The 144,179-nt window shown below is 35.8% G+C and overlaps 4 protein-coding genes and 1 long non-coding RNA gene across 13 annotated transcripts in view; 2 read left to right on the plus strand and 3 right to left on the minus strand.

Moving 5' to 3' along the window:
- The window catches only part of LOC127525046 (uncharacterized), a 16,212-nt gene extending 12,923 nt beyond the window's left edge, over positions 1-3,289 (minus strand). Inside the window, exon 1 of the long non-coding RNA XR_007933236.1 lies at positions 2,473-3,289. This is a non-coding gene — a long non-coding RNA (uncharacterized LOC127525046). The remainder of the gene's footprint in view (positions 1-2,472) is intronic.
- A 2,897-nt stretch (positions 3,290-6,186) lies between these two features.
- On the plus strand, positions 6,187-11,970 carry dact2 (dishevelled-binding antagonist of beta-catenin 2). The gene is made up of 4 exons (XM_051918099.1): positions 6,187-6,585; positions 8,774-8,906; positions 9,192-9,485; positions 9,651-11,970. Exons 1-4 carry the CDS (start codon positions 6,331-6,333, stop codon positions 11,483-11,485), a joined length of 2,517 nt encoding a protein of 838 aa, XP_051774059.1. The 5' UTR covers positions 6,187-6,330; the 3' UTR covers positions 11,486-11,970.
- A 31,592-nt stretch (positions 11,971-43,562) lies between these two features.
- Positions 43,563-89,432, minus strand: ablim1a (actin binding LIM protein 1a). 7 transcript variants are annotated; one of them, XM_051917235.1, is made up of 24 exons: positions 89,190-89,432; positions 71,733-71,867; positions 65,864-66,047; positions 65,623-65,735; positions 63,509-63,635; positions 63,327-63,420; positions 60,232-60,319; positions 58,213-58,271; positions 56,583-56,660; positions 55,343-55,498; positions 54,339-54,383; positions 54,019-54,045; positions 53,659-53,788; positions 53,072-53,155; positions 52,647-52,694; positions 49,663-49,791; positions 48,074-48,159; positions 47,881-47,989; positions 46,804-46,865; positions 46,401-46,461; positions 46,210-46,217; positions 45,909-45,983; positions 45,294-45,374; positions 43,563-45,188 (listed from the first exon to the last, which is right to left on the minus strand). In XM_051917235.1, exons 1-24 carry the CDS (start codon positions 89,284-89,286, stop codon positions 45,075-45,077), a joined length of 2,190 nt encoding a protein of 729 aa, XP_051773195.1. In that variant the 5' UTR covers positions 89,287-89,432; the 3' UTR covers positions 43,563-45,074. The 7 variants fall into 7 exon arrangements, 1 of the variants encoding a protein (XP_051773195.1); XR_007933238.1 differs by adding an exon at positions 57,921-57,965 and having other exon boundaries at positions 45,294-46,461; XR_007933241.1 differs by adding an exon at positions 57,921-57,965 and having other exon boundaries at positions 45,294-46,461; positions 47,868-47,989.
- A 6,430-nt stretch (positions 89,433-95,862) lies between these two features.
- fhip2a (FHF complex subunit HOOK interacting protein 2) lies at positions 95,863-109,722 on the minus strand. Of its 2 annotated transcripts, XM_051917399.1 has the most exons (17): positions 109,397-109,722; positions 108,251-108,329; positions 107,991-108,160; positions 106,158-106,262; positions 105,931-106,053; positions 105,555-105,797; positions 105,262-105,458; positions 104,133-104,247; positions 103,866-103,942; positions 103,534-103,726; positions 102,829-103,001; positions 101,714-101,857; positions 101,506-101,596; positions 100,857-101,000; positions 100,050-100,190; positions 99,826-99,929; positions 95,863-99,018 (listed from the first exon to the last, which is right to left on the minus strand). In XM_051917399.1, the coding sequence occupies exons 1-17, from the start codon at positions 109,439-109,441 to the stop codon at positions 98,907-98,909; spliced, it is 2,256 nt and encodes a 751-aa protein (XP_051773359.1). In that variant the 5' UTR covers positions 109,442-109,722; the 3' UTR covers positions 95,863-98,906. The 2 variants fall into 2 exon arrangements, 1 of the variants encoding a protein (XP_051773359.1); XR_007933260.1 differs by lacking the exons at positions 95,863-99,018; positions 99,826-99,929 and having other exon boundaries at positions 100,344-101,000.
- A 967-nt stretch (positions 109,723-110,689) lies between these two features.
- On the plus strand, positions 110,690-120,449 carry zfyve21 (zinc finger, FYVE domain containing 21). 2 transcript variants are annotated; one of them, XM_051917572.1, is made up of 8 exons: positions 110,690-110,884; positions 111,868-111,918; positions 113,287-113,455; positions 115,333-115,408; positions 115,493-115,584; positions 118,766-118,816; positions 119,191-119,321; positions 119,747-120,449. In XM_051917572.1, exons 1-8 carry the CDS (start codon positions 110,759-110,761, stop codon positions 119,780-119,782), a joined length of 732 nt encoding a protein of 243 aa, XP_051773532.1. In that variant the 5' UTR covers positions 110,690-110,758; the 3' UTR covers positions 119,783-120,449. The 2 variants fall into 2 exon arrangements, with proteins under 2 accessions (XP_051773532.1, XP_051773533.1); XM_051917573.1 differs by lacking the exon at positions 118,766-118,816.
- Positions 120,450-144,179: the final 23,730 nt, after the last annotated feature.

A 144,179-nucleotide genomic window follows, 5' to 3' on the forward strand; every position in this document is an offset into this window, starting at 1 on the left:
CCCTTTCATGCGTGAATTATGACAACCTCAGTCAGGATTTTTTCCAGAATCTAAACAGAGATTTGAACTTTTTTTTTTTTTTTTTCTCGCATATTTTCAGATTTCCACAGTATGGACAGTATGCGCTTTTGTTTTTAACTGAAGAGACACCGTATTAAACATAATACAGTAATACTGTGTGTATTTAACAAACCAATGAATAAAATGATATAAAATCAAGTGAAAAGTATAAAATATATACAGCAATATAATACAGCTTCAGTTATTGCAAACGCAATTGAGTTTGTTCCCGTTCGACCAGCAGACGAAAAACTTTATACAAGTTGAACTTTGTGCATCTTTGATGTCAGAACATGAGGACGTGATTCTGTCAAGGAACTGGTGGAGGTACAATTCTGTGGAAGCCCAACTCAGACTATGTAGATAATGCTCACGCTCCCTCTAGTCAACCAGAGTATGTAGATTTACCCTTATTAGCTGATCATTTTGATTATTTTGAAAAACAACAAATTTCTACCATATAGTTCTCTCTGTGAAAACCTCAGACAGAAATCTACGTTGATCTATTGATGCTTTCAGACTATGGAAAAAGCGATCAGGTGCTTTTTGATGTAAAGAGTAAAGTAACGCATTACAAGTAACGTGCATTAAGTAATCAGACTACTTTTTTGATGTAATAAGTAACCTACATAGAAGGCAACATCCCCTAAAAGTTCTCTAAAGATGACAAAAATTCTGAACCTTTACAGAACATTAGGGACGTTCCTAAAACGTTTTCTTTTGGTAATGAAAGTGCTGCAGTTCAAGGTTCCTTACATGACTTTAGGGGGATGTTCCATTTTGGTTATTTTATGGTCACATAAAAACATTACAAATATGACATTTGAGAGATTAACAGAAGGTTCTCAATATGACTTCAGAAGAACAATCTATTTTGATTGTTTTATGGTCACACAAAAAGGTTACAAAGAAAACATTTAGAGAATTAACAGAACGCCCCACAACAACAGTCTGCTAAACATTCCCAAAACATCTTGAATGTTCCATGAAGGTCTGCCAAATAATGTGGACCTGTGAATCAGCGTATGAGCCTCAACAATGGTGACAATAAACAAAAATCTTTTTTGTGACTTTAGTAGCTTGTTTTGTGACGCTCAGAGTTGATCTGTTTATCTGAAAATTTTGTCACCATTGTTGAGGTTCATATGCTGAATCTTGATGTCTGTGTGAGTCTACATGACCTTGTCTAAATAACTTCTGCATAATGACTAAAAAAAACCTTTCAAAGCAGGACAGGATTTTAGGGAGCACTACTGCTACAAGAACATGAAATGAATACTATATTCAGAGATCAAGGCCACTGTATGATGATGAAAAATCATTAACAAAAAGCAACCAAAGTCATCTGATCAGATTGTGAGATTTTTTTTTTTCTCACAATTTTGGTTATAACAAATATGCTTTAAAAAACACACAACTACAACAATCAGAAAAAAACTAAAGTTAAAACATCAAGGGTCAGGAGCCCAACTAAAGCAAGTGCTTACCTCCATAACGGTGACTTCAAACTTTATTATTTTTAATAAAACATCAACACCTCATTAAGAAGTTTGTATGAAAGAAATAAAGTCAGACTGAGGCTTGTTGCATGAAACTAGTTGAACAAACTGAGGTTCTGAGTAGGTTTGGAGTTGTCAAATCCATATAAATCTAACCTGGTTTAGATAAGGCTCAAAGGGCTCAGAACGCTCGGTATAAACGTTCTCTGTCAACTCAGGTTTAATCCACAGTTTTGCGATTAACTCTGTCTGAATCGCGTGCACCTGAAAGTGTGACACGTGCGGCAAACAGCCAATCACACGGAACATGGAGATCAAGCGTTCGTTTCTCGCAAGAGAGCCTCGCAATTCACTTCTCTTCTGATCCTTATGAAAAATATCATAAAATTAAATGCATTTACAAAGCAGGAATAAACACTGCTGCTGCGGTGAAAGTTTGAGAAGGCAACTGTTCAGAGGACGTCCTGAATGTTCTGTGAAGGTACACCAAATAACGTCCCCCAAACCTTAAAAGAACTCCGCATCGTGACCGTCTCATAACGTACTGGGAACGTTACAAGGCAACGTCCTTAACACCAGTGGGGACGTTCTGAGAACATTCTGGGAACGTAAAATTTCTAGCAGGGAATGCATTACATGTAATGTACATTATGTAATAACGTTACTTTTTTGATGTAACTGCAAATTACATTCTAATAACACAAATATATTTATTTACAGCCATAAAAATGACTGCAGATGAAGTATTTTCAAGAACAACAGTCACAGTAATAGTATGAATTGTAGCTGAAATATGCACGATGTGCAATTTAGTGGACAGATGATTAGAAAACTAATTTCCTCCCAATCCAAAATCAATACTTGGTAAATTTAACAATGATATGACTCCTTAGATGTTACAAAATGTTTTTACCTGCAAGAGTCTCCTAGGATAGAAGGAATGGATGGATATTCCGGAGCAACTTGGCATTTCTGACTGGCCATCGGCCATTTTTGTTTGGAGAATACAAATTCCACATACAACGGATTGCCACTTAGTGGCAGTGTACAGATGATGCACTAGTGTCCTGTAGTGGTGATGTGCAACTATGATATCAAAACCCATGCATATGCAAGAAAATGGCTTTTTTTGAATAGTTGTCCACTCTAGTGACCTCTATGAGTGAAAGAGTTAAGATTGATTAACTTGAGAAGCAAAATTACTTTGAAAAATGTATCAAAATTAAATATTTTTGTCTTAAAAAAAAAAAAAAAAAAAAAATCTGCCAGTAAAATTTAATTCAAAGGAAAAACAAGATATTTTTCTTACTCCACTGGCAGATATTTTTTCTTGTTTTCAGCAACTTACAGTGGGTACGGAAAGTATTCAGACCCCCTTAAATTTTTCACTCTTTGTTATATTGCAGCCATTTGCTAAAATCATTTAAGTTAATTTTTTTTTCCTCATTAATGTACACACAGCACCCCATATTGACAGAAAAACACAGAATTGTTGACATTTTTGCAGATTTATTAAAAAAGAAAAACTGAAATATCACATGGTCCTAAGTATTCAGACCCTTTGCTGTGACACTCATATATTTAACTCAGGTGCTGTCCATTTCTTCTGATCATCCTTGAGATGGTTCTACACCTTCATTTGAGTCCAGCTGTGTTTGATTAAACTGATTGGACTTGATTAGGAAAGCCACACACCTGTCTATATAAGACCTTACAGCTCACAGTGCATGTCAGAGCAAATGAGAATCATGAGGACAAAGGAACTTAAATGATTTTAGCAAATGGCTGCAATATAACAAAGAGTGAAAAATTTAAGGGGGTCTGAATACCTGCCGTACCCACTGTAATTCTGATTATTTTTTCAGAAAATAAGAATAATATCATATGTAATTTAGCATCTCAAGTAAATTTATCTTAATTTAAGAATATTCACATATTTGTAACTGGAAAACAAGACAAAAAGAATGAGGAAGAACATTATTATTATTATTATTATTATTATTTTTTATTTTATTTTTTTATTTGCAGTGGTTCTTGGCTATGAATGTAGACAGCAAAGCAGCTCACTATGTTTGCAACAGAGCTTGTGTGTTTGTTTATTACATTACATCAGCATGTAACCATTTATTCACACCCTCATTGGTATGCATAAAGGGCCGAGGAGGACACTGAGGGCTCAAAACCGTCATGACATCACTATATGGAAGTGCTTTGAAGGGGATAAGGGCATAGGGACGTCCAGAGAGGACAATGTTAGTATTATTATATCCACTGGACCTGTATCTACTGCATGCAAGATTCAAGACAAGACAAGATAAGCATCACTTTCCTCTTACGCGCTGGTTTACAGTCCGAGACCTCCGCCTCACACTGATCAAAGCAAACGGCTGAGATACTGGACCCTCACAGCACTGCAGCATGACATTATCCCTCAGCCAACATCACACATACGTCACGTGCGTACAGTACGGTATTTTAGTAAACATCCTTATCGAAAACTCACAGATCATGTATATAGTTCAAAGTCTTGGGCAGCAATCTCATATTTGCAACAAGTATTTGATTTTGATTTTGTTTAAATGACACTCTGAGGTTTCACTCTGTGCAAGAGAGTATATTTTATGAAATCTGTCAATAACACACCCTCGTCATCTTTCACCCCAAAATGAAAAGGTCTCATACCCATTACTGTAATGCAATAGATAAATACATGTATATAATTTGATTGAAATTTACAAAATCATTGTATAATAGTACCGTAAAACAGTTTTAAAATACTATATCTAATGAAAATCACCATTAGGAATCATGAGATTTATTATTAAATAAATTTAAAAATTATAAAAAAATGTTACTTATATTTTACTTAGTAGTTTTAATATATATATATATATATATATATATATATATATATATATATATATATTATTATTATTATTATTATTATTATTTAAACTAAGTCAAATAAAAGTAAAATACCCAGAGAAAATTAAACAAGAAAATTAAACCAATATCTTTGGCACTTTAGGGTGAAGTGTGCCCATGTTTTCGAAAGATTCACACAGGGGCCAAAAACTGCACTTACTGCTTGGGTTATAGCGCCACCTGCTGGTAACAGTACACATCTTCTTCGTAACAGTACAGTGTCTCCCTGTGGTAAGTTTATTTAAATCACAATAGCAGGTACATTAGAGTCACTGTCTCACACAAGACATCTCTGGGTCATGTTATAGCCAAAATAAACTAACTAAATGAGAAAATTATATTTTACATAATTAAAAATTAAGCCCATATTTTGTTATTTTCAATGATGATTCTCATTAGAATTAGGTAACTGTAATAAAGAGAGAAAAAAAATCCTGTCTGGACATAAAGGTTGTAAAAATACAATTCATTTTTTAAATGCAAAATATAATTATTTCTTTCTTTCTTTCTTTCTTTCTTCTGATTTTGTGAGATTCATTTCTTTTAGAAGGTTGACTCTAAAACCTAATCAAACCATCTCACATTTTATAACATTGATAAAACATTGTATTTAAGCTAATCTTGATCAGATTTTGCATCCTCTGTCTTACTCATGAGGTCTGTTTGTTGTATTTATTTTTGTATCTGTCCCTGTATCTCACTTCCTTTCCCTCATCCTGTGGCTGACAGAGAGGTAAACTTATCCAAGCTGTAGGGGAAAGACAGTGTGGTACAGTCTTTACCTCACAGCGCCACCACCAGCGATGAGGGCTCGAACCCTGATGCTATCTGACGCCCTGTTCTCATCAACACACGTTTCCTGTGTAGGCCTACATCACAGAAAATGCACATGGATTCCAGATACTCTCATCATAACTAACTCTGCGTAGCATGTTTAAAATGTAAAAAATAGATTTTTTCAAAATATAAATATTATTGTCTTATTTTATTTTATTTTTACCATTGAAACATTAAACAAACAAGACATGCACCATGTTATGCCTAAATGTCCAAAACCACGATATTAGCATGGCAATTTTGGGTGTTAAAATGTTTCCATTGTACTTACGTTGACCATAAGGTCATTTTGAGGTTTTCAGGTTTTCTGTAAGTCAGTCATTGTACGCAAGAGGGCGCTAGTGGCTAACTGTTCAAACGGATTTCTTGATTGTGCATTTACGTGGTTAAAAGTAGGCTATAAAACATATATATAAAAAAGTACACAGTTTAATGCGCATAAAAAATATAACAATTTATGGCCTGGTTTCACAGACAGTGCTTAGGTTAAGTCAGGGGTAGGCCTTAGTTCAATTAGGACATTTAAGTAGCTTTTATAAACGTGCCTTAGAAAAAAACATTACTGGTGTGCATCTTGACACAAAACTATTTTAAGATATGTCAGTGCAAGTTGCTTTCAGTTAAAAAAGCTCAAACACTAGGCTTAAGCCTTGTCAGTGTCATACTCACTTTTTGGTTTCTTGATTCACTGCTTCCGAGCGTTTGATCACGTAACCTCATTAAGATTAATGTCCCAGATATTTACCAAAGAAGGATTGGTAAATTCACTGACCAGCCTAAGTCAATGTCCGCCAATCAGCCATCGAGGGGCGGGGTTTTCCGCGGTCAGCGCGGAGGTGGGCGGGGTTGCTTTGTAAGCTGCCCCGTACAGGTACTGTATACACTCATGCGCTTCGTCCAAACACAAGAGCTGTTTCACACTGGGACGCACATTGGACAAGCTCAGGCACATAGCGGATCTCATTATTTCATTCGCTTCTCTGGATATGTCTAAACAGCACGTCTGATAATGTTGGGGAGAAAAATACCTGGATCAGGTGTGCTGAACGCAGCTGCAGGAATGGACCGGGGAAGGACAGGAGAGAGGCTGCACGCAGCGCTGGCCGGACTGCAGGAGCTGCATTTCCTCCGGGACAAACAGAGTGCCATGGTGCACTGGGCTCTGACCCTGAACAGAGAGGAGTCTGATAGATCAAATCATGAGAACGTGAGCACAGAAGAGCTGAGACTGGAGGCAACACTTACTCTGCTAAAACAACAGCTGGTAAGACATCATATTATTAAAGACATACACACACGAAAAGTGCCAATAGGATTTTTTTTTTTTTTTTTTTTTTTTGCTAACAGGCAGTTGTGGGCAACAAAAATGTAAAAGTATAAATGCAAATTTATTTTTACTTTTCATTTAATAATAATAATAAATCACTCAGTTACTTTTTAAAATTGGGCTTTGTGTTTCCAGCTGGCTCACAATTGTGAATATTGACATGTTTACATGTGAGTTAAAGCAATCTTATTCATATGAATTAATATTATATGCATCATATAGTATCTGTATAATGCTTCTACAACTTTTGTTTGGCTTTTATGGAGCTTTGACAATGACATAATCTTTAGAGAAGCACACTGGATTAATCAGCTCTAGTCATATGACTATTTACACCAGCCAAGTAAAAAATGTTCAAGTCATCGCATTTATAGCTGACAAAATCATGTAAAATACATTAAAGACTCATTGAAGACCCTTCAGACATAAATTTTGGTTACAAATATGGGAAGAAATGTGAATATATCTGATGTGATCATTTTGGATAAATAGATAGATCTACCAGATGTTTTAGTCAGTTCTTTTATATTATTTTGTGGATTTTCCAAAAGCAAATGAGAATCTTTGCATAAAACCTACATTCTAATGTGCTCTTACTCTGTTTGTTGGTATATTTTGTGCATGGTTTGGCAGTGCTCTTGATGACTGAATCCAGTGCTGAATCACAGGCTCAGCTGGGGGTCATAGTGAGGGGTCATAAATCAAGGGCTCTGAGGGGGGCCAGTCCGTTTCTGATGATTAACCCAATTTAATGAGAATGGCAATAGAGGAACTGTGGCCCGGTCGGCGACACAGATTTGACCCCACAGCCGATGCATGTTTGAACCTTTTGGACTTTTGTTGAACCCTTCTAATACTCAATGGTCAAAGTGACTCTGGTCTATAGACATATAAGAGACTGGCAGTAGTGCTCTTAAACCATTTAAATCAATCACGAAATGGCATCTTTTTTCCAAAGCACAGGGAAATTGCACAGTTGATATCATCTGCAATTGTTCCGCCAATGTGGATGTATGTGTGCACTAAGATTCTGATATGCTGTTTGTAAATCCACTTCCTAAAATGAACTGAAAACTAAACAAAATAGCAGTTAATTTTGATTTCCAGGAAGTCAATGAAATATTTATAGTGAATTACATTGTTCTAGGTAAATTATCGGCTAGAAATTGCTCATTGTGCACTCTCTAATAAGAAGTCAAAACGTCTGGCAGATCTACCTTCATATTTATCCAAATGTCAGTTCCCAGGTGCAACAAACCCCCTTCAGTTAAGAAAACCATTCGTTATAATATTAAAGGTATTATCACTAAGGATTTTCTTTATTTGAGTGGTTTGTTGCAACCGGTTGCATTATCCACACAACCATAGTTTACAGTGATATCCTCAGATAAAATTGGATTAGAGTTCCTCATTGTTCTCTTTCACTAACTGGCAAGTACAAAGACGATAGAATAAAGTATGTGCTTTGTCAGAGTTTGGCACAGGTGTGACTCTTTACTTTGCAAAGCTGGTTTACAGTCAACCATTATACAGTAGATGTTCTGTATTTGGCATGTCATGTCCTCTTGGACCTATCTATACATTTGGTTTACACAATAGTTTGTGCTCCTCTGCAGGAGAGAGTTTAGTAATCTTACAGCACTTCCCCCAGGCTACCCTTTATCCTTGCCTAGTTAATAGTCAACCGCTCTCCTTCTTTATTTGCTTCCTCCTCCTGTTTTTTTCTCCTCTTGTCTACATCGTATAACAGCTGGAGTCATATCAGCCATTAAATGTCTGGAAGCATCCAGTTTTCAAAGTTCTTCTGTGGTTACTTTGGAATGAGAACGAATAGTAGCTTAACAAAGAGCGCTTTAGATAGTTCTGTTGTGCTTGATTGACTTACACTTTATTACACTTCACAGTTCTTAAACTTTCAGCTTAGTATCTGTTACATGATTAAATATTGAATTTATATACAACTCTGCTTATATGGTTCATAAATGTACTAAAATTGCATGATGCATCAGATACCTTGTGTGTAATATTGTATATGTGATGTATTTGCAGTTGCAATCAGGATGCAGTTGCAGCAGTTGTGCATGCTTGCTAACATGTTGTTATACAATGTATGTTATACCTGCAGACACGTCTTCGCAGACAGGATGTGGGATTGAAGACTCATCTCCAGCAGCTAGATCAACAGATCAATGAGCTGAAACTGGATGTGTGTAAAGCATCCACTGAACACCTAGAGAGTGACAGCAGACCAAGCTCAGGTGACTAAGAATACCAATTCACAGATCACATACATTTAAAGATGAAGAGTCAGTGTAATTTCTGCTCCGTTTACGACACCAAACAGAAATGTAAACTGATTGTTTGAATGGCCTGAATGAGCTGGACATACTAATATTGATAAATTACATGCTTCTCCTTTTAAAGACTTAAAGTTTGCACCAGCTTCCGACATTTTATTTCAGATCTAAAGGACAATATCAAGCATTTTTTTGTACAGAAATTAACTCTGCATCACATCTAACAGTGCTAATTTCTACTTCCAGGGTTCTACGAGCTCAGTGATGGAGGTTCAGGCTCACTGTCCAACTCTTGCACCTCTGTCTACAGCGAGAGTCTCTCCTCCTCATCTCAAACCAGTCTGCTTCCACTTCTCTCTAACTCATATGTGCCACATGGCCGTAATGGTTCCAGACAAACTGGTGTGTCACGCCGTTGTTCTGCTGATGAGAGCACTGGCCAGTCTGATACACCACGTTCAGGAGTGAAGCTCGGTAGCAGTTGTATACGAACAGCAACTGCTCGAGCAGAAAAGGCGAGACAAAGACCAGTTTCCACAGGTGAGCATAAAAAATGTGTTTTTAGGTCAAGTTTGTGCAAAGTACTATGGCATGTATTATCAGAATATATTGTCTCTTGTTGTTGTCACTGTAGTCATAACCAGCTTAACTTCTTAAATGTAAAGTACATCAGCTTGATGCTATTTTTTTGGGTTCTTCTTTTAGGGGATCTCGACCGAATAATCGCACCTGGTTTTGGCTCCTTCAAATCCACTGATGTGAAGAGCTCCAAACCCTGTGCTAGCCCCCAAAACCCATCAGTAGACCCCAAATACCAGAGTAACTTGGTGTCTAGCAATGGGACAGAGGTGTACTGTTACCCCAGTCCACTGCATGCTGTGGCCTTACAAAGCCCCATCTTCAGTTGCACCGGTGATCAAGGAAGTCCAGTAGCACTTGATGGAACACCTGAAGTGGGTCTTGAAGAAGAAACCCAAAACCCAAACGAAGGGTTCACAAACTCCAGATCTGCCGGATACATCAACAAGCTACTACAGCGAAGCTCCAGTAAGATAAGCCTGTTAAACAGCATAAGAAGAAATGATACTGTTAGCAGTACACAGGAGCAAAGACCCAGATCCCAGGAAATGACCTACGGACAGCTGAGCGTTCCTCAACTGCTGGGATCCCTTCAACAAATAATAATGCCCTTAGAAAATGCACTGGAGACTGGAAAAACATCCTCAGCACTAAACAGCAATCAGCAGCAGAGGAACACACCTGGTGTGGAGGCCAATTTCAAAGCAATTGAGGTCCAGACGGTGTGCCATGGCACACACCCAGCACCTTCCATGGGTCTCCAAAATAATGACTTTACCATAAGGAATGCCACAGGCAAGGCTGGTGCCGAGTCTGACAATGGACATTCAGAAAAGGGGAGTGGACATTTTTCCAAGGAGTCATCTATGCTCCTAAAGCCCATAGAAAGGAGATCAAGTTTTACCTTCAGAAGAGAGGACGGTAGAGCTTCTTTAGATGATAGGGGTGGTACACCTCCAACAGAGTTTGTCCATGCACAGTTTGTTCCTGCAGGGTCTCAGAGGGTGAAAGTGCGTCAGGCAGACAAGAAAACTAAATCTGTGAAACTGAGAAAGAAGAGCTCAGAAAAATCTTCAAAGAAACAGCAGCAAAAACACTTGTCTCGAGAGTTCTGCACCAAAACCCGAGCTGACTTGAAGCAGTCCAGCTCATGCAAAGGAAAAGTGACAAATCTGGAAGAGTCCCAGATACATTCTTGCTCAGATTGTAGTTGTAATGTACATTTCAACTCACACTGCACTCACCTTCAACAGAGCCAAACCTCCAAGTCCACAAAATCCTGTAAAGCCCCTGAACCTGTGCACCTTCCTCTGGATCAAGCCAAAAAGAAACAGAGTTCTCGGAAATGGCCTTCCGCCTCTGAGATCCCGTTGCCCCCAACTCTCCATACCCACAGATCCAAAGAGATGTTGAACTCTCGAAAGGTGTCCATGGTAAGGAGTGTTAGTGCCAGACCTCGCTCAGGTCAATGGGGCTGTCCTCCACGGGCCCTTCCTCACTCACTCTCCACCTCCTCTTACTTCAGTTACTTAGAATCTAGATATCCAGCAGCACCAATCTCTAGCCGCTATCCTCCCCGTTGTGAGTCAGAGTTTTCTGAGTATTCTGCAGAATGTGCATCGCTCTTTCACTCTACTATCGCAGCAAGCAGTGATGGAGAGATGAGCGACTACACTACAAACCGTTTTGGGGACAGCGAGTCCAGCCAGGGCTCTCAGACAGCCTCAGACTCGGACAGTAGTCTCTCGCTGGATGAGGAGGACCTGTTAGAGGAAGAAGAGGAAGATGAAGGTGGTTTAGTTTGGGCTCAGGCTGCGATGGGGACCACGGCAGCAGGCTTTTCTCTTCAGCAACGCCATCGCTCAGAACCAGCGGCCTGCCGCATCAAAGCTTCCAGAGCACTGAAGAAGAAGATCCGCCGCTTTCAGCCAGCGTCACTCAAGGTTATGACTTTGGTGTAGCTTCACTAAGGCTTCAGGTGGATCTTGTCAAGTAGACCTTTAGCCTTCACCTGAAATTTGGGACTCACATGGAGCCCTTTTTTTTTTTTTTATGCCAAACTTAAAACTGGTCATGGTTCACTTGCACCTGTAATCCAAACAACCTGTAACTCGTAGGAGTATTTGGAGGTTTTAAATCCAAAAATGTAATGGCCACAACTGATCACTGAGCTCCAGCTAACTTTACCCAAAACACGACTGTGACAAAAGTTTCATAGATTGAAATGGCAACTCGCTGTTCAACTCACTATCACAAGACTTGAGCGATTCTATCATATTTTGTGCTAAAAATTGGACTTCTCAACAACACCAACATCCTCTGTTGATATGTATAGAAACTGTACACTGTAAATAAGGTCTTTGAATATCTTGTAATCAAATGTGAAAACTGCTTTTGGTACAAAACTGTACTTCATGTAATTCAATAAAAATCTGTTGCTTTTTCACGTTAATTTCAGCTATGCATCTTATTTTTCTCTCAAAATAAATATTAATTAACTGAGTTTCCTTTTACTTTCTTATCCATGTTGACCATTTTAAAATTATAGAACAAGTAAAACATAGGAACAGAACTTTAAGCATTAAGTAGTCATACCATAAGAATTCAAGAGCCCATTGTCCCACCTCAATGTCTGCTTGTATCTGTGCAGGATTTTTATCCATGCAAGATCAGATCCATATACACCAGACAGGAGAAAAAAACAACAACTTTAAAGCAACTAAGAGAAGAATAGATGACAGACATCAAAGAGTGGACAAAATCTCTAAATCTCATTCTTAGAATCTCTATTAAAATTCCTGTAGTGTCAGAGGTTGGAATGAGATTTTGGTTTCTTAATAGACTCAATGCAGGTGAAGACCAGATGTTCCTTGGGCCCCTGGATGCGTTTTATCTTTGCTAGTCTGGGTTGAAAGGAGATTAACTCTCTAACAGACTCTAGAATTTCATCAACTTTTACTTACAATTTACTGCACTGCTTGGTCTTATCACCAAGGCAATGCACACACACCCCTTCATCACAACTGACCATGTATTATAAGGCTGTTTCTAGCTCTGGGAAGTGGATTTATATAAGAAGCATAATTTACAACTCCTGTTAAGTGAGCATTGTTTTGAAATTCCTCTTAATTTTTCTCCACAATTTTCTCTATTTAATTGCAATTGCCATTCTTTGTTGCATTTAGTTGCAAACTAAATTGTCTCCATTGTATATTTTCATTTTTGCATCTATTTAACCATACACAGCCCACTAGACGCAGCTTAATGTGTAATGTTTATTTTCTAGTGGACAGCCAAGAGGAAAAAGTTTGTTAACAGATCAACTTTAATCAAGTTGAACTATTAACTTATGGCTCAAAATACTGAAACATTAATGATAGTTCTAGCTAAAGTTTTATTTTAAGATAACACTACACTTGAGTTGTATCAACTGAAATTTGGGTCAAATATGGACAAACCCAAACACTGGATTAAATTATTAACCCAACATTTGGGTTTGTCCATATTTGACACAAATTTAGGTTGATACAACCCAGCATTTTTTAGAATGTAATTTCCTCTAAGTGCATAGTGTCATAAAACCTCAAAATCATGTGTCATAACCATGATTGTCTCAGAGTTGGACATCAAGCAAATCATGAGATTAAAGAGAGAGCATAGGTCACTCTGTTTTTCTTTGACGCAGGGTCAAGGCCAGCAAGCCTGACCCTGTGTTTGCATTCACCTTCACCAGCTGTCTAGCTGGATCATCTCACACTCCCTGATGCCTTACAATGGAGCTAGTCAACAGGTTCAACTTAGAGGTCATGACCACACACTCCCAAACCTTTTCTTTCCTAGCTTGGCCTCAAGCCTTGACCTTCCTTCGCTTTTAGTTGACTAAATAAATTGCATTTACCCCTCATTTAACTAAAGCGTAATTTATTAAAGTAAAGCTATTAAATGATTCAGAGATGTTATAATCAACAGTAGCCCAAAAAGCATTTAGCTTGTCAAAAAATGTCCAAATATTTTTGGGGCAATTGTATATGACAAACCCTAATTTTACATCTCTGTATGCATGCATGTTGTAACATTTAGCTTATCAATTCTTTTTAAAATGTTTTGCAAGTTTTCTATCTATTTGAATTTAAAAAAAAAAAAAATGTTTGAATAAACCATGACTTAAAAACACACTTTGACCCATTTCCCAAATATGAAGAAGTCCACAAATTCACATCACTTGTAGCTACTATCCCTGCATGCCTTTTTGCATTGCGCTTTTCACCTTTAACATACCCATTTAATCACGTAAGATCTTATGAAGCAGCCCTATTCAAGCAGAACAAAAGCATGGATAAACAGCTTTGAAATCTAGTTGTTTCAGAATATGTTTATATGCATGATCTTATACACCAATTACTTTAATTACTTGAGAATGAATGTAAAGGTCATGTAAACGCCTTTAACATTGTTCTTTTATCGTTAAACTGTCTAAGCAAAACCTGACTGACACACCTAGATTTTTGTGTATTACCGCAAATTCGCTCTGCATATTTGTGTACGTTTTAACATCAAAACCGGAGAGAAAAGAACCTCAAATTCATCTTGCTTCTGACATATAAAACAATCATCAAAAGGAGGTTTAATACAGCGAACTTGGATGAATGTCAATAAAAACCCAACATATGACCACTCTACTGTTAATGAGTATAACCTGGGGATTTCACACTCTTTTATAATGTAGAATGAACTCAGAGGATAACAGAGAAGGGGAGGAGAAACAGAGGAAGACGCCTGGTTTGCAAGAGAGAGAGAGAGAATCAAGAATAACGACAGGAGTATGCTATGAAAAACAAACCTAAAGGAAGATAGACATACAGGAACAAAAATGAAGAAACAGACAGACGGCTGGAGTAGTTGTGAATTTTGGTTATCCACAGGAGGCATATTACTCTGAAGGGTTACTGCTGTTATTAGGGATCTCATTATGGCTCAAGTCTTCCATGCACAGTCAACACCCACTGGGATCCAGCCTCCACTGACCTGGACAGCCTTTGAAAGATTTATCCACATGGATGACTCGTGGTTTAAACATAAAAAATGATTCCTTAGAGGTTATTTTGATACTCATGTTTAAATAAACTGCATTTGACCATATAAGACTTGAAGATATATATTTAATATATATTTGTTTTTGTTTTTTAAACCAAAACAGCATGTAGCAAAAATCTGTTTCCAGTAGAACTGACTATTTGCTGATACTACTGTGTTGTGTTTAGTTTAAAAGTGTGCTTCTAACTGCTCTTTGTCAATGTCACATCTCTAATACAATGTTAACGTGACAGACAAGTGAAACAGGGTTTTTAATGGGGGATGAGAGATAGAGAGAAACCACAAAGGAACAGTGGCCATCCAACAGACGGGTGATAATTAAAGCCAGGATGGAGGGAGGGAGAAAAGCAGAGAGGAAAGGGGGGATGCAAGGGTCTCTGCTTTCTTTTAGTGATGAGGTAATCCTCAGTCCAAACACACGGCTGCCCACTGTCATCTGTGTCACAATTCACTGAGCTGTCCCCCTGTTCAACAGATGTCCCCTCTAGCAATGCTACAAGTCTCTTTCCATTCACTCAGCCTGTAATTTTGTGAATGCAAAGAGCATGAAACTTGGTCATTGTTGTACTGCACCGAAGCTTAACAAGACATTTTCATACAGTTCTGAAAACCTTTTCATACTTAGATGCATTTCGAGAAAGAGGGGTCTGATATAAGGTTTGTATTGAATGTGTTGACAAGCGGGGGCTTTACCACCATGATGAGAACGCTTTAGGTGATCTCTCTGAAAACCAACACATACACATGCTAAACCTGCCAAAGCCTTTGTGTCACGTTTTAAACCTAATCATTTAGCCAAACATATCATGGATTCGATATCTTGAGAATGCATCATTCTGTGAATAAAACTGAATGTATTTCCCCAAATAAACATACATCTTCAGTCAAAAGCTTGGACACACTTACTCATTTACATTTATGCATTCGAAAGTCTACATTATATCCTCTTATGCATTCGCTGGGATTCAAACCTATGACTTTTAGCATTGCTAGCACCATGTACTAACCATTTTTCACATAAAATAATAGTAGAGTCACTACGAAATAGTTTTGAAATAGTTTCTGAAGGATCTTGTGACACTGAAGACTGGAGTAATAATGCTGAAAAATCAGCTTTGCATTACAGGAATAAATTATATTTGAAAATAGATTCAGTTTTTTAAAATTGTAATAATATTTCAAAATATTACAGTAATTTTTATGTAATATATATATCACTTTCGTGAGCATAAGAGATTTTAAAAACATTATAAAATTCTTACTGACCAAATAGGTGTTATGTAGTGATCAAAAATATTGCACAAATCATATATATATATATATATGATATATATATATATATATATAAACATTTATAAAACCATGATCATGAAACATAAATTCAGTCAAGTGTGTTCAAGCTTTTGACTGGCAGTGCAATGCTAATGTAACGTAATCATTGTAGAAAGCTGACCACAGAGTGCTCATTTCCTTACTACACAGACGCACACTTCTAATAACCAGTGAGACCTGCTCGTCAGGCTGGTGTCCTGACTCCATTCACATTCATGCGTTCAGGGGTTCCTGTCCCTGCCAGCGTCCATTCATATGTACAGTAACCAGAAGGACAAAGGGTACGACCGCCCCTCCCCCCGAGTGTGTTTTTGTGTGTGGGATTGTGTGTATGCTAGAGAATGGGGGCTGAGGTTAGGGAGACACTGACGAAACAAGAAAGGACATTGTGAGAAAAAATTTACTACAAGATTTAAATATGAGGTCTGTGTTTGTGTATAAGACCAATAATAAATGCAACTAAATATACTGTTTGTTGTTCTCTCAGGCTCTTATAGGAATGTTTCAGGTACAAGTTAAGCTCTACTGACAGCATTTGATCAATTCCCAGATAAATTGCTTCTTTCAAAGCAAAAATCAAGGCTATATTAATGTACAATGGAAGATAACAGCATTCCAGTGGGTTTAAAAGCAGAAATGTGAAGTTTATTATTTGAGCTGCAAAGTTGTATAAATCTCTTTGAGGTGTGGCTACTTTTGTAAGCAGATGAACTTCTGGCTATACTTTACTTTTTTTTTTTTTAGCCATGTAAAGTATTTTATTTCAAAACGCTCCCCATCCAGCATTTTTTAAGCATTTTCCAAAAGTTGCTCATCCACACTGAAACGTCTGAAAATGCTTACTGCGTATGCGTAAAACATAATAAAAACTCACGAGATGACACAGAGAGAGCAGACATAATAAAGTTCTCATGTTATTCTTCTTGTAGAATCATTTTATTTGCAAAATACCCACCACTCACTATTGCGTCCAGGTTGCATTCAAAACCGTACTCTAAAATGCAATTTTGCCACAATAAATTTTGCAGGAATGCAAGAAGAAGATTCTACAAAGGAACATTTCTCTTTAGCAGCACTATGAAAGTAAATAGAAGGTACAACAATGCTGGTAAAACTATAGATATCTATGGGTACAATATGTGTCACATGACTAAACATGCGTCATCTTATTCGAACATCTTCGTTTTCACAGTTCACACTACAATCGCGAAATCAAATTTGGAAGAGCCTTTTTTTGAAAAAGCTCTGTCTCCGTTGACAAAAACACTGTCTCAGTGTAGACGGAAGGTCAGAGAGAGAAAAAGATGTGTTTTCAAACGAAAATGTATTAGTGTGGACAAGGCCTAAGACTATAAAGAACCTTTTGTGAAAAGATTGCAATTAATAAATCACCTTTATTTTTAAGAGTGTAGTGTGATTCTTATGTAGTCTCAAAACACATTTAACGTTTAATCATAATGTCTACACTTTTAAAACTGTGAATATTTCAGTGTTCATTGTGGCCATGTACATACATTGTAAGTGCCTTACTGTAAAAACTGTGGGATGAGGCAACATTATTTTCTTTGGTAATCATTATGCCACAAATGCAGGGAATAAAGTTCACAGTGTGCACACGGAACACAAACACATCCACATCAACAGTGACTCTCACCAACAGGTATTATTAAAATAAAAATGCAATGTTTTTGTGCATGAATGGAAGTGTGTTGTCTTCCTTTTTGCTTGCCTGTATATGTGGCGTTTAATAGCAAGGAAGTTGAGTATTATGTCAGAGCACATCCTTCGTTGTCAACAGCTCCAGACAGGTGGTGTTCTCCCCCCGAAAGCAGCCGTCCAAGGCTCCTAACCCTCTTACTGCCCTGGAAGGAGCTCCAAACAACCTCCAGATGTTTCTCTACCACTTCCTTTAAGCCTTTTAAGAATAACAGGAAATGGATTAACTAACCAGCTCTATTCTCATGCCAATGTTCAGTAGTGGTCAGATACTTCCCAGGATCACCCATAATCCCAGCTCACTGTCTAGTCAGGAATCCATATATGTAATATATACAATTATAAATGTAATACTGTCCCAATTTTCTAGTTAAGCTCACAAATAAAAAACTACAAGATACAAGACTGGTGTGCTTGCATTTTTTTTTATTATAAACACATGATGTGCTTAAACTAAAACTTCAAAATGTCTTAAATTTTATGTTACATCTAGTAATATGAGATCTGATTTCTAATGTATTAAAAGCTAATATAGCATCTGAATATTTAATTCTGTACATTTTATCAATGGCGGATAGCATAAGGAGGAACATTGTCATTCTAGAGATCATTTGATTGGACAGAAATGTTTAAACGGCCATGAGTGTAAAATGAGTCAGCAATATCTGTGGTCCATTTTGTAAGTAAGTAAAAATCAACTTTGTGGTTTACTTTCATTCAAAATTTTGGAGTCAATTTAATACTTTTAGCAAGGTTGCATTAAATTGATCAAAAGCGACAGTAAAGACATGCTGTTCTTATGAATCTATTCATCAAAGAATCCTGAAAACTAACTCAGAGAGACTGTAACTGAACTCAAGACGTGGATTAGAAGCCACAAAACTCCAATTTTGATATCATGGGGTCTTGAAATAACTACATATTTACATTTTCTGAAGAGAATGTGATTGGTGCCAATGCAAAATTGCTGCTACGATGCTAAGGAGGTTGTTGGGAGTTCCTAGATCTTCTGAGTGACACAAAAAATCTGGGATGAGTTACACACCAAGGTGAGTTAGACATGTTTTAATCCTTAACCTTGAGTATGTGTAATAATAATAGTGATTCTTGCCTTGAGTTCAGAAAGCCTTTTCCACTGCTGTTGTGGGGAACCGAAAAGGCTTGTCTCCTAGTGTTAAAATGAGGTTTATGTGCTGGTGTTGACCACATCAAAGACCCTGCAGAAGAACAGATGGTCTTTCCTGTCCTCCAAACCACCTAAGGTCTCAAGGTAACAGAATACTCAGAGGAAATAAAGGATATGCCTTAGAGAGCTGTGGTTTAACCAAATCATTCTGCTCCACACCGGTTGATGAATTCGAACTGCGTCTATGGGGAATTGAAGAGGAACAATTAGGATTTCCTCCCAAGCTTCAATCAGGATTTCCTCTGAAACTTCCTACCACTAATGAATGTGTCACAGAAGTAGCAATTCTTCTGAAAAAGATAAAACAGTTCGGGTTAGGTCGTTGCTCTGTCAGGAGTGATAACCAAGGAGATTTTGTTTTTGTTTTTGTTTTTAAAAGCATCTTAAAAGACATGCCTGACAAAGAGAGACACTGTTTTTATTGGAGCTTCAACACTCCTGGTTACATCCATAACACTTCAGCAGACAATAAGCTCAGACTCAGCAGGAGGTGTCTTTTCATCTCTCTTGAGGAGAACTGCCTCAGTCAGACACCTCTCTCCTCCCTTCCTGTATCTCCTCCTGCACGTGTGAGAGCGTTTGCCCGGGCAGAGGTCATAAAACCATTGGAAGTGCTGTTATGATGACTGCATGAAAGACAACTCAAGTCCTAATGGACTTTGGAGCTTGTCGTCTATGAATGACACTTTTCTAATGTCTGAATTAAATTTTGAGATATTTTATTTGAAGTTGACTACATTCTCTGTGTCCTAATTTGCCAAAAAAAAAAAAAAACTTTCATAAGATAACGTGAATTTGGAACAACAGCAAAGGTAATAGAATAATGCACAGTCAGTCATTCATTATCACAAAATAAATAAAACAAGACCCCTGCATCTGTATTAGGGTCTTTATCGCCCTGTTTGGGTTTAATTTGAGGGTTAATGACTGACACAACATTATCCCACTTACAAAGCTATTTATAAAAATAAAAAAAACATTTGCACATAAACAAATGAACTAAGAAATGATTTGTGTCTTATATTTTGTATTTATATATATATATATATATATATATTTTTTTTTTTTATAAATAAATGCTTTTATAAAATAATTACATCTATTAATTTAATTTTTTTATTTTATGAGAGGAGGGCAGGTGACAAAAGAGACATGAAAGGCACAGGTAGAAAATTGGTTGCTTTGAGCAACAGTAAATTATATGCTTTAGTGTCGTTATACAAAAATATTTGGCTGCAGAATGCTGCAATTATACAATCAGATTTAAGTATTCATTAGAGCCATGTCAGCAGTGTAATCATCCTCTTTCTTGATGTTGATAAATTGTATATGCCTATTATAATATAACAGCAAAACATGTCTAAAGTAAGCCGTGACTAGCTGGCACCGCGCTCCACAGGTAGAAGAATAGACCTTAGACGCCATACTGAATTTTTACATGGATGAAAAAGAGGCTGTGAGGGATAGTCTTTACAATGGAAAGCACTGTGAAAAGGTCCTAGATCACATCATTTTTAATTTTTATTTTTTGTCTATTTTTTTCAGAAATATGTTTCGTCAACTGAACAATCGGTATGTTGTTAACCTGACTGTGGTCTATTGGGATTGAATAGTACGGACATATCTCTACAAATGCCAAGAAACCCTTATTTTTGCCCCTTTCAATGGAACATTAACACTCAATATCTTATTGCTGGTCTCTAGTGAATAAACGTGAGAGAGCAAATCTTAATTCATTCTAGACAAGCTGTTGAGAGTTTCAAATGCCAGTGAGGTGAACAACCGATACCAGGAATCTTATCATTCTAGATTATCTGCCCAGGTTAAGAAACCAGGCTACTCAAAGACCATAAGCAATTACCGATAAGCCTCATAATTACCCACACGTTATATTTTCTGATTATACTGATAACACCAGACGTACTTGTAAAGGATGCCAAAGTGACAAGATCATAAAATTATCTGCAATTTACTGTTATAGTGCGCAGTGCTATTCAGCATAAAATACAATGTACGTGACAAACGTGAGGCCAATAAAACACAATAGATACATACACTGGGTGTAAAGAAGCACATTTATAAACACAATTATTAAATACAAATACAAATATAGCCAAATATATATATTAAATACAAATATAGCCATTAAATTGATGTGACATTTTACTGTTACCATCCAAAATTAATACTTTTATTCATCAAGGACGAAGTAAATTGATCAAAAGTGACAGTAAACACTATTCTATTTCAAATAAATGCTGTTCTTGTAAACTTTCTATTCATCAAAGAATCCTGAAAAAATGTATCATGGTTTCCACAAAAAATATTAGGCACCACAACTGTTTTCAACATTGATAATAATAATAATAAATGTTTCTTCCGAAGGATCATGAAGATTGTAAAATTGTACAAATGTTTCATAATATTTTTGATCCAAAACTGCAGCCTTGGTGAGCATAAGAGACTTCTTTCAATTAAAAAAAAAAAAAAATTATATATATGTAATATGTAAAACACACACACATATATATATATATATGTAAAATACATCATTTTTTATTGTCATACTTTCCTTTGTTTATTTGGAAACCCTTTATGGAGTTTAGAGGGTAAAAAAATAGTAAGGGTTTAAAAAAAACACACATGGCAACAACAAAACTTCATCCCTATCAATGATGAAATCAAACTTATGCCATCCTCACTAGCAAATACTGTTTCAGTGGTGCTGACCTTTCATTTGTTTGCCGTCTCGGTTTGAGATGAATCTGAGTTCTCCTCCCACTCCTTCAGACGCCACTGAGCATCATTACTCTGTTTACTCAAAGGGGAAAAAAGAGCACATTCTATTTATCACCTTCAAGGAATAAGTGAACCAAAACAGCTTGACCTACAAGCTCATTGCTCAAACTTTAGGGAATATCCAATTAAATTTTATATCTAGTGTTCTGTGTTTAGTGCTTGTTATAGAGGAAAACATCATCTCCTCTGGGTCACAGGTCTCCCTCTAGAATTGTTTTTCAGTGTCTCACTGGATGAGTGCAGCACGAGTGGGCATCCTCTTACCAAAATGGGGCTTGTTGGTACATGTCCTGATTTTGGGCTCTTGCTCACTGTTTAGGATCCAACTTCTGTCATAACCTCATCTCCCAAAAACAGAAGCACCGTGAAAGAGTGAAAGAATGGCAGCTGCTGGGAATGGCTGCTGCTCATCCTAACAATCATCCTGACATGACTTTTCTATAATTGATTAAATTAAATATTTTCCCCTGTTAATTGTAGATGACAGTTGGACATGTCACGGTTGACAAACAAATTATATTGTGCTAATGTGAACTAATGATGTCACTTCCTTTTCAGTATGTCATCTAAAAAACAGTTCTCTGTTGTTATAAGGTAAATAAGTGGTGTGACAGGGAAATCAATAAATTCAGGAATCTATAATTATTTTTATATAAATGCGATCGATCTTGCAAAAAAAACATATCTTGGCAAAATTCTATTTTAAATAGAATTTATATGGCTGATTATACAGAAATGCATAGTCTTATATTTTACACCATATATTTTATTTCAATAAGTTTATAGTTAATTTTGAATTAATACATTATTTAAGCTTGCAAAAAAATACTACCCCCTTTTTCAGTAGTGGCCAAAAGTGATTTGGCCTCAGAAAATTGACATTTTCACACTTTATTCAAATATTATAAAATATTTGTTAAAGATTTAGTAAATATTTTGCATTGTGTAGTTGTGCTTGGAGTCATTGGTTTTATTTGTCAAAACACAATGAAACATGCCAAATTGTGCATATATTTTTGGCCAGGCTATCATACAAATAAATTATGAACACATGCAAAAACACTAGAGAACCAACTAAATATTAATAACTGACTGTGATGTAGTCAAAGTATGCTTTTTTCTGTGAGCTTTTTGTTTTTATGCATTTTTTTTTTTTTTTTTGCATAGTAAAATAGAACCTGTAACTGCAGTTTGCTTATTTTTTGCTCAATAATTTTGTCAGATAAATACCATAACCACGTTTAGTGTTTTGTTCTTCCCTCATATTTAAAATATTTAAAAAAAATTATAATAAAATATTTTATTATTTTGATGGTTTAATCAAACTTGTAGGGTCTTTAAAAACAAATATCCCCTCTATACAGGTGGAGCTGGGGAGGGTGGAGGGTTTCTGAAAGCACGCTGCAACTGCTACACCAAATGCTGACCAAGTATTTGAAGGTTGAGCAGTGAGCTCATTGGCTACTGATACAGCAGGAACCAATCAGCTGTGCCCTAGAGAATGATGTGATTGCAAGCAGATTCAGTTAAGGACCTATCAGCCTGTGCCATCTAGAGTTGTACAATATATGACAGAACTTTGTATTAATTATGTTTTGAAGATGGTCCAATTCTGATCCAAACAGAAAACCCTGCAGAAGTCTAATGTTACTATGGTCACTCACTCAGCCAAACAACATTTCTGTTTGCATGTGGCAGAAGAAATACACACTCAGCCAAATCATCACAGAATTTCTGTGGTTACTGAAACTTGTTTGATAAATTGGGAATTCAGAATTAAAATGATTTCATATACTTTTATTTATTTATTTTTTGTTTAATCACTATGCCATATTCAACCAACATTGCTGGTGGTAACATCTACAAATGTGAGGTCACCTGGAGAGGTGAGAGTTCAGCGGATGTGATCCCTTGTGTGGCCCATTCCATCCGTTGAATCAGTGCTGAGGAGACACATGATTATGATGGCAGCAAATCTCTCAGTTTCCATGAATCTGAGATAACTTTTATTTTTGTCATTTCAGCTGGACATCATTCAAAGGCTTTAGACTGAAGCATGAAAGGTAAACTTTCTTACAAGGACATTTAAAGTGTAACTTTGCCGATTTTCAACCCACTTTTTATTGTTACAATTTCAGTAGTATATGTAAATGAACAAAGTTTACTCGTTCTCTGTGTTACCTGGACTGAGATTTGTCAGCAAAAGTCCAGGGCTTTCGTGAAAACTATAGACATAATACTTCCACATTTTTGTATCCCCGCCCATGGACAGTTGGATCTACAGAGGGTTATTAACAGAACAGTTATTGTAAGAGTAGGTTTATCACTGGAAACTTTATCATACTATGTCTACTCTTTAAACAGCATTATGATAAAATGGAACACTATGGCGACAGCTTTCTTATCTGTACACTGTGTTTGTACTCATCAAGTATGAAATGTTGACTACAAACAGGGTGGTTTTTCAGATTTTCTGTTACGGCATTCTCTCCGTATTTACGATTTTTTACTACCTTTAGCAACTGCCAAAAACGCACGGATCCTTCACTGGAAACTGAAAGTAACACTCCCGCTAAACGTTTACTCTTTGAATTCTTGCACCTGGGAACAATACAAGTTGACACCATTATGACTAAAAGTTTGCTAAGAAGTATTTCCTACTAAAGCAAGGCAGTATTTGACTCTTGTAAGCGTATCCATAGCAAACAGGTGGGAGTGGCCTTGGACAACAACATGCCCAGTGCATTATGGGTATTGAAGTTTTCCTACCTATTCGGCTAAAGGGAAGACAACAGCCTTTTTTCTCTAGTCAGGTAGCAATGAGTTCATTTTTTTTTACCCCCGCCTTTCTACTGTATAGGCAGCCAAGGTTTATTGAAAGCCCATTTTGCCAGCGGTGAAGTACCCCTTTAAGGAATATAATAGTTTATGCCCCAAAAGGAAAACTCTGTTATCATTGACTCACCTTCATGTAATTCCAAACCTCCATGACTTTCTTTCTTCTGTGGAAAGAAAATTTCAACACAGCTCTTTTCCATATAACAACAATTAGTTCTTGTAGTGACAGCAGATAATGACTGAATGTTATTTTTGGCTAAAAAACTTCCTTTGAAAAAATAAAAAAAACTGCAGGAATGATATAGGCAGCTCAGAGACTCGCAAGCTTAATGAGTTTATTGCATGTGTTTCAATCCTCCACTATATCTGTTTATCTTTTCTCTTTGCTAATGTCATTTTGCTCTAAAGTGAGTGTTTGAAGACAGATTGCTAAGTTTGCATTTGACTTTTTCATTATGTCCCATAAATACCTGAGCAGATAACATTTTGTGGATACTTTGCTCTGGCCATAAAATCCCATAAGACATTGCCATTAGCACAGTGCTGACATGAGGCATGCGACAGCTGATTGATGGATGTTAAAAGCATGACACACTGCAGCAGTTGCAAAACGAGGATGGCGAGAAAAGAGAGACAGAGAGAGTTAAAGAAAGACAATCCACACTCTCTTAGCAGCAGATAAGACTTCTTTGTTCTCTGTTGTCAGTAATACACGTGAAAGACTTTAGAAAGAGCTGCATGGGTGGGAAATTCAAAACATACCGGCAAATCTCCTCTCATCCCCTCAAAACAAAACCCTCTTATTAGCATTACGCATAACATCTGCTGCTACACATTAATCCAGCTCAGACGGGCTTCTCTCACAAACCTCGGTTGTGAATTATATGCGAGTGGTGCTTGCCTGTGCAAAACCTGCTGCCACAATTCTAAGGTGCTCTGAGTTGTTGTTAACATGTTGAGAGGTGGTTGCTAGGTGCATGTTTTACTGTCTTCCAGACTAAAGTTGTAAGTTTGATCACTTGTTGTAAGTTTCACACAAGCCACAATTTGAGGTATCATTCATGTCTAGCACAAGAATGTGAGACGAATTACAGTAGTGGCCAAAAGTGAAAGATTATTGTTTTTAATGACCCTACAAGTTTGATTAAACCATAAAAATATGAGAAAAAAAAAAGTTTCATGTGACATGCTTTATCACAAATAAAACAACTGACTCCAACCACAACTACACAATATGCATACAAAATCTTTAACATATGTTTAATAATATTTGAATAAGGGGTGAAGATGTCGATTTTCCTAGGCAGGACATCACCTTTGGTCACTGTTGTACATGCCAAAGTTTACAACTTAGCAGTGGTGGACAGTAACAGAGAAGTTTTACTTCATTACTGTACTTAAGTACACTTTTCAAGTATCTGTACTTTAGCAGAGTATTTTTATTTTGGAAAAACTTTATTTTTACTTCACTCCATTCCAAAGCATAATATCATGCATTTTATTCCACTTCATTTTATAAAAACATATTTTTCATTATCACAAAGAAATCGCCATCCAGTACCCAACCTGATACAAAATAGCAATGTCTGATTCGTGAATGAGACAATTTTCTCCAATGAACCTGGTGAATTGGTTCATAAATCGTTTCATTCACGAATCTGACTGATCTGATTGCAGTAAATGATCTGGTCAAAATGAACCCGGAATAGAGCTCAAATGATGTAAAAAGTAAGTTACTACTTTTTTTACTACTACTTTTTTTTTAGTAGGCATATTGATTATTACAAATGAAAATCATGACTGTCAGTTATTTGTAAACTATGTAAATCTGCTGTAAAAGTGTATAATAAGTATAATAATAAGTAATGTATGATAAGTTTTGGTAATAAAATAAAAAGTTTGATTATTTGCAGATCAATACACAGCAAAATCCCCAGAGTTAAATCAACTCTGCTCAGAGTACATATGGTCCCTCTCTAAATAGTGTTAAAATAACACTGAAGCAGAGTTAAATTTAATGAGATAATTAAGCAATTAATAAAGTAATGATTGTGCATTAGTGATGAACACCTGCTGTTAACAAGCAGAATCACTGAAGAAATAAGAAAAAACACAAGAACTCTGCTTCAGTGTTACTTTAACACTATTTAGAGAGGGACCTGGTACTCTGAGCAGAGTTGATTTAACTCTGGGGATTTTGCTGTGCACATATGAAATGTCTGCACTAATCTTTCTTATTATTGCTGATTAATGACTAATACTGGCTAGAATATATAATAAACATGCTTCATTGATCAGTGCTTTTTACTTTTAATACTTAAGTACATTAAAAATATTGAAAATATTGAAAATGAGTACTTATACTTTTATACTTATTTTTATACTTTTATACTGGAGTATCTGTACTTTTAAATAAGTACTTGATGTTCTTTGTCCACACAACTGCAACTAAGGGTTATTGGTTTGTTTAAGTATATCTTAACTGTTTAACCATGCTGAAGCCTGCTCCTCATAGTCAGTGAAACTGATGCTCCCGAGGGAACAATATACATGACTTCCCTTTTCCGATCGTTTGCTTTCATGTAGCTTTCTATGCTTGCAGGTTGACTTTTATTTCCGCAACAAATCCTCATGCCATATCATATGTCTTTAAGGGCAGTTAAACGTTTTTATTGCTCTATCTATGATACAGTGAAATGAATCCTCAGAGGTTATAATAAAGGTTTATTGAGGAGCCTGAACAGGTGCAGAACAGCTGTGGAATAGGTTCTCTTAAACTCAGATAAGGTTCCAAAACACATAAGGAGATACTATGAAATTAGCAAACCATAAAACAAAATATTTCTGCACACAACACAATGCCCTCAGCTAAGACATTCATAGACAAGACCTTCATTATCAAAGGCATTTCCATTCATATAGACATTTAATTTTATATAAATATTAGCCATAGTATAATATACATTAATTTGATTAGAAGGCTTGTCCCCAATGTATTTATGAATTTTAAAGTTTATTTACAGTGGCCCCAAAAAGTATTACACTTGAAGGGATAATTCGCAGCAAAAAAAAAAAAAAAAAAATTAAAATAATATTTTAATATTAAAAGTTTTACTAGAAAAGTTTAATTGTGTTATATTTAATTCCAAAATGCCACTTGGTTTGGCATTTTGTCGTATAATTCAATGACATTCAAAAACTTTAAAATAAGACCATCGCGTACAAGTGCTTTTTGTGGAAACTGATTAATATTTCTAGTCTGCATAAAACGGTTGATTTGAATATCCTGCACTTGATTAATGTTGAATTCAGGTGTCATCAAAATGATTATACAACAATGTCCTCAATCTACCCAGAATGCAATGCATCAGGAGCTTTATTGCTATTGTTCTTTGTGTATTGTGTTTGTGTGAGTGAGCCATTAGTAAACACACCGGATGAGTCACACATCTGGAGTCAATTATGCTTCATTAGACAGAGTCTATCCATCATCACACGCAGCGGTTAATGGCTCTGGGATTACAGTGTGTGCGTATGACTTAGCACTGTAGCTCACACACCCTCAATGAAAGCCATTTCCCATGGAGCTCAATGTAAACAGTAATCCTACCGGATCTCAGCAGGATGGCGTCAGAGCGTCTCCCCTGCACGGACTCCCAGCATGCCCTGGCATCAGGCCAGCGGCCTCCTTTAAACTCTGGTACCAGTCTGCTATAGTGTAATCTAAAATAAATATCAATGGGCATGATCAATAGCATTAACAATAAATCAGTCATTTAAAATATATGTTGCTATTCATCTACAAATCAACTTGAGCTTATCATCCAGCGAATGGAAATTCACCCAACGTTGTGCTCATCACCTGGTGGGGACGCCGACTAATATGAACCACATGTGGTTCTGCTTACTTTATCATTAAGATTCAACATTGAACACATTGCAGAAATGTATTATTACTCTTATCATGTGGTCTTTAATGGACAGAATAGCATAGCAAATTACTGAATATATGTATAATAAAGCACAATACAATGCACTTCAATGCTATCATAATTTGTTGCTTTTACAATAATTTCAGCAAAAGTAACAGTGTTACCACAGTTTTTTTTACTATTGTAAAATGATGTTCACCAACCAATCAGCTGTTAGTTTAACTAGATGTCAAATAACTAGTCAGCTAATCCTTGTATAAGCCCTGTATAATTATGCTTCAAAAGCAGCTTAATGGAGCACAATGGAAGTAGTTTTCAACTTGACTTTTTAAAGCCATCTTAACACAACGCTTCGGAAGGCGCTAGACACAATGGACAAATTTTTTTAAAGGGATGCATTTTAACATGGAAGTTTACTATGGAAGCCTGTTTCCACCACTAAATAAAAAAATAAAAACAGTAATTGTAACTTATAACTTTTTTTCTCTCAATTCTTACTTTTTTTCTCACAATTGCGAGTTTATATCTCGCAATTCTGACTTTACTTGACGCAATTGCGAGTTTATATCTCGCAATTCTGACTTTATATCACGCAATTACGAGTTTATATCTCAGAATTGTGACTTTACATCACGCAATTGCGAGTTTATATCTCAGAATTGTGACTTTACATCACGCAATTGCGAGTTTATATCTCGCAATTCTGACTTTATATCACGCAATTACGAGTTTATATCTCAGAACTGTGACTTTACATCACGCAATTGCGAGTTTATATCTCGCAATTCTGATTTTATATCACGCAATTGCGAGTTTATATCTCAGAATTGTGACTTTACATCACGCAATTGCGAGTTTATATCTCAGAATTGTGACTTTACATCACGCAATTGCGAGTTTATATCTCAGAATTGTGACTTTACATCACGCAATTGCGAGTTTATATCTCGCAATTCTGACTTTATATCACGCAATTGCGAGTTTATATCTCAGAACTGTGACTTTACATCACGCAATTGCAAGTTTATATCTCGCAATTCTGACTTTATATCACGCAATTGCGAGTTTATATCTTAGAATTGTGACTTTATATCACGCAATTGCGAGTTTATATCTCGCAATTCTGACTTTATATCACGCAATTGCAAGTTTATATCTCCCAATTCTGACTTTATATTACGCAATTGAAAGTTTATATCTCAGAATTGTGACTTTATAACTCGCAATTGTGAGAAAAAAAGTCAGAATTGTGAGATATAAACTCGCAATTGCGAGATAAAAAGTCATAATTCTGAGATAAAAAGTTGCAATTACTGCTTTTATTTTTTTATTTAGTGGCGGAAACTGGCTTCCAAAGTTTTCAGAGAAGGAAAGTAAAATAAAAATAGATTTATTTAAACAACTAGTTTACAGCTAGTTATTTGACTTTAAAAGATTAGTTGACCATCATGACCCATCCCTAATTGGTATAAAAGTGGACTTTGCTTAGGTTATTTCAGAAAAGTAAAATATATTAACATATAAGATTTAAATTAAAATAGATTAAAGAAGGCGCCCCTGGTTATTTTTCAGAACACTAGCGTTACCATGTAAAATGTTCGTAAGAGTAGTAATTTCCTCCACAGTTTTATTGCATTTCCTGTTTTCACCTGTAGGCTACTCACCCTCCATTAGTCTTTAGTGTTCAGTCAGACTACGGTCCAGACAGCAGGTGAATCATCTGAGTAAACTACCTCAGAGAGTAATATAAACCAGACAGAGGTCAAAACTGTGGCACATCCTGAGGGCGAAGAGCACATCAGGTCAGTTATACTTCAGTGTTTCAGAGTCTGGTCAGGCTGGCTGATGGTCATCCTTACCACACACACACACACATGATATTTTTCTTACCCCACTGGCAAATTAAACATAATCTACCCTGACTGACGTGTGCAGTGAGGCCTGAGCAGGTGTAGGCCTATTAAATTGAGCAGATTCTGCCTGTCTGTATCTGAAATTCCACATCCAATGAATTTCAGACTCGTTCTACCTTACACCTGCCCTGCGGGAGGGAACTTTGTCGACGGTAACGACCACTGACCTCATAGGGTGGGGTTTGGCTGTAAAATCCTGTGATGACCTCAGACTAGGTACCTGCAGGGTGTAGCGGGAGTTCAGGTCACGGGGTCATGAGGGAAGAGCTCTCATTCATCAACTTCCTGCAGTCTTTCTCAACATGTGTTTTCATTGTAGGGTCACAGCCTATCACACACACATGTGGATACAAGCACTCAAGCACTGATGGATGGATAACAAAAATGATTTGATTGATAAGGCAAACGTCAGTCAATGCAAATTGATGTCTACAGCTACACAACATAAAAGCTCTCTATACTTGTAGAAAGTGTTTCATCGTGACATGGAAGTTGAGTGCAGCCAACAGAGTCTTGTTTGACTAAAGTGGCTCTAATATGGTGTGCAAAGACACAGAAAGAGCAGACAGGTGTGTTAGAGTAAAAGCAAAAATATAGTGCAGAAAATCAGACATTAGTTTGAATCTTAACTACACCATTCTATAATACCTGCACTGTAAAAAAAAAGAATTGTTGGTTTAACTTAAAAAAGTAAGTTACCTGTTTGCCTTAAAATTTTGAGTTCATTGAAATTAAAAATTTGAGTTAATCCAATGAACAGAAACTCAAAATATTATGTTATCTGAACCACATTAATTACCGAAGTTGATTTGACAAAAGAAAAAATGTTGTGATAACAAAACATGAAAATAATTTTTTACAGTGTGCAACAATAGGTACTTTTGGCCCTGTGGACTAAAACACTTTTCATACTCTAATTAGCTTGTTTATTTTGTAGAGTCCAAAAATTTATGTTTTGTTTTCCCCTAAACCATCATGAACAGATGTTCAGCCCACATCTTTTGTGATGGAAATGACAGGGGTAGAAACAACATTAAACATAAAATGATCAACTTTTTGTCTTGCTAAGGCTAATTTCAAAGCAGTGGTGTAGTCTACGTGATATGCAGGTATACGCCGTATACCCACTAGGAAAGTTCATGGATTTCCATATACCCACTTAAGAAAGCACAAGGATACGTAACATCCAATAAATCACCATAAGATTTGTGGTTTGTTGCTTTTGACATGAAATAAAGTCTCATATTTCAAATTCTTCCCATTTTACTTTGAAGTATAAAACATAAATACCATTTTGGCGCTCTTTAATGTGGCGTGACAGATCGCTATAGTTCAAGAGAAGCGGCAGCCTGAAATACATGTGAACTGATCCTCTCCTCCGCTTTAACACCGAAATAAACATGAATGAACATCTCAAGGTATGTTAAAAGATACAGTACAACTTAATGAAATCTGTATCATGTCTCTTGTAATTGCTTAATCAGTGTTTCAACCAAGGAAAGAGGTTAATAATAGCTTGTAAACAATGTCACGTAACGTCACATTTACCTCAGAACAAACAGATTCAGTGACCATAAACTCGTTAGTCAGCTAGAAAAATGAACTCTAAAGAGGAGCATTTAGCAAAATATATACACCATATTACGTATTAACTATAATTTTATAATGTTCTTCAATAGCCTAGCCTATGCATGTTTGAATAAATCCATCAAGTTGACAGCCACCGTTTAAATGTTTATATTTCAAAAAACGAATTGGAGTAGAAATAATTTTAAAGTTAGTAGGCCTATTATTATAACATTATTATAAAAATTTCCTTTAGTGTAATTTAAGTTTGTATACAAATCAGTTCATTTTAACCTTCAATGTTAATGTAACTGATTCCCATGTATATTTTACTGCATTTGATTTTTTTTTTTTCTTGAGAAAATTTGCCATGTACTGTACCTGATATAAGTATATCCAAAATAACTGATATCGAATCAAATTGCAAGTTAGTGAATTGAAATGCATAACTATGATGACAGACTGGCAGGAAATGGTGCAAAACAGAACACAAAGTCCAAACGGTGATATTGTGACATACTGATAAGCCTCATCTTTCCATTACTGTTATAGTTGCAACTTGCACTCATAAATGTGCATTGAAAATTGCCAGCTGATAAAACTTATGCTCCAGGGACCATATTCATATAACATCTAAGGCTAAATGTAAATCTTAACTGGCTGAGTTAGATGGTGATTGACACTGAACAGTAAAAAATCAGTCCAGTGTCTTCCGCTGTAAATGTCATTGGCTATTAAAGTCTTATGTTGCTTATAATAAATTGACATGTTGATAACACACACATAAGCAGTCTTTTAGAATGCTCTCAATTACATTTAGCCTAGATCAGATGCATAGGCTACTATATGCAGTACTGAGTGTGGTTGTGCTTATGGGGTGTCGCTCTGGGACGGGTGAGTATGAGGTTGGGAGGGAAAAATCACAGTATACTCACTACAAAAACATAAACTACACCACTGTTTCAAAGCTAGTATTTTTATGCAAACTAATTACAATTAAATAAATACATTTTCTCTTTTTTGCATAATTTTATATATTTTACATAATTTGACAAAATTACTTTTACAGTTGAGATCATCACATTTTAAACACTGTAAACATTGATGATCTTTGAGATGATGATTTTCATATTTTAAGCTAGAATAGTGTCTAGGTCAAGGGTAAAATAAAATCTACACATAGAAAGCATTTAAAAAAAAAGCAAAATAAATGATGAGGCATGATTAAAAAAATCAAATTTGCAATAAATAAAAATCAAACAAATAAAAGTGCACAAAAGTAATAATAATAATAATAATAAATATAATAAATGCAATTAAACAAATTAAAAATATTAACATATTAAAACAAACTTTAAAATGAATGTTTTAATATTTTCGCATAATTTTGCATAGTTTACGTTATTTTACAAAATTATAGTTATAGTTTAGATCATCATTATCCACATTATTATGATGGATTTTCATATTTTAAGCTAAAAACAAATGGTAATTTACTAATGGTATTAGTAAATGCTGAAATTAACATTAACTAAGATTAGTAAATGCTGTAGAAGTATTGTTCATTCTTAGTTGCGGTAACACTTTATTTTACAGTGCCGAAGTTATATGTTACTACATGTACTTACTATAGTAATAACAGTAAATTATGTACAATTACAAGTAACTAACCCTAAACCAAACCCTAACCCTAACTGTAACTCTATAGTAAGTACATGTAGTTAATTAATAGTACTCAGTACTTATTTGAGTAATTACAATGTAACTACGGCACTGTAAAATAAAGTGTAACCTAAAAAGTAAATGAAGGCATGATTTTAAAAAATGAAATATTTAACCCCTGTGACAAAAAAAAAAAAAAAAAAAAAAATCAACCCCTGTCACATAAAAGTCCCCAATAATATTATGAATAATAATAATTTTATTTGCTATATTCACACACGCGGGTCAGTGCCCCAAAACTGTTATGTCCATTTCATGCTGATCTGACACATTCTTGTGTAATGGTACAGTAACAGTAATGGGAGAACATGTTTTTTTTCTTTTTTTTTTTTTTTTCTGTAAAACTCATTATGGCTAGAGTAAAAACAGGCCAGAAAGAGACTGACAGCTGATTAACCTCAGCTCACCCGCTGTTATTACAATTCCATCTGCTGGATGTTGGTGTATAACAGAAACTGTGCTACATGCTAAAATCTCACTCTTCCTTTCTGTAATATTCAAAGGAGATTTAAATAAGTCGGACACCCTGTAAGAAGGGAGACATAAAGAAACCAATATCAGTATTTTGTTCATCCAGTCTGTGTAGAAATCCGTATTCATGAACAGCTTTGTACTCACATGCGTACGAAGCGCAGTTCACATTAGGTTACAAAGTCGTTCACAGAGACATTTGGCATTCATAAATTTCTAATGAACAAAGAATGGCCCTGCATTTTCATGTTACAGTGAATCTAAACATGGTACTGCGCTTCAACTCTCGCCTTTGTAAGTGCACTGAGGCTTTTATTCAAAAGGTGTTTGGAATCACAGCTTGTCCCCTCAGCAGGAACCCCTGTCCAAACAGTCAGAGGACAAATCCCCTCACTTCCTGCACCATAAGGCACATTCTCCACGGCAACCCACAATGGAGGCTTTAGAAGAACACATTTACAGAGTGCTAAAGCCTATAGTACAGTCGAGCCTAAAAGTAAAAAGAATGCTGAGAATTGGGTGTGAGCAGTATGACCAAAACGGTACATTGATTGATTTAGGGCACATATTTTCCCATTATTGGATATCTTCACTCTCTTGCTTTCGCACTGCAAAATAATAATAATAATAATAATAATAATAAAAAAAAAATAAAAAAAAATCATTTAAAAAATAAAAATAAAATAAATGAATGAATAAAAACTAAAATAAATATATTTTAATTATTAATTTAATATATTAATCTTTAATGAAATTATCTAAAAATACTTGAAACAAATACAAATAAATGAAGCAAAAAAATTACTTGAGAAGAAACACTGCCTAAGATATTAGGACTTTAAAATAAATGCATTTAATTTTAGTTTATTAAAACAGAATTTAATTGAATACATTTTCATTTAATTTAATATACACTGAAAATAATTGGTGTAGGATTTACTTTGAAACAATTTCACTCAGAAATTGCTAGTAAATTTCACAAACAATTACAAAGAAACAGCATGAAACACATTGAATTAAATGTGTAATTTTTCATTAGAAAGACTGAAAGTATTTTCTTGTAAAATGTCCTCCAATAATCTGTTTTATTTCCAACTTTTAAAAATAATTTGTAGAGTATTTTGTCTTACTGCAACAGCAGATTCTTTCTTGTTTTAAGAAAAAAAAAAAAAAACTAGTTAAAAATGAGTAAACATGCCAGTGCAGTAAGACAAAATGCACAATAAAATCCAAGAAAACTATGCTGTGTTGCTTCTAAAGTATATAGGTTTTGATTATATATTTTCTTCAATTAAAACGTTTGCATGGTAATCAGTGCACCAAGCTCTCATTAGTCAGACATCAGCAGCTCAGCTAGTAATAGTTTTAGTGGATTTGGTCGCTATAGTACAGTTTATTTTTATCCGCCTATGCACAATCCTGTACATGCTTGCTTTAATCTGGCCTGATTTAGAATATATGCTCTGAGACAGCAAAAGCTTGAGGTGAGATATCCTGTAGCCCAACGTGTCAGGAGCATTTAGCTACCATACAAAGCCAACATACCGGTAATGAGATCAGTCTTAAATGGCAACATGAGGTCAGTGTTGTAGACACAAGCAAAAACATTCATTAAATCATCCACAGCTCTTTACCACCTTAAGTTTAGCATACACCTCTCACCTGGCTATAAAACGGGCGCTAACTGGCTGCTAACAGTGTCTTCCAGGGAAGATAAACAGAGATGATTGTAGAGGTGAGCACCATTCTGAGAGGAAACAGTGTTCAGTCACTGGTGGACAGTGCTGCCAACTGCTTTCAATTGAAAGTAGCTAAATCTAGTGACAAAATCACTAAATTGGCAACACTTCTGGTGGATATACTGAATGGGCATTTTGAAAATATTTCTAGTTGATTGATTATCTGAGCTTTTCAGTGATCTCTTCAATTATTGATGCTTGTTAATGCAAAATCAGCCAATCACATGTCAGCAACTCAATGTATTTATGCATATGGCCAAGATGATCTGCTAAAGTTCAAACAGCATCAAAATGGGGAAGAAAGGTGATTTAAGTGACTTAGAATGTGGCATTGTTGTTGATGCCAACAATCATTTCTAGAGTTTATAAGGAATGGTCATAAAAAGAGAAAATATCCAGTGAGCAGCAGTTCTGTGCGCAAAAATGCCTTGTTGAAGCCAGATGTCAGAGGAGAATGGCTAGACTTGTTTGAGCTGATAGAAAGGCAACAGTAACTCAAATAACCACTCGTTACAACCAAGGTCTGCAGAGGAGCATCTCTGAATGCACAACATGTCAAACCTTGAAGCAGATGAGCTACAGCAGCAGCAGTTGCCACTCCTGTCAACTAAGAGCAGGAAACTGAGGCTACAATTCACACTGGCTCACCAAAATCGGAAAATTGAAGATTGGAAAAACGTTGCTTGGTCTGATGAGTCTCGATTTCTTCTGCAAAATTCAAATGGTAGGGTCAGAATTTGGCATCAACAAAATGAAAGCATGGATCCTGCCTTATATCAATGGTTCAGGCTGGTTGTGTATTGGTGTGGGGGATATTTTCTTGGCACACTTTTGGGCCGCCATCTTGTTGAATCTGTGCCACAAAGAAATAAGGCAGTTCTGAAGGCAAAAGGGGGTCCAACCCGTTCCTAATAAAGTGACTGGTACGTGTGTTAAAAAGCAAAAATCAGATAAAGTGAACTCAGATTATTTGTGTGATTTATTTGTATTAGTGCTGGCCTTGTGCTAGTACACACTGGCTTTTTTAGCAGGGAAATATCAATTCCAAGATACTAAAGGGGCAAGGATTGTTGAGCTCAAGCAGGCTTGAGATATGAACCCAGAGACGAGACCACATCTGGCTGAACGATGTATCATTGTCAGCTGTCTTAGTTATGTGATATAGAGGCTTAACCGTATTTGGGTTACTAGGGAAACCTTCTCTCATGTCATAATGTAAGCCTCTTATTTTATGAGTGACCCTTGGTCCCATCTCACTAATTAAAGATGCCATAATTTAAAACAGCAATAAAAGTCCAATTACGGACATCAGATGAAATCAATTTAAAAATCAATTGTGACTTATTTATATCCGTTTCTTATTCCTTTGTGACTCTACAACCATTTTCTGTTACAAGATGAGCTGCACAGTCAGTCCAGCTTTATGGAAGTGTCAAAGTGACTCTGTGTTTGAGTTTAATTTGTGTTAGCAGATGTTTGTCTGTGGTCATCTTCCACATCCAGAATAATCAAAAGACTTCAGGAGTACTTCAGTTAAAAGTTGCTCAGAAACACATTTAACAAGGTTCCAGTTTCATCTATTTAAATTACGTAGTATGCCTAATATTTGCCTGACATGGTATCTAATATTTTATTACTTGTTCCAACTATTTAATGCAGTGTTGTTTCCACCTTTCAATAGATGCTGCACAGCAAAACCTGCAATCATCCAGAGAACACAGTATACTTCTCTTCATTATCTGTACAACAATATTCTGTATTTATTTGCCTTATTCACAGTAATTGTTAAATGTTATTGCGAGTGTGTATTGCAAAATGTAATAGTATGAAAGCCAGCTTCACAGTCACATTATGGGAAAGAAAGTGAAAATGTAAAACAAAGTTATATGAAATACAATCAAAATAGTTGATTGTAATACATTCAAAAGTTTGGGGTTGGAAATATTTTATGCTCTCCAAGGCTGCATATTTGATAAAAATACAGTAAAAACAGTACTATTGTGAAATATTATTACAATTTAAAATGACTATTCTATTTGAATATTTTAAAATTTTATAAAAAATATATTTTAATATATTTTATTCCTGTGATGCAACAAACATTTATCATTAATATCAGTGATGAAATCGGTTGTTTACATTTTTGTGGAAACAGTGATACAGTGATTCTTTGATGAATAGAAAATATAAATCTTTTGTAACAATATAAATGTCTTTACTGGCACTTTTGATTAATTTAATGTTTTCTTGCTGAATAAAATAATTTCTTACAAAAAAACAAGCAAAAAAAAAAAAAAAAGACACTAAACACTAACATTTTTAATGGATGTAAAATGTCCAAATATGGAGAAATTAAATTACAAATATGTTGAAATTGTCTGAAATAAAGCATTAACACACAAATACATTGCAATGCTGGCAGCATTACAGATTAGTAAGCTATACAACATTACAGTTCCAAATTATATATATTTTTATTTTATTTTATTTATTTTTTTTTCTGGACAAATTGGACAAAACTAAACTCCCCTGGCCAAAACTTTGCAAGGACAAGACTAGAAAATAAATAACATTTTACTGATTTAAATCAAGTTTTTTTTTTTCTTTTGTTCTTTTTTCTTTTTTCCTGTTTTCAGCAGTGCAAATCTGCAATCTCATCGCTTTACAATTGACAGAAATAACTAAACTTTTAGATCACAGTCAGAAAGATCTCTCCTGCAGTGCCACATTATCATCATCTGCTCTTTAAACATAGCCACATACCAATGCAGTTTATCAGATGGCCCCACACTGAGGTGCAAAGGACAAATATGGCAGCTCTTCACCCCCTCAGAGAGAAAACAAGCCAACTGACAAACCAGAAACTTGCGTTAGGAACTCTGGAGATAATCAGCTCTGCAAGCGCTTTGGGTGAGTCACAAAACGTTTTGGACCCTACACATGTATTTAAAAGTGAAGTGGGCCATTTATGCACTACTAGCGGCACCAAACTGAATAAACAAAACAAAAAAAACAATAAACCCAATAGGTAGTCCCATTCCAAATTCAGGATAACTGAATAACTACATTATTGTCTTCTGTAGAGCAGCATATAGCTGAATTGAACTCCTTTCATTATTGACGAACTTTACACAATCATTGAACTGAACTGAATCAGCACTGAACTGACTTGAGCTGAATATAATGACTATTGTCTTTTTTAGAGCTGCAGGATTGAATACTGCTTGCATCACTGATTTGTTCCTGTTTATGATTGTGAAGCTGCTTTAAAACAATCTGTACTATATAAAAAAAGGTGACTTGACAAATTGATTTTGTGGTACTAATGGCATAGATATTGCACACTTTACCCATAAAAGCAGGAGTAAACAGGGTCTGTGCGTAACACTATCGCTTCTCCTATGGGTTTCATGCAGAAATAATTTCTTCAGTAATTTTCAAGTCAACAAGTAGAAACAGGGCATAAAGTCATCAAACAAAAGGAGAATATGTTAAAAACATATAACAGATAATCTGTGTTGCATTAAGACCCATTCATTGAGAAGATAGGATTTCTCATCCGGTTGTAGAGTCAACATTCACAGACCTGAGTTATGAATGTTATAGTGAATAGATGGGTTTGGGAAAGTGGGTTCTGCTTCATAAGTTTTGACTCGAACAGGAGGAAACTCTTTCTGCATCGGTGACTGTGAAAAGTCCATATGACGCACTGACATTTCATTAGCATGGCCGTTTTTGTCTCTGTGAATCGTGTGGATTTGTGATGTAACGTAAACCCGTTGTTGATTTCTCAGTCGTTTCTTCTGAAACTAACAATGCAGTGATGAAAGTCTAATGATGTTGTGGCCAGATATAAGACACAATACCAGTTCAAAAAACCTGTGATATTTGCATCCAACACTGTCGCAAAAAAAAAAAAAAAAAAAAAAGTGTTTAAGTATAAAAAGTCTTGTCTGAATGTCTAGATAGATAGACAGGCATTTCAAACATTTTTGCTATTATGTTATTTTGCATTTAATCCAATTTTGCATAATGTTTTAACATGTCAGTCTGATCAAATGTGAAGAGAAAAAAAAAAACTCAATCTAAATCATTGCATCTGTTCTCAATGGAGATTTCAAGCATATTGCATTGTGAGATACCATATTGCGCTCAGTGTACTCTGTTGTATACATCATAGGCCTACTATATAAAGTCCCTTTAAGACAAGTCATTTCACTCAGGCGAAATGATCCACGAATTGCGATGCGTCGATAGTATTGTCCCAGCCATATTTCTAGGGTGTTCTAGCAAAGTCCCTTTAAGACAAGTCATTTCACTCGGCGGCCATCTTTGAAACGCCTCTCGGGCATTCAAGTGCAGCTCCTATCTCTTTGAATGGGGAAACATCAAATTCTCCGAAGCTGTTTGCCAAGCTTTCGATTAAATTTCATATTTGAAATCACCAATGAAATCTGACAACAACTGTCTCATAAATTTTGTTTCTAAACGCTCGAATCATGACCAAAAAAAAAAAAAAAAAAAAACGGTATTTTTTAGGCTAGATCAAGCTAATGCGCGTCTCGCGTCTCAATTCGGAGGCGCGCGTCTGACTGGAGCTTAACGGCTGCTGCAGTGACGCGATGACTTTACCAATCGGCGATTGGCTCTTATTTAGAAGGCGGGACTTATTCCGCCATATTGCGCGTTGCACTTTCTCCCATTCAAAACAATAAGAGTGACGCATCTTGTGTTATTCTATAGTCTTTGCTATATACTGCAGAAATAATATAAATATAAAAATAAAAATAATATAAAAGTATGCTGAACATAGCCAATGTCTGATTGAACCTCTGTCACCTGCTCCAGATCCCACCTGAACTAAGGTCAATAGGTTCACAATTCACTGCAAAAGAAAGAGTTGGAAAGAAACTCAGAGATAGGTTATGTGTATCAATAAATATAGAGGAATTTTACAGCAGGGCATCTGCATATCCATATATAGCAACACATAAGCAGATATTCAGATGCATGCAGACAGAAAAACAACAGAATGAGTGCACATGAGAGAGCGGTGTTTGTTGAGCTGGTTTGCTCTGGACAATAAACCCCATCTTTGTGGCTTTTTATGATCTGTTTGCTCTTTCCTGCTAATCCAGGTCAACATTTGACAGATAACACACACACACACGCACACACATACCTTTACAAAATGAATTAAAGACTGGACTGTTAATAGCCCAGCCTACAAAGACACACAGGAGTCACAGAATTGATCACTGTCTGGCACCACATACACTACATGCACTCTTATGTCATCAATACAGCATCAACAGGAGAGAGCATCTCTGCGTCAGGTTTTGCCTGCATTATGGAAACCAAATGTGCGGAAACATAATAGTAAGTAACCTGAAATCAGCTTAAAATACATTCTAAATAATATTTAAAAGGATTTCTGTGAGGGTTATCATTACTCATTATTAAAACAACTGAAGTCAAATGTGCCTCTATCACTGCACTCAAGGCCTGGCTCAAGCCAGCTTAGCTTCGGTAGTAAGCCAAGCTTTGGCCATAGGATGCTACAGCTGCAGTGCTTCACATATCCACATTAAAATGGGTCCAATGGAGGGGCGGCACATCCTGAGTGGCTCAAAATGTCCCTCAGAATGAGCTACCACCTGTATTGCAATAGAGAATAGTCACACTAGCAAAGCTCTACCATATAGTCAGGACCTCAGTTTACAATTTTTTTCAACTGCTTACACACAAAATCCTTACTTGTCACACAATCTCTGAAACCTGACACTCACACACTAGAATCACACACCAAATCTGCAAATCCATACACTAATTCCCAGCCTTCAACCCAGTTTTCAATTTCATAAAACACTTTTTGCAAAACACAACACACAATTCTCTATGTAACACACAAAAATCTAACAGGAAGTATCTTGATTTCCTTTTTCAAACACAACCTTTGTTTCTGTCCATAATAATTTGTTTGGTTTTAATCTTGCTTTTGTGTTTACCATAAATTTTTCAATATCTCTCATCCAATCACTTTCATTCTTGTACAGAGGAGCTCATGAAAGAAGAGCTTTAGGTTTTTAATAACTGTGTATGTGATATATACAAAAATAGAATATTATGGCAATGGTGTTTGCAGCATAAGACAAATGTTTGCATTTTGAGATGTGTTTGTGATATTTTGAATGCAGTGCTTCATTTTGCAAGAGATGTGAGGCATTTTGCATTTTGTGTGTGCAATTCTTGGATTTGTGTGTAAAGTTTTGGAAAAAAAAGAGGCAAAGTTTTGAAAATGTGTGTAAGCAGTTAAAAAAAAAACTAATGGATGGTTCTTCTTACAGTCTAGTGCCTCTGTCACCGCACTCTGACTTTAGGAGCCATGCAAGCCTGGGAGTGAGCACCCCCTGCTGGCCTCACTAAAGCATCTTCCAATTGGAATCAAGTTTTTTCAGAAAAAGGTCTCCATTCCATGTCACAGCATGTCTTGAGCCCACTTAGTTTCAAAAGTGAGCAAGGATTGGGCCATGTAATGCTACATCCACACTGCTATTTTCAGCCAAATTAAAATGGGTCCAATGGAGGGAAAGCACATCCTGAGTGGCTCAAACTGTCCCTCAGAATGAGCAACCACCTCTTTTGCAGTATAGGGGATTTATTATAGAAAGTATATAAACATAACTGTTTAGTCGGGGAAGACAAAATATCAACAAAAGAGAACGAAACAAAACGCTGCATAAATCCTGCCGCCCAGATATGGCAACGAGGCTTCTTATGGCAAATTCATACGCAGTCCTCAGGTGCAGGAAATTAGTTCCTAATAAAACAAAATCATTTCCGCCCCCTAGAGGACAGACAAATTATTACACAAAACGAAATCGATCAAAAACACATGCACATGTAACAATGATTATAAAGCCATCAATAGCTAAAAATCATCATCTGATCTCATTTAAGCTTTCTTCGCTACTGCAAATGTGTTTGACAAACACTGTCACAACAGCCAGAGAAGAAAAACGTATTATAAGAGTTAAGAGCCAAGTAATGGAAAAACCAATCACCATTATGGAGACTTAAAAAGAAACAAACACGAGCGTTAAACTTCCGTTAATTCTCAATAAGAACTTCTGTAGATGAATTACAGAAATAAAGTAAATCTGGTTAGTAATATGTGAAGCTGTAATGCTGTTTGTGGAGTTGTTTAATCCTCCTCTGCTGAGATCTGGAGAGATTTAATGTCTTCTTTTATCTTCAGTTTATTTCATCTAAGGCTGTGAAGTTAGTTGTAGCTCTTGTGTTTCTGTTTTGTCTTTTTTTCTGTTCTCTCCTTTCCTTCAGTGATTCTGCTTGTTAATGCTAAGATGATTATAAAAATAATATATAAAGATTTTGTAGCTCATATAAGGTCCAGTTCTGGTTTATTTCTTTGCTCTTGGCTGACATGTGGCATTGCTATGGCCTGCTTGTGGCTCAGATCTGGGGAGCATTTCCCGAAATTATCGTTATGGTCTTAAGTCCCATTGAACTCTATTGATAATGACGGAACTAGCGACCATAGTTCGCTTTGGGAAACGCACCCCTGGCAAACAGAAGCAGTCCGCCCAAGTGCCATCATTCCACGCCACATGTGGCCCAGATCATCATACCACGCGTAGCTGATGTGGGCCGAAAGTGATATTACAAGACTTAAGAACAGGATGGAAAGTGATATTAAGGACACAGGAAAATCACGGTGTATTTTCTTTTATTCAAACCTGTCGCTGTAGATGATCATGGTGTTTAATGAGAATGTTTTCATCTGAATTCATGTCTTGATTTGGTCCAGCTAATAATTCAACGTACAAGCTTCATAAGAAGCCCAGTGTACCGTAGTGTGCATAAAGAAATCGTCACAATAATACGTCTGATTTGATTAATGAAGATGAAATAAAAAAAATAGCTGTAGATTACAGCTCATACAGAGCCCTTTCTCTTGTAATGCATTTGGTTTTACTGAGAGTTGCACATTGAAATATTGTCCTTTACTGTAGAAATACAATTGAAATATAATAAATTGGCAGTGTGAGTATCAGCTCTTTAAAAAAAAAAGTCAAATGCAGTTCATTTTTACCTTAACTTTGTATTCTATTATTTAAATATACAATATACTAGGGACATCAGCATTGATTCAACAGTTTCAGAAAGCTTAAAGATGAAGTGTGTAATTTCTGCACCACTAGTGGTATCAAATGAAAAAGTTAAGGTAAGAACGTTTGCTAATGTTCCTGTTATGTTATGAAAACGTTATTTCTGAATGCTCTCAGAACGTTTTGATTTATAAACGTTTAAAAAAAACATGAATGTTAAAGAAAACATTAAAGGAATGTTTTCTGTTTTATCATTTTGCAAGTATGAAGCATCTGAAAAAAGTAGTAAGTAACAATGTTTAAAAAACAGATTAACGTCCAACGAAAATGTTTCAGAAAAAAGGTCCATGAATGATGTTTAAATAACATTTTTTTGTGCTAATGTTTTAATAGTGTTACTAAAGACCAGATAACTTAATTCTATTAATGTTATCAGAAGAACATTTGTTCATAACTTTGAGAGAACCTTGCCAAAGTTCTGAGAACATTCCCTGATAGCTGGGAATGATAACTAGAGTGTTTGACAGCAGTCAATATTTTTTTCAGTTCTGTTTGGTGCTGCTATTGGCACAGAAATTATACATTTCACCTTTAATTTTACAGATGTTTTGGAGGCTGGTACAGTAATAAAGGGTGAATACATGGATATGTGCTACTATAGATTACGTTTCTTTCAATGCATTCAAAACTTACATGAACAGGTACAAAGACACAGACACCCACACAGTGTAGCATCTACAATCCCTCCCTGAACCAAAAGTGACGCAAACATAGGAGTCTTTACTGGAACACTGAATTAAATGGATTATAACTGTAAATCTGTAAAGGTTCAGATTATCAGACCTGCATGAACATGATTTGCCAAGATATGCAACAAGAACAAAAAGAGAAAGACTCATTTCTGGAAGAGGGAAAATTAAAGCAACAGAGACACAAAAAATAAAGTGTGAATTTTGGAGAAATATCTGAAATGTTTGGACCCTCTGTTTATTACAAACTGACATCATATGATAATATTGCAGCATGGAACTTTCTTCTGGCTATAGCTTTAACGAGAAGATTAGTAAACAGCTGTATGATACAATATTTGTGAGTAGATGATGTATATCCTGGTTAGAAGAGTTTGGCTTTCTTCTTTAGTTCATTGCGTTTCCACAGAGGTAACCTGTCGAATTCCTTAATTTCCATCCCAAATATTTCAAAGAACATCTCTGGAGCCAAGTGGCGCTAGAAATGCAGGTGGAAAATGAACAAAAAGTACAAAAATCACCTAGAGCATCTTGATTATATTATAATGCAGTGTTTTGAGATACATATACTGTGAGCAACTACCTCTAGTCGGGTTCTGTCCACATCTCTGGGCAGTTTGGAGCGACTGCGGCTGGTTACCTTGAGCATTTCATATGGATATACCTTTAAATGAAGCATATCAATCAGTAAATAAATGCACAAACTCTTTATAACTCAATATCATTGTGTTCATTTTTATTATAACAACGTGCTGAAGTTTTGTTGTCTGCCGCTTTAAATGCTCAAGCTTTTTGAAGCAGGATGGATTCTGATTGGCTGTCATGTTTTTATTGTTCTTCAGGTGGAAAAAATCGTTCTGAAAGTGATTCCGACGATATAATTTCTCTGTGCCTTAATAGTTGTGGCAGTAGACCGGAAAGATATTAAAACGAGCAGTTCATTCATAAATCCATAAGATCTTACCTTCATGCTGTGGAAATACAAACCAGAAGACAGAATTGGAGCACAGTGCTGAAAAGGGGCGGAGCTACATAAGTCTATACATTTATAGCTGCAGTTATTGTCCTTGGTCTGAACGGGCCTTAAATCTGGCTATATAGTTACATTACATCCAAGTAGATCTGGATGCTAAGCAGCCTAATTGTTGAACTCATATTCAGTATCAGATAATGTTTGCTAGTTTAATGTTACACTTGCTTTTGGTTCCAGCATATTAGGCATAGACACTCCTCTGTCCATTCTGGTGGCTGTACGGTGGCCATCATGCATGGGCTAGAAACAAATCATAGACAGAGAGAAAACATGAAGCTAGCTACTTTAATGAGCCATGACAACTTTATCTTTTAATTTTTAATTTACATTATGTAGTTTGAAGGAGTAGGCTATGAGCATGTTGAAGACATTATTTTAAAGAATATTACATATTATTTATAATAGGAAAGCAATAAGGATAAATGGAAACAAAGTGAGATTCAAAAAGGTAATAATATCTACGTACCTGAAACTCTGTTAAGAAGAAAATAAAAAAAAGATTTGTTTTTATTTTCATTCATTAAAATAGCCAATATGAGAAAACTTTTCCACATGCATTTATACTACTTCCATAATCCATAGACCAATACATATTTGACTATTATTTGCTCTCATTATATATTAAGTTCAATTAAATTAAAAGACAGATAAACTAACCTCTCATCCCACCGCACACGTCCCCATAACTGTTATACTGTGTGAAATCAGTCGACTGAGGCTGGAGAAAAAAAAAAATATTAGAAAGAAAAACAAACAAACAAAAAAAACAAATGGGTTGATTACACTGGGTGGAAAACAAAAACAAAAAACTGGTGTGGGATTCAGTTTGACAATTTTCACTCAGAAACTGCTAATACATTTCTCAAATAATTACAAAGAAATGGCAAGTAACAATGAAAGTATAAAAACTGAAACAGTATTTTCTTGTAAAATGTACTCCAATAATCAGTTTTATATCTTAAATAATTATTATTATATTGTTATTTTATATGATATTATGTTATATTATATTATATTAGTAAGTAATTTCCCACAGATTCCTCAAAAGAATGGATCTTACCCGATGCAGTCCATTTCGCCCGTATCCAGGCAGTGAGCCTGTTTTAGAGGGTGAATTTTGATCTGCAATTGTAATAACAGTACAAGTCACCATTAAAAAATTGGGTTCAATAATGTACATACATTAGACACACACACACACACACACACACACACTATATATATATATATATATATATATATACACACACACACACACACACATACTGTGTATATATTATTTCTTTTTAAAATATATTTTAAGTAAATATACTATATATTTAATTCCTTAAATTCCGCATCATATTTACTACCTCAATTAAAATTCAGGAATTCAGTTGGAATTGTATATTAAACGGTTAGTTCACCCCAAAATGAAATTTCTGTCATTAATCACCCTCAACTCATAAGACCTTCATTCATCTTCGGAACACAAATTAAGATATTTTTGATGAAATCCGACATCGTTAAAATAGTCAAAGTGACTACAGTAATTCGTTATAAAGCAACGAGAATACTTTACTTTTTGTGCGCAAAAACGAAACAAAAATAACGACTTAATTCAACGAATTCGTATCTCCCCTGTCTGCGGTTTACGTTCAGTGCTTCCAGGTTCTACGTCAGAATGCCGACTCAGTATTGGCCGGCTCCTGCATCAGCAGCACACGGATGCATCGTGCTGCTCACATGTACAGGGTCGGCCAATACTGAGTCGTTATATTTGTTTTGTTTTTGCGCACAAAAAGTATTCTCGTCGCTTCATAACATTAAAGTTGAACCACTGTAGTTACGTAAATTATTTCAACAGCGTTTTTACTACTTTGCTGGATCTTGAATGTGGTAATTACGTTGCCTCTGATTTCATCAAAAATATCTTAATTTTTGTTGATTTGTCTTCATTTATGAATGAAGGTCTTACGGGTGTGGAACGACATGAGGGTGAGTAATTAATGACAGAAATTTCATTTTTGGGTGAACTAACCCTTTAATTTTCCGTTCAATCCTGAATGGCTCGCAACCCTGTTCCTCAATCATGAAGAACGTTAAGATCCAGAACATGAATGTCTAATTTGCAATCTATTGTACTGAGGAGCATTACTGCTTCCATGCTCGTAGCGTTGTGCCGACAGGCTCCGTGCATGACGCTCTCGGATCTTCTCTTTCTCCATCTCCTCCTTAAGGATCATTTTCCCCAAACCAGATTGGATCTGGAATCAGAAACATGAAGCTATTTAGACAGGAACAAGTTCTAGAGCTGCACTTTGTGTTGCATCATTCTTTCAGTTCCAGACCTTGTTGAGATGTTCCTCCTGAATCTGTCTGCGTTTCTGAAGCTCCTCCTCATCTTCCTCTCTTGACCTTCTCCTCCCGTCTGTTCCTGAGCATCACAACGACAATAAAAACACATTAGTAGGAAACGTTTACACACACAAACACCTGAAATAAAGGATGGAGGGGAAAGCTAATGTAAACGACAGAGCAGAAAGCCAGTCTATGCTATGTGAAAAGCTGCTTTCATTAGTCTGATTTTATATGATGAAACACACTTTACATCAGGTTTTTAATACCTCCTGACACCTACAGAACATAAACGAAATGATCACTTGTGTATTACATCAAGACAGACAATTACACAGCAACACATGGACAGAAAGACAACACAAACGTTTGAAGTCAATCTCAGTATTTGGTTTAAAACTTTTTAATGTTACACAATTTTTTATGCCAATTCAGCACCAAAAGCTGTTTTCAAGGCAAGAATAGAATAATTTAAAACAACGATGAACAATAAACAAACTTTACAACACTAAGAAAAAGTACTCTATATAAGATATTGAATATTAAACTATTAATACCTAAATCAGGAAGAAGCAACTTAATACTAGCATTAATACTAGCATAATACACAAGTTAATAAATCTGCTTTACATCTTGAGGGCAAGGTTGTAGTTCACCCAAAAATAAAACTTTACTCACCTTCATGTCAATCCATATAGTATTTTCTTTCTTTAAGTGCCCATATTATGCTTTTTCGAATATTACCTTTTCACGCTGTGTGAATGTAAAAGGTCTGCAAAGTTTTAAAGATTAAAGTACACGACACAATTATTGTTTCCCAAAAGAAAGAATAGATTCTGAATGAGAACCAAAATGAGTTGTCTGTAATTCCAGACAAACAAATTTGCATAATGCCAGCCTATGGTCTTCATTGGCTGCCCACAAACAATGTCTACTTTGACCCACCCTCAAACACTATAGTTGTAGCTGAGGCCTGGAAGAGTTTGGTTTGTGTTGTCGACATGTTGAGAAGACTGTTTTCTGTTCTGCAAATCCACTCTGGATGGACTTCTAAAGGATGAGGACTTGTGCTGGAATTGATACGGTAAACCTGATGCCATTGTTACTGTTCGTATCACTGTGTATCAAGCACTGAGGAAGCGTCTGGAGCTAAAATGTAGATATGGTAATGGACGTGTTGTTTCTGACACGTGCTGTAAGGTGTAGACCAATCACAGCAGACACATCTGCCTTACCAATCAGTGCAGAGTAAGATCGCAGAAAGGAGCGGTTTAGAGAGACAATCTTTGAACGAACAATTTTCAGACTTTTTATAAAATGAGGTGATGTTCAATGTATATTATGAGAAAATTAAAGTGTTTTTGACCTTGGACGCATGTATTGTAGGAACTTTTAAAACAGCATAATTGGGGCACTTTAAAAAACAACAACTCAATTGTGAAAGATAGAAACTAAAAGAGGGTTGAAAAAACATGAGGGTGAGTAAATGACACCAAACAGTGTCATTTACTGGGTGAACTGCCCCTTTAAGGTAGAAGCAATGAGACTGTGGAAACAGATGCATCATGGGTGACCACAGTACCTAGGGCAGCATGGGAGATCGGGAAGGACCAGCAGTCTGTCTGTATCACTGCTGGGTAGTCTGGACCAGGGGCGTACGCTGAGGGAAATTTGGCCGATTTGATGATGTCATCAGCAGACTTGCTCTGGGCTGCAAAGGCAGCTGAATCTAGATCAATAAACCGGCGGAGCTGGACCATCAGTGTGGCTAGACCAACAGCTAACCAACAGATAGCAAAAAAAAAAAAAAAACGCCTTCTGCAAGCCATATGTGGCATATGAGTTTAAGGCCTCTCCTCGCATTCACAATATTTACTATTAGAGACTGTTGGTTGTTTTCTTGCATGCTAAACATGCACAGCTATTTCATAAATCACTCAGCCAAAATAAGCCATGCAGCAATCTGACAAACCATCACTGGCTTCAGAACACATTGCATGAAGGCAGTGGGATCTGGCCTGCTGAATCTATCTATGAATGACTATACTTTAAAGGGGTCATATCATGAAGAATACAATTCTCCTTTGAGGTAAAAGAGATTAATGTACTATGAAAACATACAGTAATAGAAGTAAAAACGTCTAATAATATCTATAACCCTGGTGTGTAGCACCTGCCGCTCTGCATTAGAAACAAGTAGCTGAAGTTTATTTTTAACAAGATCCCTGATCATTTTATGCTGATCTTATTATAATTTAGCCACACTTTTCAGTGCAGATTGTTTTGGGATGGAGAAGAATAAACTACATTGAACTCCACAGCAAACCTGCATCTCATTTCACATGTGAAGAGGGCATTTACACACAAGGAACAACAGCAAAAAACTGAAAAAACAAAACTGTCAACTTATAATGTTTTAGCACCGATATTATGTACTAATATAAGTGGACCTCAGAGGAAAAAAACAAAACAAAATTGTGTGATATGACCTCTTTAAATGTCAATGAATTTAAGATTTGGCCTATTTATTTACTTATTCTTTTTTCAATGCTTGTTGACAAACAAAAATACGAGGGTGTCAGCAACAAGCTGTCAATGTAATCATTATTTTAAAAAATAACAGATGTTACATGACTTTACATGTTTGGTAATAAGGGGTCACTAAATACATTAGCAGATACCAACTTATGCGGATCTAATTTAAAAATCTTGCAATTTTTTGCAAGCTTTGTTATTGATGAATATGAATGAAAGCTCATCAGGCACTCTCAGGAGAAGACGCTTTAATGATGAGTGGTTGATCGTTGATTAATATTTATAGTGAAATAAGCTCAGTTGAGAAGACTTCAAACAATACTTACATGTTTACATTGAGGTGGTGTTAAATGGCACACAAGCAGATATTAATGAGGTGGAGGGACTCACAGTTTCCAAACAAAAACAAACAAACAAACAAAACACAGAATTATGGTAAAGAGACATACAAACCATACACAGTCATGGCGTGAAATATTCTGAAATTCCATAACCTTGTTAAGATTTTCTCTCAATAAGAATCTTCTGACTGCTAGTTTGTTAAGGTAACTCAAATCAACACTGGCTGTTAACTAGGTTACCACTGAACCATTAAGATTTGTTTCTTTATCGATCAGGCCGTATAAATGCCCTGCTGTTGTGAGCCAAGCAGCATTAAAGGGAACATGAATGTACCTGTTTATTCAGTATGTTGTTTTAAATGTCATGCAGATGCTGAATAAGACTGAATAAGAAAACTGACTTGAACAATAAACAGAACAGCTAGTTGCAGCTCAGCATGAGTGCATCAATATTTGCAATGATAAAACTATACAGTCATTAAGTACCAAAGTGAAAATCGGCAGGCATTTTATGAACTCAATAAGATGCAGTCTTCACAATGCAATGATTCCCAACCAGGGGTGCACATTCCTCAGCAGGTGCTTAAACATTGTCATTTTGCTGTGTTAAACTTGTAAGTCTTCATCCTATAAGTTACATCTTCTCATTAAAATGACAGTGTATTTGCTTTTGTGTGATATTTCATACTTGAGCTTCAATGACATTTCAATTTCACCACACAAAAAGTGCACATTACTTTAATTTTGTTAAATGTTCTACCTGAGTTTCACTTTATCATTAGGTCTTTCTCAGATAAACATTTTCTTATCTTCTCAAACTTGTCTTATTTTGATTCCCCCTTTCTCACTGAAGAAAGATGAAGGAACTTGGCTAAAAAGTGATAATTATGGCCATTTTAATAACATTTATGATGATATCCAGTATAATATGAGTTAAAAGGTTTGGTGTTGGTGACGGGGTATGATGGTACCTTAAAAGGTTAGTTCACCTATAAATGAAAATTCTCTCATCATTTACCCTTATCTTGTTCCAAACTCGTAAGATGTTCTGAGTGATTTCTGTTCCTCCACTGACAGCTACGCAACTACAACTTTGGTGCTTCAAAAAGTTCATAAAGAGATCGTAAAGCTAATACATATGAATTGAGCGCTTTATATGATGAAATCTCATTGGTTCTTGTGGAAGCTAGCAAGAATTGGTTCTCGCACGTCAAGTAAGCATGCTTCAGTTTCCGTTTACCACAACTGATGTGTGCGTTGATGAATGTTTATATGTGATTAAAAGCCTAAATTAAATCTATTCATCATATAAATCGATCCAGTCTCCTCAGAAAATTTGGACTAAACTGCCCGATTCATATGAATTAGTTTTAGAATCTCTTTATGAACTTTTTGAAGTGCCAAAGTGGTAGTTGCGTAGACTGTCAATAGAGGGACAGAAATCTCTCCGATTTCATTAAAATGTCTTAATTTGTGCTCCAAAGATGAATGAAAGTCATATGGGTTTGAAAAGACATGAGGGTGCAAATGAGAATTTGATGGGGCTGTGTGGGTACATATATCAAAAATGGTTGGGAAACACTGCTTTAGTATATTATAAATCGATAGGCATGTGTACAAATCTAATTTCTAATCATTCATCAATGTAAAAGTTAATGCGTTGACCCCTAAAAATTCTGAATGACTATACCATGCTGTTTGTAGATAGGGGGTTTTCTGTAGATGTTTACTCCTTGATCTGAAAGAAAGGAAAAAGTGAATGTTTAAAATTTTAGTTCATGATATCAGAGCTACTGGGTTTTAAAAAGAGAAAGAAAAGCAATAACACTTACAAAATGCACCGAAGAACAATCAAGTCTGAGAAACTGACACACTGACACAGTTTGGATTTTCCATTACTAAAGTAACATATAAGGTCTTTACATTTTCTGAACAAAAATGTGAGTGCTCTTAGCTCGTGCATATTTTTCATTTCTAGCTGAACTGTCACTTTAAGACAGACATAAGACATCACAACCAAACAGAGAAAATATAAGGAATTGTGAAAAAGTGCTTAGACACAGGGGCATGCTGGGATTGACACACAGTGGGCCACTGGAAGACTCCCAACAGTACCTGGCAGGTGAAAATGTTTAGGGGTCAAGGGGAGAGGAGGGGTGCTGGACCCTGGGGAACTTCGACCACTGGACGGCTCAGTGCCTCCAATCGGAAACAGGGTCAAAGGTCAATAGGGAGAATAGTTCAAATTAGGGCTGGGCGAAATAGCTAAAAACAATATTTTTCAGCCATTTGAAAATAATTAATATTCTATGTGTGTGTGTGTGTGTGTGTGTGTAAAATTAATGTAAGAAAAATGATTTGATCATTTATATCATATAATATATGCACAATATATGCACTTGATTATATATTATATGCACAAATGTAACAATGCCTAGTGATAAATAACTGCTTTGTCCTTGCTGAATAAAAGTGTTAATTTCTTTTTTTCTTTTTTTAAATCTTTCCCCAAATTTTTGAATGGTAGTTTCTACAAGTTCTAATTTTTAGAGGGGATTTGGATAGGTTTTCTCTATTCTAAAACAAAATTTGGACACTGGGGGAAATGTGCCATATTAGAAATCTGTAAATCCATGAAAGAAAAATAAATTTTGATTTGATGAAATATTAATTAGATTCTTATGAAGGGGTTCATAGCTCACCGGGTCTGTGGAAATGCTGTGGTGAGCGTGACATGGTGGGTGTGTAACTGTGGCGGCTGTAAATGGGCGAGCCGATGGAGCCCTGACTCGTCGATCTGTGGAGGATTCGTTCTCTCATGTCATAGTAACCCTGGGAAAAAAAAAAAAAAAAACCCACACATGCAGGAAACATACACAGTTACAAAAATGCCATTCTTACAACTGAAAATATAAATATTCTCCACTTACAATATAAAAAATTCTTGAATATTTAGAATGAAAATTAAACTACAATTTATACTACAACATAAATATTCAGTATTATTATGGAATACTTTTATTTTTGCCTGCATGCAAAATAAAACCCCTAATCTGACTTACCTCAGCAATTGGTGTGGGTGACCTGGTCTGAAACAAAAGGCGAAAAAAAAAAAAAAAATAAATACATATATAAAGAAAATTTTGTGAAGAAATTCACGTTGTAACTGGGACACCATTAAATTGAAGAAGTGGATACAGAAAACTATGGGGCCGACTCTCAAAAAAACCTCAGAAACATGTCCGTGTCACTCACTGTCACTCACTCACATCCACCCATCCATCCATCCATCCTGAGAGCCCATCTAATCATAAATGGGACACAATATGGTCTCAGGGACTGCTAGTCCACATAAAGTGTGCAGGTCATGTGAATAACTTACTCTGTCCTCTGGCATGGGTGAACACTCTCTCCTGGAACTCTGCAGCTGTTGACAAAAAGGTGTTGTGTTGGGATAATAAATTCCAGGTGAATGTAAATAAAGTACTACTGTAAGTGAATAAATATCACTTTTACACAAGCAGAAAAATGTGCCATACTGAACACTGAAAGCTCTGTTTCAAACCCTAGTAAGCCGCATGCCTATTCACTACCTACATATGTACCTTCTAAGGCAGCATCCTATAATATACTATTATAATTTCATCTGCTGAATGAAATTTAAAGGGGACCTACTGTGCCCTTTTTCAAAGTCAAGATTTTGTTTTTAGGGTCTAGAATAGGTTTTCATGCTTAAATGTTAAAAAAAAAAAAAAAAAAAAAAAAAACACCTTATTTTTCCACATATTTTTCATTGTTGCAGCACCTCTCTTCCCAGTCTGTCAGTAATGCTCTATTTAGTTCCTGTCTCTATGAAGCCCCTCCTTCCAAAAAGTGCAATGTGCTCAGATTGGTTAACCACTTTGTGCGAATCAAGCGTATTTCAGAATGTTTTGACACACTACTAACGCAACTCAACCAGTCCTCGACTCCTCGTTCCCTTTTTTTCGTATGCCTTGGGTGGGAATTATTTATGAGGGATATTGTGACCTGTCCGTTTCCGGAAGAAAACTCAAGACTACAATCGAGGCATTTCAGGGAGTTCAGAAACAGTGCGGACTGACATAGAGAATAACTCCCTATGTAGTGACTTTGTGCTTTGTAACTTAGCAGACCTTTTTTTTATGTTCAAATAGCAACATTACACACTAAAGAAAGTTGAAAGTGTCAAAAAGCATAATAGGACCCCTTTAAGTATATGCAATGCTGCTGTAGAATTTGCATATCATTTTGCAGCCTACCTTTTGAACCAGTCTTCACATCAGGAGCGTGTCACCTATGATGCTGTCTAGACAGAAAGGTCTCTAGGGTTTGGAAGAGAGCTTCTTTTTGACTTTTGATTTTTACCTCTCCCACACTCTCTCTCTCCTCTGACTCATCCAGTGTGGTGGTGTAAAGTGGCTCATAGTGGATTAAATCTGGACGCTCAATGTCATAAATGGCTTTGACCTTGGGAATGGCTGCTAAATCCCTGTAATCAAGGATCTCATTGTCTACTTTTGCCTAGAGGGAAACACAAACACAGACAGGGAGTCACACGGATATCTGAATTTCTACATGACAGCAGTGAAAATATATAGTTCTATAAAAAGCCTCTCCCAGACCAATCAAAGGGTCTGATCATGATGATTAAAAAAAGAAGCAAAATGCCACTTGAGGTTGCGTGTTATAGTGATTTTATCACGGTTATTGCTTCAATAAGTTAACTGTTATTTATATTTCAACACTGCTGTCAGAATTCACAATGTGTCACATAGGTTGTAGTAATGATAAGGAGCAGTTTAAAGAACTAGAAACAAAACACTCTTCATTATCATACAAGCAGGTATAATGCAACAATGAACTGAATAAAACACAGATCTTAAACACACAGACCAAACCAATCAACAAAATGAATAAAAGGTGTCCAATTTAATCAAACAATGAATAACCAAGGTAACTAACTGAAAACACAGGAAACTGAACTAAACTAGTGCAAACCCACCCAAACATACAAAGAACACGGATAAACCCAGACACAATGATAGGAAAGAGTGCTATCTCTGAGGATCTATTTTAACATCCAGAAAACTACATGACAACTCAGCTAAGCCAATTTATAACATTGTAAAGCTCAATGAAATGCACAATTATAGATATTTGTTGAGTAATCAGCATTAAAAGTCTCTTATTTTCACCAAGGCTGCATTTCAAAAACACAATAAAAACAGTAATATTGTGAAATATTATTAAAATGGAAAAGAACTGTTTTCTATTTGAATATATTTGCATATGTATTTTATTTCTATGATGGTCGTGCTGCTTCATATTTTTGCAGAAACTGATGCATTTTTTTTTCAAGATTCTTTGATAAATAGAAAGTTCAAAAGAACAGCATTTATTTGGAATAGAAATCTTTTGTAACATTTTAAATGTTTTACTGTCACTTTTGATCTTACTTTTGATATAATGACTTTTGATGTATAATCATTTCAAAAATCTTTAGGGTCATTATAAATAGCGTTACATAAAAATGATATATGGTATGTCCACCTAAATGTGTGTGCACATATATTTACTCTACACAATGATGAACTAATGTACTTACATATATGGTGTGACCCGGTGAGCTAGGTATGCTTGAACCAGGTCTGGAACATATACTCTCGGACGACGAGCGCGTCGGCTGTGGAACAAACACAGGTTTAGAACCAATAACCTATATTGAACATAAACATTACGTAAAAACATGAGCAGAGAAAATTATAAAAATAATTAATTTGCATCTAAACAGCTAACCATCAGTTTATAATGATTAATATGATTCATGATTATTCAATAAACTTGCCTTCATCAGAGGATTTGTTTTTGAGTTGTCACTTATATTTGCTTTACTGCACATAATATGGGTCTAATGTATTCATTCTAACTTTGACTTTCTGAAATACATCAATACATTTTGTGACTGCTTGCACATGGTTGTAAAGAGATACACCATAATATACGCTATTATAGTGTAGGCTACACTAAAAATATTCATGGCCAATTAGGGTGCAGAAAAGTCAATCAGCTGATCAATGCTATGACTCATCTATCATCATAACCAACAAGGCATCCACAACAAATCTGAAATGAACATAAATACATTATAAATTAATTAATCCTTCTTAACATCAAATTATCCAAATGTTTTAAGAAAACTTTGACCCTTAACTAAAACCAAGCTTAAATTAAAGCAAACAATAAAAAAAAAGAAAAATTAAACTTAAATATTTAAAAAGCACAAATCCCTAACAGGAAAACTAAAAATATAAAAATAACAGCTAATTCAAAATATTAATAAAACTATAATAAACAATAATAACACTGTTTTGACAAATAAACAATGATATATGGGTCAAAACACAATACTGCCAGAATTAAACGATGACAGAACCTTTGAAACAAACCTAAAAACCAATGAAATCATTCATTTGCTATCCACACAATGAATGTCAATGGCAATTTCATGTTTCCAACAGCAGGAAATGTAAGTGCATCTGATATTACTCAGCATACCGAAATACTGAAATGCACCATGCGTGATTATGGCTGCTTGGCTTGATTTGAGGCCTATTTGGTAATACTGCAGCAGAATAACAAGACCAAACATAGCAGAAAAAGGAATGTGAGTCAGGGTTTCCTTAAGGTTACACCAATAACTAACTTTTAACTTACTAATTGACTAAAGAGAGTAACTAGGATGTTGATTACTATCTGTTCTGTGGCATCAGCATCTATGAGATGGAATAAACCAGATGTTAATGATGGTTTATGACTAAAACTGAGAGCAGGCGGTCTGAGCGCTGCAGTGTACTGCCAGTGAGGGAGCACTGCAACCCGCCGCCTCCAGGGGGCAGCACATGGTCATGCGATGCCATGGCACAGCTGACAGCGAGTACAGTACCTGCCTTTCTGTTTTGCTGAGGAGAGCTAGAGATGCAGGCAATAGCTGTGGAGGAAGACACAGGGGTTTGGTTGGACATCATACAAGATTCTGAATCACCTAGTCTATCGCGGTGTTCCCGGAACGATTGTTTGAGCGACAAGTTTACTAGAAAACAGCCAGAAGGAGAAGGTACAACCTCATAGCTAGCAATGAGATATTATCTGATTACTTTCAGAAAAGAGAAAACCACACAGACAACAACAATACAGGACAAACATGTAAACACCGGATGATATGGGAAGGAACATACCCGCTGTCTCTCCTCGCCCTTTGGCGAATGTTTACAGCTTGGATGCCAAACTGTTGATCCTGCATAAACAATGAAACAGATGGCAAAATAAACCATCCAGGACAACCAGGGTAAGAGGCCACATTTAGAGTCAAGTCATGTGAATTGGGTCACTTTTGACAACGCACCTAGAGGAGAATTAAAATGTATATTTACATAATTTTCAGAGGTGAACTTTTTTTTTTTTTTAATGACAGATGACAATTTTAATATCTAGAGCATGGTGGACATACATTACGTTTAAAAAATGAATAAGTTAATACTTTTATTCAGAAAGGAGGCATTCAATTGATCAAATGTGACAAAAGTATTTATAATGTCCACAAAAGATTTATATTTCAAATAAATGCTGTTCTTTTAAACTTTCTATTCATCAGAAAAGTGTGGTGATTCCACAAAAATATTAAGCAGCACAACTGTTTTCAACATTGATAATAATAAGAAATGTTTCTTGAGCAGCAAATCAGCATATTAGAATGATTTCTGAAGGATCATGTGACACTGACGACTCGAGTAATAATGCTGAAAATTCAACTTTGCATCACAGTAATAAGTTATATTTTAAAATACATTCAAATAGAAACAGTTATTTTAAATTGTAATAATATTTCATAATCTTGCTGTTTTTATTGTATTTTTGACCAAATAAATACAGCCTTGGTGGCAAAAGAAAATCTTTTAAAAAACTGTCTCCAAACTTTTGAATGTTAATGCATATTTTATTGTAGCATCATGTGCCACCATGCTCTAGATACTATACATAAGACAATACAATATAAATAAATAAAAAATACAGATATCATCTAAACTCAAAATAACTCTTTAGTCCCAAGAGGCATTCAAGTCCGATTTACCCTTCAAAATCAATGTGCTCAGCAAAAATGATCTAGAGAAACAGGACAACAAATGCATCATTGTACACCAAAACAGCAAATACTATTTTAATTTATCTGGCATTATATTTTTTGAAATATAATTATAATAAATAAATTTGGTTAAACATAGTCCAGTAAGTAAATAGCCTTTTTACAAATAATAATAATAATAATAATAATATAAAATAAAATTTGTCAAATCATGTTTATAGACACAATAAAGATCTGTCCACACTAATATGTTTAGTTTGAAAATGCATCTTTTCTCTTGTTTTGGCTTTCAGTCCACACTAACACAGCGTTTTTGTGAATGAAGAAGGAGCTTTTTGAAAATGTTCTCCCAAGTGGATAAATTTGAAAACGGCATTTTCGCATTGTAGTGTAGACTCGGAAACGATGACGCATGTTTAGTCATGTGACGTATATTGTATCCATAGATATCTCTGGTTTTACCGTTATTGTTTTGCCTATTATTTACTTTCATAGTGTTGCAAAAGAGAAATGTCTTCATATTGCATTCCTGCAAAGATTACAGAAAATTTACTCCCAATTGCTGTCCTGTGGCGTTTTAGACCATACGATTTTGAATGCGACCTGGACACAACACTTGAGTGGTGGGATATTTTGCTAATAAAAAAATATTGTGCCAGAAGAATAGCGTGAGAACTTTATTATGTCTGCTCTCATTTCGTGAGCTTTTATTATATTTCACGCATGCACAGTATGGTGATTTAAGCATTTTCAGAAGTTTCAGTGTGGATGAGCAACTTTTGGAAAACATTTAAAAACGCTTGGTGTGGAAGGGGAAAATTCAGATTTCAAATGTATCCAAATGAATCTAGACGTAGCCTTAGATGTTTATATTTTCTCCTCCAGTCTGTGTTAAAGAAATTGCTCAGACCAGTCAAATCCAGAGCTACATATCAAGTACATCTGATGAAAATCATTTACAGCGAATTTACCTGAATTCTAAACAAAAATACTGAGGAAGAACCTATTTTTTTTGCAGTGTAGTTGAACCAGACAAGTCAAGTCATTAAAAAGGTTTTGACGTGCAATTTTAGTAAAATGACAAAGGTTCAAGGATTGAAAGGCTCAGACTCACCTTGCAGGAACATCTCCTCTCCTTCTGTAAACATCTGATTACACCTGCTACAGCGAGCACAGCTGGGGTGGTAGTGCTTGTCCCCTGCCTGTGGATAGACGCACACATTACTATATGTACTCACTTAAAGTTAAACTGTATAACAACCATTACAGTCAGATAACTCAAACAGACTGTTACAGAGAAACTGATGCTTTGCATGTGTATCGTGAGACGACACATATTTTATTCAAATGACCAGAACCAATGAGCTTATCAAATATAATACAGAAAGGTTCTGTGTTCGCAGTCTATCTTTACAGTGCGGAAATCATCTGAAAACGTTTGAGCTATACTCATACACAAAAATCAGTCTTAAGAGAGACTTACAGGCCCTGTGTAGTATCTTGTGATCTCAAACTACTCAAAAGTCCTTCATACAGGGTCTGTTATACTCCAGAGCAGCGATGCACAAACACATCCCATTATAACAAACACGAAAAGTGTGTAGAAAAAGGGCAAGTGTTTCTCTAACAGCCAATCAGATTCAATTAGCCGGATGAAACTTCCTGTTGCGATACTGCAGAGTGGGCTGTGAGCCTGTTGTGAAACTCTAGACGGTTATCTGTGAGAGATCAGATATGTGTAACATGCTTTTGAGCTGCAGGTCTGTCACAATCAGTGTCTTTTTGGTAACGCTTTATTTTGATGGTCCCCTTTAGACATTCTGTTGACTATAAGAAATGTTGCACCTACATCTCTGAGGTGCACAAATAACTAAGGGTGTGTTCACACCAAAAAGGAAAATGATACATTTAGTCCTGGTTCGATTAGCATTTACATTGTAATTTTTGAAGATATGAAAAAATGTGGAAAAAAAAAAAAGGCTTTTATGCCGTATATTTTGCGACTGAACTTAAAGGGTTAGTTCACCCAAAAATAAAAATTCTGTCATTTATTACTCACCCTCATGTCGTTCCAAACCCGTAAGACCTTCGTTAATCTTCAGAACACAAATTAAGATGTTTTTGATAAAATCTGATGGCTCATTGAGGCCCGCATTGCCAACAAGATCATTTCCTCTTTCAATGCCCAGAAAGCTACTGAAAACATATTTAAAACAGTTCATGTGACAACAGTGGTTCAACCTTAATATTATGAAGTGACGAGAATACTTTTTGTGCGCCAAAAAAAAAAAACACTGCTTCATGAAGCTTTGAAGCTTTACGAATCTTTTGTTTCGAATCAGTGGTACGGATCGTGTATTAAACTGCCAAAGTCACATGAACTATTTAAATTTCAAAACACTTATGACGTAATGAAGCCTCGTTTACTGAAATTACGTGATTTTGCCGCTCTGAAACAATGATTCGAAACAAAATATTCGTAAAGCTTTGAAGCTTCATGAAGCAGTATTTTGAAATCGCCAAAAATATCTTAATTTGTGTTCCGAAGATGAACAAAGGTGAACTTACGGGTGAGGAACGACATGAGGGTGAGTAATTAATGACAATTTTCATTTTTGGGTGAACTAACCCTTTTACGAAACAATGGCGTGTGCTGGGCTAAATGTGCTCGTTGTATGTGCGTACATATGATGGTATTTTTATTAGCTGAGAACTCACAAAGAGCTTAGAAAATGTGTAAAGGAGTCAAAACAGCATCAGGAATTCCTCTGGTGCACACAAACAAAGATCTGCTGCAAGAAGACAGCATTTCCGACGCCTGTATAGAACTGTATTGGGCAACATTGCGTCTATGGCGAGAAGAACCAGGTATGCTTCAGCATTCTGTCCTTTTTAGGGTCGCATCTTGTGACATCACGTCCTGTTTTTGACTTGTTTAGATGTCTTAGGTCCATGTTGCGTTCATATTTCAGTTGAACCGCACCAGAGTTCATTTGGAAGCTGACAGAGAACCACCTTTCCAGGGGTCTCGGTCTGTTTGTTTGGTGTGCACTAGAGTTTGGATGGCAGTGTTTACACTTATTCAAATGAACTGCACTAACAGAGCAATCGCACCAGAGTTTGTTTTAATTCAAACCAAAGTGTGAACACACCCTCACTCTCAGAGTATTAGTAGTCTGTCTGTTTAATATCTACTAACTGTTGATTCTCCCCCAACAGACATTCTACTGACTATAAATAACTGCAAGTACATGTCAATTTATTCTACTAACACTAATCCTACCCCTAACAATCTACTAATACTCAACTAATACTCTATTGAGAGTTTTTTTGACATGTAGGTGCAGCGTTACTTATAGTCAACTATAATATAATACTCTAAAGGGGAAAATCTAAATAAAGTGTAACCATCTTTTGTTGTGGGACATACACATGCTGTCAAGTGATAAATATGCTGTTCATGTTGCATGTGATCTAAAACAGTGATTCTCAAATGGTGGGTCAGGACTCCAAAATTGTTCTGAAAAATATTAAAAAGAAAATATGATCCACACTACATTAAATACTTGCAACACAGATAAACATGATTTTTTCTGATCAGAAAGTGTTTCATGCAGGGAATTATTGGCTGATAACTGCATGAAACAACTGAATACAATATAAACAAAACAATTCTAGCACTGTGTTGGGTTTGCTGCTTGACATGCAATTTTCTTTCCTGTGTTGACATATTTCCTATTCAAACAGGAAACTGGACATATTCTGAGGGTGTTCATTATTTGCTTAAGATTTTAAGCTACTTTCTGCTTACTGTTGAAGCATTAGATCGGTGGTTGGTGATTATAATTAACAGGACATTTTCATTCTAGAAGACATTTTATTGAAGAAAAATTTGATATGTCTCTACAAAGAAGATGCAGCATCAATATTTTTGCTGCATTTTCTCAGAAGAAAAAGACTTAGTTTTAAATGTGTATATCTGTGAATTTTGACATTTTTTAGTCCCCATGGTGAAAACAACTTATGAATCATACGTAATGATGTTTTTTTGTAAATGTAAAAATGCAAAAAGTTTTCTATGATGGGTAGGGGTAGGGTTAGTATGGGGATAGAATATACAGTTTGGACAGTATAAAAATCATTATGTCTATGGAAAGTCCCCATAAAACATGTAAACTCAATGTGTGTGTGTGTGTGTGTTTGTTTCACCTCCAGAACTTTCCCCGTGATGAACTGCTGACATGCCTCACATTGCACTCCAAACAGGACCTGATAATCTTGCTCACAGTAGGGGGCGCCGTCTCTGTGCACATATAGAGAAACAACCAATGCATGCAGTCAACCATCATTTTGGATGGATTAGATAGATTTTGAGTATGAATGTGTCTTACTTGCTGATATATTCCCCAGTCAATACTTTGGCACAGGCCTTACATTTAAAACAGCCCAAATGCCACTGACTCTCGAGAGCCAACAGAGCCTGACCATTCTTAATATCTCTGCCACAGCCTGCACAACCTGAAACACACACACAAGAAAAACTGATTTGCCACTCAGACTTACTCGTTTGATTCTTTTTCCTGTAATTTATTATTATTTTTCTTTTATATATTTTCACACGATTTATAGTTTCACAAACAACTCTGGATAAGGTTGCAAGCCTCTCAAAGCCTGAGCCTGTTCCAAATATAAAACAAAAACTTTGTCACGTGAACCGTGTCGTGAATCAGCATTTTGTGAACACAAATTTGGGTTCTAGCAAGGGTCTTCATCCACTACGCATCAGAACACTGATGAATCAAACAACGGTATTTACTATCATTGCTGTATTACATCCATTAGTGTTATCTGTTTGGTATTTTTTTTTCTTCTTCACATTTTACTTTTTACTTTATAGATGAAAGAATATCTTTTGCTTTTAGTAGCCAAGCTTAAAGACTTAAGTGGAAATAAATATTAATTATTTATCATAGTAGGTGGATCCTGGCCAGAAAAGCCCCCAACACTCAGAAAGAGAGAACAAAGATAGATGGAGGGTCTGAATAATTTACTGTTTCATGTGTAAATTCGTGCCAGTGCATCTCTAAGTGGTTTTACAGGATTTTATACAATCACTTTCTTTCCCATTAAGTTATACTGTTGTGTGGATGTAATGTCTCTATGTAGAAGTATGTACTCTTACAATAGTTAATGTACACTGATGGCATTTTTTTTTTTTTTAAGTTTAAATGTTTGGCCATTAAGGAAGTTGTGATTAAATAAGCTGCTTATGCATCAAAGTTACATAATGAGAAAATGTAGTATGATGAAATATGGAAACAACTTATTTATTTCTTCTGGCTAGATAAATTGAGTAAGATTTTGGCACAGTACTTGAACTCAAAAGTTATAGATATGAAAGATGTTAAATAGTATGGTAAGGCCAAAATTAAAAGAAATAAAATATGTATATAAAAAAATTAAGCCTATTGCATTGTGATATTATTTCCATGATAATTAAACTTTTTTTTTTAATGACTCCAGATGAGCTTTTTATTAATTTAGCTGGAAATATGTTTAAAGGATTAGTTCACTTTCAAATGAAAATTAGCTCAAGCTTTACTCACCCTCAAGCCATCCTAGGTGTATATGACTTTCTTCTTTTTCATGAACAAAATCAGAGATACATTAATAAATATCCTTACGCATCCGAGCTTTATAATGGCAGTGAACTGGACCAACGAGTATGAGCTGAAGAAAGTGCTTCCATCCACATCCATCCATCATTAACGTGTACTCCACATGGCTCCGGGGGTTAAAAAGTCCTTCTGAAGCGAAGCGATGCGCTTGTGTAAAAAAAAAATCCATATTTTTTAATATCTAGCTTCCGCCAGACTGCCTTTCTTATTCAAGTTAAAAAAAAAACAGAACTACGGTTGCGTCAGTTAAGCTTTTTCCGTAAGTTGAATAGGAAAGGTGTAGGATGTAGCGTAAGCTTTTTGAACTGCGAGAGGCGTTGCACTTTCTTCCTAAGTTGAATACGGAAGGTGGTCTGGCAGAAGCTACATATTTTACTTCATAACTTGTTAAATATGGATATTTTTTTACCCGAATGCATCACTTCGCTTCAGAAGGACTTTATTAACCCCTGGAGCCGTGTGGAGTACACATTTATGATGGATGGATGTGGATGGAAGCACTTTCTTCAGCTCATACTCGTTGGTCCCGTTCACTGCCATTATAAAGCTCTGATGTGTCAGGGTATTTATTAATATATTTCCGATTGTGTTCATGAGAAAGAAGAAAGTCATATACACCTAGGATGGCTTGAGGGTGAGTAAAGCTTGTGGTGATTTTCATTTGAAAGTCAACTAATCCTTTAAGTGTCGTAAAAAAACAAACAAAAAAAATGTAATGAGATTTTGGGTTGAAATATGAGCCTGGCATGTTCTTGACTGGTTTTGTGACATTGACTCATATGAAGGTTTAGATGTGCGGCGCTGTAGCTTCAGGTTCCTGCACTCACTGCTGGGTCCGACGACATCTTTGGTGGGTCCTGGAGACATGGGCTCTGCGCAGTACTGACACAAACAGTCCTTGCCATTGAACGTCACTCTGTCTCCAGCGGGAAATGGTCTCCTGTAGGTCATAAAATATACGATCCCCGTATAAAACTCCTCCCAGCGTTGGGCTTACCATAAACCACAATGTCAATGACTATATAATGTCTAGTGTGTGTGTGTGTGTGGGTTTCCTTAGGCTCTTACTTGCAGATTGTGCACACAAAGCATGCTGGGTGGTAGGTCTTTCCGAGCGCGGTCACCACCTCCCCCTCCACAAACTCTCCGCAGATGTTACAGCGGGTGCCGTGGATGCGCTGGTAGTCCAGAGTGCACATATATTCTCCATTCTTCATGAAGAATCCTCCCTGAGCCAGATCGCAGCCACATACTACAGCAAAACACACACAACCCTTCAAATGCTGGTTCTTATAATCAAAATCTTATGGTGTGTATAAATAGGGTGAATTCAGGGTGATAGGGACACTAACTTAACTTTTAAACTTACAACTAAATATCTGAATTACTTTTTCAAATAAGTAACACAAGTTATTTTGTTTTCCCATGTATGGACTGACAGCTCTCCTGTCCCTATGTTGAGAGAAATCAGGAGGCGTTTTGTGCACTGTGTGAATATGATGGTTATTCCAAACTAGTTCTAGACTAAAGTTCTGAAGGGAGTGTATTTATGGGTATAATATATATGTATATTTGGAACAATAGTTGGTGAGTGAAATTTTTAGTTTGAACCTTGATTTTTTTTTAAGGGTTACAATGGCTTCTTTGTCATACATTTCTCTTCCTGTAATAAGATAATGCAGCATAATTGGTGCACTAGGAATAGCAAGTGTAAAAATAAACTTCAGTGGAGGACAATGGCCAAACCATGATCTTGAGAAAACATAATAGTCAGAAATCTTGAAATGTCTAAAGTGAACCAACAGGCTCTCTGAAACACACTTAGAGCTCATTGTGTTTCATATTAAGCTCTTAAGAGCTCCTTCAGCTACTTTCTGTTTGGAGTCTTGTTGTCCACAACACACATTAACAAAAACAATACTGACATGTAACAATCTTTCATGGCTTTCCGCATCTCATCCTGGGTCCCCGCAGGGAGAACAGCGGCCGTGACTAATGCAGGATGTGTGATTTACTGAGAGAATGAATGACTGGAAGTAATAGATGTGTACAATGTGCATGTAGTGCACAGTAAAGGTCTGCAGTGCTGTTATGTAACAGACTTCAGTGATTGTCACAGCCTTCTACACGATCTGCTCCGATAAAACGAGTTTATGCCCTGAGAAACTTCTGCAAGGGCCGTATGAGGACAACGCCACCCTATACGCTAGTCTTACGGATAAAGCGAGAGAAATATTCATTATAAATATGCAAATTACATTTATTCTTTTAATATTGAAATATTTTAATTAAAAAAACATGTAAAATGGCGCAAGTGCAAAAAAGCACACATTTATTTAAAAAAAATAATAAATCATCCCAATATCTTTAAGTTAACCTGCAGCTCAACAACACAACCAATATCAAGCTGAAGGGAATAAACAATATGACAGCGTCTCCTTTGAAAATGTGGAAATAAGCACTGAATCATTTGATCTGTGAATAAATGAATAAATAATGAACTTGGTAACAACGTCCTTTGACACATTTCCTACAATCTGACTTTCATCTCTAGACGACCCAGACACAAAAGAATACATTAACTTCAAGATTCAGACTTTAAACTCTCATTCAATGTAATGAGCTGAGCTCTCTATGTTTTAGCTTTAAAATTTCATGCATTTACATGCCTTTAAGAAGTAGAAGAATGATTATCTAGAAATTAGCTAAATATAAACTCCAAAAATAGACATGCAATTGGACAACTCCAAAAATTTCAATGCATGAATTTAACTTTGTGATTTTATTTATTTTTACTGTATTATTTGACATAAAAGTTAATTTCATACATTAAAAATGATCTAAAATGTACATTTTATTTTTCAAAAACCACATTGTTAATACAGTACATGTTGGTCTTAGTGTACATGATTCAGTGGTACATCACATTATGGAAGATTGTGTGCAGGTGTCCAATAAATGAAGAATAGAATGATCTAGTTGTCTGTATGCTGCTCTGGAGTGATTAGATGATTAGATCAGCTGATTATTATTACACAGATTTGCAGTAAGAATGACATAATCCCTGAGGGTGGTGAACACAAAGTAGATGATTAGCTCTTACACTGATTATCGGCCCTGATCACTACAGGTCATGTTCAAATTCAATTCTAATGTCTGTGAGGTTCAATCCAGAGTTTACCAAAAATAGTATAATATCACATATTCATTATCACCTGGCATATTTAAAATGCATAATCTGTTAAATCCCTAGTCTAAAATAGTCAATCTCCCTGAGACAGCGTCAGAGTCTCTGTCTGTGAATTCTTAAGAGGTCAGTGAGGTCAGAGAGAATGACATGAACTCAGTCCCTTCTGAGATATAAATATTCAATATATATTTGAGATGTTTCTGCAGTTGATGCTGAGGGATTTTGTGCCCAGCTGAAAACAAATCAAAACAAAAAACAAACTACCAGGTCACCTTTTTATTCAAAAGTAACATACAAGTAACATGTTACTTCTTAAGTAAAGCAATTGCTATTTAATAATGTTAATAATTTTAATATTTTTAAAAGGATTCCCCAACCAACCTTGCCATCTGCTTCAGACAGAAAGAAAGCATTTAATAAATTAAAAATAGTCGTTCATTTCATTGTTCCATCATGTTGGTATGATTCCTGCTGTGTTCACACCATGTCATATTTACTGTAATTATGAGATGACAATCTGTGACGTTCTGCTGTTCACGTCCTCGGAAGTATGCGTTTTTATGGTAACACTATTAACGCCAAAATGAATCTGCAGCAGTCAGGTGGTACAAGTTGGAGCTCTCTGAAAATTCTGAGCATACAAGTTGTAATTATGAGTTCTACAAGGATGTGAACTCTTTACAATTCGGAATCTCATATTTACTAGAATTCTGGCATGGTGTTTTTAGAACACGAGACGCTGCAAAAGATGCGAGAGCAATGGTTAAAGATGTCCGTCTAGCGTGTTTACATTGAAAAACAATGGAAAAGTAGATCAGTGGAATAGAATAATGCATTTGTAGAATTTATTTGTTTATTAAAAAAATAAATGAGTTGGAACAGTAAAAAACAGCTGCCAACAACTGTCCAGCATACAATATTTATATCACATTTTGGTCACTACAAAATTCTCATTCATCCATTTGTGTTATTTCATAGTTTCGGTGACTATTATTCTAAAATGTGAAAAACAGATAAAGAATAAGTATGTTTAAACCTTTGACTGGAAGTGTATATACGGACAAGGCTACTTCCATCAATTAATCCCAAAAATTGTCATGTGCTACATACTAGATGTCACTGTGTCACTTCACACTGCACTCACACAGCAGATCTTACATCATAATGCTGCTCTCTCTGCTGCTCAGTGGTACAGTGGGACAGAGAGAAAGTCTTTGGGTTAACTGGATCGCAGCTCAGGCATGACAGGATTAGGTAACACTTCATTTTAAGGTAATTGTATTTACATGTTAATACATGTACTTACTATATAGTAATAACAGTACATTATGCATAATTACAAGTAACTAACTGTAAACCAAACCCTAACTCTATACTAAGTACATTTGGCTAATTAATATTACTCAATACTTATTTGAGTAATTACAATGTAACTACATCACCTTAAAATAAAGTGTAACTAAATATAATAATACAATCATGTTTAAATTACAAACCTGATTCCAAAAAAGTTGGGACACTGTGAAATTGTGAATAAAAAAGGAATGCAATAATTTACAAATCCCATAAACTTATATTTTATTCACAATAGAATATAGATAACATATCAAATGTTGAAAGTGAGACATTTTGAAATGTCATGCCAAATATCGGCTCATTTTGGATTTCATGAGAGCTACACATTCCAAAAAAGTTGGGACAGGTAGCAATAAGAGGCTGGAAAAGTTAAATGTACATATAAAGAACAGCTGGAGGACCAATTTGCAACTTGTTAGGTCAATTGGCAACATGATTGGGTATAAAAAGAGCCTCTCAGAGTGGCAGTGTCTCTCAGAAGTCAAGATGGGCAGAGGATCACCAATTCCCCCAATGCTGCGGCGAAAAATAGTGGAGCAATATCAGAAAGGAGTTTCTCAGAGAACAATTGCAAAGAGTTTGAAGTTATCATCATCTACAGTGCATAATATCATCCAAAGATTCAGAGAATCTGGAACAATCTCTGTGTGTAAGGGTCAAGGCCGGAAAACCATACTGGAAGCCCGTGATCTTCGGGCCCTTAGACGGCACTGCATCACATACAGGAATGCTACTGTAATGGAAATCACAACATGGGCTCAGGAATACTTCCAGAAAACATTGTCGGTGAACACAATCCACCGTGCCATTCAACATTACAACATCATGGCTGCGTAGAAGAAGGATCCGGGTACTGAAATGGCCAGCCTGCAGTCCAGATCTTTCACCCATAGAAAACAAAGAAGACCTAAGACGGTTGAGCAACTAGAAGCCTGTATTAGACAAGAATGGGACAACATTCCTATTCCTAAACTTGAGCAACTTGTCTCTTCAGTCCCCAGACGTTTACAGACTGTTATAAAAAGAAGAGGGGATGCCACACAGTGGTAAACATGACCTTGTCCCAACTTTTTTGAGATGTGTTGATGCCATGAAATTTAAAATAAACTTATTTTTCCCTTAAAATGATAAATTTTCTCAGTTTAAACATTTGATATGTCATCTATGTTGTATTCTGAATAAAATATTGAAATTTGAAACTTCCACATCATTGCATTCCTTTTTTATTCACAATTTGTACAGTGTCCCAATTTTTTTGGAATCAGGTTTGTAATTATAGCATGGCACGCCACAAGACACTACTGAAACAGCTTAAATTTCATGTTAAATGCTGCCATTTCAACAGTGACCCAGTGTTGTTGGTGACCTCACCTGTCCCTATAGAGTTAATGCTATATAGACTACAAACACAAGTAGGGTTTGTTCTTAAGACTTAGATTCTGAGAAACACATGCTAAATAGGTCAAGCTGGAACTCATCTATAACACCCTTAACAATTACACAGTGATCCTGAATTGTGACTGGAGAGGTGAGTCATAAGAGACTCACACATGAGTCTGGTGATTTATAGGAAACATTCAGCAAACCAGAACTGCAGCATCTCAAGCAGAGAGGATTTGACTATGAATATGCAAGCAAAAGCTCGAAACCTGTGAAACACACGTCAATCTCAAATTTCACCCCATCTTCAATATTTTTTTTATCATTGAGATTTTCTGCATTGTGACATTAATTTAACAGTTAATCACATTTCCTCCATATATATATATATATATATATATATATATATATGTGTGTGTGTGTGTGTGTGTGTGTGTGTATGTATGTATGAATGAAGGTATTAAGATGAGTTTTTGTCGATCAAATCAAAAGTGGACGACGCTAAATACAGGTGTAAACGGGCTCTAAAAGTTTTGAGCTTGTCCTCTTTCAACCACTTTCAGAGGTAGTCGAAAACGCATTTGACCGGATTGCTTTCGTATTGTAAATGCTCATGTGGTCGAATGTCTTCTAACAGCCACTCTGCCTACTCTCCACCTACTGACCTAATGCGTAAACATTATGGGAAGCACACTAGCCAGACGGGATTTACATTTTGTCGGATGAAGAGCCAAGTTTGGTTTGAAGGCGAAAAACATACCAAGAACAATGTTCTCTCACCATTCCTGATTTCTAACACTCAATGTATTCACCGTGGTCTTGCTGCTGTCGGAGCAGAAACGAAAGCTGATTCTCGCCGTGTGTTTTTCCGTCATCTCCAGGTGTGTTCATATGTAAATTGTGTGAGCTTATTTCGTCCATTAGATTGAAAGATCTGAAAATACCCATACAGTTACCTGCCCATAGACCCTCCCCTCAAAGAAATCATAACAGAATTGGTCATTTACTCACCTTTGCATGTGAAGCACTTGATGTGGAAGTGTTTGGCCTGCACTCGTAACACCTCTCCCTTGCACACCTCTCCACATTTAGCACAGCGTATCAGAGGCTTCTCCGTCTGGTGGTGAGCTTCCTGTGTATGGGCCACTGTATAGAAAGAGAAAAAAAAAAGTTTTGTCACGGTCTGTACCAGTACCTACAGGGTGACAGCGCAAGTATGTGGGGAATATGAGATGCTTGTATAGAGCTTCTACAAGTAAAATACATTTAGTTCTACTATTCTGTTCAGTTACACAGTCCAATTCGGTTTGTATTACAAAATCAAGCATAAGTACACTACCATTCAAATTTTTGGGGTCAGTAAATTTTCATTTTTATTCAGCAATTAAATTGATCAAAAGTGACAGTAAAGAAATGTTTCTTGCATATTAGAATGATTTCTGAAGGATCATGTGACACTGAAGACTGGAGTAATGATGCTGAAAATTCAGCTTTGCACCTCAAGAATCAATATCATTTTAAAATATATTCAAATAGAAAACAGTTCCTTTAAATTGTAATAATATTTCATAGTATTAGTGTTTTTGCTGTATTTTTGATCAAATAAATGCACCCTCCATGCGCACAAGTAGACTTCTTTCCAAAACATGAATAATTCTTACTGACCCCAAACTTTTGAACGTTAGTGTACATCGAAAAACAAGTATCACCGCACCTTAAAATTACCACGAAATGGCATATAAAACAGGATATTCAGCAAGAAATCAAATTGCAATCAGTGCAGAAATGTGAAAGTCAGCAGGGCCTACAGACTGTATAGATGCACGTCTCTATATCCTTTAGTATTCGTACAGCAGATCATGTACCTTCAAATATCCCTTTTAAAAACATCACCTCCTCACCTCAGATGTCCTCAAAACCTGATTATCAATTCAGCACTGAGAAGTACTGCACGAACGAGCATTTCTCATTCCCCTAGAGAAAGAGTTCAGCACAGACTGAAACACACAAAGCTTTTACTATTATTGATCTACATTGGTTTTCCATTTATTCCATGTTAGTTTTAGGCTTCACATTATCCAAAACATTATCTACAATTATGAGTGTTATTAAAATGTGACAGCGGGGGCTTGAAAGGAATAGATGCAAAAAAATGTCGAATAGTGACTTTCATTATGTCATGTAATTTTTAACCCATATTCAAAATGACAGGTCCTTTTGCTTATGACACACACAAATACATGCGCTGCATCTGAATATGCCTACAGAATGTGAGCCGAGTAGTATGTCTGAATACACAGTATTCATAAAACAGTAGGCGACCCAGTACCTGGATGACCTGCTACTTCCGGCGAGATTCTGGAGTGTGCATTCGATGGACACTTTACTATCCCATGAGGCCTCGGGAGAGGATTTATGAATGGCAGTGAAGCAATGCAACTGACACCGCAGGTCATATGACAGTGACAACATGGTGGATAGGACGTCCAAATTTCATTTATAATACTACACACATTCATAATATGTAGAACACACTTTTTTAATGATCTGGAAGTAAGTTTCAAACCAAATGTAGTAACTATTATACAGTATGCGATTTCAGATGCAGAGATGGTGTTTCACAACATAAATTTAAATAATTTACTCGCAATGTGGATGATCTGTTCCTTTAAAGTCACATTGAAACAGAAGCAGCTTTTTCTTCTGTATTGTGACGTACATCTGATTGAAACAAATTATTGAAAACTAAAAAATGTAGGGTGGGGACTTAGGTATATTCAGTGGTTGCTGATTGGATGGAGGCAGATCTGAATGTGAGCTTGCAGTCGATTGAATAAGGGACAGGTTTAAGCGGAACAAATGATCAGACATTAAACATCACCAGAAAGAAATCTGTTGTCATTATGCCAAATTATGACATTTTGATGAAAAATTACAAGGTGAAACTATGATGGATGAATTAATTGTTCACAATAAGATCAATAACATGCAGTTAGAAAACAGAGGTGATTTTGCATTTCATACCGACTTTAAAGACTTTTTTCCAGCAGTACTACAGCTGCAAATGAAGATCAAACTTGTTTTTTGATTGAATGGTAATATCATATCCACGATAGAGCAGTGCAACCCACAACCTTCTCAAAATCCCTAAATTAAGGAAGCATCTCTCAAGATACCTCCATTCCAACCCATCATTCCCTCTCTCTGTGTCTACACTAATCCAGAAGGAGTGTCTCATTCTGTCCCAAAGTGTTGAACATCAAACACAGACAGTCCCTGCGCTATTGAATCAGCATCACAAGGAAGGCCTGGATTGTATTCGTGTTGGATTGTACGAGTCTCACAGGACATTCATTTCGCAGACGCAGACTTTTTTCATACATATTTATGAGTCGACTTTCTTCCCCTGCCCCCTTTCCACAACCTCTTCACCCTCACATCCCAGGCTAAACAAAGCACTGAAAGTGGGATCAGAGCCGTATCTCTCACTGCCAGAGATGAAGCATCATATTTACATTACCATTACAAAGCATTATGAAAATTATGAAAATATCAGTGAAAGTACATTTAAAAATATTAAAAATATATTTTTCAGAAAACAAGACTTAATATCTTAATATCATCCAGTCAACATGAAATCAAAATGGACAATTCCTGTTTTTTTTTTATGGAATATTGCTATACATGATTTATCTGTGCACATCTTTTTTTTTAATTCATGTGCTCTAATCTAATAATCAAAACTACTCCCCCTCCCTCTTGCAGCAACACCTTTCTCTTCTCTAATGAAGTGTGGTGTGAGGATGGGACAACCTGTCACTCACATGAGATCCACCAATAGCAAACCACAACCATCCAATGAATCCCTGATGGAAAAAAAAAAAATCAACATTTTTCTTGTTCGAGAAGCTGTTTCACTTGGATATAGAACCGTACCGTACTTCAAACTCTTTGTGAAGCTTTATAAAACACTTCCTCCACACAAGCAGGCATTTATGCTGATTAAGCTCTGAAGTGGCACAACAAGATTAAGTGGGCCGATCAGAACAGTTAACCTCCAGCTCTGAGAGCCAAGCATTACTGATATTACTTCAGCATCACGGAGACTACAGCTCGATGGACTCGTGCTCTACTGCCTATGTAGACAGCTGCCTTGACTGGAATGAATCTTGATTAGTGTATGATATGGAATGCAATTCATTTTAAATAGAGTTTTGCATTGGCATGTTGCTAAGCTAATGGCACAATACTCTAATAAGCACAAAAATAAACAGAACACAAAAAGGATGCTGTAAAATAGTCCAAAATACAAAAAAAACGAACAAAAAAATACCATGGTATTAACATTAAATATACAGTTTTTTTGGACACTAGCATGATGGTAATACCATGGTATTCTTTGAAGAATGTAAATTCCAAGGTACATTATACTGTTCAAAAGTTTGGGATCAGTAAGATTTTGTAATGTTTTTGAAAGAAGCCTCTTATGCTCACCAGGGCTGCCTTTACTTGATCAAAAATACATACATATTTTTGCGAAATATTATTACAATTTTAAGCAACTTTTTTTCTACTTGAATATATTTTTAAATGTGGTTTATTTCTGTGATGCAAAGCTGAATTTTCAGCATCATTACTCCAGTCTCCAGTGTCACATGATTCTTCAGAAATCATTCTAATATGCTTTTGCTGGTTGTGTAAATTCATCTACCACTTGGTAGAAACTGTTCAAATTAGACATTTGAAGGACATTTTGTTTACTTTTTTACATTACAATTTTGACAGTTTTAGCAAAGTATTTGCTTGCCACTTGATGTCTAAAGTAAAATATGGGTGCTGAAGCATAAGCATTTGAGAAATACTAGAATAAAGACACAGTGACATCATCATTTGATAGTACCATGGTACTATAAAAGTACTTTTTATAAGAGCAGTGCAGGCACTTTTCATGGAACATCCCAAGGTAACACTTTATTTCAATGGTCCATTATAGACATTCTACTAGCTATAAGTAACTTTGCACCTACATGTCAACTAGCAGTCATTAGAGTATCAGTAATTAATATCTGCTTAATATCTGCTAACACTTTATTTTGATGCTCCCCAACAGACATTCTACTGACTATAAGTAATTTTGCAACTACATGTCAAATTATTCTACTAACCCTAACCTAACAGTCTACTAATACACTATTGAGAGTTAGTCGACATGTAGTTGCAAAGTTACTTATATTTAGTAGAATGTCTGAAGTGGACCATCGAAATAAAGTGTAACTTAACCCAATACTGTAGTATCATAATATTGCATACTCTCAAATTACCAGTGATTTTAATGAGTAAAAGGGAAAGAGCTAATTATATTTTGAAATAAATCAATACTGAAAGTCTATAAGGATATAAATCTATGAGGACAAATCTTAAAATACAATGTATAAAATTTTGGTTTAATCGTACATAAATATTTGTGCTAACAAAGATGCATTTTACACTTGCAGTCTTCCCTCTGTAGTATTGGAAAAAGACCTTAATAAACATCCCATTCATATTCATTGTAATCAAAGACACAATGCAGGAAACTCTGCATCTCTGCAGATGAACTGCAGCAGGGATGAGACATCTTTAAGAGAGACACCCTAAAACCGAAAGAGGCCACTGCAGGCGAGACACAACAATGGACTCTACCTTCCTGTGAGCGTTGCTATGGCGACGGCTGCGGGCTGCGCCTGTGTACCTCACGGTTCTGCGTCCCATTTAGAACTGCAACACTGCCGAAACAACGGCGACAGCAGGAGACGTGCCGCTAACTCAATCCAACAATGAAATGACCGACAGCTCTGATCCAATAACCTGAGGACCTGAGAGGTGCGACTGCAGCACAAAGGACACTTTCTCTTATATAATAGTTCCTGTGATTCAAATAGCTCACCCACAGCGGCTAAATCCAAACAACCTGGACAGAAAGTAAGATTATCAACCTATGTTTAAGAAATGAACCACAAAATACAGTGTCAGAATCCTCTTAAATAAGAGGTGAGATCCAACCTGCATCTCTGCAGATAAAGCATGCTAGGACTGATAGCGGTGAAAGAACAGCATGTGATGAACACTTATGATAAACCTCTTGAAAGGTATAAAAGTGACTGTTTCTGAGCTTATAATGGACTATTTACTCTTAAAAGTGTGCAACGTGACACATTAAGATATAAAGATGGTCAGTAACTCTCACCAAAACACACACACACACACTCAATTACCTTTCTTCTTGACCATGACCATCAGTGATAAGTGAAGATGGATCAATAATCAGCCCTGGCGGAGTCGTGTCCAGTAAGATTCAATGCCGCATTCAAAAAGCTAAGCATCCAGTGAACTAATAGATGAATAAAAGAGAGAAACGTGAATAAGAGAAAGCTTAAATGTCTCCTAAAACAACAGAGGCAGCCCGGCGCGTGCCTGCTCCCCTGTACCCCTCTGTCTCCTCCTCCTGCCGCCCCCACCCCCGTCCCATCCCCCTTTTCTGTCTCTTTAATGCAAGGACTCGCCCATCTACCTCTGCAGTCTGGAAGTTACTTGCTCTGCCAAGCAGAATTTATGAATATAGCTGCCAATTTGGCTTAATTAAACTAAAGCAAGCATTAAAAAGGTTATGTGGTTCATATCAAAAGGGTAACTTAAAAAAAAAAAAAAAAGTAATGTGGTTCATATGTGTTAGAATATTAAATATATGAATATTCAATCAAATACTAATATTAAATTGAAATAGTTATAGTAAAGTGTGTCATTTCTTTGGCATTAACATTAGCAAATGAAATTTAAAAAAAATAATGATTTTTTTTTTCCCAAACAGGTTTCCTAAACATTCACTGCCTGCTGTTGGTTGAACAAACTCACACCATATAGGTTGAGCCAATGTTTCGGTCCCGGGCTGGTCAGGATGCTCAAACAAAAAAAGCTGTAAGTGCTTTTACAAGCACACCAGAAAACAGCTGTGTTCTGGTAAAAACCTGGAATAAGCAGTTTTCTGAAGTGCATAAAAACATAGCCAGTGGTATCGCAGTGTTGACATTTTTCAGAGGATTCAACAGCACATAACTGCATATTAAGCTTGGATTTTAGCATCAATTAATCAATAAAAAAATATCACACTCTTCACCTTTAAATGTTATTTTTTTCAAATGTCAAACCATGTGCTCAGCGCATGCTGGTAGTCATAAAATAACTAAACCGCAATGTCAGCAGCATCTTTTGCTGAGAAAGACCAGCTGTGCCGTCTTTACTTGACATATCCTTACAGATCACACAGGTTCGTCTGGGATCATGACAGCAGACATGGTACAATCCACTATAAATATCCCTGTGATTAAGCTGTGACAAACCTATTAGCCACATCGCAGTACAACAGCTGTCTGAATGACACTCACTCTCAATAAACTATCAGCAGAAAGTCTATTACACCATTCTGTGCACAAAAAAACTCCACCGAGACCATTCAAAAATATATGTGAATTCTGATTTAACAAACAAATTTGCAAGTAACATATAAATTGCAAATATTTAACTATATATTATAAGTGAAGTTTTACCAGTGACTGGTTCTTTTTTTAATGGGCTCTTAAAAGACTTCCCTCTGCCTGCTGCCTTTCATTTTGTTCATACATTCAGTTTTGAATCGGTTTATCAAAAATAGCTGACACCGCAATAACAGAACAGCAAAAACCACCCAAACAACTCCATAGCAGTATGATTCACAAGAAAACAGCCGTTGCAACAATGTCCTTTATAAAGCGGCACCAGATTTTTTTTAAAGGTTTAAAGAGGGGCTTAACCAAAAAAGTTTGAGAACCACTGCACAAGCATATCTCAAAAACAAAGCAGAATGCACATTTCTGCTCATCAATATCTATGTAACTTACTAGTAAGTAGTGCCATAAAAAGTTACTTTGAAAAAAATTTTGAAAACTTTGGCAAATCCAATGATTGTTTCTTCTTCGAAAGCTCTCATTCAACATTGTAAACATAGCTTCAATTCCAGGTGAACTGGTGCATCCCTGAATGCCAGCCAATCAGAATTAATCTGGAAATTTCAGACAGCTTTTTCTGTATAAAATGCATCAGGCAATCAGTGAACAGACGTTGCCGTGCCATCTAAGGTTGAGTCTGGGTCAGAGGTAACCTGAGGATCACCAACCTGAGGTGGCCACTTGACCTCAGAACACATCCTTGACATGCCTAGAAGCATCAATGAACACTTTTCCGAAAACAAAAACATACTTTACCTCATCATATACTGGTTTAGTGCATAGCGTACATTTTTAAAAGCTTAATACTCTGGAGAACTAAATTAATGCAACTGGTGCTAATGTGTTATTTTCACTCAACTGGTTAAGGTGTGCATTAGAAATGATATGGGCTTGATTAAGGAGGACAGGAGGTAAAGTTTTGGGATAAAAGCATCTGCCAAATGCATTAATGTAAGGGAAAATGGATAGTTATTAATAATATCTGCTGTAGATTCAACTTGCATGATGTCAAAATTACATTGAGCATAAGATAGGATGAGCTAAACCACAGCATATTATTTTCATTGTATTTAAATTTGTGCAAAAATTAGGAAACATTTGTTTTGGTTGACTAATAATAGATGACTAAAAGGGTCCTAGACTGAGGTCCTAGGGCATATTCCACCCCATTCATAATCCAGTCCTTTGGATTTTAAAATTGTTTCACATGCATCAAACTCAGTGCAATTTGTTTGAATCACTGTGCAAAAGCACTGCATTGTTAAATAATTATGACTCACTGTTATTTACATAAGAGCATTTTCATTGATTTGTCATGCCATTAACTTTTCCAATAACACCGCTGTAAGACTCCACAATTACTGCATCTTTCTGCCCTTCTCAGATGACCCTGTAAAAGCTCTTAGCTCTCCACAGTAATGTCAGGAAGTAAACTCTTCTCACTGGGCCAAGTGGATCTATAATGTTTATTCTGGAAAGCCAGGATGGGGAAAATGCGAATTGAAAATAAATCGACAATTATGCAGTTAAACAGAACAGAGTTTCTTTTTTAAATTGATACGGTGTCCTAAAACATAGAAATAAATGTACAATTAACTGTGCACCTGTTGTTTCATTGTCACTATTGTCTACAAGCGACAAACAGAAACATGCATTTTTTTTTTTTTTTTTTTTTAAGATTTTGTAAAATTTTCTCTTATGCTCACCAAGGCTGAATTTATTTGATGAAAAATACAGTAAAAAACAAACAAACAAACAAAAACAACAACAACAAAACATGTAAAATTGTAAAATATTATTACTATTTAAAATAACGGTTTCAATATATTTTTAAATGTATTTTATTTCTGTAATGGTATAGCTGACTTTTCAGCATCATTACTCCAGTCTTCAGTGTCACATGATCCTACAGAGAAATTCTAATATGCCGATTTGCTGCTAAAGAAACATTTTTAACATTATCAATGTTAAAAACAGTTGTGCTGATTAACATGTTTGTGGGAACTGTGAACTGTATTTTTATTCAGGACTCTTTCATAAATAGAAAGTTCAAAACAACAGCATTTATTTGAAATAGAAATCTTTTGTAACATTATAAATATCTTTACTGTCACTTTTGATCAATTTAATGCATCCTTGCTGAATAAAAGTATTCTTACTGACCCCAAACTTTTAAATGTTAATGTAAGTAAAAGCTTCTTCTTAAAAAATAAATAAATAAATACGTTCCTTTTCCACATGCCACTGTGATCTGTAAATCTTCACCCAAACAAGAGTTGACAAGCAAATCCCAAGAAATCTGAAGACTGTGGATGGAGGAAATCTGACATGCTGGATTTGTCTGATGGTTGTAATACTAGAGTAAAGCCTTTTTGGTAGCTTCACGCATCCTTGTAAACAGTTACATAAAGTTTACAGTTACATAAAACTCATTTCCGAAAAGCAATAACCATTATTTTTTGACATTATGTACTGATTAATAAATTGCATAATGCTCTTTCCTCCTCGTTCACACTCACAAAAGTTTTATGTGTCAAGATGTTTCCTGGCACTTGGATGAGCACTACCTCTCGATTAGCATAATTAATTACTTCCATCCCATTAACAGCATGTAATCCCTTTTTAGCAACTGAGACATTCACTTTCATAATCTGCTTTAGCCCACCTACACTCAATGGAAACTCACACAGCACCATTAACGTGAGGGAAACATGTCTATTGAACAAAAAGGGTCGGACACCCTGTCTATCTTTGGATAGACAGACACTGACATGAACAATGCTATTATGTATTGGCAGCATCTATAGCATTTTACATGTGTACGATTTAAACCTTTTTTTTTTCTCTCTTTCAGAGAAAGACCTTTTAATGAGGGAAATGCATCTGGTCTTTCTCTTAAAAAAAAAAAAAAAAATCACTAATCAATAACAAATATAATAATCAAATATACAGTAAAAATCAATTTAAGAAATTCTTGAATTTAATATTTTATGCAAGTATTGCATAGCCTATGTAAAAGGATTCATGTTTTGTTGTGCTTAAAAATAAATAAATAAATATTTCCATATAAAATTATATGAATAATAATAAGATTATGTTGGGCAAGTTACTCTAAAAAAGTAATTAATTACATCTTCAGCAGTGTAATTAGATTACTGTACTAATTACTCTCTCTCTTAAAACCTATTGCATTACTTATTACTAATTACTTTCTAATTCCCATATCAACCTCGACCAGTTGAACACGTGTAACTGCTATTTTAATTCTTTCAAATAAATAATATAATATTGCATAAATTATTCTTAAACTGATCAAAGTATTTAAAGGGAGAAGGTTACATGAAACAAAAAAACATTTTAACATTAGACGTTAAATTCTGATGTTAACTCCACTATTGTTTTATATAGAATTGTTCTATAGTTTATACCAGGGGTGGCGAACTCCGGTCCTGAAGAGCCTCAATCCTGCAGAGTTTAGATCCAACCATGATAAAAACTCACCTGCCTGTAGCTTTCTAGCAACCCTTCAGACCTTGATTAGCTTGTTCAGGTGTGTTTGATTAGGGTTAGAGCTGAACTCTGCAGGACTGTGGCTCTCCAGGACCGACGTTCGCCACCCCTGGTCTATGCAGTATTTAATGCAATTACATCAAACTGTAATTAAATTACAGAACAATTAAGAGTAATCCCTTACTTTATTTTTTCAAGGGAAAAGTAATTAAATTACCTAGTTCTGGCATGAAACTCTAGATGGCACAGTCTACTCTTTAACTCATTTGGTAGCGTTCACATCATTATTTACATAGCACAGCTGATTGGTTGCTGTTGCATCAGCGACCAATGAGCTGCGGCTCAACTTTCAAACAAATGCTGTTAGCATTCTGCAGCGCGCTTTCAGAAACCCTCCACCTTCCCCAGCTCCACCTGTATAGATCTGCTACAGTGGTTAATTCATGTATGTTACATGTGCAGCAGCAGCATGTATTACATGCTCACAACAGGCAATGTCTGTGAATGTATCGGCAGTATCAAGTCTCGGTACTTGCTCTGCAGCAGCAGCAGCGTAACAGATCTATTCCACCAAGACCAAATACATTATCATTGCCATATCCATTACCATGCCAATCTCTATTACCACACCAATCTCTCTGTGAGTTTTCATGACAAAATTACAGTAATTACTTAGTAATGCATTACACCCAACACTGACTACACACCATGTATCTTAAAAATGAACAATTGAACTTTATAATTACCACTGCTCATTTGATAATGGGTCTAAATTTGACTGGTTTCTGCAGCAAAACTAAATAATCTAAATGATATTCAACTTGTGACAGTATTATGCAATGAACAAGAGATGTGCAATGCTAGGTTTGAAGAACAATAAAGTGTAACCCTTCAGCACAACCGTTCATACCAGGTGTCAGGCTCTCGGTCAGGTAGTAGTCTTCAGGGTTGATGAACGGCAGCTGTTGCATCACAGACTGTTTTGGAATGAGGTACAGCACTTCTGCCACACGTCCATTTTCTATGACGGACATGCGTTTGATGGAGTTTGTGCGTTTGATCCGGGTGCGATCCACCTGCTGACTGCGTCCAGAGCCGCAGAGTTTCCCCAGGCTGTTCAAAGTGGGAAGGGAAGGCATGGCTGTGGTGCACAATAAGTCCTCAAAAATACATAAACTTGGCCAAAAATGCTTTAGGAATTAATCTTCTCCACAACAGACTCAATATCCAGACTAAATGATGACCGGTGATCTCCCAAAAAGCCCTTTGACCCAGCGTTCAGGGGCCACGTTCCAGCAGGTGAGTCTGCAGAGAGGGCCGAACTCCAACCAAAACCCTCTGATCTTCAGATATACAAATCTTAAAACTTCAACCAAATGCTTACTCGTCACGATTTAGTGGTTGCCAGATGCAATCTCAGGCGAAGACCACAGGTGAACCCCAATCCAGAGTGGAAAGTAAGAAGTGGCTCGAATAGCTCCTTGCCTTCTCCTAAGCGGATTAACCCTGACGTCTACCCCACGATTATCTCTTGGACGGGGCTAGACGATGCCACCAGAGCTGCTGCACAATCTCCTTGCTAAGAGTAGTTTAATGACCCAACTAAAAATACCCTGTTCTTGATCCAAATCAAGAATGGTCAACTTTGAGACAATTACCATGCTCTTATTCACACATTTCGATTCTTTTTTTAGAAATTGCTGTCTGTTTTCTATTAATACAATTAAAATAATGCCAGAGATTAGCTTAAAACACATCTGTGCAGATACTGAGATATATAGATTAGTAATAATCCCACAAACTCCTTTAAATCTTTAATCACAGGATTTTCTAATTTAGCCAAAGAAAAGCTCCATCAGAATGAAACAATCTGATGTAACAAGGATAAAAAGACTATGATCATGGCAGCAGTAATCAAAATGTTAATTTTTCATATATGCTCACAGTCTGTATTCTTGAGCAATACAATTTGTGATATATTTTAAATGTCCAGATAAGAATATATGGGATTGCTGAGTTTCACACTGCTTGTCATTTATTTTGACCTTCATCAAATATTGTAATTACAGCTAAATTTCCTGTTGTGCTGCCTGGTGAACCTTCATTCAACCTTCATGGGTTTTTGGGCTTTCTGCCAAATTTCTAGGTGGTAAATAGCGTTAGCATCTAACCAACAGAAAAAATTAAATAATTAAACAAATAATAATTACATGAACAATAAACGATTAAATAATTTAAAAGGAGAGTATGTAACATTAATATTATTAGACTGACATTATGAAATTAGGATTAAGATATAATGATAATTTAATTATATTAAAATATAATTCTAAAACAATTAAGTAACAAATGTACTAAAATTATAATTAATAAAATAATAAAGTAAACCAATTGTAATATTAAAGAATACAAAATGCATCCAGAGCACATAACCTTTTGTAACACCCACATCCAGACAACAGGCTATTAGTAATTGTAACTCAAACATTGTTTAGGAAACTAATCCTGTTGGAAGAGCAGTGTTGGGGAAAGTTAAATTAGTAAAAGTAATGCATTTCAATATTGTGTTACTCCCTAATAAAGTAACTAATTTTGTTACTTTTTATGTGTTACAGTACTTTCGCGTTACCTTTCCTCACCTAGGCTGGGCTTGCTTGTTTGTTTTTTAAATACCAAAAAGTTCTATTTTTGGCAAATGTGAAGGTCCTTTCACACCAAAAGTGAAATGAATAAGCCTCAGGCAGAAGAAAATGCTAATTCACACCTGTACAGTAGAAGGCGCAGCTCTAAGTAACAAACCTTTCAGCTGTGATTCCATTCTGAATTGCAGAAGAATAGGATGCAGGAGCAAAAAAAATAAAAATGAAACACAAATGTGATGTTTATCTAAAGTCATTGCTATTATGATTGAATTGGTCAGCAGCAAAGACATGGGTTAATAATGTGAGATTAAATAAAGTATTTTTGTGTAATTTAACATATTTATTGCAGGTTTGCGTAATATTCTGAGTTTGTATTTCACTGTTTTTATTCATTTTGAGGAATACTGAATCTGCTTTTGTGCAAGTGAGATGAGTAAATGCCTGCTCACATTTAGGCTGCGTCTAAAAACTGGAAAATGCTGCCTTCGGAGGACACATTTCAAGGTAGGAAGGCATCAAGGCACGTCCGAATCCAATGTTAGCCTCACTTCCTGTTTCCTGAGATACCTTCATCTGATTGATTTTTGAAGGCAGCTTAGATGTATCCTTCACTCCCTTTGATATCCCACAATCCTGTGCTTTCGATTCTTTGACAGTTGAGCTTGAAAAATAAAGATGGCGTCCGAAAGTTACGTTTGCTGGTCAGTTTGTGTGTAAATGTACGTTTTTGACCAACATTTTCCACTTTTGATATCATTTCTAACGATAAATTACTACTGTAGTAATTAAATATTTGTTTGGTTCTCACCAAAGCTCGCGCCATTTTGCTGTAGATCATTAAACTGTTACGCTGCCTCAGAAGTCTGTCTGAAATCAGTTTCGTGAGGTACCTTCATGCACAAATGCTGCCTTACAAGTCATTGCCTGATAGGGCAGCGAGGCAACAAGTCAGCTGCCTAGGTTTTCGGATGCAGCCATAGTCTAGAACTATAACCAACATGTTTACACACAGCGCACATTTCTCTCAACATGGGGACAGGAGAGGTGTCACTTTACTTATACAGTACTTATACTGTATGTTACTTTTTTTGAAAAAGTAACTCAGATTGTAAATTTACAAGTAATGCATTACTTTACTAATTATTTGAAGAAGGTCATCTGAATTACGTAACTCAAAAGTAATTGCTTAACTGGTTGCGTTACCCCAACAATGTCAAAGAGCTTTGCTTTAGTCACTGTCATTGACTGACCGAGATAATGCATCGAATGATGCCAAATCCTGGAGAAAACACTAACCTACTGGCTTTATGAAATTACACAGTAAAGAATCAGATTTAAGAGACCCCGCAGAGGGTCCTTCTGCACTCAGATACATAAGAGAGGCTGTGGCTCAGCAGTTTATACTTATTAAACACAGGCTCTGTTCCTTCAGAGATGCATACGCAAGCAACATTTTAAGAAAGATTGTACAGAAAGGTAATCATCTTTCTTTCTAAGATAACTTCTTTTGAACAAACTGCTGCATCATATACTTGTCCTTTACAGAAGGTCATCATAAGATAATGCTATATTATATATATATATATATATATATATATATATATATATATATATATATATATATACACACACACACACACGTGCACACACAATTTAATTTATTATTTAATTTAACAAAAATTAGTTTTAACAAAAAAAAAAAACAATGTCAAAAATGAATTAATCTATTTTAAATTTGACTATTTCATTAAATATTTCTATTTTCTATGCATATTTTGCTCTGAGTATCATGTCATTATCTTAGCAACATAGCAGCTCATAGGTTTTAGAAAAGAGCCTCAAAGGGTTTAGCAGATGCTGATACATTTTCAACAGACTGAGGCGGATTAGAGTTATGCATGTAATCTTTAAACTGTCAAATGTTGAACATAATTTACATGTCAACTGAAAATTAGATTTTAGAGGGAGGGGAGAAGAGAGATGGATTTAGAGTGATGGAGATGGAAGAAGGTTAGAGAAAGAGAGAGAAAAAGGGATGAACTTGCATTTCTCACAATGTTCCTCTGCTTCTGAGTGATATAGGGCTTCATAAATAATAGAGCTCTGCTGTTTCTGTTATATGAAGCTCTCTTCTGATCTCTCTCAAGGCCCTTTCACGTGACTCATGCACTGCTTTGACCTCAACATGAAAAGTGTTTAAAAAAAAAATGACACAAAAAGGGCTATTTTACAATAGCAAGATGGGAAATGTACCTTAAACACTGAAAACATTTTCGTTTAGAACATAAAAAGTCCCTGTAACTGCTTTGATACATTGCAGAAAGGAAAAAGAACTTGCTGAATGCTGCTAAACTTTACAGTCTCTGGATGCTCTAGGTGAATTTAAATTAGTTCAAGAAAGGAATTCAATGCATTGGACAATCAGTGAGAGGGCCTTCAGGCTGAGTGGTTTTCAGTAGCAGAAGACAATATACAGAGCTTATTTAGCCAATCTGCAAACTCTCTGCCTGTTTGTCATGTTGTGTATTTGGGACTGCTGACATAAGATATGACATGTCTTTGGAGAGCGTAGTTAGAAAGAGGTTAGAAAAAATAATAATAATAATAATAAAAAAATAAATAAAAAAAAAATAAAAAAAATTATATATATATATATATATATATATATATGTGTGTGTGTGTGACCCTGGACCGCAAAACCAGTCATGAGTCGCACGGGTATATTTAGCAATAGCCAACAATACACTGTATGGGTCAAAATTATCGATTTTTCTTTTATGCCAAAAATCATTAGGATATTAAGTAAATGCTCCATTAAGATATTTTGTTCCATTAAGATAATATTTTATTTTTGTGAGTGGATATGCGTTGCCAAGGACTTCATTTGGACAACTTTAAAGGCGATTTTCTCAATATTTTGATTTTTTTGCACCCTCAGATTTTCAAATAGTTGTATCTTGACCAAATATTGTTCCATCTTAACGAACCATTTATCAATGGAAAGCTTATTTATTCAGCTTTTAGATGATGTACAATTTTCAGGATTCTTTAATGAACGGAAAGTTCAAAAGAACAGCATTTATCTGAAATAGAAAGCTTTTGTACACTTTTGTACACCTGGGTCAGTAAGAATTTTTTTTTTTTTTTTTTTTTAAAGAAATTAAATAAATTAATACTTTTATTCAGCAAGGATGCATTAAATTGATCAGAAGTGACAGTAAAGACATCTGTAATGTAACAAAAGCTTTCTATTTCAGATAAATGCTGCTCTTTTGAACTTTCTATTCTTTCTATAGAGTACAAAATTAGTATCAAAATGGTAACACTTTACAATAAGGTTAATTAGTAAACATTAGTTAACTACATTAGTTAACATTAACTAATAATGAACTGCACTTATACAGCTTTTATTAATCTTTGTTCATGTTAATTTCAACAATTACTAATACATTATTAAAATCTTGTTAACATTAGTTAATGCACTGTGAGCTAACATGAACAAACAATGAACAACTGTATTTCCATTAAGTAACGCTAACGAAGATTAGTAAATACAGTAACAAATGTATTGCTCATGGTTAGTTCATGTTAACAAACCTCATTGTAAAGTGTTACAATTATAATTAATTTAAATAGATATGCATATCACACACAAACACACACACACACATTATATATATACACACACACACACACAGTTTTGATCAGTGCCGTATTATAACTCCAAAACCGCTGTAATCCTAAAAATTGCCAAGTGACTTCCAGCTGTTTTTGTTTGTGGTCTCAGAAAATGCCAAAAACTGCTACATCATCTTAGACTACTCAACTGATACTCGAGCTCTGAAAACATATTAAACATGCCTCAAACTAGAAACATGAACTCGCATAAAAACAGCAAAAAGACGGAAGAGTTTAACATGCTCTTGAGTGCTTAAATCATTCATCTACTGATATCAGTTAAAGGGATAGTTCACCCAAAAATTTAAATCATCATTATTTACTCACCCTCAAATTGTTCCAAACCTGTATGAATTTCTTTCTTCTGCTGAACACAAAAGAAGATATTTTGAAGAATGTTGTAAAGCACACAGTTGATGGACCCTATTGACTTCCATAGTATTTTTTTTTTTTTCATACTATACTAAGTCAATGAAGCCCATCAACTGTTTGGTTACCCATATTCTTCAAAATATCTTCTTTTGTGTTCAGCAGAAGAAAGAAATTCATACAGGTTTGGATCAACTTGAGGGTGTGTAAATGATGACAGAATTTTCATTTAGGTGAACTAGCCCTTTAAGAATCTGCTGTGATATAAAAAGACTGAGCAAAATCACATTGGCACCACATAGCACCTCAGTAAATGAATGGGCAGGACAACATGTCCTCTTCATATGTTTTAGATACCATCTACATTGTTTTATCTTTCAGATTTGTATTTTTCCTTTCACTCACTCCCATTGAATACCATGTTCTCTATACACACGGGACAGACGAATTTGCTGTTTCTTCTGTGAAGTGGAACATACAGCAAATAAGCTTAGCACAAACTAACACATCACATTAAAAGCAGAGGTACAGTGAGAATAAATCTCTCTGTTGCACAGCAAACCTCCCCATTTCACCTCACAAAAACTGATCCAGCTCCAGCGCACATATCAGAGACAACTCCCTTAGAAAGGAAAACAATGATACATGAACACCAACCAAGCGTAAACACAAAGAAAACAAGCCTACTATAGAGATAAACACATAAATCACACGCACAAAGACACCGGGATGTCTGAGACAGTGCTTACCATCAAGTCCGAAGCAGGAGGTAATTTTTTGGGCGTAGTTGCACAGTCCATCGTAAGGAGGCTGTTTTTGCTGGTGCACTGTACTCTTATCCCCCATCTCTACTAACAAGCAAACACACACTCTCACCCTTTCAACCTCACACACTCACAGGACGGCCCCGGCAGGACATTCTGAGGCTGCGTCCTCATCAATAATTCACATTTGCGCACACGCACACCAGACTCGTTCGCCCTCGCACACACACTCACGAAAGTGCTGAGACGATGTGTCCTCACTGCATGCGTTCTGGTGTCCGGACTGGGAGGAAGTGGAGGAGGAGACTCAGGTTACCGCGGTACCGGTTGCCAAGGATAGGCCAGTGATGCCGCAGTCTAACAGGTAGAAGTCTGCTGCCCTGGTGCAGAGGCAGGGTGGGGCATTTACGGGATGAGCTGCGCTACTGTCAGACACAGAGATGCAAGAACACACAAACACACAGTGTGATGTTAAAGAAATGCTCTCCCCTAGTTGGCCACTTTAGATTATTCAGCAAGGTTTGTCAACCACTGTGGAAGTTGGTTTCTGTCAGAGTTTATTAAAAAATTGTGATTCTGTTTTAATAATCAGATTTTAAGTCTTTTTTTATGATCTAGTGTCTCATAATATTTTTGAGAAATCATTATGAGGTTTCTCATTATTAGCAAGTGTTCAATAACTACAAAATTGTTTCTGATTATTATAAAACAGTAAGGCTTAATATCCCATTATTATTATATTTTTTTGTATTATTTATTTATTTTTTTTGGTCAGCTGGGATGAAAACAGCTTCCACAGCCTGCAATAGCGATCAACCGATATTGTTTTATGGCTGATGCTGATATCTAGAGTGGAAGGTCACCGATTTAATGCTAATGCCGTTCAAAAGTTTGGGGTCAGTAAGATTTTTACTTTTTTGATAATTCTTTTATTAAGCAAGGATGCATTCACTTGATGAAAAGTGACAGGAACAACATAAACATTACTACAAAAGAGTTCTATTTCAAATAAATGTTGACTTTCTATTCATCAAAGAAACCCGAAAAAAAAAAAAAAATTGATTAAGCTTTCCACAAAAATATTAAGCAGCACAACTGTTTTCAACATTGATAATAATAAGAAATGTTTCTTAAGCAGTAATTCAGCATATTAGAATGATTTCTGAAGGATCATGTGACACTGAAGACTGGAGTAAAGATGTTGATTTTTTAAAAAAAATAGTTGTTATTTTAAATTGTAATAATATTTCATTGTTTTTACAGTATTTTTTACAGTATTCTTTCAAAAATATTTTTTAAAAATCTAAAAAAAAAAAAAAAAAAAAAATTACAAAAAAAAGTTTTGAAATTTATTTGAAAATTTGTAAAAGGTGGCATCTCCAAATATACATATTTTGTGTCACCTTTAATAAAAGTGGACCTTTTCTTAATTCTAAAGTGAACTTATGTTTTAAGGACATTTAGATATTTTTACTAAAAAATAAATAAATAAATAAATAAATAAAAATATGGAGTGATTTTTCAATAGTGGAGTTTTTGCAATCAAGCTCTTTGCCTATAAGATCAGAAACCAAATATGTGACCCTGGACCACAAAACCAGTCATAAATCGCACGGGTATATTTGTAGCAATAACCAACAATACATTGTATGGGTCAAAATTGTCGCTTTTTCTTTTATGCCAAAAATCATTAGGATATTAATTAAAGATCATGTTCCATGAAGATATATTGTAAATTTCCTACCGTAAATATATCAAAAATTTCTTTTTGTGAGTGGATATGCATTGCTAAGGACTTCATTTGGACAACTTTAAAGGTGATTTTCTCAATATTTTGATTTTTTTTTTTTTGCACCCTCAGATTCCAGATTTTCAAATAGTTGTATCTCAGCCAAATATTATCCAAATACTATCAAAATACCATACATCAATGGAAAGCTTATTTATTCAGCTTTCAGATGATGTATAAATCTCAATTTCAAAAAATTGACCCTTATGACTGGTTTTGTACTCCAGAGTCACTTATTTGTGATTGCTCTGATGTGTGGTGGTTGTAAGCTGCTTCACTCCTTCACACTTAAAAATGTGCATTAAAATGACAAAATGCTGAGATGTGGGAAACAAAACCACTTGGACATTCTGCAAACCTCAGATCCACTAAACACTGCACAATTAATATGCTATTATGTGTATTTAACAGTTACGTGTTTTCCTAACTTATGATTGTTCTGTGTAGTTATGTGTCTGATCATCATAGCCAACCATAAACTAGTAGGCCAACATTTCATTATGCGTGCAGAAATGGAACCCATGACTTTGGGGTTGCTTGCACAATGCTCTATCTCTGTCTGAGCAAACTGATTGATACAACAGAAAATACACTTTTTTTTTTTTTTAGGCCAGAACTACACAGATGTGCTAATCCTCATCTAGACACAGCTACCTCAGATAATGACCACATTTAGAGTCCAATATCAGAAAAAAAAAAAAAAACTCACTATACATTCACACACTATATGCCTTCTACTTCTACAGCAATTGACCTTTAAATATGAACGTGCCATGAGAAATAATCACTTTAGTGAAAAAGTGTGACAACTAGCCCCGGTCTGCTAACCATGGGTTTCAGGCACGTGACTTTTTTTTTGTTATGGACACCATCTTTAGGACTTGCGCATAGCGTAGCGTCTCGTTGGTGATTGGAAAGATGTCACACACCAAAATAGCACACCTCACCACCAACAAAAAGCAATGGTATTTAAAGAAAATAGATTCTTTAGGATTAGATTCTTATTTACTATCAAGCGAACTGCTGACTCCATCAAAGTCTAGTAAAAACTTGCCAAATTTTATGTTTGCTGACATATACATCTACCTCGTCCACAATCCAATTCTTCGGCGCAGCTCTTAAAGGGTTAGTTCACCCCAAATGAAAATTCTTTCATTAATTACTAACTCTCATGTCGTTTCACACCCTTAAGACTTTCGTTCATCTTCAGAACACAAATTAAGATATTTTTGATGACAGAATGCTGTCAGATTTCCTTCCACTGACTGCCTTTGTAACTACCAATTTAACGCTTCAAAAGGTCGGAAGAGATCGGAAAACTAATCCATATGAATCGAACGGTTTAGTCAAAATTTTCACTTGTTATGATGAAAAGATTTAATTTAGGCTTTTACTCGCATGTAAACATTGATCAGCGAACATAAGCAGAAGCTCAACCAAACCTGCAACATGCGCGAGAACAAACCTCTTCTGGAAGCTCAGATGTGCCAATGAAGTTCATCCTCGTGTTACGCAGCACGTTTGAGCTTAAATGTTTCTAAAAAAACTCTTGAAAGTGCTGATGGACCAGCATAAATTTTTACTTTTGGGGGCTGGTATGATCCCAGCAAGAACACAACAAAACTTGCGTATGTGTTACATATCATGTTTCTTAGTGTGTGTATGTAGTTAACTAAAGACCAAGACAATTTTCCAAATTAATTTTAATAAATTATTTCATGAAAAAAAAAAAAAAAAAAAACGCACGTTCCTGGTTACAGTGTTAAACACTGCTCAGTTTTCATATGGTCCCAATATATAGAGAGTAAAAGTAACACTGAATCAGCATTGCAGTTAGTGAAATAAAGTAGATTCACTCTACAAGTGATGATTGAGCATTAGTGATGACACCTGCTGTTAACAAGCAGAATCCCTGAAGATAAGAGGAACAACAAGAACAGAAACACAACAACTACAACTGACTTACACAGCCTTAGATGAAATCAACAGCAAATAAAAATCAATCTCACCAAGCAACTCCAAAAACACCATGTTCACTTATTACAAAGCAGTTTGGCTTTCTTTCTTTCATATGGGACATGTACAAATATGGTTGTTGAAGCCCTCTAGTTGGGCACTTGCCCATTGTCTTTAGCTGAATTAATTCTCTAACAGCAATTGCTGAAAGTGCATGCTATCCCTATTTTCTACAATATTTCATGCTTCTGACTGCATGACATGCCTATTACAATGTGCACTTTTTGAAATCAGTGACTGACAGCTGGATTTTGACACAAGTGAGTTCCCAAAAGAAGTACAGATCATTTTCAGTTCAAACTTTCAGATTTGAACTTTCATTATCAAGTTATTAACTGTCCCAATTGAAAGAGCTCTTCTTATAAGCCGTTATTGAACAAACTGCTTATGGTTATGCTTTTATTAGGCAGTTTTCTTGGTTTCCATATCTCTAAACGTTTTTGTTTTGTAATGTACACAAGCTCCTTTTCACTGATTTCAACAGATTTGTGTACAGATGTTTTGAAACAAGAGACAATTCCTTTAATGCTTTGAAACGTTTTACCAGTTTACCGGTGACATTGATTAATAATGTAACCATAATTAAACCAATTAAAGTTCAGATATACTTTCAGCACAGCGAGCAAAAGAAACAGAGCGGACCCACGGGCCTTTGGACGTTCAATTTCAAGAACAAAGACAGTCCGTCCAAATGGACACTAGCTGGAGTCGCGCTGCTACTTCAGATACGAACACTAGCTGCTGCCATTTCACCAGTCCTTCATTTGCCAATAAACATACCAAAAAGCATTATAAGTTATTATTTATAAAAAAGCATTATTATTAAAAAATATATATATTAGTTACTATTATTATATTTTATGTAACAGGGTTAGAATTGTAGTTTTATTGCGAATCCTCCTGAATTCAGCAGCAGCTATTAAGTCTACGTTGTAATGATGCCCTCATGTGGTTTGTTTGGGAGCTGCAGACAAAAAAAAAAAAAAAAAAATGCTTGGTTTGCCGAAAGATGACGTAACATTGCAGTTGCAATGCTCTGTCTCAATTTGGTAATATTTATGTGATAATGCAAAATGAGTAGCGATTTCGAGTATTTTGTGTTTATGACTTGGTTTAGCTAATATTTTGACCATTTAATCCGAGTAGTAACGTATATTTTATTAGTTATATGGCCTTTCGTGAACTATCGTTGGAAGTTCCATTAGCAAGGATACGAGGTCGTTAATTTTATTTTTTGTTTAGCTACCCAATGTCTGTAGCGAAAAGACAGGATGTTTTATTTCACTTTCAGTAAACAGATGTCAACCAGGTCTGCGTTTCAAGGCAGCCCAGAACATATTGTGGGATTGTGCCCGCCAACTCGTGTTCATCGGAGCGCGGGAATGAAATCAAATGAACGGATTAGCTAAATCACAACGCAGAATACAAAAGAAAGCTTCAGAAATGAAGAAGTAGTGCAACTGCTGAAATTGTCTGTATAAATTAAAGGTACTTTGATCAAATTCTCCTGTCTCATACCCACAATGCTGGTAATTTTTTAATCAAGGCCATTCCCATGGAGAAACAGGTCACGCAGAGTGTTTAAAGGGTTAGTTTACCCAAAAATGAAAATTCTGTCATTAATTACTCACCCTCATGTCGTTCCACACCCGTAAGACCTTCATTCATCTTCGGAACACAAATTAAGATATTTTTGATAAAATCCGATGGCTCAATGAGGCCTCCATTGCCAGCAAGACAACACTTTCAATGCCCAGAAAGCTACTAAAGCTACATATTTAAAACAGTTCATGTGACTACAGTGGTTTAACCTTAATGTTATGAAGCGACGAGAATACTTTTTGTGCGCCAAACAAAATAACGACTTTATTCAATAATATCTAGTGATAGGCGATTTCAAAACACTGCCTTATGAAGCTTCGAAGCTTTACGAATCGTGTATCAAACTGCCAAAGTCACGTGATTTCAGTAAACGAGGCTTCGTTATGTCATAACAGTGTTTCGAAATTTCAATGGGTCACCACTGGGGGTGGGGGTGGGGGGGGGGGGGATTAATAATCCATTTTATTTTTAAAAATGGATTATTAATCTGTGTACACTCATGACATATTGAGAAAGCAAGAGAGAATGAAAATAAATTTTGTGTATGTGCGTGCATGGGCGGGGGATGGGTGGAAAAAAAATCCGATTGGCTAGTTTAGTCCACATACAAAAAAATTACATTACGAATAGTTGATGTTTAAATCCAGGCTCAAAAACAGCTAAACTTGATTGAAACGTTTGCAAAAAGGCCTAAAACTAATGCGTAGGGAAGAAGAAATGAAGCCTCTTAAATCTTTGAAACTTTTCTCTCTCTGATTTAGGGAAGATTCGAAGCATCAACAGTGTCGAAAACAGTGCCGTCTTGTGGCTGGTCAAGTTTATAGCAGCCATAAATCCGAGTGTGCAGCTCCGCGTTTATTCATTATGCACAAATAAAAGTCTAACAATGCTAAATGCGTTTAGTTTTCTGATAATATAATTCACATATTAAAGTGTGGCAATAAATTAAATGTAACATCAATAATTATAATAATTATAATATTTGTAATCGTTCTGTGCATACCCTGGGGTATTGTAATTGATATAAAACATAAAAACAACAACAAAAACAACAACAAAAAAAATGTGTAATTACTTATTCAAAATAAGTACCTACCCAAGAGAGTATGCGATTTCGGATGCAGCCTAGATTTCTACTGAGACCCACATTCCATCTGAATCTCCTGAAATGAAATATTAGTAATATGCAATATCCTAAAAACATTCTGTTTAGTCAGAATAAACTGCACTGTAAAACCAATTCAAAACAAATTCGAAGAAAGCAAATATTTTAATTGGGACGGAGTGAAAAGAATTAAAGAAAGTCGCAGGACACAGCAAACCTCATTACAGAGATTTCCAGACCTGGCAGAATCAAGCAATTGAGATTACATGACATTTCATCCTGAAAATGGTAACCTGCTAACAACTTTGTTCTTCTAAAAAGTGTCACATCGTGACACCATGGCAGTGACACTCAAATTCAACAGAAGATACCTTCTGACATGTCTGACAAGTGAGCTACATCTGTACAAGTAATAAGAATAAACCAGTCAAGCAGAACAGTGATAGGGTCTAAGCAGATGAATTACATATGGAAAAAAATAAAATAAAATAATAAAAAAACTTTACAGGAGAAAGCTGAGAATCTTTTTTAACCAATGGAATACATTGCTTTACAACTTATTTTTTTTAAAATAAAATAGACACCATTAAAACAGACCAATTTTTCTTAAGTGTACTCAAAACCAAGACTGCAGAGGTTATAGGCTACAACCGATTACTGCATTTAAAATAAGGCATCACAAATATCCCCATAAATAAGCAAAAGTAGAGGAAGGGAGAGAAAAAAAAAAAAAAATGAATGGAAGGGCTGTTAGGGAGGTAATATGCTTTCCTCTGCTGCATATTATTAAATATGACCTTGCATGCATTTTACACCAGACATAACTACTATTATAACTGTACATTTGTATATACACAGTTCAGAACTTTGTATAAAATGTGCATGATCAAGAATAAAAAAAAATGCATTATTTTTCTTTCTCTCTGAAACAGACATGCTGCTCCTATGATGATACATCCTTTGGTTTTTAAAGAAATTAAAAATAAAATAAAAAAAGACAGACGTTTAGCTTTTCTGCACATGTAAAATGGATATAGACACTAGTGTGCAATTCTTGAAAATAAATGCAAACCTTGAGAGACACAACTTTAAACATACACTTGTGTTATGGATGGAAAAATGCAAGGTAATGACGGAGATACAAATCTGAACCCTGTAAAGATTGTTAAATAAAGCCACGATACCAAAGCAGCCAGCTCTCCAAAAATAAAATAAAAAACCCAACACTATTTCAAGCTGTGCCCCTTCTTGCCAAATGTACACAGTGTGCATTTAGTACAGCATGTCCTTTACAAAGAGCAGGAGCAGATGAAGAAATCAATAGCCTGATGAATAACACTATTGCTGGTATAATTCCACAATGCCACAATGCAAAAGTATAATATTAAATATCCCTTGTGAGGAAGCAGATAAACTCTAAAGTAGCTGTTCGTTTTTTTTTTTTTAAAAGGAATAGTTCACCTAAAAATGAACATTTTGTCATCATTTACTCACCCTAATGTTGTTCTGAACCATTTTCTTTCTTACTTTTCCAATCGATGATGGTGATTTTTATGACCAAGTTTAAAAAAAAAAAAAAAAAAATCATAAAAGTGATCCATATGACTTGTGCCCTATATTCCAAAGCCTTTCAAAATCATACAATAGCTTTGTGTGAGGAACAGATCAAAATTTAAAATGCCATTTACTGAAATTTTTTTTACTTAAAGGGATAGTTCACCCAAAAATGAAAATTCTGTCATCATTTACTCACCCTCAAATTGTTCGAAACCTGTATGAATTTCTCTCTTCTGCTGAACACAAAATAAGATATTTTGACAAATGTTGGTAACCAAACAGTTGATGGGCCCCGTTGATTTCCATTGTATAAGGGGGAGAAAAAAAAGAAAAAAAAAAAAAATACTATGGAAGTCAGTGGGGACCAGAAACTGTTTGGTTACCAAAAATATTTTCTTTTGTGTTCAACAGAACAAAGAAACTCTTACAGGTTTAGAATAACTTGAGGGTGAGTAAATGACGGATTTTTTTTTTTTTTTTTGGGTGAACTATCCCCTTACGACTTAAATTTCCCTTTTAGTTCACACAATATATATATATCTCAATGGCTTGAAATAAAGTGCACCTCACCATTTTTTCCTGGTACTTTTTGAATACATCCTCATTCATATTTACTGCACGGAAAATGAGCTGCTCAAACATTCTGCCATTTCATGGAACAAAAATAATCTTGAGTTGCAACAACATGAGGACGGACACATTTTCATTGTTATTTTAGGTGAACTTTTCCTTTAAAACTATTTTTTTAAATCAATAATAAATACATGATGATGATACAGGATGAAGTACACAGCTACTGTCTAGCTGGGACCAAGGCACACACATAACGTCAAGTTAAACAACTAAAATGGTTTAGGAACACTGTCGGGAACATAAAGGATGAACAGCTCTCTGGGGATGCACCAGTGAAAACTGGTTTGAGTGCAAATGTGCCCAGTCTCAAATCAATCCAGTCCGCATTGCTTTCGGCTCGCTTTAAAAGAAAAGTGTTGGCAAACACTACCGGAAAGAAAAATGAGAGAGGATTTGTTTAAAAATGTTTCTCGTTGTCTAGTTCTCCAATTATTTAAAACAGCTAGACTTTGAATCCTGAGTTATTGTAATTTTTCATTACAAATTAACTTCTGTTGCATTTGACTATTTTTCTCAGAAGAACAGAGAACAACAGATGACAGTATCTTTGATACTGCAAATGACAAACAATAATCAATAATTAAATATTTAATTTCATTTCATTATTTGAATCAAAATTAAGTCAATTTCTTTTTCTACTTTAGAACCTAATTTTTTGGTATTACCATTCTTTAGTTCTTAAGTTATAATTTCTTTTCTTTACATATGAATGCTACAAAATCCTCTCTCCTCTCTCCACATGGGCTGATCCACAAGAGTCACAATTCACTCCTCTCTTTACAAAATTCTCCTTCTCTGTGCCTTTAAAACAGTACGCTCAGTCATAGTTATGGAAACATCCCAGAGATAACGCGAATGAAACATCCTTGAATGCGAGTCCTGCCGCAGGCAGCAGTCTGCGCTGAGGGATGAGTACAGTTGGGTTTGTCATTCCTGTGTCATCCGCCTACTTTCGTCTGTTTATTCATCTGTTTGTGTCCTGCGCACAGTGGCGAGAGAATCAGGGAGAAGTGGAGGCGGACGCATGGAACTTCACAAAAGCGATAGCTGCAAGCTCTTTGCAGAACTCCTCCAGAACAATGACCCCCTCGAGCAATGTCACATGATCGACGCTGTAAGACAAAGATGAACCTCTTCATCACAGAAAAACAAATACACAGCAAAGAAACAAGTCTCTGATCAGGCTGCACGATAGGGCTAGGCATTGACACAAATTATACAATTCGATTTCGATTCACAAGCACACAAACCCGCCTCCCCTTACTTGTTTCATTTGCTCTGGATGAATATTGTTGGAATTACAGGGCTTGAATTTTGGGGTGGGATTGTGTGTATTGCGCATGATTTTACACATTCCCGCAGGCTTTGTGCTCACATCCAAAGTGTGTGCCCATAAAACAGTTTTTTCGCTGCTTATTGCGCTTAAACGGTCAAATACACACACAATAATGTCAAAATGCCGGTCTTGGTGAGTATTCACGTAAACACAATCAGTCATGTTTTAAGTGAACGTAAACAATTGAGAAAAAAAAAAACATGTGTAACACTATAATGGATCCATGCGTCAGGTCTTAAAGGGACAGCAGCCTAATATACCTGCTGCCAAATTATGAGATAATATTAAAATGATCTATATGGCAGTTTTTCCCCATAGTGTCAGTGAAAATGCTGAGTGGCTAGTAACTTTGTAAAACCACTAGCTACAATGGCTGGTGAGCAAAGAAAGTTAATGTCAAGCCCTGAGGTACATGTAAATTGGTATATTTGATTTATTTGCATGAACCAGCTTAAATGGTCTGTTTCAATGATTTAACTTCACCGAAGGCCCTCTATGGCATTGTTTTATGCATTCATGTTGGAAAATTGAATATTTGCTTACAACTTTTGTGCAAATACACATACATACATCCAAGCCTTACCTCATCCCCTCTGGCTCTAGTCCCAGCAGTCTCTTCCTCACCAGCAGGAGTTTAGGGGTGAAATCAGGGATGCGGTGAGTTCGCAACATCAGATCGCCAACCACCTGATCAAACCATCCATATAAATAATCGGCTAAACAGTCTGTGAGGTGTCTAAATAATTAAAAAAAAAACTAATATTAATCCAGTCAGAGGGGATTCAGTGTGGAGAACAGCAGACGTACCCTGACGATGACTGAGAAGAGAGATCTGCAGCCCGGCGCCAGGTTAATGTACGGGTCCAACAGGTACTCGTGAAGATGAGCATGAGGCAGCAGAGATAGCTTAGACAACACAGACGTCACCTGCAGGTTAACATCATATGGCTGGATGGAGATAGAGAAACAAAGAGAGACATCAGGAGAAAGATATTAAATAAAAATGCATAATTTTACAAATGTTTTACCTATGTAAAGAAAGTCAATGAGCGATCTAAAATGACAAAAACACCATTCAAGTATTATAGAAGTAGTACATACAACTTGTGCACTATCTGCTTGTTAAGTCGTGACGTAAGGAACGCTGTTTCTGGGTCCAAGCCTTGACTCGTTTCACTTGAGAATGGCATCTCCACGGCCGTTTATGAGCCTTATTTATTCATATTAAACATTTAACATTTTAAAGTTAAACATTCAAAATACTTACAGTCTACACAACAGTCTCCGTGCTCACAGCGTCACAGACATGAATATTTTAACGATTTATAAAAGATGAATCACTGTCTGGCCATCTGGGATTTTGATATGGAGATAAAGGTTATGATTATAATTTTTTGGAAGTATTACACCACATCGTGTGTGTATATTAGCACCATTTGTTGTTTTCTTGTGATATGAGATAGAGCGTTTAGACCCGGAAGCACTGCAGCATGACGTCAGACACCGAATATTTTAAGTCTTCTGAAGCAATACAAATGTATAAAGATTTGGGTTATAATGCAAATGTCATGTTAAGAGCTATCACACATCAGTAAATATCTTCAGTTCACACACCTGATCGAGGATTCGCCCCATTCTGTCAAACAACACTTTGAGAAAGTGTCCTTCGAAAAAAGGACTGTCCAAATTACATTTTTCAAAGGGTTTTGGACTGCTGCGCCAGTCCCACTTCTGACAAACTCCACAATAGTCCCGAAACTGTCAACATACAACAAAATATGATGATAATCACTCCAATGGTTATGTCAATGTTGGTATGATGCACTGCATGCTCAAATATAAACAGAGCAATTTATATAGGGCCATAGAGACTTCATTATTACACATTTTATTCTAGAATTTTTTATTATTATAAATCTTACAATAATTGTAATGCACTTTTGGCAATTTCACAATTTGGCAATTATTTTATTTATTTATTTAATAATAAAATATTTATATAGCACCTTTCAGACATAAACATAGTTCAAAGTTCTTTACATAATCAAATATCAATTGCAACATCCCATCCATAAACGCTGTATTAGCAACACTTTAAAAGTATTTGAATATCCATAAAAACAAAGGAGACATTCACAACAAACCGCTGATGAGGTTATGAAATTAAATGCATTTATATTTACATAATTTTATCTTAGAGCATCTGTTAACCTAAGCCATATATTGAATAATTATTCACCACACTATTTATTTTATTCCTCACCTGTCTGTGTGCATCTCTCAAGTAGGTGTCATAGCCTGTGCCCTCAACCTGATAGGATGATTTTGCCTCATCAGGCACCAAACACAGGAAACTACAGGGAGAGAGCACAGAATTATTACATGGGAAGTTAATATTTATCACAAAATGATGAAACTGGCTGGCATGTCACAACTGGTCAAATTTGACATGGAAGGGTATCCTGCGCTACCTGTTAACTATTTTGTGAACCTCCGTCTTCCCATCAGGCTTTGCATGTTCTGTGCTTGGTGGCGGAGAGCAGCTTAACCAATCAGGGCTGGAGAGTCTGTTATCAGGAGAAAGATCTGAGAACAGCGGGTCTTCTTCCAGATCTCTGGGGAAACAATACAAATCAATAAAATTAGACTATTACATGCATACTACATCTCACAGAAATATTTGCTTTGATCTCCAAAGATTCACAAGAAATGACCCAAGAAAAAACAAGTAACTGTAGTATAAAGCATTGCTACAGCAAACTTTCTAAAGGAATAAAAATATATAACTACTGTAGTGCAACACCACAATTATATAGTCCCATTTATTAGAATGAGGATTTATGGCACATTTTTGATAAATCAAACCCATTATTGAAAAAGCATCATTAACGGATAGCGAGACAAACAGTAATGCTTACGACCAATATTATTTGGTGGAAGAATTGTTTATTCAGATTATTACTAATAAATTTAACTATTTATTGAACTATTTCCAGTGTTTTATAAGTGCCATAAGCAACATTCCTCTCCACTTTGTGATTCAGCACAACAGCTGAATCAGTGTAATTGTATTATTGCGTTTCCATTTGTTTTAAAAAAAGAATGAAATGTTGTTGTACGAGGCATGGATTTAAAGGTAAAGTGTGTATTTTGACTGTTGCCAAACAGGTTTTCCCACTCTCCTCTTTTGCCATTGATCGCCAAACAGGTAGTCCTGTCCTAAACTCAATGCATTGGTTGTGAAAATGTTTCACTGCATGATAAAAAACAGAGCAATGTTTTATATTGCCACAGAGACTCAGTAGCTACTCAGACATTACAAATGGCTTAATAATTATGTTTTCTGCATATTAAGGTAAAACAGTATTTTAACAAATTCACACTTTACTTTTAATTACTAATTCATTCGTTAATACAACAACCAATCCAAACACATTTCAAAAATATCACTTTGGTTGACTTGCATTTAAGTTTTATTCATTCACAAATTGCAGCTCATTTATGATCTTGCATGTTCTAGAAGCATGTAGACGCATTGATCAGAATGATCTGGAAGTTTAGCAGCAGTGGAGACAGCAGCTCTTACACGGCGTCATGTGGTTGGCCGTTCTCCATGTGTTCGCGCTCCTCTCGTTCCTCTGGTTGTTTGTTCTCCATGTAGTTGCGCTCTTCCAAGCAGCGCAGCACCAGGTTCTGCAGAATGTGCTGACATGGTTTCTGCAGCAGATGCTCAAAGAGCCGTAGGGTCATGATGCTTATCTAGAACCAGACACAGAACCAGAAATTCATGAACATAAAACTAAAGAACTGCTGCAATAAATCAGACACTTATCTTTTATTCTAAATAAATAAATCTAAAGATCACAGTACAATTAACATATGAAACCACAGAAGATCTGGAGTTCCCAACTTTGTTTTGTCAGATCTAAATAAATTTATATTTATATAAATATATTTATATTCACTATAGAAATTAGTATTTCCAGTTACTCTGTAAGATTTTACAACTTTCCATGATTTTTGCAGGTCTGGAAATCACCATTTTAAAAATCCAAATTGGTAGGAACGTGATTTAGAATTCAAGAGGTGTTCTAACCATTCAATAAAAAAATAAATAAATAAAAGCAAGCTATATTGAATATACAATATACTGGATTCTAATTTAATAACAACAATCAATACATAAATATTTTGTAGATGTTACAATTTGACCTTCCCTTTTGGAACCCTTTAGATAATCTGGTCAAAGGAGGATGAAATGCATCGATTAATACAGTCATTAATCAGTTACCTCATCTGACAAGTGGTCACAATGTTCTATGAGTCTGTGTCTCAGGGGATGCTGGGTAATGCTAGCAAGTGTCTCTGGCTCTGTTCCCTCTCCCAACAGGAAGTAAATGGTCTCCTGAAGTAGGGCTTCTGACGTCACCTGTCTGATGATCCTGTTTAACAGGGCTGTGGAAGTCAGAATGCCAACCTCTGACCTGGAATGAGATGACAAAGAACAAGAAAGCGTGTGAGAAAGAAAACTCATTTTCTGTTCAATTCGTAGCTTTAGGGTGTCGGTGCAATTTCAAAGTATGTGAGACTGGTAAACAAACCTGAGATAGCTTACATACTTACGTTTGCATTAGCTGAGGCTCCATTACAGTAACAAAGAACCGCTCTCTCACGGCTCGGGCCAGAACTGCAGCGGCTGTCTAAGGAGCAAAACACAAAAATGTTACAAAACACACATCAATATGTGAACATTCATCCTCTGTTTATGAAACTACCCATCTGGTTTAGACAAAAATGTCTATTTATACATGTTCTTGCCATTTGTTGACAGATTTTGAGCATGATTCAATAATAACCCATCTTCTGTTTTTTTGATAAAAGTGTTTTTACCTTCTGAGCCTCTTTGATGAGCTGATCACAATAGTCCAGCCACGATAGGAAGGAAATAAGGGCACGTTTTCCCGTAAAAACAGCAGCATCCTCCTTTAGATTATACACATCCAGCCTACAAATACACAAACTCTCAATTAACATTCACAACAGTTTCACAGATCTCTGGGCAATAGAGCAAATGTTCACAATATTTTTGTGATGATTTTGCAACATAAAATAAAATAAGCAACATAATAAATTATCATAAATGTCACATTAAGCAATATAACAGATTTTTTAAATTTAAATTACATTTAAAAAAAAAAAAAAAAAAAATGTACAGTGAAAACATTTTTAATCCGACTGGCAATAATGGCTGTTTGGTCAAAATGTAATATTATTATTATTATTATTATTATTATTATTATTATTAATATTAAGTCACTGTCGGGCAGAAAACTTGTATGTCCATAACCACAACTTTTTGGGAAAAGGGAAAAAACGCTGTATTGTTTTAAATAAGTAAACACTGTTGTAAAGGTTGATTTTGTGGCTTTATATATGGACAGACACTTGCATGTGTCATTATATTGTTAACATTTTACAAATATTAAGCTCAAATTGAGTTTGGCAAGTGTCGGACATACCAGCGAATGTCAGGCATTCGTGTTTTGTCGGTCTTTAGAATGGCCACATCTGAGGCAGAAGCATACATGTTTCTAGAGTAAAGAAATGTTGTTTCTAGGTAAAGTGCTGTCTTTATTTACCCTTGCATTGCAAACAAGCAGAGACTGGGTGCGGGGTGCAAACTGGGTGTGGCACTTCATTCACGATAGAGGCGGGGTGGAGTCATGAGGTTTTACAGACAGTTTGAGGATCCAATGGAGTTACGAGGTTTGGTCACAAGCTCTTTTTAATGGTTAAATATTTGCAAAACCCACAGACAGACGTAAAGTGTGACCAATAGTAATGATTTATAAAAAAAATAAAAAAATAAATGATGAAATGTGGAGATACTAGGTTTCTGCCCAACAACGACGATATTTATAAATTAAAAACAAAAACAACAACAAAAAACATTTATTTTAGTATTCATTTTGTATCTGTTAGCAATATAATATAGGTACTGGATTAGAAAGTCATGTACCCCCAGTTTACGGACTCCACAGTTTCGATGTCTAGAGGGTCCATGGACTGCGGAAGGGCGCGGTAGAACTGTGCCAGCCGGTCTGTGAGGAGTTGACTAAGCTCGGTGTTCTCTGTGAGGCATTTGGCTGCAGCCGGCTCAGGCAAACTGACTATCAGCATCAGACCTTCACATGCCTTCACCACAATACGCCCATCCTGAGAAAAAGACAACATTCAATCAAATTCATCAGCATTGCTTGTCTTGTGCCAGCCTGAAGCAGGGCGAGTTTAGAGACAGACAGACGCACTTACTGGACTCTTAGTGAGGTTAAGAAGGGAGCTGACTAGGTTGTAGTTGTCGTTGTTTGGCACTGTAGTGTGGACGGAGGACGGACTTGCTTCCCCTGGGCTTGTGGCTTGACCTGCTGCATCTTCCTGTGCGAATTTGACCAGACTGGGATTTTGGTTTTGAGTCTGTCCTGTATCTGGAGAAGATGGATCTTTCACCAAATCAGCTCCACCATCTTTAGCAGCCTCCAACCTTTTATTCTTATTCTGCAGAAACACATGGAGAAATGCAAATGTTAGATATAGCCAGTGTTGGGAACGTGCCTTAGTATATGGTGCCTACACAGACAAAGCCCATCTTAAAACATCAAACTACTACACACATCCCCCCAACACTCACTTCCAGGAAGAAGTTAACGAGGTAAGGGTCCTGCTTAAGTTTGGCACAGACGGTACACAGAAACTGGATCTCTTCATTCTCTGTAGGAGCAGCAAGAACCTCGCCGCAGAGGCGGACCAGTTTCTGAGGAATCACCATTAGATATAACATGCATGGTCGGTTAAACATTCAAGGGATTTTTCTATTTTTAAAGGGTGAAGACAGTTTAAAACTGTAATTCTTATCACCTGTACAGGTCTGTGCACATTGATATGAGGCAGGAGTGGTTGCCGTATTCGACCCAACAGTTTGGTGTAGAAACTCAAAACCTGCTGTTTCATTCCAGGAGGGCACTGGGGAAGAGCACACAGGAGAACAAGACAGAGAGAAAACCTTAAAGGGATAGTTCACCCAAAAATGAAAATTCTGTCATCATTTACTCACCCTCAAGCTGTTCTAAACCTGTATGAATTTCTTTGTTCTGCTGAACACAAAGGAGGATATTTTGAATAAAGTTTGTAACCAGGCTGCTTTGGGGCACCACTGACTTCCATAGTAGGAAAAATAAATACTATGGAAGTCAATGGTGCCCCAGAACTGTTCAGTTTCCCACATTCTTCAAAATATCTTCCTTTGTGTTCAACAGAACAAAGAAATTTATACAGGTTTGGAACAACTTGAAGGTGAGTAAATGATGACAGAATTTTCATTTTTGGGTGAACTATCCCTTTAACCGTTGCTTTACTGTACAATGATCAAGATCAAAGAACCACAAGTATTAAAAAAAATAATCATTTAAAGGGAATCATTTAAAATAAAAATTCTGTCATCATTTACTCACTCTCATATTGTTCCAAACCCATAAGACTTTTGTTTATCTTCGGAACACAAATGAGAATATTTTTAATGAAATCTGAGCAATTTCTGTCCCTCCATTGACAGCTACGCAACTACTACTTTGATGCTTCAAAAAGGTCGTAAAACTAATCCATATGAATTGAACGGTTTAGTACAAATTTTGTGAAGAGACTCGATCGCTTTATATGACGAATAGATTGAATTTAGGCTTTTATTCACATACAGTACCCCAGTCTTCAGTGTCACATGATCCTTCAGAAATCATTATAATATGCTGATTTGCTGCTCAAGAAACATTTCTTTTTATTATCAATGTTGAAAACAGTTGTGCTGCTTAATATTTTTGTGGAAAACCATGTTTTTTTTTTTTTTTTCTCAGGATTCTTTGATGATTAGAAATATCAAAAGAACATTACATTTGAAATATAAATCTTTTTGTAACATAATAAATGTCTTTACTGTCACTTTTGAATAATTGAATGCATCCTTGTTGAATAAAAGTAACAATGTCGGTCTTTCCCCCCCAAAAAAGAGAGAATCTTACTTACCCCAAACTTATGAACAGTAATGCATGTCAAAACATTAATCATCATATACTGATCATTAAAAGATCCAATGAATATATTGCCCATCGTTAATATTGCCAGTAGGCAACATTCACAGATTTTTCATAAGGTCGAAATGAAAACTATCACACATGTGAATCAAAGTCTGATCGAAGTCTTTTGATATTATAATTTTTGAAGCATATAGTAAAAAATACTTGAAAAATAACCTAAAATGTTATTTTAGATCAAAACAAAAGGGCAGTCAACCCATACCACAGGAACGACACTGATTACCATTTAGATTACTAAAATAAATGAGCTAAAATTACAGGTGTAAAGATGATTCACTTTCTCTATCTATTCAAATGAACTTCATAGCAATAAAATCCAGAGTGAAGGTTCATTAAATCGGATCGTGACACTACATATTGTTTTTCACAGCCAGCAGTTATTTTCCTAATGAGTCAAAGCAATCAACAGTGTCTCTTACTAAACATGACTCACAGTAAATGAGTAGGTCTCTACTGGCCACACATTTTTACTCTTTGTCTCTTACCAAACCTAGTGAACTGGCTGCATAGGCAGCAATTTTAGGTATTATAGGCACATAGGCTGTTCCAAAAGTTAGGCATGATTATGCTAATGGAAAGCACCAATTGTAACTTAAACACTCACATCTGCTTTGCCCAGAGTGTAGAGCGTCTCCAGGATCTTGTGGTGGAGAAGATACTCCATACAGGGTCCCGTCTCTCCTGACTCTCTCTCCCTCTCCTCCTGGGTCAGAATATCCAGCATCTGCTCCAGATGGGAGGGAATGTTGGTGTCTGTCACTGGGGCTTTGTCATCTACAAAAACATGAACAGAAGATTACGTAAGGTTCTTTGGTAATAAAGCACAACAAGCGAGATTGACTATCACTGCAGGTGATCTCTTACCTGAGGTTTCTATGTAATAATGTGTGATGGCCTTCCAATGATAGACAAAGTCCTCTTGCAATGGCAGCGACGGCGCAAGCTGAAAAATGAAGCAATCATAAAAATAAAATGCCTACTGTATGATTTATGCACTTTACAGCAACAATGCATGTATGTGTGCAACACTACACCATTACAATAGTAATTGGACAAATAAGTTAATAAAATAAAATAAAAATTAACTGTCCTCTACAAACATTTTGTCAGTTACTTTTAACTATGTTTAGATGATTTTAGTGGATGTATAAAGTGAAGTCATTGTCCTCAGTTTGACAATTTGAGTTTCACAACCACACGCTGTCACAGGACCCTTTACCTTCATTTTGAACAGTACATCTATTGTTTAAAACTTTTTTTTTTTTGTGAAACATTTTGCACGTTGTGTTTGTGCTAACCTTCTTTAAAATAAGTGGCAATTGCACTGACATTTTAATGTAAAGACATTCATACAACCAAGTGTGTATGTGAATCAAGTGCCTAAACGTTTTGTAATGCATGTACATTAATACAAATATGTATGAATGTATGTGTGTGTGTCCATTTAGATGCTAATGTAAACTAATGTTAAGACAATCGTACATTTGTCTTTATTTGTACGCTTGTCATAGTAACAGCTGTTTTGTTTACATCCTGCAAATGAGCTGCTAGCATGCTAACGGGCTATCACGGATTCACTTAATGTACATTTAACATTATACAAGCAACATCTCTCCTAAAATGTGATAAATATTACTTTATATTGATTAAACAACCGAAAGGTTCGCGTACATGAAGACCTTTAACCGAACAATCCACGAATTGCGCAAGATTTAGCACAGCTGCTAAAATACACAGCAAACAAAGGGCTTAATATGTCCAGACCAATCATAAAAACGCAATAAACCACAACCGAGCGGACGCACACCCTTAAACACGCGTGAGGATATAGTTAAAACAGTTTTAGAGGTTTTGTCTGTCATGTATTATTTACTACATAAGCTGTTAGCTCATGTGTTTGGCTAACAGGCCTTCAGCATATCAACACTAACCGACTCTCACTTTCCCATTTCTCATTTTCCTAGTCAAACAGTCATTTAAATGTGGTCAGATAGTTTTAAAAGCCCTCACCGCCTCGACAGCGTGCTGCAGGATGGAGGTAAATTTGGAGAACATGTTTTTGGACAGCAGGATTTTTGCTCTGGAGATCTCCTCTCTCTTCCCTCCTCTGATGCTCCTTCTGCGGTGATCCAGATTGAACACTAACACTGAAACACACTTGAATACATATATACTGATAACGTGGTAGTGTGTATTTACATTTCAACACACACTGTAACGCAGGTGAAGAAACTCAAGCACAGCAACACTGAGAGAATAATGTAGGTTTGTCTTTTTAAGGCCACGGTGGCACTTTCATTGCGCTCGAAGAAACACTGGGATGATGTGGGATCACTGATCACTTCTGCTAATGTCTGATGCATCAGACTCCGGGAAAATAAAATACCGAAAAAAAAGATGAGCCGATATTCAGTTACATGTTGTACTGACATTGTATTTTATATGCGTTTTAAAAGCTTTAATAATCTTTGAAAAAGCTGAAACAAATTAAATTGTAAATAGAAATTGACAGGATCAATAATGAAAGCCGAGGCATTGCACAATTCTCTGAAAAATCACACATATTTCAAAACTATGTAGCTGTTATTGTTATAATAATAATAATAATAATAATAATAATAATAATAATAGGCTAATAATAATAAATCGAGAGGACTCTTATTTTAAAATCAAGGACTCATTCATACATTTGTATTTTCGTATATTTTTTTAAAACAAATATTTTTAAAGGCTTTAAAAGAAAACATTTTTATTAAGTATTGGTTTATTTTAGTTTTGCCCTAAGTGCCCAAAAACTTCTTAGTTACACTGTGAGGATTTGGGAAAGCAGTGTATTGTTTAAATGTTAAAGGGACAGTTCACCCCAAAATTAAAATTCTGTCATCATTTACTCACACTTAAGTTGTTGTTCCAAACCTAAATGAATTCTGTTGAACACAAAAGAAGATAATTTTTCATTGACTTCAATAGTAGGCCTATAAAAAAAACTACTATGGAAATCAATGTGGCCAATCAACTGTTTAATTACCGACATTCTTCAAAATATCTTCTTTTGTATTCAGCAGAAGAAAGACATTCATACCGGTTTGGTAAATTATGATTTTTCATTCAGTTTTCATTTTCGGGTGAATTATCCCTTTAACATTTAAAGTAGTGCAAAAACTAACATTTATATTAACAGCAACAACAACAATAATAATAATAATAATAATAATTATTATTATATTAAATTATATATTATATAATTTAAAAATATATTTAATATAGTGAAATGAAGGACTCTTATTCTGAAGGTGTGCTTGTGTGACTGGTAGTACTGCTGATGTCTGTGCTGTTGTTCTCAGCAGCAGCTGCGCACTCAGAAACACAAATATGTCCGCGCTGCCTGACGGTAAAAAGCTGGTCCGCAGCCCGAGCGGACTTCGCATGGTACCGGAAAACGGCGCTTTCAACAGTCCGTTTTCCTTGGATGAGCCGCAGTGGGTTCCGGATAAAGAGGTAATGAATCTCGATCACAGATGATAATGATGATGCTGTGGTTGATCTGTCTCTGTCTTTGGGCGTTGTTTGCTCAAGGCAACAAGCGCCAGTAGGAAATATGTAAGTTTTCCAGATGGTGTTACAAAGAAAAAAGATGACAAGACTTGGATCTTTTGAACAGATTTGATCACAAATGCATGAAAATCAATGCTTTATAGAGTGTGTGTATTCAAGCGAACATCCACGACTGTGGACAACAACACTGGACAACAACTCTTCATGTGGATTATTGATTGATTTTTGCGGAATGTGTCATGAAACAAACTTTCTCCAGTGATTCTGTATATGACAGAAAAGCGACTGTCAAATGAATAGCCACGCCCACTCATTAATATTTTGCTGAGCTATGCAGAAACAACTAACGTACAAATGCTTAAATCTTATATCTATGCGACACATTCCGTGTGCGCGCTTTAAATTTAAAGGAAGAAACAACTTGTCCAAGATTTTCCCTGTATACTTAACAGGAATGTTTTACAATACTGTGAAGTGTGAACTAATACGAGTCAAGGATTTGATTTTGGGAGGAGTAGATATTATTGAAGTTGTACTATATTATGTAAGCATGACATGTTAATAAATTATATAGCTGAGCTCATGATATTAGGGCTTAATTGGTGAGAATATGTATTAAGTGCTTAGACACAAAACTGTTGTCAAACCTGAACTGTTTTATTTTACTCAAACAAGCTGTTTTGGCTTACCGTGGCCGCCGTAAGAAACATTAGCAAAAAGCCCTGTGTATTTTGGTTTTGGCCTTCATTGTATTACTGCTACGCCCAGATATGAGAACTAAATTCAGCTAAAGTCTCTAGGGTGTTCTGCCACACTTTTCCAATGAAATGCTATTGACTCTTGCAGCATAGAGTTATACAGGTGCCTGTTCTTCCCTATATTAAGAGCCTATAAAAAATTCATGTTTCATTCTTATCCTCTCTTAGTGCCCCAGATGTATGCAGTGTGACACTAAGTTTGACTTCATCACCAGGAAGGTAAGCATGTCGACCCATCTTGTGTCAGGAGTAATTTCGTACAGAGTTATGGGTGTTCGCACATACAGGACATCGATTTTTATCGCTGGAAGTCACTGTATTGTTGTTCATAGTGGGCATTCCTACATCTAGATGTCTTAACGTTATTGGTAGTCTGCATAACTGTCCGTAATCTTTCAAATTCTGATAACAAATGATTTAAGAGTCAAGATTTATTTATTTATCACAGAATACAACTTGCAGTTGAATGTAATCCTGTTCAGCTACTCCGACAATGCTTAAAATATATAAATAGTAGTGCTGTCAAATCAATTAATCGCGATTAATCTCATCTAACATAAAAGTTTGTAAACATATAATATACTGTATGTGTGTGTGTGTGTATATATATATATATATATATACACACACACACACACGTACATATATTTTTAACAAACTTTTATGTTATATGCAATTAATCGATTTGACGGCACTAATAAATAGTTGATAACATAGTAGTAAAGTAGTAAAATATGCAAGAACAGGAATGTACAAAAATTGCAGGGTGTTACGAGGTAGTAACAGTAATAAAAACAAAAAATGGGACATATTGCCAGGAAAAATGGCATGTCATTTGACAATTTGACAAGGAATTGGTATTCTTGCTGCTAAAAATGAACATTCTTTGAAATAAAATTGCAGTGAACGATGAAGATGAACGATTATCAATGTATAAATCAAATTCACTTAGAATGCATTATTTATTTTTATCATATATATCGCTGTATGCGGGTGTCCACATTGTGTCCCTGCTCATTTGCATGAAGTTAAACTTTTCTCAACCACATTACATCGCTCGATTAATAGATGTTAGCAAAAACCTCATCATTTGACCCCCAGTCACTTTGTTGCTTCAGTTTCAGTTTTGTTTGTTCCTAAGTGTCTTTGTTTTTAGTTTTGCAATAATATGCCATTGTAAGTTTTCCTTCCTGTTTAATTTTTTCTCCTTTTTTCTTCCTTCTTCTTACTGATTGTTATTTTAGTGTGTCTGTATATCTCTGTATTTGTGGTTATGTGATAGTGTTTTGTGTTAGGGCTTAAAATTCTATACTATTCTGTAAATTAAAAATAATTTTTTATATGTTTCATTTTACATCCATTATATTGTAAAAGCCCTTCCCCTGATATTAAAACTAATAACTATATTGTAGTATAATGTTATCATGATATAAATAAATTACTTGTATCATGATTTTGTTCATACCACTTACCCATAGCTTATGTGCACGTATATTTGTAATTCGGCCATGATATGTTTTATACTTCACTATTGTGTGTTTGAGGGAATTGCAATGGATTTAAACCTTCTTCTTCTTTTTATGTCAGCATCACTGTCGGCGCTGTGGTCGGTGCTTCTGTGATAAATGCTGCAGTCAGAAAGTGGCTCTGCCCAGGATGTGTTTTGTGGATCCGGTAAGGCAGTGTGCGGAGTGCAGCCTCATCTCACAGAAAGAGGTGGAGTTTTACGACAAACAGCTTAAAGTGCTCACTGCCGGTGGGTTGAACAAACACGCACTCAAATGCTTTTAGCTTGAGACCACTGACACACTTATACCCACTTTTGCATGCGTAGACTCACTAAAGTTTATAATGTTGCTAAGTATAGACCATGAAGAGCGTATGTATGTTGCATAACTCCTGTGTACACTGACTTAATGAGTAATCCTTTACCTGAGACTCAACTTCACTGCTGCTGGAAATAGAATTTAGCCACTCTGTGTTTGCATGAGTGTGTTTGGCAAAGGCTGTTCTGATGGAAGCCCGTAAAATACACAGTTCTGTGTTCACAACTAGAGACACATGATAAATCAGTACTGTATATCGATTATCAGCCTTTTTTATATATATTTAACAGGCTCGGCCCATATTGAATATGTAATTTTGCATGCTCGTTTGCCCTATTTTATTATTTAAATCACCTTTTCTTTAATCTAAAACACACTTAAAGTTTACCTTTAAAAACAAATAATTCAGCAACACTGTTAAATATTAATATTCAGCAATGTTACTGATTTGACTGCACTGACACTATTGGATGTGAACTCAGCCTAGCTGGAGGATGACATCACTGTTTTCTGCAGAGCTGCTTTATAGCTGAATTGAACTCATTTCATAATTGATGTACTTTACATTGTTATTGAACCAAAATGAATCAACACTGAACTGATTTCAACTGAATAATGACTGTTTACTGGTATCTTTTTTAGAGCTGCTTTACAGCAGAATTAAATTGAATTCATTGAATCATTATCTTTGTGTCTATCACTGTAAAGCTGCTTTGAAACAATCTGTATTGTATAAAGCGCTATATATATATAAAGGTGACTTGACTTGGCTTGAAATTAAATCTTTAGCACATCTCAAAATGATAATGCAGCTTCATACTGTATATTATTATATTGTCATACCCAAGTTCACTTGAAGCATTTAAAACAATTGATTTTTTGGTGTTTTGATTAATTCACCTTGAAAATAATCAGCATATCAGTATCAGCCAGAATTTTAATATCAGTGCTTTCCTAAAATGTTTACTCGATAGTACTCGTTCATAAGTTTGGAGTCAGTACGAATAAATAAATAAATAAATTCAGCAAGGATAAAAAATAAATTGATTAAAAGTGACAGTGACTTTTTGAAAGACTTTTTCATTGTTACAAAAATTTCTTTTGAACTTTCTATTCATCCTGAAAAAGTGTATCATGGTTTCCACAAAAATATTAAGCAGCCCAACTGTTTTCAACACTAATAATAATAATAAGTGTTTCTTGAGCAGTAAATCAGCTTATTATAATGATTTCTGAAGGATCATGTGACACTGAAGACTGGAGTAATGATGCTGAAAATTCAGCTTTTCCATAAATTAAAATTTAAAAATATATTCAAATTAAAAACAGCTATTTTAAATTGTAATATTATTTAAAAATATTAGTGTTTTACTGTATTTTTGTATCAAATAAATGCAGTCTTGGTGAGCATAAGAGACTTCTTTCATTATCATTAAAAAAAATTTACCGACCCCAAACATTTTAATCTGGATTTAAAGGGTTCACCCAAAAATCTCATGATTTACTCATCCTCAAGCCATCCTAGGTGTATATGATTATCTTCTTTCAGACGAACACAATCTGAGATATATTTAAAAATATCCTTCCAAGCTTTATAATGGTAGTGAATGGGGGGTGCGATTTTGAAGCCCAAAAAATGCATCCATCCATCATAAAAATAATCCATACAGCTCCAGGAGGTTAATAAAGTCTTTCTGAAGCGAAGTGATGGGTTTTTGTAAGAAAAATATCCATATTTAAAACTTTATTAACTCTAATAACTAGCTTCTGGCAGACAGAACCTTACAGCCTTTTTCCTGCATTGTAGGAGGAACTTTCATGGTCAAAGTGGGTTCCTCAGAGAAATCAGAGACCATGGTCTGCCGTTTGTCCAATAATCACAGGTATGCGTGTAGGCACCCACAAATTGACTTCTTTAGATGTGATGTAGCATATCTTAAAGTCTCTATTTTTTTTTTTGCTCTCAGGTATCTCTTCCTAGACGGTGACAGTCATTTTGAGGTGGAGCTATCTCGTATTTCCAGTATGCAGGTGTTGACTGAGGGGTCAACCCCAGGAGGTGAGGTTTTGTGGAGAAACTTGTCAGAGCAATATGAACAATTATTGATTTTTGAGACTATTCTCTGGACACTAGGTAAATGTAATGACTTTAAAGAGGAGCAAACTTTTGTGATCTTAGCACATTTGCTAGCATTGAGGATTCTAAAACGCTCTCTGAAAATTTACATTACATCCAAAGGGATTTATACTACTGTTTAAAAGTTTGTGGTCGGTATAATTTTTAAAATGTTTTAAATCACCAAGGCTGCATTTATGTGATTAAAAATGCAGTCAAATATTATAATATTGTGAAATGTTATTACAAGTTAAAATAACTGTTTTATATTTTAACATATTTATTATGTATTTTATTTTATTGTGTTGCAAAGCAAAGCTGAATTTTCAGGATCATTACTCCAGTCTTCAGTGTCACATGATCCTTCAGAAATCATTCTAATATGCTGATTTGCTCCTCAAGAAACATTTCCTATTATTGTCAATGTTGAAAACAGTTGTGCTGCTTAAAGGTGCAGTAAGCAATTTCTGAGAAACACTGTTGATATTTAAAATCAACACCCAAACAAAAACACCCCTCCCTTTATTGCTCCACCCCCAAAATAACAAACACACTAGGCAAAACAGACAACCACTAACCATATACAGCTTGCACGAGTATGGATGAATCAGCTGTAATCCAAAAACAACAACAGCATACAATAGCGTATCCTGGTTCTGTAAAACATAGCAAAACCAATGTCACTCACGTATCGAGCAGAAACAAAATAACCATGGTGTCCGTTTTCAGGCCTTCCTGCTCTCTAATGTCTCTCCAGTGCTGGAAAGCTTTTGCCTGATCATAACCCTTCTTTTTCCAATTATATTTCTCTGACTTTTCCTCTTTGGTAATATATATCAGCCATCTCTCCTTTCTACAGTCTTTCTACAAATATCCCGCTTGCTCACTCTCTATCCTCCCCCATCATGATCGGACACGCCCCCTACTGCTGATTGGCTACAGGTGTGTTGAGGTGCTCCGTGGATCAGTCCAATTCACTTTGTTTTTTCTCTATTTACACAGCCAGGACTGTTAGAAATACAATATTTTTTTTCAGCACACACACGGAACAAACATCTTGCAAATTTTTACAAAATTGTATGGTTAGGTGTTGATTTAAATTTTCAACAGCATTTCTCAGAAATCGCTTACTGTACCATTAATATTTTTGTGGAAAGCGTGATACTTTTTTTTTTTTTTTTTTTGATGAATAGAACATTCAGAAGAACTGCATTTAATTGAAATTGACATCTTTTGTAATATTAAAAATGACTTTACTGTCACTTTTGATCAACTTAAAGGATTAGTCCACTTTCAAATAAAATTTTCCTGATAATTTACTCACCCCCATGTCATCCAAGATGTCCATGTCCTTCTTTCTTCAGTCGAAAAGAAATGAAGGTTTTTGATGAAAACATTCCAGGATTATTCTCCTTATAGTGGACTTCAACGGACTTCACTGTTGAAGGTCAAAATTACAGTTTCAGTGCAGCTTCAAAGGGCTTTAAAGGATACCAGACGAGGAATAAGGGTCTTATCTAGCGAAACGATCGGTCATTTTCTAAAAAAAATACAACTGTATATGCTTTATAAACACAAATGATCGCCTTGCAAGTGGTTCCGCCATTCCAGCTTCCGTATTCTTCAAAAAGCTTACGCTGTATGTCCTACGCCTTCCCTATTCTACTTACGGAAAAAATGGAACTGGCGCCCGCGTTTGTACTGTAAGTTGAATAGGGAAGGCGTAGGGCATACAGCATAAGCTTTTTGAAGAATACGGAAGGCGGAATGGCGGAACCACTTGCAAGGCGATCATTTGTGTTTATAAAGCATATACAGTTGTATTTTTTTTGAAAATGGCCAATCGTTTAGGTAGATAAGACCCTTATTCCTCGTCTGGTATTGTTGAAAGCCCTTTGAAGCTGCACTGAAACTGTAATTTTGAGCTTCAACCGTTTGGGGCCAATTGAAGTCCACTATAAGGAGAATAATCCTGGAATGTTTTCATCAAAAACCTTATTTTCTTTTCGACTGAAGAAAGAAGGGCATGGACATCTTGGATGACATGGGGGTGAGTAAATTATAAGGAAAATTTTATTTGAAAGTGAACTAATCCTATAATGTGCCCTTGCTAAATAAGTTTTAGTTTCTTTAAAAAAAAAAAAAAAAACTTAGTAGTTATCCTCAGTCTAGTCTGTTGTTGTTAGGACAACTGGTTTGCCATCCTGACTAATTTTTAATTAGTATGCAGAGTGCTGTGTCTGTCTGTGAATCACACAGCCCACTTTTAATAGAGCATCATCACCAAAGTCTTAGTATCACATTGTCATAAATTACTCATAATGAACGTCTTTTCCGGATTGATCCCAGATGCACATAACTTCCTGTAATACAAATCAATAAAGATTTTTACTACCTCCATTATGTTTCAAAGAATGTGAGGATTCAGCATTAATCTTATCCTGTGGTTTGCTTTTAAACATGAATTCTTGCATGTAGATATAAAGGGATATGATTATGAGTTGAGATTTATTCTGTTACATTATACAGTACTGTAGACAGGCTTTATCTGATATACAGAGATTTCTTTGAAAGCTTCACATATTATGATACATGAAGCTTCAAATAATCACATGACTACATGAATGCTGGATTGTTTTCTGCTTTAACTGAATGCTGATGGCTATTAACATTGAACTCTAGTACTGAGTGAACTTAACGACGGAGGAATACACATTATACACTGGCCCAAAGTAGTTTTTGGACACTTTAACCACACTTAAAAATGTCATTGCATTAAATATAAAGTATCGAACCTTGTGCTGTTCAAGCTTTTCTCTGGACTAACTTCACATTTCTGAGACATTTTTTTGCAATGATTTTATAACTTACTGGTCCCAAGGCAATTTTTAGAGGATTTATAAAGTCTGTTTACACATAAATGCCACTTGTTTTGATATTTTGTAACTAATGCAAAAACATTCAGACATTTTTAAGTGTGACTTGCATGTCCAAATACATTTTTAAGGTCAAGTTACAGTCAGATGCATACCTGTACAGATAAATCTTTTTCTGTTTGTTTATATTTCTTTCCTTTTAATGTTCTCTTCTTTTCTTTAACTTCCTTGTTCTCCTCTGCATTAAGAGAAAGATATATGCTCGTACACGAGCTTGCTGGACAGTCAAATATCTGAAGGTCAGCGTCCCTCTGTCTATTTCCTTGCTATTTTATTTTTCCATGTCTAAAATATGTGCCATTTAGTTTGTTTTCCTTGCTGTTCCTGTCATATGATATAAGTAACCTTGCATGCACTCATTTCCTGTGACCCCAGTGTAAGTAATGGAGTCAAACCAAGGCAGTCTCATGAAAGGCCACATGTGCATGTTTAATGTGATGGTCCATCAGACTTCAATATTTTGCTGTCGTATTACGCGAGTCACAAATCTAATTTGTGCATGTACAAAGTACAATGATTAACTAAAAAAGGAACATTTGTCATGGCAAACTCTGAAAGTTGCCTTGACAAATATTGTGTTGAATCCCACCACTGACCTTTGATCTGTTTTTAGGGGGTTCTCTCCGTGCCAGTGGCATGGTGCTTCAGTACAAGCCACCAGGATCTCAGAACCTTCAGGAGCTCCACATGGACACTGCTGATGACAAGCGTGTCGCGTCTGCCTGGCTTGTAGCCATGCACAAAGTAGGTGTGAGTGAAATATACACTCAAATTTTATATATATATATATATATATATTTTTATATATATATATATATATATATGTGTGTGTGTATATAAATTATATATATAAAAATATATTTGTTCTGAAATGGGCAATGAGTTTTTACACACACACAATGAATATTATGTAAACCTTATGTAGGTTCTATTGAGTAAGAACAAAGTCTGTTTGTCATACTTATGTTTTAATAATATATTTTAACTCAGCTGTGAAACCTGATAATAATGGTATCATGGACTTCCAGTCCTACAGCCGCCATGTTAAGCACCACAATTTCACAGAGCCATAGTCGTTACTACGAGACTGTTTTCTGAAGGGAGTTTCTGAACTTCAAGACTCCTCTATATTATGTTAATATTATGTTTTCGGTTCCCTGCTTGTCTAGGCTGCCAAACTGTTGTATGAGTCAAGGGACCAGTAAAATGATAAAGGAAAAAGCACAGTGCTGGAGACCGAGAGGGATGGATGGAACAAAAAGAAGGAGAGGGAGAGAGAGAGAGATCAAAACCAAGTATTATGTGTTATTCATTTTTACATGTACTCTAAGATGCTTGTATGATTTATATTCAATATTTTGCTTCTACTCCCTGTTGAGACAGACCAGATTTACTTACAACTTCTCCGTCTGTGCTAAGGGGAGGACCAAGTTTTCCGATGATTCTCGTGCAATATGGACATGTATAATAATATATAAACACACCATTTAACAGATGCTTTAAGTGTAGTCTTGCGTATCAAAGTTTTGTAAACAAAATATATTTTGTCAGATATTCTTATTTTAACACAAAATGCTGTGTATCTACTTTTTACTGCCCAAGTATTTACAATATGTAGTGTCTTTTTCTTTCTTAACATATTTGAAACACTTTGGGAATTGTTTTTCTTACACTACAGAATGATGTTTGAGGTCTTCATTTGTTGTAACGTGTTTGCGTCTGCAGAGCAAGATTTCCCTTTTTTAGAAAACTGAAATTAGATCAGCCAGATTGCCTGGACTCATATTAAACTTTGTTCTAGGTCATCGGGTTTTGTTTGCTAATTTTCAATTTTCAATGTACACCAAATAAACATCTTCAGTCCACAACTGACCAACTAATGTCTGTGCTAATTTGCTTTCCAGTACACAAACACATTTCAAATTTCTACTTTGTTTAGTGCTTGGCAAAAAGTACATAGAAAATTATCTTATTACAACATTCAAGCATTTGTCGGAAATATCAAGCTATTCCCACTTGTATACCGTTTCAAACAGCTTAATGGCAGCACTGTTAAAAATTAAACTATATAATCACATTTATAAACAGTGCTAATTTTTTTTTAAATATATCATTTAAAGGCACAATATGTAACTTTTCGCCACTTTCACCTGTTCAAAACAAAGGCATGGCTTGATGACGCCGAGATTGAGCTTGGAATCATGGGAGATGTCGTCTTCACCTCACAGCCAGGGGAAAAGAATATGACGGACTCGGGTAGAAATCATGTTCATGAATGAGATTATTAATGTTACTGTAGTATGAAGCAGAGCATGGCCGAGTGCTGTGAGAGCTGAACAAGACCGCTGGAGCGATTGCTAATGAGAGACGAACGCGACACACACGAGCAGTGGAACTTTTATTATGCCACAGTCGCCGCTTCTGCTTCTTCCGGTTAAGCGTATATGGGGTAACGCAGCGCTGTTGATCATATTAGATACATTTGAGTGTGTTGAAAATGATGTTATAACGTTATTCTGTGCATTCGCTCGGCGGGTGCTATGAGACACTTGTTGCACACTGCAGTAAGCTAGACTGATATTAGAACATATTAATATAATCAAGAAACCGAGATTCAAACAATAAGACTAAACGTGTTGAGCTATATAACATGATTAATTTTCTGTCTATAAATGTATTCAAACAGTTGTTCCCTTGTCTAATAAAATATATATTACAGCGTCTTTGGTGTTTCCATGGTTTCTACAAAATAAAACCGGAAATCGAGGGTAACGCAGATATGATGACATTTATAGGCAACACATGGACATAGTCCGTGTCCTGGTTAAAATCCTGTTTGAACATCTGGGATAATGTAAGTACAAAAGTCAACAAAATATATAACACTGTTCTAGTGTTTTATTTATTTATTTATTTATTTGTTTTTTTTTTTATCTACATATCGTGCCTCTAAATTGTATTAAAATAGAATTACATTTGCACTACAAATTTTTGGACCCGACTGTACACCTGACATATAGACTACAACTGGAATTCCATGTAATTTAACATGATGGCCACCATTGTAGAATACAACTAATAAAAACTTTTTCTAAGCCACTATTATTCATTCCCCTTTTTAAATGTGGAAAAAAACGACTTATGGTCCCTTTAATGTTTGTTAATTCCGATGCAGAATCTTCCTTTTTGCTGACAGATTGCAGGTTTCATTCTTTCTCCTCACAAGGCTGAAGAGAGATCATTTTCATAACTCTTTCTTGACTCATTTGAGCAGACATCATTTTGGACAAAATTGATTAAAAATACAAATAAATAACCTTCCAAGATAAACTGGACACCACTCACTGAATTTTCGTTTTATTTTAAACATTTGTACTGTTGCATAATGCATTCTGTTTCGCACGCTATTGAAAACTGCTGTCGAGCCATTCTGAACAGCCATGATCTTTGTTCTGATGATGAGCTGCTGCTGCCCTCTTGTGTTCAGTACATAACTGAACAAGACATTCAATCGGCCATGAGAAACCAAACAATGAGGAAGTGAAGCATTATTAAGCTATTACACTAGTAGCTCCCAAATTTTTTCTGCTGGGCCCCCCTTTTGTAGAGAAAAATATTTTCAAGCCCAAGAAACATTGAGCTGCAAATCAGTTTTGATTATTAATATCAAAGCAACTCTACAAATATACATGCACCCACATAAAGACACTCTCAGACATGACCTTGTTTGCAAATTTCTGTATGATTTATTTGAAATATTGTAATTAATACAGTACTACTTGGCCTCTTAACTTTTTCGGGTTCATACTGTCAGAAGCTAATATTTTGAGGAACCCAACACTGTGGTCTCTCTTCATTACTGCGGGTCATTTTGACGTAATAAAATATGTTAAATTAATATTTTGTGTTCAATTACTTACTTATGTGTCAAGTAGCCGCATAATAAGCTGGATAATTACGCAGTGGAGTCTTGTATCACCCTGAATTGGTTTCTTTTGCATAACAATATGCTGACTGTACACTATCTCATAGCCTTGCTGTTCCCAACTTTTTATAACTCCGCGGCCCCAGTTTGGGAAACACTGCATTTCTCTATTACTGCTCTTCTAACACAGATATTGTACGTGAAAGAGGCTTTGCTGAATAAATTAATTTGTTTGTCATAAAATGATAAATGGAACACCATGTGGTCTTGTGGACAGACATGCAGTGGAACATTTGAGACAAGGCCTATCAACTTTTTTCATAAAAACTGACATCGCTCATACATTTGCCACAGGTTGACTTGAATTTTGAACCCTTATAATTTCAAACTAAAGGTCTAAACTAATTGTCCACATTTTAAATTCATTTCTGTTCTTATTGCAGTTTTTAGAAGTGAACTAAACTAAACAGTCTCTCTCTTTTTTTGCTTGTTATTGTCGGGTACAGCACAGCGAGGCTAAATTTTTTATGTTTGAGGTTTGTGTTGATGCTGATTTGAGCTGTTAATGGATGCTAATCACATTCTCTACATCCTTCACATCTGATCTTATTGAGTTTGTCTAAATGATAACAGCAGTAAATAGCTGATTATGAGTCAGTTGTCAGCAGATTTCCACAATATGTTTATGATGTTGGGGGTGTATAATAGCATGTTTAGTGTAGCTGTAGGTGTGGAAAACACTCAGGCTGGTGAAGAGAGGCATCCCCCTACAGTATCAGACTTGAGCAAAACTCATTTTACACAAACTTCCAGACATGAAACTGTGGGGCCAAAACTCTTTTTAATTAATGTTTTTTTTTTTTCTTTTTTTTTTTCCTGTACAATCAGCATAATAATTTCAAGGAGCATCTTATGTCAGTGGAAAGCTACAAATCTGACCTGTGGACCTTTTCTGACCTTTTTTTTTTTTCATTACAAATGATACAGTCAGCATAATATTTCTGACCCTCTGTTTTGAAGAAACATATTGTTTATATTGCTCACAGCAGTGCCATCTTTGATTTTTAACATGAATGAAAGCGAGGCTGTGAGGGATAGAAATACATCTTTTCAGTGGGTTGTACTGTTATTTAATGTGTTTTTGGATTGTTCTGCAGACGAAACACTGCAAAAATATCTTTCTGAGAAAATTCAGTAGACAAAAAAACCCAGACAATATGCGCTGTGGAAAATAATAAGGGATGTAGGAGCTTTATACAGCGTTTTACAGCCATTCCCTCAAAGCCTCACTTTCATACCTGTCATGGTGCTGTTCTGAATAACAATTAATCATTTCAAGCATTAGGTGTGTGAGATTTAAGCCTATTATATCTTGGCACAAATATCATATAATTCATTAAAAAAAAAAAAAACAGGTATTTAAACAATATGCAGTAGCTTATACAACAAAGCAGTGGAATACTGTTTCCCACAATGCAATGCACTCAATTTGACCTTATAATTCTAATTGCAGCCATTCTCTAAATTATGTTATTAGACTACCAGAATTTCAAATTGTTTTATTACACAAAATTAAATATTGTTAAATAACCATTTTTAATTAACCGGTAACTGATAACTGGTCCGACTTGCATGCAACTTTATGAGTTCATGTGACATACTGTATGAATTATTGCAGAATGCTTACTGTTTATACCATGCAAGATTCAGTGAACTAGTATTCTATTTGCGAACATAGCCAATAATATAGCATCAAAAATCATATTCATAAGAAGGCTTCAAAATCAAATGTTTCTGAAGGGCACTGTTGTGTCTTGTTTAATTATAAAAAAATATTAATATAGGAATATAATAATATATATAGGAAATAAAAACATATGCATCATTGTGCAGTGAAATAAGAAAATTCATTTGACTGGCTTCGCTGTATTTATCACCTGCACATTCTCTGTATATTAACTGTAATGGAAAATAGTTTTTTGAATGAACAGTAGAGGAGAGTCAAGTTCCATGAAACCAGACAGTATGCAGTGTGCACTTTGCGTCTCTCTGCTGCCCTCTTTAGGAACATAAGAAGGCAAGCCTCATATGAAATCACAAATATAGTTTGTATAATCATAGATTCACAAACTTATAAAGTTGCATTTTTAACAGTTATTTTTAAATATCAATAAATGGATATCTTTACTGTACCTGATTCGTCACAAAGGCTAGTGTGTTGCTCCTCTCTCTCTCTATCTCTCTCTCTGTCCTTCCACTATCCTGGAATTTTTAAAATTGTTCCTCTATTGTTCCTCCAATATCTTGTGATTGACACAATGGATTATTTTGATTTTGGACTCATTTCAATCTAAAGCATCCACTTTAAGTAAGTGATGTGCCATTTTCTATGATCTACGCCTGTTTCATAAAGTTATAAGCGAAAAAGCCTCGTAAAAGATAGATTTGATTACTAGGCTACATGTGCACCTGTGGAGTTAACTTGGTGAGGAATGTCTCGTAATTGATTTTGGACTCATTTTAATGAGAATCTGCTGTAAATAATGATGTTGATAATGATGATAATGAAATTTATAAAAATATTGATATTTTTTATCATCTCAGACACCAGATTTTTTCATTTGTTTTTTTGTTTTCTGCATGTCAAAATCAAATCTTTCTTTTGCAGAACTTCATCCACCTTGTAATTTTCATTTTTGTTCTTCTACTTCTCATTGCCTTCATATTCTCTCTCTCTCTCTGGCCTGGATGCCTGGATTCTGCCTCTCTCTATGGCTGTTTGTTCCCCATGGGATCTTATTAGAAAACACTCATATTTTATAGCACCTGTTAAAATCCTCACCGTGATCTCTCACAACCTCGGCACTGCTGTGGAAATGGCCTCTACTTTCATCAGCTTAATGTTAACCAGCAGGGCAAGGAGTTAAACAAACACACACACAAAAGCACACTTGAACTTCAAACTAGCACCTAGTTTATAATCACAAAATTGCTTTCCATCACAGCAAAGACAAAAAAAAAAAAAAAAAAATGGCACTGATTTATTTATCAGTCCACATTTTATACAATGAGCAACTTAAATTCAGTCTTGTTTGAAATTGCTTTTATTTTTATTTTTTTTCCACGAGTGGTAGAAAAGTGTGATAGTGCTATGATTCTTTAAAATATATGCCACTTAATATTGTATCTCATTTTTAAATGTGACTTAAATGTCTAAAAATATTTTTGTGGGCTTACAGGCTGACTGTGTACTTGATCTACCCACTAAACACCCTTCTCCCTTATTACTTTAATAATAGCCAATCCACTTTTCATCCCTAATCTTGCTTTGTGCAGATACTGCTGTATTGCTTATAGATATAATTCCTTCTCTACTTGAGATAAATAAATGAAATTGATGGTGAAAGGCCACCAAGGCCCCCACCTCCACTCAATGAGGGGGGTGGCTGTTCCACACCTCTCATTTTGATGTATATTGCCCCAGCTTCAAATAAGCGCCTGGGTGATGTTTTATCTCCTGGAAATGTTCCATAATTCATCATTATCAGATCCAATTATGGGCAGCAAAGCACAATGCAATATCTCTCTACCTAAGCTAGAACAAATAAACACCCCCATCAACTCATATTCTCTTCCTCACTCTATATTTTCTTCTTCGTCTCTCTCTCTCCAGCACTTTTGCTCTCTAGCACTGATTAATAAATGTAATTAAATTAAGGCATGAAACACATTCATAATGGGAGTCTAGTTGTAATTACCACAAGCAGTATTCAATCTGTGTGCAATAAAGTAGAACCCATGAAGACTTAATTAGGCACAAGTGTGTTTACAAGCAGCCATTTGCAGGGTGAAAGGTCCGCCCACCCAGTCACATGAGAATTCCTTGATTTTGGTAATAATAGAAACAAGATAAAGATGAGATGCAAGGAACTAGGGGTGGGCAATATACGAGTAGACACGATTAATCAGTAGAAATTTGTCAAACGGTAGAGATTTGGACTATCGTCTCTATCGCGGTTATGCTCACGTGAAGTTGCCGTGCTGCTCCGTCACGAAAACTTGTCATTTCAATGTGTTTTTAAAGGCACAATATGTAAGATTTTTATATTAAAATATACAAAAACCACTTGCACAGTTATATATTTCGTTCAACTGTGTGCTTACATTATCCTAAATGTTTCCAAGAATTTGTAAATTCAGAGAAATTCACAATTTTAAATAATGCCTGTCCCTCCCTTATCAATTGTCATCTGTCAATAACGTAATATCTGCGTTATCCCTGGTTTCCGCCTGTACTGCACAGTAACCATGGCAACAGACGCAGGCAGCTGCATAACATCTAGCGGCAAGCTGTTGTTGTTTCGTTCAAACATTATGGACCATGGCAAGCAAACTTTGGGACAAAAGGAGAAATAAAACGAGGATCAATATCGGCGTGGCGTTTCCGAGATGGCGAGAGCTTTGCAACAAACTCTGACTTGACAGAGACGCCCGCTCTTGACAGGTAAGCAAATGTACATAAGACGAATTAATGTTATAGCCTATAGCTAACATTATAACACGATGAAAAGTTAGAATATCATCAGTATGTTATTCTAATGTTGATCTAGCTTACTGTTAGTCTCATACAGCCAACAAATTAATACATAACATTACAACTTTCAACACACTCAAATGCAGTTTAGTATGATAGTGTAACATTAGACCAAGTAAAACTCACAATTTTAATTCGTCAAATAAACTGTATGAGTAGTATTTCAGCACTTGCAGGTAGTTCGGTAGAATGAAATGTCCTCATTCCTTTATCCCCTAGGGGACTCTCGTGTGGCACTGATATCTGTCTCTCATTAGCAATTGCGCCCGCGATTCTCGGCCACGCCCTGCTTCATATCACGGTCGTGTTAAAAACATGAATGCATTCACTCATCCATAAACATTATTTCCCCATAAACATTATTAGATCCATTGGCATGAGGACAAGTTCCATGATTCCTCGGTCGTTCACTGCGTCATAAATCTACGCCTTTGTTATTGTTTTGAAGAGGTTAGCGACCCCTAGCGAAGAAAAAAACAAACATATTGTAACTGATTTTAACTGATTTTGAAGGTTTAAAAACAACTGATTTTATACCTTTGAAGCGCAATTAGCAGCGAAAGAGGACTTATTTTGGCATACGCGCGGTCTGTCTAAGAGACTGTTTCACTTGCACATAAAGCTTATGCTCATACAGCATGTGAGTACTGAACTGAGTTCTTTTTCGTGCCATAAGCCATCATCACACTAGACTTTGAGCATGCGAAATGTCTTCGGACACTGCAACGGTTGTGATCTACACAACTTTACTGCAAAAATATCGTTCTTTTAATTCAGCCAAGAGGCCACGCTGTGATGTAGGCTATTAATCTACTGGTCACATGTCTTCACGTGATGCAAATTCACAGGTCAGAGTTCACCAGACTTGAACTTTGGAATGCAGTGAAATGCAAAACTTTTCCCTCAAGCTTGCTTTTGTGGTCTGACATGTGTATCAGTATATTAGATCAATGCATTCAGTCTTAAAGTGACAGAAGCCTAATATATCTGCTGCCTTCTGTGCCATTAATGTTATTCAAACAGTCTCATTGTTCTTGACCGAATCGCTTTTGGAACTTTAATAAGAATAAATGTATATTTAATTTACACAGTTAAAATGCAGTGTTTTTTGTATATTTGATTACTTTACACAATTTAAGGTAGCCTATTTATAGGCCTATCTAATGCTTCAAGTTTTTCAGGTAGGTCTTTGTTCTGTTGTAGTTTTTGTCCTATTGCTCATAATTAATTTCTTTGTTCCTATTTCATTACTGACTGTTTACTTGTTTTAAATGAGCTGTCTTCAGTGAGAGAAAAAATATTGGCATTACGTTTCTGATTTCGAATGAAAGTACGTGGAGTAACAACTTGCAGAAAGAATCACTGAAATTCCTCACCAGTAATTCATATGCATTGGGCTACCTGATGGACATGTTAATCATCCAGCAATCATCTTAATTATAATTAATAATGGACCAATGAGCATCAAAACCTTACGTGGAACTATTTGCCAATTTTTTTTAAAAAAGTAGCAGGAACCTCAAAAATTGGACAGAAAGTTCTTTATTACAAATAATAGCAGTATTAACTGTGCCAGTTATTAAAACACCAGAGGTTTCTAACTCTGAAGAATAATTTGGAGCTAGAGGAGGGTTAGGGAATTGCTCTGAAAGGAATATAATTGCATCACATTGGCATGTGGTTCACCAATCACATAAACACCAGTAAGATCACACGATGCTCACACAACCTTATTTATCTCCTATACAAGGAGTATGATTTATGTTTCAGTGATTCACATCAGCCAGCTTTAGTAAAAGTTTGATCTTAAATCAGTGGAAAGCTGTACTGTTAAATGTACGGTCAGCCATGATGTTGCCAGCTGATGGGGTATTTCCTAAATCAAAGGCTTTTCTTTCTCTCAGGTCTTTTTCCTCCATCTTCTCGCTCTGTAGCCAGGGGCATCACTCAATCAAGAGATGAGGGGCTGATATAGAGAAATTCAAGGCTTTGAGAGTGTTCAAGGTCAGATAGAGGCTTTCAAAAGACAAAAATAAAACACTTTCACAGATCAGCTAGTGATTAAAGGAATACCTCACCCAAATTATGAAACTTCTGCCAATATGTCACCCTCATTTTGCTCCAAATCCTTTTTTTTTTATTTTTTATTTTTATACCATACAAGAAGCCATAATGGCCACAAAATGGATCAAAAGACAATATAAAAGAAGTCTAAAATTATGATCAGTGTTTTCTGAAGTCATGCAAGAGCTTTGTCTGAAATAGGATTCACTGTGAATCCTTTTCTTCAGTTATATTAACTGTCTTTCAAATCTTATTCTTTGTTCTACATATTTGAACGACAACATTGTGTGATATCAAATCTGTCACAACACGTCAGTGCTCAAGTTTAATATGAATGATGGAAAGAGAAGATTATTTATGTTTATATGGTTCAGTTTCATTGTGTTCCCCACACAAAGCTATCGTGTGACTTCATGAGACTTGCAAAATTATGCAAAAGTCGCATGGACAGTGTTCTTGCTCTTTACGGAGCTTGACAGCCGTGATTTGTATTAGAAACATACATCACTCACAGATCCCATGTTTATTTTCTATTTGAGATGCACACACTGAGTCTAAATTGCTTTACTGAGGTTTATTTTTGCAGGGACTCTCATCCTGATTTAGCAGAATAGCACAATGCTGGAGATAAATGCATGGCTTGAGATGCAGGAGCAAGTGGTTGAATATTGTGCAAGGCGTGGTGTGACTACATTTGTTTTGGTTGTTCAGCAAGCCTGCTGGAATTGAAAAGCATGAGGTTAGAAAATCTGCAGAATTACTTTTGTGAAGTTTTCTGGAGACTATGTGAATGTGTCACTACAGGTGCTGCTTGCCTCTGAGTTCAGATGTTGTGGAGGTTGGACTGATATGCTGGAGACACTTGAAAAGTGCCAAATTCTGTCATACAGCCTTTCTCTTTTACTTTCTCTCTCTCCCCTTACATATTTATTTTATGCTTAGTCATTTGAAAGAAGTAGTTTACAGAAGTGCACCAATATAGTTTATACAACAAAATAACCATGAAGTGGGATTTCTGTGCCACTAGTGTCTCCAAACGGAATTGCAAAATGATGTTTTAAAACTGTGTTGTTAAGCAAATTAAGCTTGCATAGGAGAAAATATTTTGATATGACATAATTCAGATTTAATATAATAGCGCTAACAAAGTTTTCAAATAAATGAGATTTATCTAACTTAGGTGGATAATTAAATATTCAGAGTGAAGTTTTTTATAATAATAATAATATACTAAGTTCATTTACAGTACTTTTACTGTTCTCTTGCAGAAAAGCCTTCCTAAACTTAAAATAATGAGCCCTGTTATTTCATTATCTTCTGAATGTGGTGTCCAACACCTGTCTTTTTATCTAACAAACATCATCTCTGCGGTAAAGATGCCGATAAAACTTGTTTATCATTTATTACATGCGCTTACTGATTATAATGATCTTAATAGCAGTGATTGTTTCTTCTTTAATGGGTCTCCCCTGTTGTTTTTCATCTTCCCCTGTCTATTAGTTCATTATGAATTCCTTACTGCAGTTTTACCAAACCACAAATCACCTCCTGTTTGTGTCCTGCGTTTACGCTGCAGGATGCGGGATTGATTCATACAGTGGTAAGCGATATGGCCCTACAGTGTTTATCCCCTCTTAAAGTAATGCTAAATAAGAGCGATTATTTTGTGCTGTAGGCAGTTGTGAAATATAGATTCATGCCTCCCCTGTACTTAAGGTTATATAGATGAATCTCACATAACTGTCACATTTCAACCCAAAATTAAAGGAAATATGAGAACTCATTTCCAAGTGCAGTTTGAGGAGCATTAAGCCATAGTTTTAACCCTCCCTCCTTTACCTCATTACTTTTTTATTAGTTTACTTGTTATTATTGATTCTTATTATTGTAATACAATGATTTTTTACTGAAATTTAAGGCAACATAATTAAAGGCAGTACAACAAATAGTAAGATGTGTACATATACTTCACAATTATTTTTTCCCACATTACAGTAATAAAAACAGATTATTTTGCAATGCGTTACTATAATGAGAATTGGGATGAAAATATTCTTAATTGTCATAAAAGTAATGTCACAATAGGCTTCATATTTTGTAGAAATGTATTTATTTATTTTGATTTTTTTTCTTGTTTGATGTTTAGTGAGAAATGCTTGATTTATTAAATGTTTATTTTGTGTATATGTGTAGGACTTGTATAGAATTTCTTAAACATAATGTAGCATTATGCAGGGTAACACAGCTGGATATAGAGCATTTAGTGGAGACAGTAACCATAGAAACAGGGCATTCTAAGTATTCCAGTCTCAGTTTTGTCATTTCTTATAATATTCTGTTTTCATAATTTGCATAATTCTATTTTGAGTATTTTCAAAACTTGTGACTATAACTTTTCCTGTGACTTTTAACTTTAAACTATGTTCATCACATTTGGCCTAGCAATCACTCAGAACACTTTAGTAACTACTTTGTGAACGCAATTGTGTGAGGCCCTAGACTGGGAGAGAATTATACAGAACCACTTTAACGATAGACTGTGCTCAGGCACTGAATGACCAAAACAGCATTTCAGATGCTGTACAAGTTATGGTCCAGTTATGCCGTCCCATCGCAGTCACGTCTTTTTTGATGCACATCATGGAATTTATTCGGTAAAAGGACTGTTGGGAAAGATTCGATCTTCAGGAAAGTATACCAGAGAGCACAAGGAGGACTGAAATTATTTTGGACTGAAATAGTACTTTTTTTTTATGGCAACTGATTTTTTTTAAATTTTATTTTAACGAATGGCCATGAAAATAAACAGTGTCATGTTAAAAGGTGTTAAAAGCTAAACTATTTTCTTTTTTATTTGTTTATTATTCTATTGTTGAGGGCCAAAAAAGCAATACCAAATCATAAAGTAAACTAATGGAAGACGGAAGCACAAGACGACTTCACCCAAAACCTTTTCTTTTTTTCTGTAAAAAGCAATCCAAACACTATTATCACCATTTCTTCTTGCCTGTTGTCTGCCATGTTTGTTTAATCTAAAGTCATGTTTGACGGCAAGAGATTTTACGAGATTTCACAGTCGGGTTGTTTGTGAATAGAATCTTTTAGCATGTAATGTGCTGTGTGCATTCTACACACTATAAGAATACAATTTTTGACCTTTAAAAATATATGATATTTTATCGTCATGTTTGTGGTCTCTCACATTATGAAAATCAGATAAGATATTAAAAAAACTTTTGGCGTGGGCCAGCCTTAAAGGTGCAATATGTAAGAATTTTGCAGTAAAATATCCAAAAACCACTAGGCCAGTGTTATATATTTTATTCACTTGAGTACTTACAATATCCCAAATGTTTGCAACTATTTGTAAATTGTGCGAAAATTGCAATTTTAACCAAGGCTCTGGGACGTGTGAGGAGTCGCCTGTCAATTGCGTCATACTCGCGTTAACCTCAGTTTCTGGTTTTATTTTGTAGAAACCATGGAAACACCAAAGACGCTTTAATATTTACATGTTTTAATAGGCAAGGGAACTACTGTTTTGATATATTTATAGACAAAACTAATTATTGTTATATAGATCAACATGTTTAGTCTTATTGTTTAAATCTAATTTATTAGAGTACCATGCTTTACCATGCCTCAGAGAAAAACACTATTTTGTGAAGTGGCTAACATAGCACAGATGCAGCTTTATTTTTAGTAACAGTAATACAGCATTTTCTCCATCATACAATACGTTTTAAAATTAATTGCATGCCATTTATCAACACAAGCCATCCAGCATTTAATATGATATTCTAAAATCGATCTAGCTTACTGCAGTTGCAACAAGTGTCTCACAGCAGCTGCCGAGCGAACGCACAGAGTAACATTGCTACATTTTCAACACACTCAAATGTATCTAATATGATAAACAGAGCTGCGTTACCTCATACTCATGACCAGAAAAAGCGGAAGCAGCGCCGGCGACTGTGGCACAATAAAAGTTCCGCTGCTCGCGGTGTGTGTTGCGTAGTTGCTCCAGCGGCTCCACTGCTTCATACTACAGTAACGTTAATAATCGCATCCATGAACATGATTTCTGTCCGAGTCCTATCCCAATTCTTTTCCACCGGCCGTTGAGGTGAAAACCACATGTCCCAAGATTCCGCGCTCAAACTTGGCGTCATCAAGCTAAGCCTTTGTTTTGAATAGGCCTCTAGCGACCACTAGGGGACAGAAAATATTTATTGCACCTTTAACAGGATTGGGTAACTAATATGTATGAATAAATTAGAGTCACCTCACTGGATCTGGTGACATCACAAGCTAACCTCCTCTTTACTTCATCAGCCACTCCCCAGTGATTGATGGGAGACAAGAAGTTCTTGCACTATGAAAACAGTATTGGAGAGAGAGAGACTTTTAGAGCATGCTGACAGTGATGGAGCGCTCTCAGTAGATGGCTTTACATTTGAGCTGATGATGCGCCTTTGCTCTGTCACAGATTCTGTCAGCCAACCATGCTGGGTGTTTGTGGAGGTGGGGGGGTGTAATAATTCAAATGTTCTCTAGACACAAGTTTAAAATTTTCCTCAAAATTCTCCTGTTTCATCTGCACGCTCTGAGGTGCAATATTTTGCTTCTACTGCAGCAACTTCCATTTTTCTTAGTGATATTTAGCGCCAGTTTATTGGGAAGTGACGATTTTGTTCTCTTCGACTCACTCGATGGAAACGATGCTTTATTCTCAAATGTTATTCCAAATTTGTGTGTGAGAAGGAATAGCAACTGTAGAAAGCAAAAGCCAAGTTCTGGATATTTAAAAATCCTGGCTGGATGCATTTTTTTTTTCCAAAAACATGTCCGGGAAAAAGACGATGCATGGTCACCCTATTTTAACACTGCTCACACCTAGGAAAATCTGATAAGATAATCTGTAGAACTATAAAGATAATCCGGACTTTATCTAGGATTGTTGGAGGGGAATAATTGGGCCCAATATTGTCCTGATTATCTTGTAGTGTGTGAGTGCCTTTAGCTGTCTAGGCAAATTGTTTACAATTTTGGGGTCATTAAGATTTTTATTTTTTTAAGAAATCAAAGGGTTAGTTCACCCAAAAATGAAAATTTCTGTCATTTATTACTCACCCTCATGTTGTTCCACACCCGTAAGACATTCATTCATCTTCAGAACACAAATTAAAATATTTTTGATAAAATCCGATGGCTCAGTGAGGCCTCTATTGCCAGCAAGATAATTAACACTTTCAGATGCCCAGAAAGCTACTAAAAACATATTTAAAACAGTTCATGTGACTACAGTGGTTCAACCTTAATATTATAAAGCGACGAGAATACTTTTTGTGCGCCAAAAAAAACCCAAAAATAACGACTTTATTCAACAATATCTAGTGATGGCCGATTTCAAAATACTGCTTCATGAAGCTTCGAAGCTTTATGAATGTTTTGTTTCGAATCAGTGGTTCGGATCGCCTATCAAACTGCCAAAGTCACAAGAACTAATGAAATTTCGAAACACTTATGACGTAACGAAGCCTCATTTACTGAAATCATGTGACTTTCGCGCTTTCGAACCACTGATTCAAAACAAAAGATTCGTAAAGCTCCGAAGCTTCATGAAGCAGTGTTTTGAAATCACCCATCACTAGATATTGTTGAAAAGTCGTTATTTTGTTTTTTTTGGCGCACAAAATGTATTCTCGTCGCTTTATAATATTAAGGTTGAACCACTGTAGTCACATGAACTGTTTTAAATATGTTTTTAGTAGCTTTATGGGCATCTAAAAGTGTTAATTATCTTGCTGGCAATAGAGGCCTCACTGAGCCATCGGATTTCATCAAAAATATCTTAATTTGTGTTCTGAAGATAAACGAAGGTCTTACGAGTGTGAAACGACATGAGGGTGAGTAATTAATGACAGAATTTTCATTTTTGGGTGAACTAACCCTTTAATACCAATAAGGATGCATTACCAAAAGTGACAGTAAAAACGTTTAATGTTATAAAAGATTTCTATCTTACAACTTTCTTTTCATCAAAGAATCCTAAAAAAAAATGTATATCACGGTTTCCACAAAAATATTTAGAAGCACAACTGTTTTCAACATTGATAATAATAAGAAAAGTTTCTTGAGCAGCAAATCAGCATATTAGAATGATTTCTGAAGGATCATGTGACACTGAAGACCGGAGTAATGATGCTGAAAATTCAGCTTTGCATCACAGGAATAATAATTTAATTTTGTACTGTATTTTTGATTGAATAAATGTGAGCAAAAGAGATTTCTTTTAAAAACATAAAAAAAAAATTATCGACCCCAAACTTTTGAAAGGTAGTGTATTTTATTTATTTATTTATTTTAAATAGTGAATTTCCTTTATTGTGTCCCGGGGCTAACTATTAATTTTTTAAAAAAATTGTGGTGAAACATTGTCATGGTTTCATAAGATTCACCCTTCCCAAAAAAGTATGCTGTTTGCAAGTATTCAGTCTCTTAAATGTTCAATGTGAGCAGCGATCAATACTAAATTATAATCATTAAGAGGTTCTTTGCAGATCTCACACATTTCAGCCCTAGTTGTTCTGTGACACATCAGAGAGTAAGATATTACCTGCCAGAGCATTCAAGAATGCAGCACAAGGTCAGCAGCAGGTTCACGTTAAATAGCTGCAGTCTTGTTTTTCCACAGCTCTTTGAATTTAAATTAATTCTAAAGCTTTTAATGGATCTGTCACTAGAGTTATATTCGAAGGCAGAAGAACGTGCCATTGACAGAAAAGGAACCAAATACTATCTTGTGGCCAGCCAACCTGGGGAGGTGTGCGGCTTTCGTTCAGTTTTCCACCCTCCTATATCCTCAATCTCTTTCACAGCCTCATCTCAGAGTGACAGCAGAACGCTGAAATGAAGGCGTCTGATCGATTGCCTAGCAGAGACGTTCATGGTAAATAACAGCAGCTTAAAACGCCACTGACAGGAACCTGTTTAAAAAGCTATTAGACTTGTTTCCAACTCTTTCTGAAATAATACAATAAAGAAGAGAATGTGTAATGAAATAAGGGCTCTGTAATCCAATTGCGCTGTAGATCCAATCGCATTTATAAAGTCAACAGAGGTTCAGTAGATTCACAGAGCCTCTCTCTTTCCCTCTCCGCTCTCTCCTTTTAATCTCCCTGAGTGATTCCAGAACGTTCTAGCGCACAATCCTCGTGAGGGGGAACATGGTACTTTCTGACCCCTCCATTCCCTGCTATCTCTGTATCCCGAGGGCTCAATATATCCTAATAGATGTTGTGCTTGCACTGAATTACAGGCAATATCACTGCAACTTTTCTTCATTTTGACCACCATTACAGCAGTTCTAACTGGGGTCTTTGGTTTTCCCTGATCAAATCAGATGCCTCGTCGGCTCCCGGCCACAGAGAACAGACTCTGACATACTTTACGCAAATACGGCATGTTGTGAAAAACATCTAATATCTGTGTTTTGTAGCTCCTTAAAAAGCATTGCTGTGGGCGCAAACATTAGATTGAAAAGGTGTTTAACATAATTGAAAACATATCCAGCTGGTTAATAGTTGAGAGAGACTTTGGTGACACTCTGAAATGTGTTTTATTGTTGGCTCATACAAATAACTCTGAAAGTGGAAGTAGTACTTTGTAAATGGCACTTTAAATGTTTAATCTTTTCGATGCTATATGTGAGCGAAAAGCCTGTTTCTGTACTATTGTATTCAAAAGTAGTCATGTATTCTGAAGAAATACATTTTGCAAGCAGCATATGAATTGCAAATGTTAGTAGAATACACGGCTGCATTTCAATCGGTGTCATTGGGGAAAGATGTATTATATGCTAACCATCCAAACCTTGACCCCTAAAAATTTTTTTTGTCCCTTTTGGAGCTTGACAGCCTGTGGTTACTGTTTGTCATTGTATTTATTTTTTAGGATATTAAGAATTATTGATTTTTTTTTTGTACCCAACAATGTTTACATATGCCAATCTATAAACTCTCCTTTGTACTAAACCTCACTCACTGTATTTATCATATCACACCTCTTTTTTACTTCCCATACTTTTGTTTCTGTTTTTTTTTTTTTCCTTCTGTGTCTTGATCATGTTATTATATTGTTGTAAGCATAATATTATTTTACTTGTGGCATTAATTGCCAAAGATCACTTTGAACTCTTCAGTCTCATTTTTTGTCTTAAAGGGGCAACATCATCTGTTTCTTTAATATTACAGATTTTATTTACTTAAAGGTGCTGTATGCGATTTCTCAAATTCGTTGTTGAACACTGTTGATATTTGAAATCAACCCAAACAAACCCACCCCCCCTTCATTGCTCCGCTTCCAAAACTCACACTCCAATCCTAACCACCCTGCTCCGAGTCAGTCTCGAACTCCAGCCCGATCGCTGCTGGCATGCAAGTCAAATGCACTACCAATGACGCTAATTACCGCATTCTCTAGTGGGCGTCAGTGTGCAGTAATTTAACTGTTACACACGCAATGCACGTGGATGTCTGTTTATCACAGCTAACGCGCAACAAAATGCTTCATGAAAAATAAAGTGCAGATGATGAACGAACGATAAGGAAGCACAAAAAATGAACGTACAGTACACAAGCGTAAATACAAAAAAGAGTTTGTTGTTAATCGCCAACAGCACAATCATGACACCCAAACCCAGTGTTACTCACATGAGAAGGAATCAAATCAGCCTCCGCGTCTGTTTTCAGGCCTTCCCACTTAGCTCTCTCCAGCGCTGGAAAGCTTTTCTAATATAAACGCAGGTCCTAAAGCGCTTGCCCAGTCATAAATCTTCATTCCAGTGATATTCTTTTGAGCTGTTTTGTATTGTGTCCCATCTCTCGTTCTGCAGTTTTTTTCTTATTTCTAAATCTCCCTCTTGCTTGTTCTCTTTCCTCGACGGTCATACGCCCCTTAATGCTGATTGGTTACACGTTTGTCGTTGGTATCGGCCGACTAACTTCCAAACAGTGTATTTGAAATAATACTGAGTCCACCTTTAATGGGTTAGTTCACCCAAAAATGAAAATTCTGTCATTAATTACTCACCCTCATGTTGTTCCACACCCGTAAGACACATCTTCGGAACACAAATTAAGATATTTTTGATAAAATCCGATGGCTCAGTGAGGCCTGCATTGACAACAAGATAATTAACACTTTCAAACTCCCAGAAAGGTACTAAAGATATATTTAAAACAGTTCATGTGACTACAGTGATTCAACCTTAATGTTACGAAGCAACGAGAATACTTTTTCTGCACCAAAAAAACAAAATAACAACTTTATTCAACAATATCTAGTGATGGGTGATTTCAAAACACTGCTTCATGAAGCTTTGAAGCTTTATGAATCTTTTGTTTCGAATCAGTGGTTCAGAGCATGTATCAAACTGCCAAAGTCACGTGAACCATTGAAATTTCGAAACACTTATGACACAACGAAGACTCGTTTACTGAAATCACGTGACTTTGGCAGTGTTTTGAAATCACTGATCACTAGATGTTGTTGTATAAAGTCGTTGTTTTTTTTTTTTTTTTTTTGGCGCACAAAAAGTATTCTCGTCACTTCATAACATTAAGGTTGAACCACTGTAATCACATGAACTGATTTAAATATATCTTTAGTACCTTTTTGGGTGTTTGAAAGTGTTAATTGTCTTGCTGGCAATGGAGGCCTCACTGAGCCATCGGATTTTATCAAAAATATCTTAATTTGTAGATGAACGAAGGTCTTACGGGTGTGGAATGACATAAGGGTCAGTAATTAATGACAGAATTTTCATATTTGGGTGAACTAACCCTTTAAAATTATTTTATATATTTTCTAGACATATATTAACTTTTTTTTTTTTTATCTTTTAATGATTAATTTGATTAATTTACTGATTATTTTATTTTATTTTTTTAATTTATATATTTTAATTTTCTTTCATTTTACTCTTATCATTGTTTTTCCCTAATCATGACTAACAGACCAAACTTTCAGTACCTATCAGGTGCAATACAATCTCATGGCAAATCATATAATTTGTGTGAGATGGTGAAATTGTTGATGCAGTAAGATGAGGATTGAAAATGTATGATTTTTTTTAAATCACTGTTTTCCTCTTAGGTTTAGGGGTTGAGCTTTATGGTTAGGTTTATGTTTAGGTTTGGGTCATAAATTTTACCAAAATGTTTGGGTCATAAAATTTTGGTTGAACAGCCGTCATTGATTTATAAAGGCCCAAATATACTACAAGTGAAATCTAAGAATGAACTGTTGTGACATAATTTTGAACAGAATCAGGCCAAAACAGAGTTTGTTTACTCCTTTTTGCTTGCCTGTGGCGATTACGTAATGGGTAGGTGTGGCTCTGAGGCTCCACCTACTTTGACGTGGAAATCTTCTCTGGTTCATTTTTTTCTAATCAGTCCGTTGAGGTCAGCGAGTAAAAACATGAACACATTCGAGAGCCACTTTATAGAAATTGAAATTGATTGGAAGCAGCGTGGATGGCGTCAGGATGTTCACTAACAGTATACCACTGCTCACGTATTTCAAACTTCTTTTTACCCCTAAGCGAAAAAGAACTTTGCTGTGAGTATATCAGGGCCTTAAATGTGGGCAGTCATGAATTCATGCATTCGACATCACATTTTTTCAGCTTAGTTTTTTATTTCTGAAACAGCTTGCATTTTCATAGTACAGTACAGTACTCTTTTTTTTTTTCCTCATGATATGACATTTCAGCAGGTGTCACTTAATTAAGTTAAAAAAGAGACCAAAACTAGACATGACTGTGTTCTGGCATTTTCTTTTTCCCAAGCAGATTGTCTTGGATTTAGAGCGTTACTGTAATGACTGTAATATGCCATTGACACGAAACATAAAACGTTCATAGTGATAGCCAATCTTCACATCTTTGTCTCCATGTCGACTAAGAGCTCTCCAGATGTAATCTGCCAGCGCTTGGTTCTGAAAAATGCCCCAGTAGTGTCTCTGTAGGCCTCGCGTTGCATGGAATGTTGGAAATTGGTTTCTGTCCATTGGAAACTGAGCAATTTACGCGGCTTAGTCCTCTGCCCCTCTGAGAAATTGTGCTAATTTCACGCCTTTCCTGAGTGAGTCTGTGCCTTTCCTCAACATGCATCAACATAACTGTTCTCCATTACACAGGTACTTAAAGAGACAAGACTCTGAATGTACAGGAGTAAATTAGAGGTGAGAAAGAAATAATAAGACTCTTTGCCACTCAGTCCCACAGCATTTCTCGACACTGTCTCTGTGATCTTGATCCAATCTACAGTGACTCTCACCTGGAGACACTTCTGCTGGTCTCAGGGAGAACACGGAGATCATTTTAAAGTAACCTCGACTAACTGTCTGATGTGTTTAATGAAATGAGAATGTGTTTGAAATGGCACTATGTGCTGCTGGGTTATTTGCATCGGGATGCTGCAGTGAAATGTTTCTTGAACACCAAATCAGCATATTCCAATTATGATTTCTGAAGAATCATGTGACACTGAAGACTGGAGTAATGATGCTGAAAATTAAGCTTTGCCATCACAGGAATAAATTACATTTTAAAATACATTAAAATAGAAAACAGTTATATAGGAATGTTATGTTTTATTATAGATATATTGTTTGCAGTTACTTCCACCTTATGCACTTATGCTACCTTATGCTATCTTTGGGAATCTCTCTGGACGTCCGTAAGTTTTTCAAAGCTCTGAGAGACTGAGTGTGTCTCAGAGGGATAAGATGATGGATAACCATCTATCAAAATGTAAATATTCATTACTCACCTGGCACAGAAGACTGTTACCATGACAGCACAGGGATGTGGGCTCTCCAAAAGCTAGTCTTGACAGCCTTGAAAGCCCACAAGTACTAATGCCAAATGAGAGATGTCAAGTGGGTACAGAATATCACACAAAGCCATCAGGTTGGCAGTGTATATCTAGTGGAAGTTTGTATAATGTGCATTCACCAACCTTGTTCAAATGCAGTGACTCGCCTTTAACTTGAGATTCTTGCACCCTAAAGCTGAAATAAAGAGGCCTTTCATCACACAAAATGTACTGCTAAATGATCAAAACCTGTGAACCTGAAGGCGTTTATGCAAACTGGTTACTGTACATACCAAAATGCATGTCTCAAGGGCTCTTTGAATACTGTAGGTGGTTTTGCTGTGCAGCTCACCATTAAACTTTGAGCTAGCACAGGAAAAAATGTTTTGAATGATTACTCCTGACACTATCAAAAAAGCTTATTCTGGTTCCATTTTATCCATTTTAAAACTTGCAATACTTCCTTAAAGGTGCAGTAAGCGATTTCTGAGAAACACTCTTGATATTTGAAATCAACCCAAACAAACACACCCCTCCCTTCATTGCTCCGCCCCCAAAATGCACAAACATGGAATGCAAGAGTGAATGTTTTTCTTATTATCATACAGTAGCTGAAGCAAAGCAAAATAATGCTTTGAGAAAAATAAAGCGAAGATGATGAACAAAACAACAAGGAAGAACAAAAGGAGTTGGTTGTTAGTGGCCTGCAGCACACCAGCTCCAGACAAACAATGACCCTCAAAACTGTACTGTCAGTATAGGCAATGTTACAACAACAGCATATCTCGGATCTGTGAAACAGGAAAACTAATGTTACTCACAAATGTAGCAACATCGCAACCTCTGGGTACGTTTTCAGGCCTTCCTGCTTACTGTAGGTCTCTCCAGCGCTGGAAAGCTTTTCTATTATTAACACGGGTCCTAAAGCTCTTGCCTGACCTTCTTTTTCCAGTGATGTTCCTCTAACCTTTTCTCTTTGGTAATGTCTCTCAGCCATCTCTCTTTCTACAGTCTTCCTTCAAATGTCCCTCTTGCTCACTCTCTCTCCTTTCCATTATGAGTGTATACGCCCCCTACTGCTGATTGGCTACAAGTGTGTTGTGGTGCTTGGTCCCATCCACTTTCAATAGCGTTTTTCAGAAATCATGTACTTAGACATGTGCCGGTATTCGGTAATAGGATGTATCACGATAATGAATATGCACAATATTGTTATCATGGGCACTTCAAAATACCGTGAATAATTATTTATTACGAATTATTCAAATTTTTATAATACATTTTAAGAATACTTTCCCCATCAACCGTATAAAATGCACAACACCGCTGTATGCTGCGTCAAAGGGACACACGCATTCAGATGTAAACAAGCCCAACGTGCACGAGAAGCACATGGCGGAACGAGTGAAGGAGATGCGTTCGAATGAAAGTGCACGTTCACTCTCTGACAGCAGAGGGCGCTGATGGAACAGCAGAAATGCAGCGGTTACACCGGAAACCCCGTAAACAAATCAACTGCGCTACTGAACAGTATCTAATGCTTCAAATAGTCATTTAGTTTGTTTGTACTTGCAATGTTGTTCATCACAGCACCAAATGCTTAAAGGCTATTTATTTTCAAACTTAAACATTTTTATATTTTAATCTGGACTACAACATGCTCTATAATGATTGAAAATGTTGTGATTATTTGTTATTGTTTAGTAACACTTAGTGACATAAGGCTTCATTAGTTAACATGTTAATTCATTACTACCAAACTGACAATGAAAAATACTTATAAAGCATTTATTAAACCTAGTTAATGTTAATTTCTTAGTTAATGTTTAATAACATTACTAAAAAGTTTATTTAATGGACCTGAGCTAAAACTAACAATGATCAGTTGCATTTTTTAACTAACATTAACAAAAAATAATACCTTCTGTAACAAAACATTCTTAATCTTAGTTAATGCATTAACTAACGTTAAATAATGAGACCTTATGCACTTTAATCTGTTTGAAACATTTTACTTTATTTTTTTGTGTATTGCATTATTGTATTTAAATGTTCATAGTTCTTTTTGTTGTAAAAAAAGGACTTTTTTTTGCATCTTATTTCAATATCGTGGTAATACCGTATACCATGATAAAAGCTTAAGCAATTATCGCAACATGAAAATTTGATACCGTCACATGCCTACATGTACTGCACCTTTAAGTGTTTTTCAGAAATCATGTACTGCACCTTTAAGCTCGGGATGCACGGATTTTATCAGTCCTGCAGTAAACATTGCCATATTTACAAGGTACCTATTGATATGCATGCCCCTGAGGGATGCCCCCCTCCCATTACTTCATCATGTGTGCAGTTTTGACATCACACGACAGTGTTTAACTTTGATTCAGGCCGTTTTATGTGACGTCCTGTGAAGTGTTTGATCAGCTGTGTGTCTCTGTTCAGCATTTTGTCTTTCTTAAAGATCCTTTAGACTTTCAAATACAGAAACAAAATTAAACAAGCCATTTAAAGTGACAAATGGAAAGCCAACATACAAAAAAAAAAAAAAAAAAAAGCATGGGGATGTCCTGCCTATGAACTAAAAGTAAAAAGAAAGTTCTTTTAACAGAGAGAAGACAAAGTGTTGGATTATATAAGAACACCACAAACAAATTACTATTTTGGATTGGATTTACTTCTTGGATTTTTTTTTTTTTTTTTTACTTGTTCGTTTTTGCTTCATTCTTTAGCTGTTTTCAAGCAGAGTGTAGGGCTATAAAATAAACGCAGAAATAAACACATGCTGCGTCCGAAATCGCATACTGTCTAAGTAGGTTCTACACTTGAATTTACTTCGCAACCGTTAAAAAAAAAGTATGTTCTGTAGAGTATGAATGTGGGTAGTGTGAATGAAATTTGGAAATGCCACATCCGCCGTGTTGTTACTGTCACGTGGTGACCTAAGGTGTCAGTTGCGTTGCTTCACTGCCATTCATAAATCCTCTCCCATGGCCTCATGGGATAGTAAAGTGTCCATCAAATGCGCACTTCAGAATCTCAGCTGAAGTAGTAGGTCATCCGGGTACTTTTTTTCTCCTACTGTTTTTCAAATACTATGTATTCGGATATAATACTCTTTTAGTGTACTTTTT

Source organism: Ctenopharyngodon idella, chromosome 13 (genome assembly GCF_019924925.1).
Source record: "Ctenopharyngodon idella isolate HZGC_01 chromosome 13, HZGC01, whole genome shotgun sequence".
Lineage (NCBI taxonomy): Eukaryota > Metazoa > Chordata > Actinopteri > Cypriniformes > Xenocyprididae > Ctenopharyngodon > Ctenopharyngodon idella.

What these genes read in the sequence shown, in the direction of transcription:
- fhip2a (XM_051917399.1), bottom strand. Translation starts at nt 109,441, where the DNA reads ATGTTCTCCAAATTTACCTCCATCCTGCAGCACGCTGTCGAGGCG. An exon ending in TCATCAAAGAGGCTCAGAAG is followed by an intron (nt 103,943 to 104,132) that starts GTAAAAACACTT and finishes TTTGCTCCTTAG; the next exon opens with ACAGCCGCTGCAGTTCTGGC. An exon ending in GTGACCACTTGTCAGATGAG is followed by an intron (nt 103,002 to 103,533) that starts GTAACTGATTAA and finishes GTCTGGTTCTAG; the next exon opens with ATAAGCATCATGACCCTACG.
- dact2 (XM_051918099.1), top strand. Translation starts at nt 6,331, where the DNA reads ATGTTGGGGAGAAAAATACCTGGATCAGGTGTGCTGAACGCAGCTGCA. An exon ending in TGACAGCAGACCAAGCTCAG is followed by an intron (nt 8,907 to 9,191) that starts GTGACTAAGAAT and finishes TTCTACTTCCAG; the next exon opens with GGTTCTACGAGCTCAGTGAT. An exon ending in ACAAAGACCAGTTTCCACAG is followed by an intron (nt 9,486 to 9,650) that starts GTGAGCATAAAA and finishes TTCTTCTTTTAG; the next exon opens with GGGATCTCGACCGAATAATC.
- ablim1a (XM_051917235.1), bottom strand. Translation starts at nt 89,286, where the DNA reads ATGGGGGATAAGAGTACAGTGCACCAGCAAAAACAGCCTCCTTACGAT. An exon ending in ACTGGGGAATATATCAGCAA is followed by an intron (nt 63,421 to 63,508) that starts GTAAGACACATT and finishes ATATGTGCACAG; the next exon opens with AGACGGCGCCCCCTACTGTG. An exon ending in GGCGAAATGGACTGCATCGG is followed by an intron (nt 46,462 to 46,803) that starts GTAAGATCCATT and finishes TTTTTTCTCCAG; the next exon opens with CCTCAGTCGACTGATTTCAC.
- zfyve21 (XM_051917572.1), top strand. Translation starts at nt 110,759, where the DNA reads ATGTCCGCGCTGCCTGACGGTAAAAAGCTGGTCCGCAGCCCGAGCGGA. An exon ending in TTGACTTCATCACCAGGAAG is followed by an intron (nt 111,919 to 113,286) that starts GTAAGCATGTCG and finishes TTTTTATGTCAG; the next exon opens with CATCACTGTCGGCGCTGTGG. An exon ending in CGTTTGTCCAATAATCACAG is followed by an intron (nt 115,409 to 115,492) that starts GTATGCGTGTAG and finishes TTTTGCTCTCAG; the next exon opens with GTATCTCTTCCTAGACGGTG.